This window comes from Hemitrygon akajei, chromosome 20 (genome assembly GCF_048418815.1).
Source record: "Hemitrygon akajei chromosome 20, sHemAka1.3, whole genome shotgun sequence".
Classification (NCBI taxonomy): domain Eukaryota; kingdom Metazoa; phylum Chordata; class Chondrichthyes; order Myliobatiformes; family Dasyatidae; genus Hemitrygon; species Hemitrygon akajei.
This window is the reverse complement of record NC_133143.1, coordinates 21,518,151-21,659,555: the sequence shown is the minus strand read 5'-3', so window position 1 is coordinate 21,659,555 and position 141,405 is coordinate 21,518,151. Positions and strand designations below refer to the sequence as shown.

The 141,405-nt window shown below is 42.7% G+C and overlaps 2 protein-coding genes across 5 annotated transcripts; both read right to left on the bottom strand.

Annotated features, from left to right (window-relative positions):
* Positions 1 to 8,449: 8,449 nt before the first annotated feature.
* Positions 8,450 to 37,238, bottom strand: stmnd1 (stathmin domain containing 1). The gene is made up of 6 exons (XM_073024683.1): positions 37,208 to 37,238; positions 36,838 to 37,028; positions 20,231 to 20,393; positions 14,524 to 14,681; positions 10,066 to 10,206; positions 8,450 to 8,921 (listed from the first exon to the last, which is right to left on the bottom strand). The coding sequence occupies exons 1-6, from the start codon at positions 37,236 to 37,238 to the stop codon at positions 8,589 to 8,591; spliced, it is 1,017 nt and encodes a 338-aa protein (XP_072880784.1). The 3' UTR covers positions 8,450 to 8,588.
* Positions 37,239 to 43,825: 6,587 nt separating this feature from the next.
* On the bottom strand, positions 43,826 to 135,986 carry LOC140713632 (N-acetyllactosaminide beta-1,6-N-acetylglucosaminyl-transferase-like). 4 transcript variants are annotated; one of them, XM_073023989.1, is made up of 4 exons: positions 134,860 to 135,986; positions 104,848 to 104,937; positions 55,101 to 55,192; positions 45,203 to 45,299 (listed from the first exon to the last, which is right to left on the bottom strand). In XM_073023989.1, exons 1-3 carry the CDS (start codon positions 135,827 to 135,829, stop codon positions 55,110 to 55,112), a joined length of 1,143 nt encoding a protein of 380 aa, XP_072880090.1. In that variant the 5' UTR covers positions 135,830 to 135,986; the 3' UTR covers positions 45,203 to 45,299; positions 55,101 to 55,109. The 4 variants fall into 4 exon arrangements, with proteins under 4 accessions (XP_072880088.1, XP_072880089.1, XP_072880090.1 ...); XM_073023987.1 differs by lacking the exon at positions 55,101 to 55,192 and having other exon boundaries at positions 43,826 to 45,299; XM_073023990.1 differs by lacking the exons at positions 45,203 to 45,299; positions 55,101 to 55,192 and adding an exon at positions 57,837 to 57,932.
* Positions 135,987 to 141,405: the final 5,419 nt, after the last annotated feature.

Genomic DNA, 141,405 nt, shown 5'->3' with positions numbered 1-141,405 from the left:
TCAAAGAAAATCAGAAGAGTTCTATATTCTTGAAAATGCTTTTTGAGCCCAGCTTATACTGACCAATATACAGTTTATTGAGGGATGCTTCCAACTTTTAATAAATTCAGCCCTGACTCATTGTGAAGTACAACAAAGATACAAAATCGAGTTATTTAAAAAAGTGTAGAATTTCTAATATAGGTTTATGAACTGAAACCTGCAAGAAGTACATTGTGTTAATTTCTGCATTCATTGTTAGCAGAATGGCATGTGGCATAGCATTAACAATATTTTTATTTCAGGTTGTTAATTGATTAACACCTCCAAGAAGGTAATAAGGCTGAGTGTGGTGAATGAAATACATAATGACCAGCTTTTATTGGCCCAATGACTTTTAGCAAACGTACAAAAAGACTAGGCATGATTGCCATAATAATCTTTAACCACGTAGCAAGAATGAGATTGATAAACCAAATTATATGTCTTGACAATGTCTAGTGCATCGTTTCTTAATTCTAGATTGATAAAGCAATATTTGATAAAGATCATTTACTTAGATGCTTTTTATTGTTATAATACTTTTTTTCCAGATGGGTCAAAGAGCAGTAAATACAACCTCCAAAACCGGTCACTTTAATTCTAACCTCCTTTAACTTAATGTTCTGGCTATAATTATCCATTTCAAATTAAATCAGTTAGTAACATTTACAACACATTAATATAAGAATGAAGAAAATACATTGTTAAATCAAAAACAAATTAATAAATAGCCATTGGTATTTCTTTAAGTTTTCTTTTTAATTGAATGAAAGCATGATAAATACTGAGTAACTGATACTTGATATCTTTGGGATTGAAACCAAATACACAGATTCAATATCCACTTAAATTAAACACTACTGCAGTTTCCATGGTGCTAATTCTAAAAAAAATGTAATCGTAAACTCAGGACTACTCTATTATTAATTAACAAGGGCATCAAATGATATTCGAAGCTGGCTTGCATTGTATGTGCCTTCAAGTATCACTAAGGTTGAGTTGGTACCTACGCCTAACTCCTCTTGAGAAAATAGTAGGCAGCAGTTCCATACATTTCTAGTGAAGGTTCTCTCATGCTGTTATTGGGAAGTGGGTTCTGGGATCTTGACCTGGTGACGATGAAAGAACATTAATACATTTTTGAAATTATTTCTTGGTGATACAAGCCCTGAATTTGGGAAGTAGTTCTGAAGTAACAACAGTACATTTGTAGGTGATGTATGCTGTAGTCACCATGATTCAGTGGTGAAATCTGTGAATGCTGTGTTATAGAGAAGTTTAATGTTTTTCATGTTTTGAGTAAAGGAAGGGTACTGAATACACTTTAAAAACATCATTTTATATGGAAGTTAATAACCACACTGGTAGTAATAGAACAATTTTGGAAAAATGCAAATTAGTTGCAAAGGAAAACCATCACTCAGTAATAATAGTTTTAAGACAAATTAAAGTCCAACGTGACTCTAGATTTCAAAATTAATTTATGTTATCATATTTACTGGTAATTCATGCACAATCACAGAATGTTTGAATGAAACTGAGCAAAGCTAGAGATCAACCAAGAATTGGAAAGGCCTTATTTTGTCCAGGTCAAAATCTGCTCACAAAGGCATGCAAAATATCTCAGCATATGGCCTCAGCGTCTCCCTATGTTGCCGATAGCTAATTACTTACATTTGAGATGTAGTTACTAGGTCACCTAGTAAATATCAGTTGGAACATTGTAAAGTCCCACTAGTCATAGAAATCATATTCAGATGATCTGCCTTTAAGTGTCGATTAAGAAATATGTATTGTTCAGGACAACAAGCAGTTCTTCCACTCATCTTCAAGATGGTGATGTGGGATCTCATCTGCCATCCTTGGTGTGCTGCAGCACCACATTGTGCTTCTTGTTTTCTCAGCTGGAATTCTGACTACCATTTCTACACTCTACTTCAACTTAAAGTTAACAACTGCCAGCTCTATAATATTGCCAGTCTGCGCCTCACCGTTTTCTATCAGAAACCCTTAGCCTGTTTCTGAAACTTCCAGGCTTCAATATTCTCCTTCCTCTACCACACTCCAAAAACAGAGGCCCATCCAAATCTTTTCTCAACACACAGATTTTCATTTACCTATCCTGCATTCATTCAGCCATATTGGTTTGCTGTCCAAAATGCCTGAAATCTATATTTCTCAACTTTTTCTAGTATGCAGTTGCCTAGTTATGGGATAGATGTCATTAAGATGGAAAGCATGCAGAAAAGATTCACAAGGATACATATTACGAGGACTGCAGGGTTTGATGTGAGGCTCAATAGTTTGGGACAATTTTCCCTGGCGTGTAAGAAGCTGATTGGTGACCTTATGGAGATATATAAAGCAGAGTACAACAGCAGGAAATTTTTGGTACAATAATATAAGACATTGCTTAAGATACAACCAAAATACTGTGTGCAATATTGCATGCCACTTTCTATAATAGTCATAATTATACTGGAGAGGCTGCAGAGGAGATTTACCAGGATCAAAGTCAAAGAATCAGATTGGCTGACATATGTCATGAAGTTCACACAAAATGGTGGAGGAACTCAGCAGGCCAGACAGCATCAATGGAAAAAAGTACAGTCGACGTTTTGGGCCGAGAAGGCCTTTGCCTGGCCTGCTGAGTTCCTCCAGCATCTTGTGCGTGGTCCTCAGATTTCCGGCGCCTGCAGATTTTCTCTTGCTTATGTCATGAAATTTGTTGTTTTGTGGCAGCAGTACAGTGCAATATAAAATATGCACTATATGTTACAATCAGATAGCAGGGCATCTTTGATGATAGACGCTGCCTTCTTGGGGCAGTGTCTCATGTAATTACACTCAATGGTGGGGAGTAATGTGCCAGTGAAATATTGGTCTGAGTCCACTGCTCTCTGTAGCTGTTCCTGAGCATTCGATTTGCCATATCAGACTATGATGTAACCATAAAGGACATTGGAGAAAAGGTAAGATTTTACAACAATCTATGATCTCCATTCCTGGCACTACTTTAATTCCTTGAAGTTACTTATTCTATGACAGGCCTCATTTTCCATGGCAGTAGCCCAAGTATGGTCAGTTGTTCTGACCAATTTCAAAGCAGCCTTCAGCCTACTGCTCTAGACTTGTTTTATTATTTGAAGCCAGTGGTTTTCTCATGCCTTGTAGGCACTATTCACATTTACGGCTTCTTGCTTATCCATATCAGATGCTCAAAAGTCCTAGAGCAAATATTTGGAAATAAATGGCGATGACAGAAATCGGGTTTAATGCTCATGTTTTTGGTAAGGTTAACTTGGCCTCCATAAAAAAATCTTTGTAATTTATAGGCTTCAAAGGGAAAGAGTTGTGTCTACTAGAAATCTGGAATAAAAACAGAAAAACCTGAAACATTTTGTAGGCCGGGCAGCTTCTGTGGAGAGCAGAACAGGGATAATATTTTAGGGCGATGACTAATACCAGAACTGGAAAATCTTTCTTATTTGTTGAGACCTTTTCCTGGTGTTAAGTCACTGACTTGAAATGTTAATTCTGTTTTTCTCTCCTCAGATGCTGCCTGGCCTGCTTACCTTTCTAGAATTTTCTGCTTTTAGAACATATGGAATTTTGATTTTTTATATTCCTGTTTCATGCCAATGACTTGTTATTTTCTCCACCTCTTATTTATTCTGTGTGTTTATTTTCATTTACCTTTATGGTACCATGAGATATTCTGCATTTCTGATTGCATTTTTACAATTAAAGCCAGATGCTTTATGGTGTGAAAAAGTATAAGGACAATGTAACAACAGAGCCACCTAGCTATCAGAGACAGTACCTCTGTCATCTTCCATATCTTGCAAACTGATAACAAACATGGTACTGTTCACAGACAAGGCATAAGTGCTTGCAATCTAAGTGAAATGCAGAACAGTATCTAATTGATACTTTTGTGACTATCTTAAAGGACAGGGGTTGATGCAACTGTTGAATTTGCAGAGAATGGGCATAAAATCTACGATATGATAAAAGTAGAGAGGAATTATTAAGAAACATAGAAAACCTCAGTACAATACAGGCCCTTCAGCTTACAAAGCTGTGCTGAACATGTCCTTCCCTTAGAACCACCTAGGCTTACCCATAGCCCTAGAACATAAAACATAGAATAGTACAGCACAGTACAGGCCCTTTGGCCCACAATGTTGTGCTGACCCTTAAACCCTACCTCCCACATAACCCCTCACCTTAAATTCTTCCATATACCTGTCTAGTAGTCTTTTAAATTTCACTAGTGTATCTGCCTCCACCACTGACTCAGGCAGTGCATTCCACGCACCAACCACTCTCTGAGTAAAAAACCTTCCTCTAATATCCCCCTTGAACTTCCCACCCCTTACCTTAAAGCCATGTCCTCTTGTATTGAGCAGTGGTGCCCAGGGGAAGAGGCAATGGCTGTCCACTCTATCTATTCCTCTTAATATCTTGTATACCCAAGATCTTGTATAGCCCTCTATTTTTCTAAGCTCTATGTATCCATCCAGGAGTCTCTTAAAAGACCCTATCTTTTCCGCCTCCACCACCAATGCCGGCAGCCCATTCCACGCACTCACCACTCTCCGCATAAAAAAGCTTACCCGACATCTCCTCTGTACCTACTTCCAAGCACCTTAAAACTATGCACTCTCACGCTAGCCATTTCAGCCCTGGGAAAAAGCCTCTGACTATCCACATGATCAATGCGTCTCATCATATTGTATACCTCTATCAGGTCACCTCTCATCCTCCGTTGCTCCAATGAGTTCACTCAACCTATTCTCATAAGGCATGCTCTCCAATCCAGGCAACATCCTTGTAAATCTCCTCTGCACCCTTTCTATGGTTTCCATGTCCTTCCTGTAGTAAGGCAACCAGAACCGAGCACAGTTCTGCAAGTGGGGTCTGACCAGGGTCCTATATAGCTGCAACATTACCTCTCGGCTCTTAAACTCAATCCCGTGATTGATGAAGGCCAATGCACCGTATGCCTTCTTAACCATAGAGTCAACCTGTGTAGCAGCTTTGAGTGTCCTATGGACTCGGACCTGAAGTTCCCTCTGATCCTCCACACTGCCAAGAGTCTTGCCATTAATGCTATATTCTGCCATCATATTTGACCTACCAAAATGAACCACCTCATATCTATCTGGGTTGAACTCCATCTGTCACTTCTCAGCCCATTTTTGCATCCTATCAATGTCCCGCTGTAACCTCTGACTGCCCTCCACACTATCCACAACACCCCCAACCTTTGTGTCATCAGCAAATTTACTAACCCTGGACTCCAACATTTTAAAAGGAAATAAGTTACTAAACTTACATAAAATACATGTCATGCTATTAAGAAAACCAAGGCAGGAAAAAGCAGAAGCACTGATCTTTGGTTCCCAATTCTCTTTGGCCTTATGTGGTGCTGAAGTATCATGACGGCTAATAGTGTACTGTTTAAATAAAATAATTACATGTTCAGCCTAAGGACAACAATGGGAAAGTTAATCAGAAGTTAATCTGTAAACTGGAATGGGTACAGGAAAGGTCTACAAGGATATTTCTGAACTGGATTTCTTGAGTTATAAAGAGAGGCTGTTTAACCTGGGATTCTCTTCTCTGAAACATAGGAGGCTGAGGGGTGACCTTAAGAGGTTTATAAGATAATGAGGGACATAGAAATGGTTATGGGGGGCAGTGCTAAACCAGAGGACATTAAAGTGAGAGATAAAACTTTAAAAGAGGTCTGAGGGGAAACTTTCACACAGAGGGAGGTAAGTAGATGGAACAAATTACCAGAGGAAGCTGCAGAGGTGGGTGCAAGTATGATGTTTATACACCTTTTAGACAGACACATATATAGAAAATCTTTAGAGGGATATAGGCCAAACACCGGCAAGTTCAGACTGGTAACAACATCTCCCCTACAATCTCCATCATAAGGCTGTGTGCTTAGCCCTCTGCTCTCCTCACTTAGCTCCAATACCATATTTAAGTTTGATGATGACACCGTTGTCATCAGTTGAATCAAAGGTGGTGATGAATCAGCATATAGGTGGGAGTTTGAAAATCTGGCTGAGTAGAGCCACAACAACCACCTCTCATTCAATGTCAGCAAGACCAAGGAACGGATTATTAACTTCAAGAGGAGGAAACCGGGGGTCCATAAGCCTGTCCACATTGGAGGATCAGAGTTGGAAAGGATCAGCAACTTGAAATTCCTCTGTGTTGTTATTTCATGGGATTTGTCCTGGGTCCAGCATGTAAGTACCATTAGGAAAAAAGCACAGCAGTGCCTCTACTTTCTTAGAAGTTTGTGAAGATTCAGCATGTCATCTAAAATGTTAACACTTCTACAGGGGTGTGGTGGAGATTCTGTTGCTGGTCTGGAAACACCAATGCCCTTGAATGTGAAAGCCTACAAAGCGTAATAGATACAGCCCAGTCCATCCACGTGTAAAGGGCTCCTCACCATTGAGCACATCTACAAGGAGCACTGTTACAGGGAAACAGCATCCACCATCAAGGACCCCTATGATCCAGGCCATGCTCTTTTCTTGTTGCTACGAACAGGAAGGCATCAGGGCCCACACCAACAGGTTCAAGAACAATCATCAACCATCAACCATCAGGCTCCTGAACTAGAAGGGATAACTTCACTTGCCCCATCACTGAACTCCTCACTTTCAACAACAATTCATCTCATGTCCTTGATATTATTTATTTATTTATTTATGTATTTATTATTTTTTCTTTCCTTTTGTATTTGAACAGTTTGTTGGCATTTGCACATTAACTGTTTGTCCATCCTGCTGGATGATTGATCATTGATTCTATTGCGTTTCTTGTAATTACTGTGAATGGCTGCAAGAAAATGAATCTAGGCTTATATGTGGTAACATATATGTACTTCGTAATTAAATTTACTTTGAACTATTATTTTCATTAGAAAGCACAGAAATTAGTGCTTAATTAGCCAGGGCAGGTAACAATGGCAATACAGACAACAAAAATATGCACATATGATGAAACCTTGATAACTTAACACTGTTGAGCTGGATTAGCACATTTTCTAGACTATTGGACCTCTAATGAAGTTGGAATAATATGCAACAAAATATCCAAAATCATGGGGTCAAGAAAGCTAAAAATTTTCCCAGCATTTTTGGCAATGCAAATGAGTACCCAGAACACTTTCATGTGTTAATTCACCAATATCATAGAGAATACCACAGAATAAAGGAATGGTGTAAAATAAACAACAGGCTGCAATTCGTTTGGCATTCCGCAGCTCAGAAAATAGTGCACCAGACCAGATTATTGGAATGTTGCTGTAATTTGTAGATGACCAAGTCTAGAGTTATATATTGGGAATTGTTGATGGGTAAATCTTTTGCATAGTGGATTGAGAGCCTTGTGCTGGATGGTATCAAGCTACTACAGCATTGATAAAGCTCCTTTTCAAGATGAATAAACAGTATTCCAACACCTTGTTCATAGTGAAAAAGGCTATGGAGTGTCAATATGTCAGCCACTCATAGCAGGATACCCAGCCTCTGATGCCATCTTATAACCACAATATTTTATGTATTTTATTTCATTCAGTTAATTCTTTGAACAATTGTTCTTACCAGGAAATTGATGGTGGGAGTCATTGAATGGCAAAGAGGCAATGTTGGTGACATATATGTACTTTGATAATAAATTTATTTTAAACTTTTACAACTTTGAACTTCATACTTTATCTCATTGGAGAATAGTCCAACACATTCTTTCCTTATCATCGGCACTTGCCTAAATGTTGAGTAGATTTTGATGAATGCCAAGCTGGACTACTTCTTTTTCTGAGGAATTTCAAAAGGAATAAAAAAATGTGCAACAGTGACCATCGCTACTTATGGTGGAAAGAAGGAATTGCTGAAACAACCCAAGATATTACTCATTCTTCTTGTTCTCTGAGATTTCTTTGTCACCTGGTCCTCTAGTGTTGGTCCTCCCAATCAGTTGGTAGGTCATTGTAAAATTATCTTGTGATCAGGTTAGGGTTAAATCAGGGGATGCTGGGCAGTGCGGCACTAAGGGCCCACTCTGCACTGTATCCCAATAAATAAACAAAATGTGAAAACAGCAAAATATTCTCCTTGATACCAACTGGATACCTCTGCTTCTAAAGCCTCCTCATCTTACTTAAGTGTCCTCATCTTAAGTGTCCCTTGACACTTGTAGGGATCATTGTTATTTTAAATATCACTTCGGAAGCTCACAAAACTTAGGCCATGATAACTTACAGCCATGAGCACCATGCAGCAAAGGGCCATCTGATCATAACTGTGCCTCTTTGGCCTTTGTTATCTATGTAAAAGCATGACATAATGAACATAAAAGTAAAATCATCATAGGCAATCTTTATTGACTCAGAATAATTCTTTTCACATTGGCTTTGCAGAATTTGGCAATTCTTAGTTTAAGACTGTGCAAGATCATATTAAAAAGGAACACAAAAATCCATAGACACAAGCAAGCCATTTAGAAATTGATGAATGATTTGTGAAATTGATTCAGCTTGTGTTCACAATTACTTTCTCGACTTGTCTTGTTGTCAAATAATGGCCATCATCTATTTCTACTGCCTCCCCTCTCTGTGCAGAATTAACCATGTTCTCCTGCTCATTTGATGCATTCCTACCATTCACTTCATCATTGCTCTCTTTTCCCTTCAACACCTCCTGCATTTCCTGCTGAATTTCTTTCTGTGCGATAGTTACTTCCTCAACATTTTCCTCCTTTTTCGCAGAGTCAGGTATTGTTGGCTTTCCAGTAGATTGGTCTTTGATTGTCAACACTGAAGAATTAAACTTACTCAGTCTTTCCTTTAGCTTGACTTCTTTCATCTAAAACAAACACCACTTTTTTATGTATTACTATTAATTTTGTTCAATGTTCATTATTAGTTTCACTTGGATTCCAGAAAATACCATCAAAAGCACAATATTTCAATTACTTGGCAGATTTCACAAAAAACACTTCCAGGGAGAGACTTTAATCTGATTGGAGAACATAACACAATTACTTGTGCAAATTCCAAAAGAAACCATGATAAATACACACCCTAAATTTCATAAAAATATTTTTGGTAGAGGAAACTATCCACTGTTAGCATAACTTTGCAAACCTACCCATTCATTAAATTCCAAAATTTGAAACCCCATAATTTTGATTATGCCTTTGGCATATCATGTAAAATGCGAATTTGTTATTCATTTAAGGTAAGGAACATTTAAATGACATTCTCCAAAGCAGAGAACTGACAGGATAAGCAGCATCTTTCTGTGTTGTATTATGTTACAATTCTTCGCTTTTTAGGGAAGTTTCTTTGGTGCAATATTGGTGGAATTCTTCTATCCTGTTTGTCCAGGAATTCAGTCAATCTTATGTCAAATCACAGCAGGAGGCTGGAGAATCCCAAGCCATTATCTATCTATCTATAATGGCTGTTTTCACAGACTAAGCAAAAATAGGGCTGACAAAGAATATGGTATATTTGTATGCTGCTCAATCATCTTTGATTGGTAGTTCAAACTGGGCCTATTATCTTCCCTTTCCTTGCTAGAAGATATATTGCCAATAAATAAGCAGTTGCTAGAGGGCATGAAGCCATGACATAAATTAACTTTGATTGTCATGAGTGTAGCAAACAGCCAAAATAGTCAACAGTGATGCAGTGGATAATGAAGCATCTCTGAATATAATTAAGGTACACATTTGCAAAGGAGGATATGAACATTTAATATTTATCATTGAGTCGTAGAGCCATACAACATGGAAAGCAGGCCCCTTGGCCCAACTCATCCATGAATTCTTATTGCTGGCCTACAACAAAAAAAAGTTGGACAGATATTTCTTTATCTGTGGGTAGAAATTGATATACTCAGTGACAATCTTTTGAACATATACCAATTTAGCAATCAATTAGCTGCAGTATTTAAATAGTCAATTTGTTGTTAAAGATTATTATATATGCAAATTAATTGTTACCTTTCTTCTTTCATCTTCTGCCATCATTTTGTTTTCAATATCCTCTATTGTTACATTATTTTGTTTAATTGTTTCATTCCTTAACTTATCGAGTCTGGATGGAAACTTCTTTAGCATTCCCTCAGTTGACTTCACAACAAGCTAATGTGATAATAAGCAAAATTGTCACCAGGGATGAATTTCAATAGCCTATAAATTATTTGAGAGAAATCAATGTGCTTAGAACATTATTAACCTACAATTATGGAGCAAATATTGCCATCATGGAACAGTTCCTAATTAAAACTTTTTCCTTGTAAAATATACAGTGAAATCAATATGAAAATCCTAGTTTAGATAATGTCATGGTTGGGTCCATGGACTCCGGACTCCAGGTCTTCCAGCTGTCCCTTGTTTTAATCATAGGGCTTAATCATAGGCACTTGATGCTCGTCTTGGGGCTGGGAATATAAGTGGCCCTGGGGTCGCGTGTGGGTGCTGGTTCGTCGTGTCAGTATCCCATCCTCACCTCTGTGGGGTAAGTCAGGTCATCTTTGCTGTTACCCTGTGGGTGGGTCTGTCCCTTCCTGTCCTTGCCTCTGTTGGGTAAGCCAAGCTGTCTTTGCCATTACCCTAAGGCTGGACTGTTCCCTTCCCTTCTCTTTCTTACTGTAGCCCTTGGCTGAAGCCTCGCCTGCATTCTTGCCGTCAAGTTCTACCACTGGAGCAAGACCTTGCTGTGTCTAGATAAGGAACTGTCTTTTGTTGTTTGGAACTGTCCCTTTGTGTCCACGCCTTCGCTAGGTAGGTCTGGCTGTTTGCTGCTACCTAGTGTTGGGAACCGTCTCATCGTGTTCAGCTTTCTGTGTATGAGTCCTGGCCCTACGTCTTGTTCCCAAGGAGGGGTCCTGGCTCTGTGTTCTGCGTTCCTGTCTCCCAAGACCAAGGCTCTGTGTTCCGCGTTCCTGTCTCCCAAGACCAAGGATCTGTGTTCCGCGTTCCTGTCTCCCAAGACCAAGGATCTGTGTTCCGCGTTCCTGTCTCCCAAGACCAAGGCTCTGTGTTCCGCGTTCCTGTCTCCCAAGACCAAGGCTCTGTGTTCCGCGTTCCTGTCTCCCAAGACCAAGGCTCTGTGTTCCGCGTTCCTGTCTCCCAAGACCAAGGATCTGTGTTCCGCGTTCCTGTCTCCCAAGACCAAGGCTCTGTGTTCCGCGTTCCTGTCTCCCAAGACCAAGGATCTGTGTTCCGCGTTCCTGTCTCCCAAGACCAAGGCTCTGTGTTCCGCGTTCCTGTCTCCCAAGACCAAGGCTCTGTGTTCCGCGTTCCTGTCTCCCAAGACCAAGGCTCTGTGTTCTGCGTTCCTGTCTCCCAAGACCAAGGCTCTGTGTTCCGCGTTCCTGTCTCCCAAGACCAAGGCTCTGTGTTCTGCGTTCCTGTCTCCCAAGTCCAAGGCTCTGTGTTCTGCGTTCCTGTCTCCCAAGACCAAGGCTCTGTGTTTTGCGTTCCCGTCTCCCAAGACCAAGGCTCTGTGTTCTGCGTTCCTGTCTCCCAAGTCCAAGTCTGAGCTTCATGTCCTCATCCAGCCCAGGGGTCCTGCGTCCTGCCCCCACGTCCAGTCCTGTTGCCTTGCCACGTCTTGTCCTCGCCTAGATCCGGAGACCGAGCCTGAGTCAAGACCCAGGTTCTGGGTTCCTGTCCAGTCTCTGGCTCAGAGTCCTTGTCCAGGTTCCAAGTTCCTAGTCCCAGTTCCTAGTTCCTCGTCCAGATCCCGCTTTCCTAGTCTAGTCCTATCTCAGGCCGTCTCCTAGTCTCGTCCAGGGCCTGTGTCTTGTCCAGCGTCGTTTTTTCCCCACTTCCCATGCTTTCTTGACACACCTAGTCCTGTCCCTAGTACTTCAGTGTCTGTGTCTTGCATTTGGGTTTGCTCTCAATGCCCACCTTATGACAGATCAGGGGTACACATTCTTAAGCACTGCTGTTATCATTTGGGACAAATGGCCAACTATTTTAGTGTTAGAGCATTTCTCAACTTGAAATAAGTCTGTCAGCTAATGAACTTCAGACAATTCCATCAGGAATCAGCAGACATTTTGTATACGATAGGACATAAACCCATGTTATGTTATTCCTCCCCTAGCCTTGTGGCGCATCGGGTAGCAAACTTGCTGCTTCTTTAGCATTTTGTCTGTTTTTCACAAGGCTGAGTTGCTAGCTCGAATCTCAACCCAGTATGGATGGAAGGCACTCAAGGAGCTGGCTAGATTCAAACCCAGGACCACTCACCTTGAAACACACATAGAATGCTGGAGGAACTCAGCAGGCCAGGCAGCGTCCATGGGAAAAAGTACAGTTGACGTTTCTGGCCAAAACCCTTCAGCAGGATTGGAGAAAAAAAAGCTGAGGTGTAGATTTGAAAGGTGGGGGGAAGGGAGAGAGAAACGCCAGGCGACAGGTGGAACCTGGAGGGGGAGTGATGAAGCAAAGTGCTGAGAAGTTGATTGGTGAAAAAGGCAGAAGGCCATGAAAGAAAGAATAAAAGGGAAGGGAGGAGCACCAGAGGGAGGCATTCGGTGGACAAGGAGATAACATGAGAGAGGGACAAGGGGATGGGGAAATGGTGAAGGGGAGGTGTTGAGCAGGCATTACTAGAAGTTTGATAAATCGATGTTCATGCCATCTGTTTGCCATAAGGTGTTGTTCCTCCAACCTAAGTGTGACCTTATCCCAAGAGTGGAGGAGGCCATGGATGGTCAGATTGGAATGGGATTGGGATGGAATTAAAATGGGTGGCTACTGGGAGATTCCGCTTGTTCTGGCAGATGGAGTGTAGATGCTCAGTGAAGTGGTCTTCCAATCTACGTTGGGTCTCACTGATATACAAGAGGCCACACCAGGAGCACTGAACACAGTATATGACCCCAACAGACTCACAGGTGAAGTGTTGCCTCACCTGGAAGGACAGTTTGGAGCCCTGAATGGTAGTGAGGGAGGAGGTGTAGGGGCAGGTGAAGCACTTATTCTTTTTGCAAGGATAAGTGGCAGGAGGGAAATCAGTGAGGAGGGACAAAAGGACAAGGGAGTGGCGTAGGGAGTGATCCTTGCAGAAAGCAGAAAGTGGGGGGAGGGAAAGATGTGTTTGGTGATGGGATCCAGTTGGAGGTGGTGGAAGTTTTGGAGAATTATGTGCTGGACATGGAGACTGGTGGGGTGGTAAGTGAGGACAAGGGGAACCCTATCCCTGGTAGCGTGGCGGGAGGATGGGGTAAGAGCAGACAATATGTTCATCAATGGCCTCCTCCACTCTTGGGATAAGGCCACATTTAGGTTGGAGGAACAACACCTTATGTTCCGTTTGGGTAGCCTCCAACCTGATGGCACGAACATTTACCCTCTCTCATGTTACCTCCATGCCTGCCCATCACTTCCCTCTGGTACTCCTCCCACCCCCTTTCTTCTTTCTTCCATGGCCTTCTGTCTCTTTCACCAATCAACTTCCCGGCTCTTTGCTTCATCCCTCCCCCTCCAAGTTTCACCTACCGCCTGGCGTTTCTCTCTCTCCTCCCCCCTCTCTCAAATCTACTCCTCAGCTTTTTTTCTCCAGTCTTGCTGAAGGGTTTCTGCCCTAAACGTTAACTTTTCCATAGATGCTGCCTCCAGCATTTTGTGTGTGTTGCTCAGATTTCCAGCATCGAAATCTGGTGCTGATGCCAGCATAAATCTAAAGTCAATCACAATGTGTAGAGGCTTCAAATACTAAAAACTAAGGTGGTGGAACTGGTGGATATTATATTAAATGAAAATCAGGAAGGAAGGAAATTGTCAGAAATTCGATAAATCCAGGGGACAGACAGGAGAGCAACATATAGTCTTCCCACCAGATAGAGTAGGCAAATTAAAAACTGGCATAAATCTTATGTGTCATGTATATCTACAAAAAAATGGCAAGGTACAATATGAATTGCTGTATTTAGGCTTCCTCAGAGCAATTAAAGAACAAGTCAACACAAGGACAGTCCAGAAACTGCCAATTCAGTAAAGGAATTAGGACAGGGTGCTCCTTGAAGGGTTAGGAAACATTTGTGAGACAGAAAATGAAAAAAAATATTTTAGTGGGCAACTTCAAATGCCAAAACTCTAAGCATTTTTGAATGTTAGTTAATATATCAACATTTTGCCACAGAAACATTCACTTGGATAGGAGATGGAAAAGTGATCATGGATTGGTCATGTGTAACACAAGCAGGGAACCCCAGAAATATTCAAAATCAAAATTTTGGTATGTAACTTTAAAAAGCTAAGCTCAAAGTGTGATGGGGGATGGGGGGGACAACCAATCAAGATCACTTTATTACAATTGCTTTTCTCTTGCTCCATTTTATATATTATAAAAAACTTTGCATTAATATGATTTAACACTGACACATAAAATAATAAAAACTTCCATGATTCCACATGCAGTAGATAGAAATTAACATGTACCAGAGGACTGTGAGCTTCCTGCCATTCTTCATTCTGAGTCCGATTTAAGATCCCTTGAACTAAAAGTTCTTGCAGAATTTCAACAGATCTTGGTCTCTCCCTGATTTCATTTATTGGTCCATTTTTCTTCAGCAAGCTGCTTGCAGTAAGTGCTAAATCTGGTAAAGAAACAAGGAAATAAGTACAATTAGTGCTCAGCTTAGTTAAGATTGGCAGGTGGAGTATAATACACTCATTATTCATTTGCGTGTACCAGCATATTTGGAATGGCAACTGAAACTGGATTATAGCAGCATAAATTTGCTAAAGGCACAGGTTGTGTAAGATCAATTGTAAAGGCTTCTACAGTTGATGAACCACATTTCATTTCCTGGATAATCACTGGAACATGTCTACATGAATTAATTGGACATTATAAAACATTTCATTGACCCAGACACTGTAAATATTATGTAATAAGTTTTGGTTTAGTTATTTCACTGGTTACTTACTAAAGCCATCCTTTCTCCTTACAAAATATGATGGATGGTGGTGCTCTGTTGTGTGAAGGTGCTTGAAATTGTTTAGGTGAATTTGTCTTGGACAAATGATTTAAATTGTGATACTTATCAAATTAAACTAAACTTGCTTGTTCTAAACACTTCAGAAACTGTACACATATCTAATGAAACACAAGTGAATCTGCAGATGCTGGAAATAAATAAAAAACACAAAATGCTGGCAGAACTCGGCAGGCCAGCATTTTGTGTTTTTTATTTTTTCACATATCTAATGAGTTCATTCTAAACAGGTGAGGTTCCTGATGACAAAATACAAAAGATTAAACATAGAAACGTAGAAAACCTACAGCACAATACAGGCTCTTCTGCCCACAAAGTTGTGCCGAACATGTCCCTACCTTAGAAATTACTAGGCTTACCTATAGCTCTCTACTTTACTAAGCTCCATGTACCTATCTAAAAACCTCTTAAAAGACCCTATCGTGTCTGCCTCATTGCCAGCAGCCCATTCCACGCACTCACCACTGAGTAAAAAACTTACCCCTGACATCTCCTCTGTACCTACACCCCAGCACCATAAACCTCTGTCCTCTTGTGGCAACCAATTCAGCCCTGGGAAAAAGCCTCCGACTATCCACACGACTAATGCCTCTCATCATCTTGTACACCTCTATCAGGTCACCTCTCATTCTCCTTCGCTCCAAGGAGAAAAGGCCGAGTTCACTCAACCTATTCTCATAAGGCATGCTCCCCAATCCAGGCAACATCCTTGTAAATCTCCTCTGCACCCTTTCTATGGCTTCCACATTCTTCCTGTAGTGAGGCAACCAGAACTGAGCACAGTACTCTAAGTGGGGTCTGACCAAGGTCCTATATAACTGCAACATTACCTCTCAGATCCTAAATTCAATTCCACAATTGATGAAGGACAATACACTGTATGCCTTCTTAACCACAGATTCAACCTGCGTAGCTGCTTTGAGCGTCCTATGGACTCGGACCCCAAGATCCCTCTGCCAAGTGTCTTGCCATTAATACTATATTCTGCCATCATATTTGACCTACCAAAATGAATCACTTCACAATTATCTGGGTTGAACTCCATCTGCCACTTCTCAGCCCAGTTTTCCACCCTATCAATATCCCACTGTAACTTCTGACAGCCCACCACATTATCCACAACACCTTCAACCTTTGTGTCATTGGCAAACTTACTAATCCATCCCTCCACTTCCTCATCTAGGTCATTTATAAAAATCATGAAGAGTAAGGGTCCCAGAACAGATCCCTGAGGCACTCCACTGGTGACTGACCTCCATGCAGAATATGACCTATCTACAACCACTCTGTGAGAAAACCAATTCTGGATCCACAAAGCAATGTCCCCTTGGAAATCATGCCTCCTTACTTTCTCAAACCTTGAATGGGGTACCTTATCAAATGCCTTGCTGAAATCCATATACACTACATCTACTGCTCTTCCTTCATCAATGTGTTTAGTCACATCCTCAAAAAATTCAATCAGGCTCGTAAGGCATGACCTGCCTTTGACAAAGCCATGCTGACTATTCCTAATCATATTATACCTCTCCAAATGTTCATAAATCCTGCCTCTCAGGATCTTCTCCATCAACTTACTAACCACTGAGGTAAGACTCACTAGTCTATAATTCCTGGGCTATCTCTACTCCCTTTCTTGAATAAAGGAACAACATCTGCAACCCTGAGGCACGCCACTTATTCAGTTTAGTAGGAAGTGTTCTTCACCAGTTAGAGATCATTTTGAGGAGCTGGGGCATGGTAGTGGGAGAATGACGGGGTGTCAGAAATGAAAATAACGTAGATAATGTTTTTTTTTTACATCTTGTATGTCTTTAGGGGTATTTTGTCCAAAGCTCTTTTACTCCTCAGTAATGATAGTATTCCATAAAATATAAACAACAACCACAGAATTGTGGAGAGGTTGCAGCACAGGAGACCACATGGCTTGTTCAATGTGTGATCAATTCAGTTAATCCCACTCCTCTGCTTTCCTATACATGAACAAATCCTTTTCTTTCAGGTACTTAACTAACATTTTTTTTCATGATTTTCAACTGTTTAATCAAAGACTTTTGGAATCACTCAGTAATGAATACTGTAGCTATACGAGACAAAATAAAATAACATCTATCTTAATAAACCTGCATTTTACACACACAGTATTGCTCTGTACCTCCAATATAAATACTGAAAGATGTCAAAGTTCCACAATCCAACATATCTTTTGCCATCTGAAGTGGGAAAAGAGTCACTGGAAAATATTTTCAACCTGACTCTTGGCATTGTGGATCACCTATTGTGTAAATATATTCTGGTCAACAATTTGTTCCTTGCTTGAGAAACTGTTTTAATGCAAAAAAAAGTTATTATGATATTCCAACCTTCCTATCATTAGAGATGAATACAATTCTGAAACTCAGCATGTATGTCTGTAGGTACCAAATCACTTAATATCTTAAATGTTTAATGCATGAGAAAAATGAATATCTACTTTGGGCAGGATTACAATTTGAATTTACACTTCAGTTGTATGCATCTGTAGTTAGTTGCCTTCCAGAATACTATGTTCAGTTTTGGGGGGCACTGCATCTCAACCAGAAATAGAAACAAAGAAAATCTGCAGCACAATACAGACCCTTCAGCCCACAATGCTGTGCTGTACATGTACTTACTTTAGAAATTACCTCGGGTTACCCATAGCCCTCTATTTTTCTAAGCTCCATGTACCTATATTACTAGAAATACTGTGATTGCAGTGGGTGCAGCTCAGGTTCACCTGAATGACACTGGGGCTTAAAGGGTTAAATATGTCAAATTGCATAAATTTGGCTTGCATTCCTCTAAGGTGTTAGGAGTACAATTATGGAATCATCGGGTCTTTACAGCACAGATGGGGATATTCATTCAGCTCATCAAATACCTGCAGGCTTTTGGCCAAGATGAAATACAGTCCCAATCCTTTCCCTTTCTCAGCGCCTTTGCACTGTAATTTTTTTCTTCAAGAGTTCTTCAAGTACATGCCCAGCACAGCGTTGTTTCTAAGTTTTTATTTAATTCTTCCTTCACATTCATAGATGAACCTGCTTCTACCATCTTTACGAATTTCAGATCAAGATTACTCGCTACATTAGATAAATTTAGTTTCCTCTGATTTTTTATTATCATTTCTTGTTTTTCTGTCTGGACCATCCATGATTATGAACATTTCTATCAGCTTTCCTCTCAAAAAATCAACTCCAGCTTTCCCAATCCACCATTGTCACTGGAAACACTCATCTCTGGGCACATTAGAGTTATTCTTCTCTCCACTGTCTCCTACAGTTTGATGCCTAGAAATAGACATAGCACTCTACTTGTGCAAAATTCCTAATTGCTTATGCATGTTCTACATTTATTTTTAAAACACAGAATCCTTTAGTCATTCTGAGCCTCCCAGCCACCTTCAAAGATTTGCTCACCAGGTTTCTGCATCCCTACTTTAGCTTTCCATCCTTCAAATTTCATTGCCTCCCCTCACCTTTTATGACCAAAATGTGCCCATTCCTATACCTCTGCATAAAATTTCATCTGTCACGTGCCCAACCATTCTAGTAACCTGCCTTTATCCCTTTAAATTCTGTTACCATCCTTACACTTCTCCGTATGTCACTTCTCTATGTTACTTGTAAATGATGAAACTATCCCCTATACATCCAAGTCCAAATGATTATCATATATTATATATAAACAAGTGCAGTGGTCCTTGTACCAATTGCTGAGGCACACCATTATATAGATTTCTCCAGTCCAAACAAATGTTCATCACTCATCTCTATTTCCTGCTGCCAAGCCAACTTTATATACTTCCTGCCACAACCCTTCATACTATAATTTCAATTTCATACTGTAATTGGAGGACCACTTGTTGAGCAACTCCGCATCATCCACCACAAGTGGGACTTCCCAGTGACAAAACAAAACATTTAAATTCCGATTCCTGTTCCTATTCCAACATGTCAATCCATGGCCTCCTCTTGTGCCAAGATGAGGCCACCCTTGGGGTGGAGGAGCAACACCTTATAATCTGTTCGTGTAGCCTCCAACCTGACGGCATGAATATTGATTTCTCCTTCTGGTGAACAAAATTCCCTCACCCCTCCCCTATTTCCCACACTGACCTTTTACTTCTTACCTGCCTATTACTTTCTCCTGGGTCCCCTCCTCCTTCCCTCTGCTAGTGTCCACTCTACTCCCCTATCAGATTCCTTCTTCTCCAGCCCTTGAACTTTTCAACCCACCTGGCTTCACCTATCACCTTCCAGCTAGCCTCTTTCCCCTCCCCCATCCCCACCTTTTATTCAGGCATCTCCCCCTTCCCTCTCAGTCCTGAAGAAAGGTCTCGGCCCAAAATGTTGACTGTTTATTGACTTCCATTTATGCTGCCTGACCTGCTGAGTTCCTCCAGCATTTTGTGTGTTGCTCTGGATTTCCAGCATCTGCAGATTTTCTTGTGTTTATCATTTTATCAGTCTCTTTTTAGAAATTCACCTACAGAATATCAAATGCATTGTCCTCATCATAACACCCAATTACTATTGATTCACATTTTTTCTTTATTAATCCACACTTGTCCTAGTTACTGTTAATTTTGCCCTAGATCATCACTTCTGAGAGCCCAAAGAGTTAGACCTTGCATTCTCACCTAAACAACTTCTGCATTTTGCCCCATATATTCATTTACTCTCCATTTTGTGAAATAAAAAAGAACATTAAATAAATATACTTTGTGATGCTAACTAACATCAATGGGCAAGCAAAATAAGCTGTATATTCAAATTAATCTCAATACTTACCTTTAGCTATCTTTTGGCAGGCCACTAAGTCAATCTAACTAAGAAGGTGCTTTTCAGTAATCTGATCTGTCAATAGCCGACCTTACTAATTGTGAGCATCTTTCCAGTAGATTCTTGCCTGAACTATTTTTAGCATGAAAATCCCAGTAGAATAAAAGAATTATTTAACTGATGACACAAGTATCCCGCAATGTGTTTCAACTAACATATGCAGTTTAAAGGGTGAAGAGGATTGGCCTGTCTCAGCTATTTACAAACAAATGTCTACTCTGCAGGAGTATTTAACATGGTAAATGCTTCCATTTACTATGTTATAATGAGACAACAACATACCATCATTAAATCCATTCCACAGTATTGTCCCGTTTGCTTTCCTTAAAGGTGGCAAGGAGTGTTGTATTGCTCTGGGCAATGCAACTGATCCATTCTCCAACACTTTGGATCTAGGTAGATCATCAATTATATTTAAATTGTTGCTTTTCCAATTGTCCTTTATCTAAAAAGGAAAAAAATCAATTAATATACTTGTTATTGAAGTATCAGACTTCAAACTGATGTTATTCTATTGAGCACTGTCAACACCTATGCTGAACGTACTCAGTTATAGCCAATTTCAATAGTCAAAGTAAAATTTATTATCAGAATACATACATGTCACCACATACAACCCTGAGATTATTATTCTGCAAATCTATAGAATCTATAGCACAGTAACAGTAAACAGAATCTGTAAACTGTAAACATCAGGAACTGTAAACTGGAGCTAATTGTGCAAATACAGATAATAAATAAATAGCAATAAATAACAAGCATGAAATAACAAGATAAAAGAGTCCTTAAGTGAGTGTAGATATCCCCTTTTGGTTCAAGAGCCTGATGGTTGAGGGTAGTAACTGCTCTTGAACCAGGTGCTGCAAGTCCTGAGGTACCTGCCACTGATGTCAGGCTAACTGGTCTATAATTCCCTGTTTTCTCTCTCCCTCCTTTCTTAAAAAGTGAGATAACATTAACTACCCTCCAATCCTCAGGAACTGATCCTGAATCTATAGAACATTGGAAAATGATTACCAATGTGTCCACAATTTCTAGAGCCACCTCCTTAAGTACCCTGGGATGCAGACTATCAGGCCCTGGGGATTTATCAGCCTTCAGTCCCTGGTGATTCAGTTTCCTGGTGATAAGAAACCATACATGCTGATTGTAAGGATGGGGTGGAGAATTTTTACACCCATTCCCCTTTACTGACATAAACACATTATGACATCATGGCAATTTATTTCTCAGTACAGGTAGGTGTGTGTGTGTGTGTGTGTGTGTGTGTGTGTGTGTGTGTGTGTGTGTGTGTGTGTGTGTGTGTGTGTGTGTGTGTGTGTGTGTGTGTGTGTGTGTGTGTGTGTGTGTGTGTGTGTGTGTGTGTGTGTGTGTGTGTGTGTGTGGTGTGAGAGAGAGAGATTGAAAAATAGTTTTTAAGAATAAAGAAAATCTGGACCTTTGCTGCCTGGGGTTCTAATATGCCACTGTGAGTTTCTCAAGAACATTTACACTATCTGCAAGTACGGTTTCCCAGAGCAGTGGGTAAAATGCCACTGGGCCACTATATACATCAGATTACTCAGTTTGAGTATATTAAAACAGTGGAAGCATTCAGTGTTGGAAATTAAATTAAACCCGTAGTTTCTCTAATATTCTCATGCTCGGCTGGTTGAGCTTCCAACCACACCCACCTCACACACATCTCACCTGCCTGTTAGGTAATGTAACTGTGAGCCACCATCTCCAGCAATTACTGCTGCTAATGCTGTCAGAGGGAAAAGCACAGAAAAAATGAGAAGATCAGAAAGTTCAATTTATATCAAAGTATATATGTGTTGCCACATACTACCTTGAGATTTATTTTCTTGGTGGCACTTGCAAGAAAAAAGAAATACAATAGAATTTTACAATAAAAACTATGTATAAAAACAACAGACACAAAATGCTGTAACTCAGCAGGCCAGGCAGCATTATAGAAAAGAGTTTGACATTTTGGGCCAAGACTCTTCATCAGGACTGGAGAAAAAAAATGAGGAGTCAGAGTAAGAAAGTGGGAGGAGGGGAGGGAGAACCACCAGGTGATGGGTGAAACCAGGAGGGGGAGGAGGGGTGAAATAAAGAGCTAGGAAATTGACTGGTGGAAAAGATACAGGGCTGGAGAAGGCAGAATCTAATAGGAGAGGACAAAAGGCCATGGAAGAAAGACAAGGGGGAGGAGGACCAGATGGAGGTATGGACAGGCAAGAAGATATGATGAGAGTGGGAAATGGGGATGGGGAATGATGAAGGAGTGAGTGGGGGGGCCATTACCGGAAGCTTGAGAAATTGAGGCTACTCAGACGGAGTATGAAGTGTCGCTCCTCCAGCCTGAGTGTGGCGTCATCGTGACAGTAGAGGAAGCTATGGACCGATATGTCAGAATGGGAGTGGGAAGTGGAATTAAAATAGGTGACCACTGGGAGATCCTGCTTCTTCTGGCGGACAGAGTGTAGGTGCTCAGCGAAGCGGTCTCCTAATCTACGTCAGGTCTTACCAATATACAAGAGGCCACACCGGGAGCACTGGATACAGTAGATGACCCCCAACAGATTCACAGGTGAAGTGTCACCTCACCTAGAAGGACGGTGTGGGGCCCTGACTGGTGGTGAGGGAGGAGGTGTTGGGGCAGGTGTAGCGCTTGTTCTGCTTGCAAGGATAAGTGCCAGGAGGGAGATCAGTGAGGAGAGACAAACGGACAAGGGAGTCGTGTAGAGAGCAATCGTGTGGAAAGCAGGAAGTGAGGGTGGGGGGAGCAGGGAAAAATGTGCTTGGTGGTGGAGACGACGGAAGTTAAGGAGAATTACGTGCTGGATGTCAAAACAAAAACAAAGACTGACAAACAACCAATAAACAAAAGGAGACAAGTTGTGCAAATAAAAATAATACTGAGATCAGGAATTATAAAGATCTCTTGAAAGTGAGTCTGTAGTTTGTAGAATCAGTTCAGAAGAGCGATGATTGAAGTAATCCATGACGGTTCAAGAATCTGATTGTTATAGGATAATAACTGTTCCAGAAATTGGTTATGTGGGTTCTAAGGCTTCTGTACTTCCTGCCTGATGTAGAGAGAAGAGGGCATGGCCTGAATGCTGGAGGTCTTTGACAATTAATGCTGCATGGTGGGGAGGGCTTTACCTGTCATGGGCCACTATGAGGTAACTTCTACTGGGACTATGAGATAACTCTGATCTCTATTCTCTAACAATGAAGGTATTAACATAGCAGTGACTGCACCCTCATTTGTCTTAATAGGTATCCCCTCATCACACTCACAAAGGCCACTATGGTAAATGCATCTTCTCTTTGCTATCTGCCAATGAGTGAAGTAAGACAAGTTTTATTGTAATGGACCATTACACTTCAAATTCCCAAATCCTCGCTCAATCAGAGCATTATTTGTCCTTAGTCATACTGATTTTATCATTATTTTGTGAACATCTTGTAACTCCATACTAATGCCAGTCCAAGAACACCATTATTAAAATTACTGCCAGATTGCAAGGAACAGGTTTATTTTTACCTTAACTTGTGGTAGATAACAAATGTGATCTTCCTTGTGTGTTACACAAACCTGTGGGATATCAGTTGTAAATGGATATTGCCTGGCATTTTTGGGGTGAATGTTACTTGCTACTTATCAGTCCAAACCTAAACGTTGTCTTTTTGTATGTAGAATGAGGCTATCCTTTGAGCATTTAGGGATAGCAAACATTCTCAGCTTTTTGCTCAGTGAAATCAAAACATTATCAATTTGTCTCTTATGGTGGACCCAGGAAGACATTTCCAATGTCTCCTACTCTTTCTTTTCCCTTCCTTCTCTTCCCCTTCTCCTGTTTCACAACCTTCTTACGCTAATTACTATAGAGTTGGAAACTGTCAATTTAACCACTCTGTTAGCATAGCCACTTTAAAACTGAAACATCCAGAATAGTAACTGAAGCAAATGAAATGACTATGACAATTATTGGGAAAAATCTGCAAAATTCTGGTTAAAATAAATTGAAGTTTAAATAACCCGACATGAAAAATTTATCAACTACACACATCCATTTACACTTCACACATGCCACCCTACTGAGCATACCCAGTCATAAAAACTGTGTGTGTACAGTGGTGACACAACTATTGAAGAGTACAGGAATATTAGTTTGTATGCTTTTGTGCACACTTCAGTTATCCACCAATGCAAGGCAACTGACTGGACTTAAGGCGTCAAGAACGCAAGAAAATCTGCAGATGCTGGAGATCCAAAACAACATACACAAAATGCTGGTGGAACTCAGGGTGGGGAGAAGTCAGAGTAAGCATGTGGGGGAAGAGGAGAAAGAAGTCCTTTCTAGTCCTAATGAAGGGTCTCTGTCCAAAACGTTGACTGTTGGCTCTTTTTCATAGATGCTGCCTGGCCTGCTGAGTTTCTCCAGCATTTTGTGTGTGTTGATTTGAAGCTTCAGGCTTGTTTCAATGTAAATCTGATAGATTATGTCATCTGAAGATGTTAGCCTGGAAATTATTACAACTTGACCAACTGTTAGATAGCCCTTGTTTCTGGGTGAGAAAGTAGTGACTTCAAGACCTATTCCAGTGGCGTGACTATAAAAACACAGTGCAATAGTGAGATAATGCAACTGTGCCTTTTGGATGAGATATATAACCAAGGATGTAGCAAATCAGGCAGATAAAAGACATCCAGGGAGTTCTTAAATATCTTAGCCACAGCTCATGCACAATTGGAGTTCATACTGTCTACATTATGACAATGACTGCACTCAAAAAACATTTCATTGGCAGTAATATGCATGAGTCATGCATATAGGGTTTAATCATTGCTTTGTTAGATAGAGATTCCTGTCTGACTGATGTGATTGAATGTTGCACAGTAATAAGGCATATTGACGAGAACAGTGCAGTTGATGGACTTCAGTAAGGTCTTTGACTAGGGAAGACTGTTTAAAGTTTAAGAGGCCCCAGGATCCATGAAAAGTAGGCAAATTTGATCTAAGATTGGCCTAATACTAGGAGTCTTATGTGATATTTTAGCAAATAGAAGTCTCTAACTAGTGGTATGCCAAGGGGATCAGTGTTGTTAGATGCTTTAACAATTTCGATGTGAATGCAGTTAAGTGTGCAGCTGGTCTAAAAATCAATAGTACTTTAATAGTAAAGCGGACAATCTTAAATTGAGGATAATATTAAGAGTTGGTAAGATGGACAGAGCAATGGCAAATGGAATTTAATTCTGAAAATGTGAGATAATGCACTTTGGTAATGTAATTAGGCTAAGATATACCGAATGGATGGCAGAAGAGTCCAGGGGAGTGTTGTCAAACAGAAGGACCTTGGTGTACACAGCATATCAAAGGAATTCTGAAGGCTGCTGTATAGGAAGACAATGTCGGATCTTTGCCAACATTAGCCAGGGCATACAATATAAGAGCAGGGAGAAACTGGTACAACTTTATAAAACAATGGTTTGGCTTCAGCTGGAGTATTGTGTGCAATGCAGTTCACTGCAGTATATGAAGGGTGTGATTGCACTAGGAAATTGGTGGAATGTTATATTTGTGAGCAAAAACTGTTTAGGCTGGGTTTGATTCCCTTGGAGCAGAGAAAAGGCTGAGGGGTGAATTAATGCAGTAGAAAAATTATGAAGGCCATAGTCAAGGTAGATAATGAGCAACTATTTCCCTGTGCAGAGATATCAATAATCAGAGAGGCCAAGTTTACATTAAATGGTAAGAGATTAAGAGAAGACTTGAGGAAGAATTATTTCAGTCAGAGTGGGAATGAAATCTCAGACACTGCCTGAAGGAATGTTAGAGGCAGGGAGTGTCACTACATTTAATAAGGATTTAGCTATGCATTTAAAATTGCATGGAGACCACAAAAGACCACAAGTGAAGTGCTAGAAGATAGCTAGATTATTGATGGTCAGCTCAGAAATGGTAAACTGAAGGTCCTGTCTCTGCATAGTATGATCCCATCTATACATCTAAATCTTTCCAATTGTTTCAATCTGAACAACACTTGGTGTCATGACATAATCCTTAAAGAAGGAAAAGCAATAAAGCAAAAATCATTGTTTACAACCAATATTACATACAATACACTGCATACTGTGGAAATTGTAGGTTTTGTATCCAGCTTGTAGATTGTAGCTAGTATGCATGTTCTCCCTGCAGGGATTGCTGACATTTTTGGCTCCTAAATATAATCCAGAAAGATTTATTGATAACTTATACCTATTTCTTCACTTTTAGTCAGCATGCTGTATGCATAGGATTTGCAGCCCCCACCCATGGTATTGTTAAACTATGCATCATTCATGAAAACTGAAACATTGCAAATCAGATCAAACACAAATATGATGTTGGGATGTACTAAAAATTGACTAATAACAGAGGCTTTCCTTGCATAAGGTGGAGGCCTTCTGCTGATCCTAACTCCATCACTATGCTTCATCTTTCTTAATAATTGTTGAAAGGGTGTCACTACTGTAACAAGATTAGCTTGTATGTGAGCTTGATGCCCCTTAATGCTTGTGTATGAATGCTGAAGCATACATACATGGTATACAAGTTTAATTGAATGCCCAGCTCTTTCAACAAGTGTCTTCCTAACAGGGTCATTCTATAAAGATAATTAGCATTGTCAATATTACTCATGGGCAATGTCATGTGGCAAGTAGAGCTGTATATAACTGGTTAGGCTGCAGTTAGAGAATTGCGTGCAGTTCTGGTCACCAGATTATAGGATGTGGAGGCTTTGCAAAACGTGCAGAAGTAGATTATTAGGGAGTTGTCTGATGAGAGCATATGAACTATAATAAGTTGGACAAACTTAGGTTGTTTTCTCTGGAGCACTGGAGGCTGAGAGGAAACCTGATAGAAATTTATAAGGTTAGAGTAGACAGCCAGTATTTTCCCAAGGTTGAGATGTCTATTACTAGAGGACATGCAATTAAGGTGGGGGGTTGTCCTTGATGGAACAGTCAGTGATTATGTCAGTACTTACCCAATATCTTCATTATTAATCTGTATTTTATTTTTGAGATCACTATAGTTTTTTGGTTTCTTCTTGGAATACATACGAGGGGTGATTGATAAGTTTGTGGCCTAAGATAGAAGGAGTCAATTTTAGAAAACTTAGCACATTTATTTTTCAACATAGTCCCCTCCTACATTTACACACTTAGTCCAACAGTCGTGAAGCAGACGGATCCCTTCTTTGTAGAAGTAGCCCACAGCAGCGGTGATTGATAAGTTTGTGGCCTAAGGTAGAAGGAGATGAGTTATACAGCTCTCGTTACATGCACGTGCAGTTCAGCTCTTTGAGTGAAAATGCAGGAAGTTTGAAGTTAATAACTCATCACCCCATGCTGTGGACCACTTCTGGAGGTCCAAGATACTGACTTCTACAAAGAAGGGATCCGTATGCTCCACAACCGCTGGACTAAGTGTGTAAATGTAGGAAAAATAAATGTGCTAGATTTTCTAAAATTGATTCCTTCTACCTTAGGCCACGAACTTATCAATCACCCCTCGTATAGTCACAAATGGTGGTCTTTTCAAAGCTCATCCTTTCTTAATGTTGTATAGTAAACAGTCTTCTGGTGTGCTGCAATTGGTTGCCTCTTATTGAGTCTTTGCTGAACTGCCCCTATTCAGGTTTGCTGTGCTCTCTTTAGCTTTGGGTACAGAGGCTATGAACCCTTGCTTACAACAATAGGATATTTTGTAGTTTCACACTAACAGGCTTAATCTGAATGGTTTTGTAGCTCATAACAAGGTGTTTCCTCTTTCTTGAGGGACCCCCCCAGAGAATGCATCTCTTCAGCTTTCTATAAATAGTGTGGTGCCCCAGACAATAGTTAGTCATAGGATACACCTCGTAAAGATGTTGTTATTGTTCACAAAAACAGAGTTACCACATCAGTTTCTGGCAATATTTGGCAGAAAGCAAATGGGCAGCAAAGGAAATCGTCTGGTTGGATACACTGCATTTCAATCATTTGTTTTCCTGTTCACTTCACACTAATCTGAAAAAAATACAAACCCGGAATTTTCTCTAGTCCAAGCAGAAAGTCAAGAGAATGTTTATTGGAAAAATTTAAAATTATAAAGGGCTTTGTTGAGCAAATGCTTCCACTGACCTAAGGGCGAGTAACCAGAGGACACAGTTTTAAAGTAACTGCTAAAACAACTTCAGAGCAGATGAGAAAACCTACTTCCACAAAGAAAGTTACAATGATTTGAGATGCACTGCTAGGAAAGGAGTTAAAAGCAAATCAAAAACAAATTGAACAAGTGTTTTAAGAGGAAAAGCAAAATACAGGGCTGTGGAGAAAGAAAGTGGAAGTAGTACAAATTGATAGATGTTTTATAGAGCCAGCACAGTCAAGGGAGCTCAGAGCCATAAGATTTGCGTTTACACAAACTACATAATTACTCCTTTGCTCTTGGCTACTTTTACATTATAACCCAGCATTTTCCTCATTCTACCATTATCGTTAAATCTTGTTCAATAGAGAACAGTAAAGGACACACCTAGAACATTACCCAGTGTAACTAAATATGAGGATCTACATGATGATGCCATGACCTTGTGCTAAACATTGCCCTTTACTCTTCTACATCCTTTGGATGAACTGAATCCTGCAAATGCTGTTCTTGAAATAAGAGGATGTGCTGTCAGACCAGCTGGAAACAATGTGGAGAAGTGGCTGAGTGGCTTCATAGGCATAGTTCCAAGGGATAGGGCTACAACAGAATTACTGGACCAGAGTCATGAATCTCACCATGGCACTTTGGGAATTTAAATATAACTTATTAAATAATCTGCGATAAAAAACACGGTGCCAGTAAGGCAATGGTGAAGCTACTGGATTGTGGCAAAAACCTGCCTGGTTTTATAATATCTCTCAGGGAAATATTTCTCCTATGCTAGCTCTGCATGACCTGGATGTGATTCCCAACTTCATTCTCTAGTAAAATGGGTCAGACAAGTCTCAGCTATGCCAAACCAATACAAGAAAAATAGTAAGAATAAAACTAGATGGAACATTTTGCATCAGCCTAGATACAAAGGCATACATCAACTCAGTTCATTTTGTAAAATCCTCCTTGGGAACATCTGGGGACATGCCTAAAGTGTGAGAACCATGTCATAACCTGAACAAGTAACAGCCAGACATCGCCATCCTTGTAAAATCTTCTCACTCAGGAAATCTCTTAAGCTGCTCCATCACAGCCCCTGTATTATGTCCTGCATCACTGATGAGATGTGCTGGCACAGTTCTACAGTTGAGAGATGGTAGTCATGGCATTTTCATAGAAGGCTTATGAAACCCATGAAATCTCTTTGGATTAAATCACCTCATACTGTTTACTATCTCAATCCTCTGTATAGAACAACATCTGAAAGAAGCTCCAGCAGTTACAGGAGCACAGAATGTACCCTCGTGCAGACTTCAATATCAAGCACCATCATGCTAAAATGGTTTAAATGCGGAACAGCTGAATTGTCAGACTGGAATTGCTGGGGGGTGGGAACCGAACTGAAGTGATGGAGGCAAGGGAGGTTGACTCACAAATAGAGAAAGCTTGGAGACAGTGCGGAAGGGAGGATAGGCAGGTGATAGAGAAGGAACGCACTCAGACTGATGGTTTGAGACGTGTTTATTTTAATGCGAGGAGTATTATGAATAAAGGGGATGAGCTTAGAGTGTGGATCAGCACTTGGAGCTATGATGTTGTGGCCATTACAGAGACTTGGATGGTGCAGGGGCAGGAATGGCTACTTCAAGTGCCAGGGTGTTTCAGAAAGGACAGAGAGGAAGGCAAAAGAGGTGGGGGTGTGGCACTGCTGATCAGAGATAGTGTCACGGCTGCAGAAAAGGAGGAAGTCATGGAGGGGTTGTCTACAGAGTCTCTGTAGGTGGAAGTTAGGAATAGGAAGGGGTCAATAACTTTATTGGATTTTTGTTATAGACCACCCAATAGTAACAAGGACATTGAGGAGCAGATAGGGAGACAAATTCTGGAAAGGAGTAGTAATAACAGGGTTGTTGTGGTGAGAGATTTTAATTTCCCAAATATTGATTGGCATTTCCCTAGCGTGAGGGGTTTAGATGGGGTGGAGTTTGTTAGGTGTGTTCAAGAAGGTTTCTTGACACAATATGTTGATAAGCCTACAAGAGGAGAGGCCATACTGGATCTGGTATTTATTGGGAAATAAACCTGGTCAGGTGTCAGGTCTCTCAGTGGGAGAGCATTTTGGAGATAGTGATCACAATTCTATCTCCTTTCCCATAGCATTGGAGAGGGATAGGAACAGACAAGTAAGGGAAGCGTTTAATTGGAGTAAGGGGAAATATGAGGCTATCAGGCAGGAACTTGGAAGTATAAATTGGAAACAGATGTTCTCAGGGAAATGTACGTTAGAAATGTGGCAAATATTCAGGGGATATTTGCGTTGGGTTCTGAGTAGGTACATTCCACTGAGACTGGGAAAGGATGGTAGGGTACAGGAACCTTGGTGTACAAAGGCTGTTGTAAATCTAGTCAAGAAGAAAAGAAGAGCTTATGAAACTCTCAAAAAACTAGGTAATGATAGAGATCTAGAAGATTATTAGGCTAACAGGAAAGAGCTTAAGAATGAAATTAGGAGAGCTAGAAGGGGCCATGAGAAGGCCTTGACGGACAGGATTAAGGAAAACCCCAAGGTATTCTACAGTATGTGAAAAGCAAAAGGATGACGAGAATAGGATCAATCAAGTGTTACAATGGAAAAGTGTGTATGGAACCGGAGGAGATGGCAGAGGTACTTAATTAGTACTTTGCTTCAGTATTCACTATGGAAAAGGATCTTGGTGTTTGTAGGGATGACTTGCAGCGGACTGAAAAGCTTGAGCATGTAGATATTAAGGAAGAGGATGTGCTGGAGCTTTTGGAAAGAATCAAGTTGGATAAGTCACCAGGACCAGATGGGATGTACCACAGGCTACTATGGTAAGCGAGGGAGGAGATTGCTGATGATCTTTGTATCATCAGTGAGGATACGAGAGATTCCGGAGGATAGGAGGGTTGCAGATGTTGTTCCCTTATTCAAGGAAGGGAGTAAGGATAGCCCAGGAAATTATAGACCAGTGAGTCTTACTTCAGTGGTTGGTAAGTTGATGGAGAAGATTCCGAGAAGCAGGACTTATGAATATTTGGAGAGGCATGATATGATTAGGAATAGTCAGCATGGCTTTGTCAAGGGCAGATCGTGCCTTACGAGCCTGATTGATTTTCTTGAGGCTGTGACTAAACACACTGATGAAGGTAGAGCATTAGATGTAGTGTATATGGACTTCAGCAAGACATTTGATAAGGTACTCCATGCAAGGCTTATTGAGAAAGTAAGGAAGTATGGGATCCAAGGGGACATTGCTTTATGGATCCAGAACTAGCTTTCCCACAGCAGGGAAAGAGTGGTTGTAGATGGGTCATATTCTGCATGGAGGCCAGTGACCAGTGGTGTGCCTCAGGGATCTGTTCTGGGACCCTTACTCTTTGTGATTTTTATAAATGACCTGGATGAGGAAGTGGAGGGATGGGTTAGTAAATTTGCTGATGACACAAAGTTAGGGGTGTTGTGGATAGTGTGGAGGGCTGTCAGAGGTTACAGCTGGACATTGATAGGAAACTGGGCTGAGAAGTGGCAGATGGAGTTCAACCTATTTAAGTGTGAGGTGGTTCATTTTGATAGGTCAAATATGATGGCAGAATATAGCATTAATGGTAAGACACTTGGCAGTGTGGAGGTTCAGAGGGATCTTGGGGTCCAAGTCCATAGGACACCTAAAGCTGCTACCCAGGTTGAGTCTGTGGTTAAGAAGGCCTACGGTGCATTGGCCTTCATCAATCATGGGATTGAGTTTAAACGCCAAGAGGTAATGTTGCAGCTAACCTTGGTCAGACCCCACTTGGAGTACTGTGCTCAATTCTGGTCTTGTAGTGACAGGAAGGAAGTGGAAACCATAGAAAGGGTGCAAAGGGGATTTACATGGATGTTGACTGGATTGGGGAGCATGCTTTATGAGAATAGGTTGAGTGGATTTTGCCTTTTCTCCTTGGAATGACAGAGGATGAGAGGTGACTTGATAGAGGTGTACAAGATAATGAGAGGCATTGATCATGTGGATAGTCAGAGGCTTTATCCCAGGGCTGAAATGGCTAGCATGAGAGGTCATATTTTTAAGGTGCTTGAAAGTAGGTACAGAGGAGATGTCAGGGGTAAGCTTTTTACACAGAGAGTGGTGAGTGCGTGGAATGGGCTTCCAGCAGCAGTAGTGGAGGTGGAAACAATAGGGTCTTTTAAGAGATTCCTGGATGGATACATGGAGCTTGGAAAAATAGAGGGCTATGGGAAGCCTAGGTAAGGATAAGTTTGGCACAGCTTTGTGGGCCGAAGGGCCTGCATTGTGCTGTAGGTTTTCTATGTTTCTATGGATCTGTTACAAATGGTGAGAGAAGCACTTTAGTGGAAAGAGTTGTCCCCACCAAACCTTCTGAGTATGTCCATCAACTCATGATTGCATTGGCAAGAGTAACCTCAGTCCAGTCCTAGTGAAGATAACACTTCCATCATGTTTTGTTTGAGCACCACATTAACAAGATGATCCAACATGAAGTACTGTGGACCTGGAGCACAGGCAAAGTTGTCAAGCACCATAATCTGCAATCTCATGGCATGGTATTACCATTTTATCGTATTTGGTAGTGGTTTATTATTGTCACATGTACCAAACTACAGTGCAATCCATCCAGCCAGGCAGATCATTCCATACTGTACATCAAGCTAGAACAAAGAAAGCATAATGTAGAATACAATGTTACCGTTACAGAGAAAGTGCAGTGCAGGTTGATATATAAAGTGCAAGGGCCACAACTTGGTAGGTTAGGAGATGAAGAATTAATTCATCTTTAGAATATGAGAGATCTGTTCAAGAGTTGGATAACAATGGGATAGAGGTTTGAGCCTGATGGTATAGGCTCTCAAACCTTTGTACCTTCTGCTCAATGAGAGGGCAGAGAACCCTTCCTCAATAAAGGGGCTAGTGTGGAGCAACACCAGTTGTAGCTAAAAGTGAGATGCAATCTGATGAAAATTCCACGTGCATCTTAAACACTGGGATCAGTATGCTGAGCTATATGATAGAACTAACAAGGCCACGTACAGGCTTGACACGGAAAAATGTTTCTTCATCATTTCTGAATGAAAATACAGACCTCCTTTGCTAAAAGCACACTGGCATTATCTTCACTGCAAATACAATAGTTGTCTATGAAGGCTGTCTCCTTAAGGGCAATAACATTTAACTTTAAATATTAATCTTGCCATGGAGCCAGATGAGAACATAACAACACTAGGTGTAGAGTTGTACAAAAATATGAATATTTTACCAGAATTTTGAAGAGAATTCTTTGAATTACTTTTTATTATATTCCATAATCTTTAGTCCTTTGTTGTCCCCATATCATCTCCCTGCCTCTGTAGCTATCTCCATGCTTCCCACTCCCCCCTGACTCCATCTGACAATCACTCCTCAGCTAGATCCGTCTATCAGTCGTTAGCTCCTGTCCCATCTCATCCCCTCAACTTCACATACTGGCTATCTCCCATCTGTTTTTCAGTCCAGACAAAGGGTTTCATCCTGAAATATCAACTGTCTGTGAACTCTCACAGATGCTGCTTGACCGGGAGATTTCCTCCCCCTGCTCAGTTTTTGTATGGATTCTTGTCACTGTTTTACCAATGCACATTCTGGTACTAGAATTCTGATGGCCCGGGCTGTATCAATAGCTATCTACTTAAAACAGTCTGCAGTTGGACACTGCCCTGCCCAGATTCCCTAATCAAACCACAGCAGCCACTTATCAATTATACTGAAGCCTCAAGGAAATTTGTAGACACAGGGAAAGTGATAAAATAGCATTTAATATAGGCTCAGAAAAGAGTATGTAATAATGTAAAACAATAAACATTTTTAAGACTGTTTAGTGCAGGGTATTTATGTATCAATTGATTATTTTACATGAATAACCTATATAATAATTTCATTTGATTAGTTATACTGTTTTTCAGTACATGTAGTTTATTTCAGGATGGAAATATTGACTCAGTTGTTGAGCTGTTGTTGATGGAGTGGTGAGGGATTTTTGTACTAAATTGCTCTTCAATGGACAACTCTTGTAAACAGGGTGGAACCTTCTATTTTCGCATCATCTCCCATGCCAAGTGCTGGTCTTCCTTTTTATGCTGAAGGTCTTCACCTAATGACTGTTTCACATGTTAACCCTACCGACAAAGTTTTTGAAGAATTTAAGAACAACAATCATAGAGTACAATCTACATGGGTTATACATTAAAAGAAATAAGCACAATTCCAATGCCATATTCTGGTTTGCTGATGATACCACTGTTGTAGGTGGAATCAAAGATGGTGATGAATCAGTGCATTGGAGGGGGATTGAAAATGTGGCTTGAGTGGTGCCACAACAACAACAACTTCTCACTCAATGTCAGCAAGACCAAGGAGCTTATTATTGACTTCAAGTGAAGATAACCAGAGGTCCATGAACCAGTCTTCATCCAAGGATCAGAAGTGGAGAGGGTCAGTAAATTTAAATTCCAAGGTGTTATTATTATGGAGGACCTTTCCTGCACCCAGCACGTAAGTGCAATTACAAAGAAATCATGGTAGCTAATACAACTTCCTTAGGAGTTTGTGGAGATTCGGCAGGACATCTAAAATTATGACAAAGCTCTACTGATTTGTAGTGGAAGGTATATTGACTAGCTGAATCTCCAGCCTAGTCTGGAAACACCAATGGAGAATCCTACAAAAAGTAGTGGATACATCCCAGTCCATCACAAATAAAGCCCTCCCAGCCATTGAACATAACTAATTGAAATGTTGTCACAGGAAAGCAGCATCCATCACCAGGGACCCCCACCATCCAGGACATGCTCTCTTTCCATTTCTACTGTCAGGAAGAAGGTTCAAGAGCCTCAGGACTCACACCACCATGTTCACAGTTACTTGCCTTCAACAATTATGCTTCTGAACCAAAGGGGTTTAACTTCACTCATCTTCACTTGTCCCATCATTGAAATATTCCCACAACCAATGGACTCACTTTCAAGGACTCTTCATCTCATGTTCTTGATATTTATTGCTTATGTATTTATTATTATTATTTCTTTGTTTTGTATTTGCAGTTTGCTGTCTTCAGCACTCTGGCTGAATGTCCGAGTTGGGTAGTCTTTCATTGATTCTGTTATGGTTATTATCTTGTAGACAAGGGGTTCTTAACCTGTGGTCCATGAATCCGTAGATTGATGAAATTGGTCCATGGCATAAAAAAAATTGGGAACCCCTGCTACAGACTTAATGAGTATGCCCACAAGAAAATGAATCTCAGGATTGTATATGGTGACATATATGTATTTATAATAATAAAATTTACTTTGAACTTTGAACCAATGCACAGCAGTTAGTTCTGGATTCCAGCATCTGCAGTCTCACCGTTTCCATTGCAGTGGTCAGTTCTTGCCTTCATGTGGTGTTAGTACACTTTTCACATTACACTGTAACATCAGTAGAGTCAAAGAATTTTACAGTAAACAGGCCTTTCATATTTAGATGTAAAACTAAGATAGTCCCATTTACCTCATGTCCCTCAAAACTTTTCCTATCCATGTACTCATGCAAAGTTGGAGAAGACGGCGGTGCGACGCAGCGCGCAGCGGCCACTCCGGGATGAATATCTGTAACCTGACAAGTAGGGAGCCGTGTACAATCCTGATTTGATGGAGACGGACGTGAGAAGCACGGAGGAACATCTGTATGGTATTGCTTTGCACTGTTGTAACTATATGTTATAATTATGTGGTTTTTTGTCAGTCTTGGTGTCTTGTGTTTCTGTGATGTCATAGTGGAGGAACATTGTATAATTTCTTAATGCATGCATTACTAAATGACAATAAACGAGGACTGAGGGTCCTCAATCTAAAAAAAAAGTGCCTTTAAAATGTCATTCCAAATTACATCACACCATCTCTTACATCTATTACTGTATAGTCAATTCTCTTTGGATTGTTCTTTTACAATCTTCTAAAAAAATTAAAGATTAAAAACATACTTATAGAAGAGCATATGCAAAATACATGCAAATTATACATATGCATGCTTACGTATGTGTGAAGTCACCTGTCATACGTGGCACAGGTACAGCTAATAGTAAACCAGTATACTGTATGTCTATGCATACACAAGCACACAGAAAGATTAGCAGGTTTATTATCTATACTTGACCAAGTACCAAAGATAATTTGTTTGCTCTACTTTTATAGATAAGTCCCAGCCTAGCAGAGTGACGTAATCTTGGGACTTTATCTGTGTATTTTTAATTACCCCAAATTGCCATAACCAAATTCACAAATTGAACTTAACGTTATCCTCTTTTCACGTGGATTTACGTAATTATGTACTGAATATGGAAATTGGTGGTCAGTTATGGTGATTTTGGGATAGTTTCTGAACAACAGTGATAAAAGTCCAGGACTTAGCCTTAAAGGTGGACTTGTCGCAGGGACTTTGATGTAGAAGAGATGGGAGTTTGTGAAGATGCTGACAAACCAGAGCCACACTCAAAAATCCTACAGAAACGAAGCAGGTAGAATGGAGAGATAACTACTCTTTTCCAGCAATGTTTTAATATTCCAGTGTTGGTATTTGCCATTAGGTTGGGGAGAGTGTGTTTTGTGGGCTCTCCGTGCCTGTCTAAGCAGGTTAAACGCTAGGTGGCTGCCGCACCGGTTACCTTGCGTTTTCTTTCTAGACGGTTCTCTGCGTCGGCCTCCGAATGCTTGCAAACCGTGGACGCGCCGCATCCCATCGCGACCGGCACACGACTGTCTGCTCCGCCCGCACGCCGGTTACACGCCCCCGGCCCGGCCCGGCCCCGCCCCGCATTGTGGTTGCCGTGGACTCCGCCGTTACCATGGCGTGTTACTACAATACGGGACGTCAGTCAAGCCTGTCTGCGCGCACACTCCCCCGGGAACTGCGGCATTCCCAGCTGGAACCCTCGCTTTAAATATCCCAATTAAAACGGAGGCGCAAATAGAAAGAACGTGGACGTCTGGTATTAGCCCCCGTTTATCCATCTCTTAAAATAAATGGCTCATTACCTCTTAATGGGTTCGCCTGGGGGTTCAACATGGTTGGTGCGGAATTCCAAGAGGGGGAATTTCTAGAATGCCTGCGAGATGGCTTTTTAGAGCAGCTGGTGGTTGAACCCACTGGGGAATCAGCTGTTCTGCACTGGGTGTTGTCCAATGACCGGAATGGATTAGAGAGCTTAAGGTAAAAGAACCCTTGGGGACAAGTGATCATAATATGATTGAATTCACTCTGAAATATGAGAAAGAGAATCTAAAGTCGGATGTATCAGTATTACCGTGGAAACTGAAAGGTCTGAAGGTAGATATGTCACCTGCACCAGATGGTTCTGAAAGAGGTGGCTGATGAAATTATGAAGGCATTAGTAATGATCTTTCAAGAATCACTAGATTCTGGAATGGTTCCAGAAAACTGGAAAACACAGACATACTTAATTGATCCCCAGGGAAAATTGCAGATGTAACTCCACTCTTCTAGAAGGGAGAAAGGCAGAAGAAAGGAAACTACAGTGGTCGGCAAGATGTTCGAGTTGATTGCTAAGGATGTGATTTTGGAGTACTTGAAGGTACATGATAAAATAGGCTGTAGTCAGCAGGGTTTCCTCAAGGGAAAATCTTGCCTGACAAATCTGCTGGAATTCTTTGAAGAAATAACAAGGAGGAGAGACAAAGGAGAATCAGTGTATTGTTGTGTACTTGGATTTTCGGAATGCCTTTGACAAGGTGCTACACATGAGGCTGCTTAACAAGCTACAAGCCTATGGTGTTACAGGGAAGATTCCCGCAGGGATAAAGCAGTGGCTGGTTGGCAGGAGGCAAAGAGTGGGAATAAAGGGAGCCTTTTCTGGCTGGCTGCTGGTGACTAGTGGTGGCCCACAGGGGTCTTTGTGGGCCCGATTCTTTTTGCATTATATGTCATTGATTTGCATGATGGAATTGATGGCTTTGTTGCAAAGTTTGCAGATAACAATTTAGGTGGAGCAGCAGTAATTTTGAGGAAGTAGAGAGACTACAGAAGGACTTAGACAAATTAGGAGAATGGGCAAAGAGGTGGTAGATGAAATACAGTGGGTGTGTGGTCATGCACTTTGGTAGAAGAAATAAAAAAAGTAGACTTTTCTAAATGGAATGAAAATGCAAAAATCTGAGCTGCAAATGAACTTGGAAGTCATCATGCAGGATTGATTCCTTAAAGGTTAATTTGCAGGTTGAGTCGGTGGTGAGGAAGGCAAGCACAATGTTAGCATTCATTACAAGAGAAATAGAATATAAAATCAAGGGTGTAATGTCAAGACTTTATAAAGCACTGGTGAGGCCTCTGTTGAAGTATTGTGTGCACTTTTGGGCCTGTTATCTTAGGAAGTATATGCCATTCCTTTTGGGTTTATTGGATGCATGGAGAGGGGGCATTTGCTACATGGGCAACAGCTTGCTGTCCATATCATACTGCCCAGGCCTGTGTACCTGTATCTAGACAGCTAGGATGCAATATCCATGGCCAACTATAGCTGACGGAGGCCTCATTTGGTTGCATTTACTACCTTCCAGTCTCTGTCACTTCTTTCTGCTCCTCCCCACCCCTGCTCCATCTGCCCACTTCCTCCTCACCAGCCTGTCTCTAAACTCTTCCTGCCTCACCAGCCTCTATCTGCCTGTCATCCCTGGTTCCACCTATCACCCACCAGTCTCTACCAGGCACCGCCCTCTCTCTTCTTTATTACAAGCTATCATCTCTCTAATAAAAACACAAAATGCTGGCAGAACTCAGCAGGCCAGACAGCATCTATGGGAGGAGGTAGTGACGACATTTCCGGCCGAAACCCACATGTTTTGGTCATGATGTCAATTGCCCTTTTGCCACCACTGATGTTGCTTGACCTGTTGTGTTCATCCAACAGTAATGTTTTAAGTTAAACCTCAGGTCAATTCTGTCAGCTATTCCAAATAATAAACTGCATCAGTAGAAACAAAATTAGAGAACACCAACAATAAAGGGATTTTATTTTATTGATTGGAAGTTCCTCCTCTCGGAATGCAATGGAACAAATATCTGAAGGAGATTTTACCCCATCAATATGTGACTAGGCTGTGACTGTCAATGATGTCAGTGACATTCCCACTGATGGGAAAGGGTGCTCCAGGTACTCCCCATCTTCATTCCCATCAAACAGTAGCATTATGAGCAAAAACAAAAAAGTTGGAGGAATTTATTTTATTTTACACAGCGCAGAACGGGCCCAACAAGCCACACACTGCCCAGCAAACCACCTATTTAACCTGAGCCTAATCACAGGACAATTTACAATGACCAATTACCCTACTAACTGGTACATCTTTGGACTGTGGGAGGAAACCAGAGCACCTGGAGGAAACCCATGCGTACACAGGGAGAATGTACAAACTCCTTACAGGAAGTGCTGGAATTGAACTCTAAACTCCAGAATGCCCTGAGCAGTAATAATGTCGCACTAACTGCTACACGACTGTGGCGCCCTATTTCAATGGATCAGGCACGCTGGAAGAAAACAAAAATTGACATTTCGAGTCAACACTTTCATCAGGACTGGGAGTGTAAAGGGGAGATGACTAATATAAGGGAGGGTGAGACAGCAGCTGCCAAGCGATAAGTGAATCCAGGTGGAGAGGGATTGGAAAAATACAAGAGATTCTGCAGATCCTGAGCCAAACATACACCTAATGATTTGTGCCTCAGCCTTCCTCTTCACTCTCTTTATACTATCATTCCTCTCCACTCTCAGTCCTGATGCAGCAGTCTGAAATATCGACTGTCCCTTTGCCTCCACAAACACTGCTTGATCCATAGAGTTCCTCCAGCAGTTTGTCTTTCTAGCCCACCCCTCCTCCAGATTTCAGCATCTGCAGTATCTGGTGTCTCCAGTGGCATTATATGATTACCCAGTTAGCTGGTTGCATCAAAGAGCGCATAGGGATGGGGAGCAGGGCCTTGGACATTTAAAGGGAATGTGGGGACATGTCATCCAGCAAGCTAGATTCCAAATCATTCAAGTATTTCAGGTGGTGGATTATTGGAGTTCCAGTCACTCCAAATACTGCTGACCAGAGTCAGCCACTAGATGGCACTAAAGGCAAGCTCTACCATCCCATTCACTAGCCTTAACAGGCATCAAGTTTCTCCTTTCTTCTGGTACAGTATACAGCGGTCAAAACCTTAGCGGATGGGTTTTGCTGGAATTCATACTTCAAAACACCATAAATGATCCAGCTGCTGCCTTCACCTGAGGTCTATATTCACACACATTTCACAAACCAATAACTTCCATCTCCTCTCACCTGATGATCTTGACTGTTCCTGGTTCTGAGTGAAAGATTTATTTTAAAAGTCTGATTGGCTTCAATACTCTAAATTTCAGGCTAGAGGAGGATAAAGATGAAACCCACCCAGCTCATCAGATGTTTGAAATACATAGCGGGTCTTCATGAAGGGTGTTCCAGGAGTCCAATCCTGCATTACAGCTGCAAAGGGAGAGAAAAGAACTTGTGCTCGCACCAGTCACACTGGACAAACACAAGCCGATCAAGAAGATTCAGCAAAACACTGAAGGGCAACGTGCGGCTGCTCTCGTTGAATTTATGGAGGTCAGAGGAATGTTCTTACGCAGACTTTCTGGAGACATATAATAAGGTTGTACAGGCAAGGTTAACGTGAAAGGAAGCATGTGACTCTGTGATATAACTATTTATGGAAATCTATAACTCTCTTCCCTAAAAGGCTATGATGTTGGGACAAATGAAAACTTTCAGGCCAGAAGCCAAGACATTTCCCCTCACAAGGCTCTCAATGCATGAGAATTGGAGAGGGCATGGGTAAGTGGGACCATCGTCTGAATGAATGGTGGTGCAGGCTTGGCAAACTGGCCTACACCAGTCTCAGTGAGGGGTGCATGAGAAAGTGGGAATGATACAGTGACTGCAGAAAGACCAAATGACAGCAGCTGGAGATGGTATTAACACTCATACAAACACTGAAGAGCACAATCACTAACTGGATGAATTAACAACCCCTGTCAGATTGTGACAAATGGCTGAAGATCCAGTGGTGCTGAGGTTGTACTGACTGAATATCTATGAAGGAAGTTTTCACCCTATCTGTATGGAGTTAGGTTTCCATAACAACGATCATGGTTGTGGGACTTGTGAGTGAGTGGGACAGGCTAGAACATGGGAAGGAGACTCTGATAATCTCAAGTGGAAGAAGTATCAAACACTCAAAGGAACAAGAACAGAATGAAGGGTTTCAGCTGCAGAAATACTAAGGGGGGAAGAGGAATTGAGCAGTAGTACAGTAGCAGGTGCTCTTGCAGATGGGAGATGTGGTCAGAAGCTCAGATTACATATCTGTAAAAATGGAAATGGAGAAGTTTAGGAAATGACATCGAGGAAGAGATGAGTGATGCAAACCTTTGTATTTGACTGTGCATGAGCACAGTCTGAGAAGAACTTTGATTAAATTGGGGATATCTTTTGTACTTTCTGTGTTTTTCTGTGTATTATTCTGCATGTAACTTTATTATAGCCCAGAAAACCATAGGGGACCACACATTACAAAGCAACACACACAAAATACTGGAGAAAATCAGCAGGTCACGCAGCAGCAGTCGATGTTTCGGGCCGAAACCCTTCTTCAGGACTGAAGTGGAAGGGGGAAGATGCCGGAATAAAAAGGTGGTGGAGGGGAAGGAGGATAGCTGTAAGGTGATGGGTGAAGACAGGTGGGTGGGAAAGGTCAAGGGTTGGAGAAGAAATAATCTGATAGCAGAGGAGAGTGGACAACAGTAGAAGGTGGAGGAGGGGTCTGAGTGGGAGGGGGGAGGTAGAGAAGTATAAGGCAGGTGAGAAGAAGTAAAAGATCAGAGTGGGGAATGGAGGAAGGTGAGGGGAAACTTGTTTACTGGAAGGAGAAATTGATACTTATGCCATCAGGTTGGAGGCTACCCAGATGAAATGCAAGATGTTGCTTCTCCACCCTAAGGGGGCCTCAACTTGGTACAAGAGGAGGCCATGGTTCGACACGCCAGAACGGGAATGGGAATGTTTGGCCACCAGGAAGTCACACTTGTGGCGGATGGTGCTCGACGAAGCGGTGCCCCAATTTATACGGGTCTCACCAATGCAGAGGAGGCTGCATCGGGAGCACCGGACACGATAAACGACCCCTGCAGATTCACAGGTGAAGTGCTGCCTCACCTGGAAGGACTGTTTGGGTCCCTGAATGCAGGTGAGGGAGGTGGCGTTTGGGCAGTTGTAGCGCTTGAGCCGCTTGCAGGGGTAAGTGCCTGGAGGGAGATTAGTGGGGAGGGGCAAATGGACAAGGGAATTGCTGGGGGGGTCGGGGGAGGTAAAGATATGTTTAGCGGTCGGATCCCTTTGGAGAAGGCAGAGTTATGGAGGATAATGTGTTGGATGTGAAGGCTGTTGGGATGGTAGGTAAGGACAAGAGGGACTCTATCAATATTGCGACGGTGGAACAATGGAGTACAGAAAATGGAGGCAATGCAGGCAGCAAAAGTCCTCTTTCCCTGTCCATGATTTCTCTGCAGTTCTTTAACATGACTGACTGTACCATCCTCTGAAATGCTTTTTCTCCATCACTCAAACACTCTTCTGCTTCTACTCTTCTTCCTGCTTAAATATCTATCCTGTCGTAACAGCTGAATCACTAGTTGGGACCCTCTTATGACCCATGCACCAACATTTGAGGATCTTTCTCTCACTCCTCAGGCAATCAACACCACCATGAAAATGGTGTCTGGTAGTAATGACACAAAATGCTGGCAAGAACTCAGCAGGCCAGACAGCTTCTATGAAGGGTTTCGGCCTGAAATGCCATCACTATCTCCTCCCATAGATGCTGTCTGGCCTGCTGAGTTCTGCCAGCATTTTGTGTTTTTATTTATTTCCAGCACCTGCAGATTCACTCGTGTTGCCTCTGGTCGTAATGACTTTGATTTGGAACGTTGGTCACCCTGCTATGGGAAAGAAGCCATTAAGCTGCAATAAGTGCTGAGGACATTTATGAGGACTTTATCCAAACTTGAGGGACTGAGTAAACAGGGATTTTATTCCCTGGATTAATGGAGAAGGTGAGTTGATCTTGTAGAAAATCATGAGAGCATTGATAGAGTAAATGAACAGTCTTCCTCCCAGGAATGGGGAATCAGATCCAGAGGACATAAGATTAGGGTGAAAGATGAGAGATTTAATTACAATCTTTTCACCCATATGTGGAATGAGCTCCCCCAACACCAAATCCAGTTGGAAATTCCAAGTAAAGAGGAAGCTTCAACTTTTATTCTTGTACTCAGAGTTGACTCAATAATTGTGAATATCTGCAAACAGTTTTCCTCAGTTGCTTTACTATTCATGAACAAAAATCCCAGTGTTTTTCCATGGTCTCTGTCGCTGTGTGAAAATGATTGAATTAGTTCAAAACAAAGATGAATAATTGATTTGCTAATTTAAAAAAAACTTACTAAAATTATTAAAAGAGAGTTTTTGTCACGCGTATCAAATTTTGGATATTACCTCGCTGATCTGGTAAAATGAACAAATGTTTAATATACTACTCTTATGCATTGTTCATTTAAAATTCTTGATCACTCTTTATTTCTGAAGTCATTATGAACATTGTATCCCATTCACTAGGAAAATATCTACAGGAAGAGGCTTTTAAAATCAGTAACATTGTAATATCTTTGTATTGTAGAATCTTACCAAAGATTACTTCCCTTTAAGTTAAATCATTACAAAAATTTCAGATGATTCGTAAATTATACATTGCAATTTCTTTATACACTATATTGGTCCTTAATTGCTATTCCATGTTTTTGTAATGGCTGAACTAGATTTATTTTGTTCTTAAAAGATTGGTAGTTATTATGGTCTATGTATGTGCAAAAGGTAGTGATAATTATTGGAAGTTCAAATTATATTAGTTTGTTTTATGTACTAAGTAAACAAAATCATTTGCTTCAGTAAAATAAAAGTCCTACAAAATACATTGTGCCCAGCTAACATCTTGAAGAGGACATTAATAGTTAAGACTTCAGGTGGGATACTTCCATCCCATAACATGTTTGTTAATCAGCAGCTGAGTGATTTGAAACTACCCGCATTCACTTCCAGCTCCTTGCCACTGAAAATACTTCTCTGAAAATACAAAAACTTGAGAATGCTAAAGCCCTTTTTGCTACCTTCTTTTTTGGTAGTATTGCAAACAGCACATATCTCCGTGCAACTATTTTGTTTCCTGCTCAGTTTGTATCATTTTCAAATACCTTCATATAGTTACGCTTTCAATTCACAGGGAGTTTATGCAAAACACAAACAGGTAAGGGAATATGATATTTTCTATTCCTGGTGTAGAGAGTGAAGAGTGTCACACAACCAACTGTGGAACAAGCACAGCTTCTGATCTGGACTCCCACTCATTCAGAAATAGTTGTCAGCTTACATATGAAACACCAGTAACAGGGGGTGGGGTGGGGAGGGGGTAAACCGTCATGATCATACTCTGTAACTCATAGGAAGTCCAACCAAGTATTTGTGCAACTGACCATGAACCCTTCCAGTGCATAAAGTGAATATGTTTAAGTTCACACAACACCCTCACCCTATCTTAAAATGAATTGAGAATGTAGGCAATAGGTTATACCTATTATATTCAAGTAAAAAGGAGTGCTCTTGCATTTTTCTTTAAGAAAATGCATATACAAAATTTTCAGTGCCACACTGATGACAATATATCCCGTTTAAATAGGTGTATATGCTCAAGCAGAAAGAAAAATTATCAAGTATACTCCAGGTCATGCCTCAGGTTCATGATTCTTCCCTTGTCCTCATGCATTGTGAAACTTGTTGCCCTTTTCCAGTCACCACCAGAAATCTCACTGCAGAGAAAAGATATTCTGCCTCAGCATGCGGTTGAAGATCCTGTATTCAAGGCACTCTACAGTTGGCGGATAGGAATGGAGTTCAAACTTGTTGGCAAACAATGCATTTTTTTCGTTTAGCCATTTCAAATCCCCAGGTCCAAAGATACAAATATGTCTGGTATAATGACCTGCAAGACACAAAATGGTTCCACATGTCACTCACAGTCTCCAGTTCACAACCATGTTAATCTTACTCAATTCAGGTGCATGAGAAGTAGAGGAGAAAGCAGTTTAATTATTAATAACACCTATTTTATAAAGATTACTGTATCCTTGGTCTCAACGAACAAACTTGTATGAAAGCCAAAGTAACATAACATCTGTTGACAAAACCATTGATATGAAAAGTTCAGTAACTTAACCTGCTAAGCTCCTCCAGCAGAATTTTGTATTTCAAATCCTGTGGTATAACAGTAATAGACTTAAGAAACTTAGATTGGAGGAAGATTCTGAACAACAGAAGAGGGTATGGGAAGTATGCTGTGTATCACAGGAAATTTAATTAATGTACTTGCTTCTTTCTAAGTATGCTGAATGGAAATTGCCTACACTTAACCACTCTATATGAATGCCAGATCATAGCTGAAAGCCATTGTCCTGATGTGATCATTTCAATGGGGCAGTTTTGCCAACAGGTAGTAAACTAGGATATTGGCTCAAAAGCTACAAGCAAGGCATATATGCCACACACACAAACTGCTGGTGGAACGCAGCAGGCCAGGCAGCATCTATAGGGAGAAGCACTGTCGTCCTGACGAAGGGTCTCGGCCCGAAACGTCGACGGTGCTTCTCCCTATAGATGCTGCCTGGCCTGCTGTGTTCCACCAGTATTTTGTGTGTGTTGCTTGAATTTCCAGCATCTGCAGATTGCCTCGTGTTTGCATTTTCAGACATATATGCCCAACCATTTCAAGGCAATTAAACGTGGAAATCAAGAGTTGCAATATGGCAGTGGAAAATAAAACAAGGCTATCTCCAGAAAATCTTCCAAATTCAGTGTAAGGATAAACAAACATCAGTGCCTTCTCCCAGACTAACATCCTCAATATCACCACCTTAGATACTAAAACAGACACTGAGTTCCAAGCTCTGCTATAGGAAGTGTAGGACAGAGAAGATTCAAGGATATATTCAACATTTCCTTTAAGAATGTTGTTTCTATTTCCACAGATGATGACGGACCTCCAGCTTTTTGTTTTAGTTTTAAGCTGAAGCTATTGGCCTCCCCTCTCACCGTGGCCTGAGTGCTATCTCTCTCTCCCTTGTTAGTGAGAGAGAGCGAGCCTGTGGGATGTCAAAGTGTTGGGATGAACAGTTTTTTTTAATGGACTAGGTCAAGGTCTCTTTGAAGGTTTTGCTATTGCTTGCATGACAGATGGTGGGGGGGGGCATGATGCTTTTGCTGAGGCAGATGGGGGGAGGGTTGATGCTTTGCTGTTGCTTGTTCATGGGGGGAGAAGGATTTGGGATTCTAAGGTCTGTCATCCATTCTTTCGGGCTATTTTCTTTTGTTTTTGTGGGTGTCTGTGAAGAGTAAGAATTTCAGGATGTATACTGTATACATTCTCGGCTATTAAATGGAACTATTGCAGTTTCTAGTATCTGCAGCTCTTTTTGTCCCCCTGAACAGCATCTCTGTTTAGGTTTGAGCAAATCATCTGTGCTTTCGCTCACTATTCAGATGCGCTGAATGGCAATGCTCTTAGCACTTGGTCTGTATAAACACAAAGCAAACATGACACAAAGTAAATTGTTACAAATGCACCGCATCAGTCCTTTATGGTTTACTTATTTAAAAAAAATAAAGTTAAATGTTCTTATTCACTGCCTCTTTTCTCTCTTTTCCCAGCCTTTTCCTCCAAGAGAGCCACAACCTTGTTGTAGGCGTTGGAGGCTTGCGTGCCTCAATGACCTGGAGAGCTACCTTAGCTGGAGTCAAGGCTTTATGCTTTGGCTCTTGGTTGGCTCACCCATTCCAAGCAGGTTAAAGGGTAGAGGCCAAACTAAGCGTGGTCCACTGGTCCTCCAGGTTCAGGGGTTCAACTCAGGGCCATCAACCCTGACTTAGTAAAACAAAATAGTTCCAGAAACAGCAACAAGGAATCCTTCTACATCTGAGTGCAACGGTATTCCTGAGTCTCCACCCGGAACTTGCATGAATGATAGTAGTGAAATCCGAGAGAAGGCTACTGACACGATGAAGGAAGTCCTAAACACTGCCAGAGATGGAGGACCTTTATTGCTACCCTAAGCACAAGCGGCATAAGGGCAACAAGTGAGTGCAGCCTGTTCCTCATCCTGTATCCAAAATACACAAATATTACAAAGATTTGACGAATAACTGCAAGATCAAATAATGATGTATTTCATTTTTTTGGGATTAAGTATACAAGAACTAGTCAAATAACTTAAAAGACTTTTAAGACACTTGTGTAGGAGCCATGCATCTGTTCTCTATCTGCGTAGTACTCTGTGTCGCATGTTTATTGTAACTACCCACATGAGTGGGGGGAGTGTGATGAAAGCTAGGGGAATGTTACGTCTTCGTGCTTATTTTGTGGCTGTTTGTACCTGGGGACCAGTGGATGCCATACCTTTTGCTAAACACTCAATAATGCTTAACTTCTACTTGGGCATGCTTAAGTTTCATCGCTTCAAGATTGTATGTATGTTTGCTAAATGTTAAAGGGATCATATTTTGACTTTTGGGGCAATGATTGGAGCTGGATGTGTGAAATGCCAGTATAACAAACCTGTAGGGTCACTAGCAGTGGCAACTGTTTTGCTTTTGGTTTGGTTTGGGTTTATTGCTACAACTTGAAAAATAGTTAACATCCAGCACAAATAAATCTTTAAGCCGTGAATTTGGGGTGTGTTTGTTAACCTTTTAGGAATACCCAGGAATTTTCAAGAATAAAGGCAAAGAAAAGGTGATTTGGTCTTTCAAAACACTTCTGCAGCTTTGTGTGAACATGACCACCCATTTACAAATGTTTTCCCCATATTCCTTTGAGACCCATTTCAGACTTAATATTAACAACTGAGCTAGCCTTTAGCAAGTTTCCAAATTTCTTGCACCCTCCGCAAGTTTAGCATTTTTAAATATCACAGCTTGAAAGTGAAATATTATGCCAAAGAAGGTAATGGCTATTTAAAGCCATAAGTTAAATTGGAACAATGAACAAGTACCTTATATTGGTAATCAGTAAAGACGATGATGATCAAACATCAGAACAGAAGGTGGTAGAGGTAATGGAGTGCTAGGGTGGAAACTGATAGGGAGGATACACTGAAAAGATTGGCAGTGGTTGGGTATGATCAGCTGCCTGGTCCAGATTTACATCCCAAATTATTAAGGTAGGTGTGGTTGAGATAGCCGGAGGGCTAGCCATCATCTCCCAACCTCCCAGTGATTCAGCAGAGGCACTAGAAGATGGAAAAAAAGCCAAATGTGGCATCCTCATTTTAGCAAAGGTGACCCTATAATTATTCATTCCATAAAACACAAGTAGTCAATAAAGTATTAGAAAAAATAATCAAGGAATAAAATGAACACGTGCATTAATGAATTAATTGAGGAGTACAAGCATGGAACTTTAAAAGGCAGAAGTGTTTGACTAAACTAAACAGATGAAATACAACTTGGAAACATGAGGTGATGCATTTTGGAAGAAGTGTTTAAAAAATGTAACATGGATGGTAACTTCAAGATGGCACTGAGCTGCAGATTTTCCACAGGGTTTGTGGCTCATCTTAGGTTTTTAGGAACACTGCAGGAAGTTAGGGGTGCAGTTAGGGTTGGTTGGAGTAAGAGGTCAAGGACACTATCTGGAGATGTAGAGGAAGGAGCCAAAGGTCGGTGTTGAGGACAGAGAGCTCTGAGGCCTCGACAATGAGGGCCATTGATTCCATAAGGCTGGTAGGTCATGTGGTCAAAACCCACAGCTTGGTGAGAATGGAGGTCAAAGTTCTGTGATCAGCATGTCCTGGGGTCAAATCCCAACAATCAGCAAGTTCAGAATTTGAAACCTGGTGCTGGTGAGTCTGGGGCAGCCCTTAGGTCAGTGAGTCTGGAGGTCATAGGCTTGATGTCTGTCCAAGGACGAGAGGCTCTGAGGTGACCATGTCTTAGGGTTGGAGGCCTAGCTCTGTGTGTGGAATGTAGAGCGGGAAAAGGGCTTGTTTGTTGTTGTTGCTTTGTCTCGTTGTTGTATATTAACTCCATGTTGTTCTGCTGAACATTGCGGGCATGTTACACTGGCACCGGAATCTGTAGTAATACCTAATGGATGCCCCCAGCACATCCTTGCAGTGTGTTTGTTGTTAATGCAAATGGTTCAGTTCACTGTCTGTTTTGACGTACATGTAATAAATAAATCTAATGTAAAGGCATTGTCCTAAGGAATGTGCAGGAACAGGGACCTGGAGATTCACGTGCCTAAACTTTGAAGGTGGCACAATGTAAGAATCTTGAAAATAAACACAAAACCCCAGATGTTACAAGTCACTGATTAGGTCACAACTAGGTAATGCATCCTGTTCTGGTCACTGGAGTCTAGGAAGGTACTTCAGATGGGTGCAGATTTACAGACTGGTTCCATGGGCAAAATATTTTAGTTGGGGGGGAAGTTGCAATTATTCTCAGTGGAGTAAAGGAATTTGAGAAGAGATTTCATTGAGGTGTGTATGATTGTGAGAGTTTATGGTAAGATGGACAGAGAAAAGCTAGTCCTGGATACAGGAATACATGAAAGACACAAGTGGGAAAAGAAAGCTCTTTCGAAATACTGTATGATAATGACTCAGAAACTCTAGTCTCTGAATTGGTAGAGTTGAAAACAATTAATGATTCCTAAAGGGTATTGGAAAGACATCCAGGAAAAAGAGAACAGGTAGGACTACAGTGACATGCAGGGGCATATAAACTGAGGACCCCTCTATTTTTCAGTCACAGATATGAACTTATCTGTAATATAATATTGAGTCTGCATGCACTCAATAAAGAAATTCTTTACAGAGTGCAAGTGCAAATTCAATAGTCCTTTGAGACATGATAACTTCCATTAGATTTTTAGATGGAAGTTATCGTGGCTAACGGAAGAAGATGGTGCCAGCAAACAACACTACCAAAGGCTACGTCCTCGACAAGTTGTAAAACAACTCCTTTTACATCGTCTTTTATTTCAGATATGGTTCTGCTTCTATTGGAGCATTCTGATGTTGTTTTTGGGCTGATTGGGTGATCTGACACTTCCCTGTCTCTGACAGGTTTTCACAAGGCTGCAACCAAAGTGTAAGGCATGGAGGCGAGGTCTGTGTGTGACAGTCTGTCTCTCCCTCTTGCTCGTTGCTTCTAAGGGAAGGTCCTTGTGTTTGAATGATCTCTCTCTCACTCCTTTGATGCAACACACAGTTCGAACCACATCATCAAGTTTGCCGACAACATGACCGTGGTGGGTCTCTTCAGCAAGAATGATGAGTCAGCTTACAAAGAGGAGGTGCAGTGGCTAACGGACTGGTGCAGAGCCAACAACCTGTCTCTGAATGTGAACAAAAGAGATGGTTGCTGAGTTCAGGAGGGCACGGAACGACCACTCCCCGCTGAACATCGATGGCTCCTCGGTAGAGATCGTAAAGAGCACCAAATTTCTTGGAGTTCACCTGACGGAGAATCTCACCTGGTCCCTCAACACCAGCTCCATAGCAAAGAAAGCCCAGCAGCATCTCTACTTTCTGTGAAGGCTGAGGCAAGTCCATTTCCCACCCCCCATCCTCATCACCTTCTACAGGGGTTGTATTGAGAGCATCCTGAGCAGCTGCATCACTGCCTGGTTCGGAAATTGCACCCTCTTGGATTGTAAGACCCTGCAGTAGATAGTGAGGTCAGCTGAGAATATCATCGGGGTCTCTCTTCCTGCCATCACGAACATTTACACTACACACTTCACCCACAAAGGAAACAGCATTATGACGGACCCCATGCACCCCTCATACAATCTCTTCTCCCTCCCGCCGTCTGGGAAAAGGCACTGAAGCATTCGGGCTCTCACAACCAGACTATGTAACAGTTTCTTCCCCCAAGCTATCAGACTCCTCAATACCCAGAGTCTGGACTGACACCAACTTACTGCCCTCTACTGTGCCTATTGTCTTGTTTATTATTTATTGTAATGCCTGCACTGTTTTGTGCACTTTATGCAGTCCTGGGTAGGTCTGTAGTCTAGTGTAGTTTTTTTCTGTGTTGTTTTTTACGTAGTTCAGTCTAGTTTTTGTACTGTTTCACGTAACACCACGGTCCTGAAAAACGTTGTCTCGTTTTTACTGTGTACTTTACACGGCAGTTATGGTTGAAATGACAATAAAAAGTAACTTGACTTGATGCTGTCGGAGGATGGTGCCGGAGCAATGTTTAATCAATGTGGTTTGTGGATTGTGGACTCTAACTCAGATATGATGTGTTTCTAGTTTTTCTGTTTGCTCCAGATAAAGATGCACGGAGTTGGGCATGATGCATTAGCATGGATAGAGAATTGGTTAACTGCTGGAATGCAGAGAGTTGGGATACTGGGTGTTTCTCTGGTTGGCAATCAGTGGTGAGCAGTGTGTCGCAGGGGTCGGTGCTGGGCCCACAACTGTTTACGATATACATTAATAATCTGAAAGAGGGGACGAAGTGTAGTGTATCTAACTTTGCTGACGATACCAAATTAAGTGGAAATGCAAATTATGCAGAAGGTACAGAGTGTTTGCAGAGAGGTATAGATAGGTTAGGTGTCCTTCTTTACTCCCTGTATACACAACTGTGTGGCCAACCACAGCTCCAATTTGCTAATCAAATTTGCTGATGACGCTACATTGATTGGCCTTATCTCAAACAATAACAAGGTGGCCTACAGGGAAGAATTCATCTCTCTGACACAGTGGTGTCAAGAAAACAACCTCTCCCTCAGTGTCGCAGAAAGAAAGGAGCTGGTTGTGGATTACAGGAGGAATGGAGACAGGCTAACCCCTATTGACATCAATGGATCTGGGGTTGAGAGGGTGAACAGCTTTAAGTTCCTCGGCATCCACATCACTGAGGACCTCACGTGGTCTGTACACACCAGCTGTGTGGTGAAAAAGGCACAACAGCACCTCTTTCACCTCAGACGGTTGAGCAAGTTTGGTATGGCCCCCCCAAACCCTAAGAACTTTCTACAGGGTCACAATTAAGAGCATCCTAACTGGTTGCATCACTGCCTGGTATGGGAACCGTACCTCCCTTAATTGCAGGATTCTGCAGAGAGTGGTGTGGACAGCCCAGCGCATCTGTAGTTGTGAATTTCCCATGATGCAGGACATTTACAAGGACAGGTGTATAAAAAGGGCCCATAGGATCATTAAGGACCCAAGTCACCCCAAGCACAATCTATTCCAGCTGCTACCATTCGGGAAATGGTACCACAGCATAAAAGCCAGGACCAACAGGCTCCGGAACAGCTTCTTCCACCAGGCCATCAGACTGATTAACTCACGCTGATGTGAGTGTACTCTATGTTACATTGACTGTTCTATTTATTATAAATTACTATGATTGTACATTGCATATTTAGATGGAGACATAACGTAAAGATTTTTACTCCTCATGTATGTGAAGGATGTAAGAAATAAAGTCAATTCAAGTGAGTGGGCAAGGGTCTGGCCGATGGAGTACAATGTTGTCAAATGCGAGGTTGTCCACCTTGGAAGGAAAAACGAAAGAGCAGATTATTATTTAAATGGTAAAAAACTGCTGCATGCTGCTGTGCAGAGGGACTTGGGAGTGCTTGTGCAGGAATCACAAAAGGTTGGTTTGGAGGTGTAGCAGGCTATCAAGAAGGCAAATGGAATGTTGGCCTTCATTGCTAGAGGGATTGAATTTAAGAGCAGGGAAGTTACGCTGCAAATGTACAGGGTACTGGTGAGGCCGCACCTGGAGTACTGTGTGCAGTTCTGGTCTCCTTATTTGAGGAAGGAGATACTGGCTTTGGAGGCGGTGCAGAGGAGGTTCACCAGGTTGATTCCTGAGATGAGGGGTGTTAGACTATGCGAGAGATTGTATAGCCTAGGACTGTACTTGCTGGAATTCAGAAGAATGAGATATAAAACATATAAAATTATGAAAGGGATAGATCAGGTAGAGACAGGAAGGTTGTTTCCACTGGTAGGTGAGACTAGAACTAGGCCACATAGCCTCAAGATTCGGGGGAGTAAATTTAGGATGGAGATGAGGAGGAACTGCTTTTTCCCAAAGAGTGGTGAATTTGTGGAATTCTCTGCCCAATGAAGCAGTGGAGGGTACCACAGTAAATATATTGAAGACAAGTTTGGACAGATTCTTGCATAGCAGGGTAATTAAGGGTTATGGGGGAAAGGCAGGTAGGTGCTGATGAGTCCATGGTCGGATGGACCCTCGGACTGTCAGACACCCTGAGCCAATAGTCTGGTCCTGGACTTATTTCCGCTTGGCATGATTAACTTATTATTATTTAATTATTTATGGCTTTATATTGCTATATTTCTACACTATTCTTGGTTGGTGCGGCTGTAACGAAACCCAATTTCCCTCGGGATCAATAAAGTATGTCTGTCTGGATCAGCCATGATTTTATTGAATGGCGGAGCAGGCTCGACAGGCCAGATGGCCGACTCCTGCTCCTGTTTCTTATGTCGCTGTTTATGTTGCTAGCTTGGGCGATTTTGCATTGAGGCTGCCTGCAGGTAATGAGCACTGAGCTGGACTGGATATCCCTTTTTATTTTGTGTTTTATCTCCCATGCTCTTGCTCATTTGTTTGCGTGATTTGTTTTCTTTTGCATATGAGAGGGGTGGGTTGACGTTTTATTCTTAGTACAGGTTCCACTGTTCTCCGTTTTGTGACTGTCTGTGGGGAAGATGAATCTCAGCATTGTATACTGCATACATACTTTGATAACACTGGACAACAAAGATTTTGCTTCCTGAATACTTTTAAGTGGATCTAATGGATTATGGGCTGCTAATCATGAAAATGGCCATGAAATTTCCCTGTCATGCACCATTATTTGTTATTTCAGTTCATAATTGAAGTCAGTTAAAATACTGCCCAGAATGTAAACTGAAAATGTTTGTCTTGTCCAGGCATACCTGGGCATGCTTAGGCAGGGCAGGTGCTGCATGGCAGGACAGGTTTTAGAAAGGCTATAAAAGCATCACACACACCCTTCTATACATTGTGTTCACATGTAGATCAGTTTGTGATCATCAGAATCAGAATCAGGTTTATTATCACTGGCATGTGACGTGAAATCTGTTAACTTAGCAGCAGCAGTTCAATGCAATAGAGGGAGAGAAAAAAATAAGTAAAATAAAACATAATAATAAACAAATCAATTACGTATATTGAATAGATTTTAAAAATGTGCAAAAAGAGGAATACTGTATATTTTTAAAAAAGTGAGATAGTGGCCAAAGCTTCAATGTCCATTTAGGAATCGGATGGGAGAGGGGACGAAGCTGTTCCTGAATCGCTGTGTGTGTGCCTTGAGACTCTGTACCTCCTACCTGATGGCAACAGTGAGAAAAGGGCATGACTTGGGTGCTGGAGGCCTTTCTGAGACACTGCTCCCTGATACGTATCGCATATACTTTATATACATAAACAAATCCAAGGAAGGCGACGGGCCCAGATGGCGTCCTGGGACGGGTTCTCTGGGCCTGTGCAAGCGAGCTAGCTGGAGTGTTTGCTGACATCTTCAACTGCTCCCTGCTTCAGTCTAAGATCCCCTCGTGTTTTAAGAAGGCAACGATAATCCCGGTGCCGAAGAAAAGCAAGGTGGCATGCCTGAATGACTATCGACCTGTGGCTCTGACATCAATTGCTATGAAGTGCTTCGAGCGATTGGTTAAGGCACACATCAACCATAACCTACCGGTCAACCTCAACGTTTTGCAATTCGCCTACCGGAGCAACAGGTCAACGGCAGATGCCATCTCTCTGGCACTACATTCCTCCTTAGAGCACCTGGAGAATAAAGATGCATATGTAAGGCTCCTTTTCATTGACTACAGCTCTGCCTTTAATACCATCATTCCAACTAAACTGATTCCTAAGCTCCGGAACCTGGGTCTCAGCACTCAGATCTACAGCTGGATCTTCAACTTCCTCACGGACAGGACCCAGGCTGTAAAAATAGGGGACAAGCTCTCCTCTACAATCACTCTGAGCACCAGTGCCCCACAAGGCTGTGTACTCAGCCCCCTGCTGTACTCACTGTACACCCATGATTGTGTAGCCAAGTTTCCATCAAACTCAATATATAAGTTTGCTGATGACACCACAGTTATAGACTGTATCTTGGGTAATGATGAGTCTGAGTACAGAGAGGAAATTAAGAACTTGGTGGCATGGTGCAAAGACGATAATCTATCCCTCAACGTCAGCAAGATGAAGGAATTGGTTGTTGACTTCAGAAGGAGTAGCGGACCACACGACCCCATCTACATCGGTGGTGCGCAGGTGGAACAGGTCAAAAGCTTTAAGTTCCTCGGGGTGAATATCACAAATGACCTGACTTGGTCTAACCAAGCAGAGTCCACTGCCAAGAAGGCCCACCAGCGCCCTTACTTCCTGAGAAAGCTGAAGAAATTTGGCCTGTCCCCTAAAACCCTCATTAATTTTTATTGGTGCACCGTAGAAAGCATTCTTCTAGGATGCATCACAACCTGGTATGGAAGTTGTCCTGTCCAAGACCGGAAGAAGCTGCAGAAGATCGTGAACATAGCCCAGCACATCGCACAAACCAATCTTTCATCCTTGGATTCACTTTACACCGCATGCTGTCAGAGCAGTGCTGCCAGGATAATCAAGGACGAGACCCACCCAGCCGACACACTTTTTGTCCCACTTCCCTCCGGGAGAAGGTTCAGGAGCATGAAGATTCGTACGGCCAGATTTGGGAACAGCTTCTTTCCAACTGTGATAAGACTGCTGAACAGATCCTCACCCGGATCTGGGCCGTACCTTGCAAATATCTGGACCTGACTTGCACTACCTTACTTTCCCTTTTCTATTTTCTAATTATGATTTATAATTTAAATTTTTATTATATTTACTTCGATTTGTACTTCAGGGAGCACAAAGCGCAGCAACAAATATCACTGTAATGATTGTACACTCTAGTATCAATTGTTTGGTGACAATAAAGTAAAGTAAGTATTGGTATACTCATTATAATAAAATAATTGTATTTTCAGCAGTATTCGTGATAACAAAGTGTCTCACTAATTTACAACAGCCATGATAATTTCTGTTATATTTGTGGCGAGTACTGTATACACTTAAATCTCAAAGATGGAGCAGGACTCCTTTTATTATTATTAAGAAAGCTTATGAGCTCTACTTTGGTGTAAAATTGGTGACCGAGACAAAGCCTGGGCTCCTCACATTCATTGTACAACATGCACTGTTGATCTTAGAGCTTGCCTCAGAGGGAGTCAATTCCATTCACTGTCCTGGTGATAGAGCGAGAGCTGAAGGATCATCTGACAGACTCTGTTTCTGTCTGACCAGTATGTCTGGTTTCTCTACTAAAATTTCCGTGAAGGATTGTTATATTTGATGTTTCCCAGAATAACCGATCTCAAGATTAATGAAGGCATTGTATTGGTCCTTAAATCAAACAGGCCATCAATGACAGGCTAAGAACTTCTAGTGGGACCAGAGAAAACCACATGGAATGCATTTAGGAATGTTGTTGAAAATTTTCTTGCCAATTACAGAGCACAGAACTATGTGCAGCTGGTTAACAACACACTTCAAGCATACAAAACCATGAAGTGCAACATGCCACTAAAGATTAATTTTCTGCATTCCCATTTAGAATTCTGCCCTGCAAGTCTTGGCACTGTCAGTGACGAGCATGGTGAAAGGTTTCACCAGGACATTGTGGTCATGGAGAAATGGCATCAGTGTAACTGGAATCCATCAGAACTAGCTGATTATTGTTGGACACTTAAGCGAGATGCCTCAGATACTGAGTACAAATGAAAATCATTTTAACAAAACATTTTTAGCTTAGTTGAAGTCAGTACCATTAGGCAATTAAACACATTATATTCAATAAAAGTTAATTTCTTGTTCCTCCAAATTCCTAAGTGATACAAATAGTCTGAAATTGTGTTTGTGTTCAGCTTCAAGCAGTCTATTATAACCCAAAAAAGAGGAAGCAACACTTTTGGGAAAAAATATACTGTCCAGTGTAACAAATGTACTTTGAATCTTTATCCCTGATAGAAATTGTTTCTTTCTAGTTACCCATCAGCTCTCTCTAATATCTTAAACTTGAAACAAATCATTATTTGATATTCCACTATCCAGGGTGAACAAGTGCAGGGCAAATATCTTTCTAGTAAATAGACATGGTTGTCAAGGTAAACGCGTTGTGGTGCCTGGAATGTTCATATTCTCCAGGTGTGGTTTTGTACAGCTGTAATCTGATTCTGACTCAAATTCCATTTAAAACAAATAGTAATTTTCTTGGACACTGCTGCAAATTGAAAAACAAAATACAAATAAACTCTTCTCGGGTCTCCAGGCAGGAAGAGGTATCGATGAAGATGGCAGAGTTTGTCATTGAAACGTCGATTATTATCGATACCTGTACCCTGCTGGAACACAACAGTGGATGGCACCCAATGTCAGAGCTATCGGACAGATAAAGCTGTAAATACGTATCAAAATCAAAACTGCAGGGGCCGGAAATCTGAAATAAAAACAGAAAATGCTTTAAATAGTCAGTGAGTGACATCCCTGGAAAGATAAGCAAGGTTAATGCTTGAAATTGCTGACTCGTCAGAATTGGATTATAGAGAAATGTTGCAGAGGGCATGGGAGGACAGAGGATAACACCAATGTTATCATGAGGATGAGCTGGAGCAGACGCCATTTTGTTGATAGGTTAATGAGGTCAATTAAAGAACACAAGAAAAAGAACCTTAACATTGAAATGAGAGCAGTTGGGGAGAAGCAGATACATTTGTAAAATATTATGTTATGGTCTTCTCTTCTTAACCTGCACTTTAAATTTCAGAAGTTGAGGAATTATCACATTTTCTCTGGCTTTTACCCTTTTATGACATTATTTGACAAGGATGAGTGAATATATGGGTCTGGGGTTTATGTCAGAGGTAATTTACTCGTCCAAGGACATTGTGGCAGCATTACTTTGCAAATCTGTTAATGGGTGTTCTCTTCACTGTTTTCATATACTTCATTGATCTTCCAAAGATGTTAAGAGTATCATCTTTAGCAACCCACAAGGTGCTGGAGGAATTCAGCAAGATAGGTAGCATCTATGCAGCAAAAGTGGACAATTAGAATTTCAGGTCAAGACCCTTCAGTATGGGAAAGAGGGGAGAGGGCCAGTGTAAAAGGGTGGGGGTGGGTGTGAATAGGGTGAAGCATGAGCTGGCAAGTTTCATGCAAGTGGGGGAAGATACAGAGTGGGACTGAGGTAAGAATCTGGGAGGTGATAGGTGGAAGCAGCAAAGGGCTGAATAAGATTAAATCCAATAGGAGAGGGCACAGGACCCTGGAGTAAAGAGAAGGAAATCAGGAGGGGGTCATTTTTTGTTCTTTCTGGTATACAACGGGCTGGAAGAACTCTTGATCATGAGTGTGGAAGAAAATTGGCATGTCACTGCCTTGTTGAACCACCATCTGCACTTGGCTCTGTTGACGAGAACCATGGCTTGCGATTCCTAATGGAACAGAGACAATGAGGAAGTATATTTCGCAGCGAGTTAAATTAGAACAAGGTGCCCCTCCAGTCGAGGTTGCTGAGATTAAAGGATATCATGCACTCCGGTTGACGTTTCATACACGTTTCTTGAATTTGTCATGTGGTGAAAATCACAACTATTGTCTCCCCCAAGGGGTAGAATCCACAAGGCAACCCACTAGATGGTAGCATTTAAGGATCTTTGCAATTTTTTTCCTTGTAGGGAAATTCATCCAAACACTTATTGACATTCTGATTGCAGTATCAACACAAAGCACAAATGCATACACCCAACACACACCACAGACATTGCAAATACTGTAATTGCAATGCACAATAGAACTGTTTGAAAATTGTTCACTTTCTAAAACTTAAATACTACAATTGTATAAATTCCTTCTACTCACCTTTTGAATGAGGAGAGCCAAAAGCATTAGTTTATTTCTCAACCCCTGGCCTAAATTAGAGAAACCATTTCCTAGATTCACAGACTTGCACAGCACAGAATTAGATTGCTTGGCTAGAGCAGTCCATGCCAAAGGTGCCTATCTACTCTAATCTCATTTGCCTGCATTTTGCTCATAACCCTCTAAACTTCTCCTATTGACATATCTGTCCAAATAACTTTTAAACCTTGTAATCATGCCTGTTTCTACCACTTTGTTCTATGAATACACCATCCTCTGTGCTAAAAAGTTGCCCCTCAGATCTCCTTTAAATCTTTATCCTCTCACCTTTAACCTTTAGCCCTCTAGTTTTAGATTTCCCTACCTTGGGAAAAAGACTAACCATCTATGCTCCTCATAATCTGATAAACCTCTAAGTGGTCACCCCACACCCTCCTTCACTCCAGGGAAGATAATCCCCAGCCTATCTGGTATCACCTTATAATTCATGTCCCCCAGGACCAGTCAACATTCCTGTGAATTTTGTCTGTACCCACCCTAGATGCACTTTGAATATGTCACAGAGTCAGGATCATGATCACTGTGCTCCAAAAGTAAGAGCACGACTGTCATAACAAAGACATTTTGTCCCTTATAGTTAGAGTTATATATATCATTCCGTAAAACGGAGAAACCTAGAAAATGTAAGTCATCCAGATTGTTCAGCCCAAGTTCATGTTACAGTGAGGATGCTTCTGGACCTTCCTTGATAACTAATTGCTTATGTTCAAAAAATGCCTTTTGTGTTGCAAATGTTGCTTTTGTACAAACATTTAAAGGATTTTAATGGAATCATTAAACAATTAAGAATTTCACAATATAACTTGGCCCATGTTCCTCTCAACCTTTACTATCCAGTTCCCCGTCAAAATGTTCTTTGAACTTTGTAATGAACCATGTTATCTAAAATCATTAAGCAGAAAATGAGCAATATTTGCTTTATGACACTACTCCTAGACTTTTTTTTAAAAACTCACTCCTCATAACAAATGAAGTGGGTCTCTATCTACTTGATGACCAACACTCTTGTGGTCAAGGCCTGCTCCAAGTTTGGTCAACCATATCCTCAAACATCTCACGTTCTGTCTGCCTTCTTGTCATTTTTGTCTACATACTTTTATTCAGCCTAAGCTTGACCTCTGATTCCCCTCTCATACATTCACAAAACTGGTTCCCAGCCAGTCAGGTTTCTCACTTCTCATTTTAGTCAAGTCAACCAAACGCAAGAGCCTCATCACCTTCAGTGGCTTATGCCAAACGTGAATCAAGTCTCATCACCTATATTGGCTCATGCTGAATGTGCAGCAAGTCACCATATGCAATGAACTAATGAATATTTTCTTGCAATGGGTCGAAGTAGTACATCATATCCTTGTTATATGCGTCTTCAGACTCTGCGGATTCAAGGTTATGCGAGGAACCTATTTCTACCAACGCCTCCTTATATGCGTTAAAACTCACAGTTATGCAAGGAGCACTGCTTTCCCACCAATACAAGTCACGTGCACGTGCCTCACAGTCTCACTCCTGCCAGTCTCACATTGGTTTTGGCAAGGTGTGGATGTGCGATCCTGCGCTCTTAAACTTCTGCTGGTTTTACCTGCGGTACAGTGATTTTGTGCTTGAGATATTTAACTGTGCCTCCTAAGCGTCCGATGTCATGTGCTGGGCTATCAGCCGAGCGGCAGAGAACCGCTTTAACACTTGAAAAAAAGTTGGAAATTATAAACAGTGCGGCATCAGGTGAAGGTAACACAGCTCTGGGACGCTACTGCTGGGAACAGAATCTTCTTTTGTTGCTCGACAGTGCACCAGCCCACCCTAAACATTTGGACAGCATTCATCCTAACATAACAGTGCGTTTCCTGCCGCCTAACACAAACAACATCGCTGATTCAGCCACTCGACCAAGGCGTGATCCACCTTCAAGGCGTTTTTTTTTTACGGTGAACTATCTTTCAGATGCTGCAAGCAACAGATGATTTTGAAAATCCTGGGAGGTTACCAATGGTGAGGGAATGGTGAAAGTCAGAACACGGCACAAATGGCGATGGACACGGACCCAAGTTTAGAACGGAGTCAGCATTTCAGTCGTTCCCTGCCATCAACCCTTCTTCCCCACAAGCAAATTTATGCTGAAAAACAAAATGCTGCCAAGCAAACAACCCTCGCCATTTTCTTCAAACTGGTGTCATTTCCTGCTGCTGGGAGTTCTAAGAGTTCTGTGAGTCTTCCTTTACCCCTTGCTGTGCTTGATGATCCTGACGACCCACAACCATTCACCTTATCCACGTAAAGCTGCCCGACACCACAACAACCACTCATCTCCCGGAGCGAACACACCTGCCACTGTATACCTTTTTAGAGAAATACCCTTGGAGAGTAAGACCATATATTTTGGATATATACCTCAAGAATGATTGAAAAGAGATAAATATTTAATGAATATACTGTTGGTAGCTGGTAAAAAGACTCTTACTAGGAAATGGTTATCACAGGAGAGCCCAACTTTAAATACATGGATGGAAATTGCAATGGACATTTACAAAATGGAGAAGATAACAGCATCTGTTAATCATAAGCTGGGAACAATTTGATTCATACTGGGAAAAATGGTTTAACTACATAATGCCTCATAGGCCTGATTTTATTCTCACAAATCAATGAATCTGTTGTAAAAAAAAAGATCACTCCCTACTTGTACATAGGGAGTTTTTTGTTTGTTTTTACATTGCTTGTTTTTTCTTTCCACTCTTTTCTATAAGTGTATACCTCAGATAAATACTTTGTGGAGATTTGTGATATATATGATTATATGATATATGTACAATGTCTGAAATACATCTTATGGAAATGTTTGATGAACTTCAATAAAAAAATAAATTACAGAAATATAATACAAATGTTGCCTTTGTGGTACTGCTTTTGTATCGTATTGGTATGAAAATGTGAATAAATTACAGATAAACCATACTTAGGAAGCCCTCTGGAACGCATCCCTATTTTCTCCATTTAAATAATTATTTACATTATACGTTTTCACATTATGCGCCGACTGCAAGGAACATATCCCCCGCGTATAACGAGGATAGGGTGTATCAATATTCTGGAAAGATAATCAAACATCATACACGTATTCCTACAGTTGCCCTATTTCCCACACCCATTCACTGTATTACTGCTTAAAGAAATAACCTAAATGAAGCTTTTAAAACAAAATGAAATCAAAATCACTCAGACTCTTGAGTACTAAAGATGGAGGAATCCTGAAATCTGGTAATGAATCACTCATTCAAGCCCTCCATTAAAAACTTGGAAGCATGAACAAAACCCTCCAACCAGTCTGTGATATTGGAACCTTGGCAGCAGCAGTTTAAGTCTAAGTTGTGATCATACCATGTACTGACCAGGTGAGCACTCTGCTCCACGCATTGCCTTTGTTGATAGAGCCACCGGCATATCTACTTTGCAAGTCACAACGTAGTCAAGCATATGGAGATGCTTTGACCTTGGGTGTATCCAGATGAAGTAGTTCTTCTCGGGTTGACAAAAGAAAGTGTTTTTAACACACAATTCCATCTGAGCGCAAAAGTTTAGCATAAGGTCACCATTGGTGTTCTTTTTGCCTTTATCAAATTTGCCAATGACACCTTCATAGGTACTGTGATCCTTGCCTACCCTGGCATTGAAATCTCCCAAGATGAGCAACCTGTCTGCCCTAGGGACATTATCAGTTACTTCAGCCAGTTCCTGATTGAAGGACTCCTTGTCTTCGTAGAAAATATACCATGGTTGGTGCATACACATTCATCACACTCAGGAACGATCCTTTCCAATGGGAACACATAGTCGCATGATCCTTTCAGATATCCCTATCGGAAGTGTTGGCAATTTGCTAGCAATTTTGTTGGAAATAGCAAAGGCCACACCTGCATCTCTCCTTTCGTTGGATTTCCCAATCCAAAAGAAAGTCTGAGTATTTTCTTGAATCTGGTCTTGTCCTTCAATCCTTGTCTGGACTGAAGGACAAGGCCAGATCTGGAAGTTGAGAGGAGAATTCAATCAGCTACAAAAATCTTTGGTGCTTTGCAGAAGTGACTTTGGTCTTGCCACAACATTAAAATGGCAACCAAGGTCAAAGTGTATAACACAGCTGTTTTACCATCTCTGCTTTATTCAACTGAAACAAAGACATTGTATCAGAAGCACGTCAAGAAATTGACCAAGGCACAACTCAGGCATTTACGCCAAATATTACACATCAAGTGGCAATAGAGGGTACAAGATGTGGAGGTGCCTAAATGTGCTGGGGCAGTCAGCACAGAATCGCTCATCACAGCTTCTCAGCTGCATTGGTCTGGTCATGTCACAAGAATGAGTGAAGATTGTTTACCCAAAGCTGTTTTCTATGGCGAGCTACTTGAAGGAAAGAGGAAGCCTGGTGGTCAGAAGCTGCGCTACAAAGACGTGCTCAAGGGGCACGAGGAACACTGACATGAATGTCAACACCTGGGAGAAAGATGCTTTGGCGCTGCATTGTCAAGAAGTCAATCCCAGCTATCAAGTCAAGTCAAGTCACTTTTTATTGTCATTTCGACCATAACTGCTGGTACAGTGCATAGTAAAAATGAGACAACGTTTTTCAGGACCATGGTGTTACATGACACAGTACAAAAACTAGACTGAACTACGTAATAAAAAAAACAGAGAAAGCTACACTAGATTACAGACCTACACTGGACTACATAAAGTGCACAAAAACAGTGTAGGCATTACAATAAATAATAAACAGGACAGTAGGGCAAGGTGTCAGTCCAGGCTCTGGGTATTGAGGAGTCTGATAGCTTTGGGGGAAGAAACTGTTACATAGTCTGGTCGTGAGAGCCTGAATGCTTTGGAGCCTTTTCCCAGACGGCAGGAGGGAGAAGAGATTGTATGAGGGGTGCATGGGGTTCTTCATAATGCTGTTTCCTTTGCGGATGCAGTGTGTAGTGTAAATGTTCGTGATGGCAGGAAGAGAGACCCCGATGATATTCTCAGCTGACCTCACTATCTACTGCAGGGTCTTACAATCCAAGAGGGTGCAATTTCCGAACCAGGCAGTGATGCAGCTGCTCAGGATGCTCTCAATACAACCCCTGTAGAATGTGATGAGGATGGGGGGTGGGAGATGGACTTTCCTCAGCCTTCGCAGAAAGCAGACACACTGCTGGGCTTTCTTTGCTATGGAGCTGGTGTTGAGGGACCAGGTGAGATTCTCCGCCAGGTGAACACCAAGAAATTTGGTGTTCTTAACGATCTCTACCGAGGAGCTGTCGATGTTCAGCGGGGAGTGGTCGCTCCGTGCCCTCCTGAAGTCAACAACCATCTCTTTTGTTTTGTTCAGATTCAGAGACAGGTTGTTGGCTCTGCACCAGTCCGTTAGCCGCTGCACCTCCTCTCTGTAAGCTGACTCGTCTTTCTTGCTGATGAGACCCACCATGGTCGTGTCATCAGCGAACTTGATGATGTGGTTCGAGCTGTGTGTTGCAGCACAGTCGTGGGTCAGCAGAGTGAACAGCAGTGGACTGAGCACACAACCCTGGGAGGCCCCCGTGCTCAGTGTGATGGTGTTGGAGATGCTGCTCCTGATTCGGACTGACTGAGGTCTCCCAGTCAGGAAGTCTAGGATCCAGTTGTAGAGGGAGGTGTTCAGGCCCAGTAGGCTCAGCTTTTCAATCAGTCTCTGAGGGATGATTGTGTTGAATGCTGAACTGAAGTCTATGAACAGCATCTGAACATATGTGTCGTTTTTGTCCAGGTGGGTTAGGGCCAGGTGGAGGATGGTGGCAATGGCGTCACCTGTTGAGCGGTTGGGACGGTATGCACACTGCAGGGGGTCCAGTGAGGGGGGCAGCAGGGTCTTGATATGCCTCATGACGAGCCTTTTGAAACACTTCATGATGATGGATGTAAGTGCAACGGGACGGTAGTCATTTAGGCAGGATACTGAAGACTTCTTCGGCACGGGGACAATGGTGGTGGCCTTGAAGCACATTAGAACAGTGGCGCTGCTCAGGGAGATGTTGAAGATGTCAGTGAGAACATCTGCTAGCTGGTCTGCACATCCTCTGAGCACTCTACCAGGGATGTTGTCTGGTCCAGCAGCCTTCTGTGGGTTGACCCTGCACAGGGTTCTTCTCACGTCGGCCACATAGAGACACAGCACCTGGTCATTTGTAGGAGGGGTGGACTTCCTCGCCGCCACGTCATTTTCCGCCTCAAACCGGGCATAGAAGTTATTCAGCGCATCTGGGAAGGAGGCATCACCTGCACAGTCAGGTGATGTTGTCTTGTAATTGGTGATGTCCTGGATGCCCTTCCACATTCGCCGCGTGTCGCCGCTGTCCTGGAAGTGGCTGTGGATTAGCTGGGCGTGTGCACGCTTTGCCCCTCTGATATCGAGGAGAAAAGGCAGAAGAAATATGAAGTAGGTCATGAACGCAGACATTCGGTGCTAGACCAGTCAAATTACAAACGCAACCGATGTGGGAGACAGTGCCGATCCAGTGCTGGTCTTGTAAACGTGCCTGCAGAGACTAAACTCTCAGCACAGTCAACATCAAAATCGATGGACAGCCGAAGAGAAGAAGGAAAGATATTTGGGTAGCATATAGTCACAGTAGATGGGACGCCTGAAAGACCATTGGTTTATTATCATGTGACCTGTTGGTCCTCACGTTGGAGGGTGACCCGATCCCAATCCTGTTCTGTTGCACCAGAGGTGACAAGGCCGGCATGGGAACCACAGAACTCATCAGAAATGAGGCAGGAAGTGCTTTATGGGCCAGTGGGTGGGTAGTTAGCAAGATGGTGCACTCTTTCTGCCACTTGTGCAGATCTTCTGTGTGCCACAGATAAACAAATCCTCTGACAGCAAGCAGACTGCATTGTTCCTCTCCGTTTTCTCTCACCTCACCATATGCACTCGATCCTTTCTGCCTCCTCACCCAGCTACTTTGGTCCTCACCAAATTCAAGTTTCTTTCTTTAGATCGTGTGAATACGCGGCAGCAACAGGTTGGTGCACAATTTTGCGTATTTTACTGGGAAATTCTAGAGTGCCCTTAAGATTGGCATGGTGGTTTGGTCATCAGAATTCTACTGCAGGCTTTAAATGACCAGCTTGTTTTCTTTGCATCTACTAGATGTTCAGTTCAGCTTTTAACCCTTTCTGAAGTTCTCTCCAGCGATGACAAAACTTAGAACAGTTACAGTACAGGAACAAGCTTTTCAGCCCATGATGCTGTGCTGAATTAATTAAACTAATAACACCTAATGAATCTAATCCTTTGTCTACAAATGGATCACATCCCTTCAGCCTTTGTATATTCATGTGTCTAGCGAAGAGCCTCTTACACTTCTCCTGTACCTGCCTCCACCACCACCCCAGCAGTGCACAACTCTGCAAACAAAAACGTCCCATGCATCCCTTTTGAACTTACCACCTCTCACCTTAAATGCAGGTCCTCTAATGTTAGACATTTTGACACCACGTGGAAGAACTGAATTGCTTCCACACACTATGGACTAACTTTCAAGGACTCTGCAACTGCAGTTCTGAAATTTATTGTTGTAGTTGCACCATTTGTTGCCTTTTGTACATTGGTTGTTTATCCATCTTTGTGTGCAGTTTTTCATTCATTCTATTCTGTTTCTTTGTATTTACTGTGAGTGCCCATAAAAAAAAATCTTGGGCTAGTTTATGGTGATGTATATGTACTTTGACAATAAATTTACTTTGAACTTTGAAGATGTTTGAACTATTTATGCCTCATGATCTTTATGAGATCCCCTGTTGTAATGTGAACAAATTCACCAGAGAGACACTGAAGCTAGTGGATATAGACGTCTTTATTCATCACTCGAGACACTCTTGGATGAAGCCTGGCTGACCCAATATTACATGACATTGTTATATGCTAATGATCAAAGATAACAGCCAGACAATTCTATACATATCTACAATGCTTTGCACTAATTTCAAACAGCAGCCAGTCTTCAGACCTGAATGTGGATGGTAAATTGAATTTCAAATGCAGCTCTGAAGAATAGTCTTCCTGGAGCTGCAGAGAGAGAGGGACAATACTGATTAACATTCATTTTGGGTGTCTGGAGTGTAGGTGTGAAGGAGGTGTTTGAAAATTCAAAGGAAGCATTGTGGATACAGTGTGACTTTAGAATTGCCCTGCTGTTACTATTGATCTTTAGCATGTAAAATGTCATGTAATATTGAGTCAGGCTGGCTTCTTCTTCTTCCGCTGCCCTCCTTGATGTCTGCCCCCTCATTCCCATTCTGCTCCTTACAATTCCCTTTCTGGTGACTCTTTATTTTAATCACTGCAACCTCCTCAGGCATCTGCACTACTTTTAACAACTCCTGACTGTGCTTAGCCCCTCCCTCTGGAACCTCCGGACATGATTCCCGCACACTGCCCTGCCTCCCCTCTCTGTGGGCTTTGTTAGCTGCTGTGCAGGTCACACAAGTTCATTATTCCTGTCTTGTCCTTGTTACTTCTCCTTTTCCTGAGTCTATGTTAGCGATTGCCTTATTCAGTGTTTCTATTCCCAGGATTTGCGTTGGCGCGTGGCCAAGTGGCTAGAGTGTTGGTCTAGTAATCTGAAGGTCACTAAGGCAGCGTGTTGTGCCCTTGAGCGAGGCACTTAAGCACACGTTGCTCTGTGACGACACCGGTGCCAAGCTGTATCGGCCTAGTGCCCTTCCCTTGGACAACATTGGTGGCATGGAGAGGGGGGACTTGAAGCTTGGGCAATTGCCAGTCTTCCATACAACCTTGCCAGGGCCTCAATCAACATCGAAATCGATGAACAGCCAAAGAAGAAGAGATTCCCAGGATAGTACCTTCATTTGTTTGAGCACACCCCAAAATCTACAGGAAGCTGCACTCCCTTAATCTCAAGTACTTTTAACTTCTCTCTGCTCTTATTGTTTCACCTCCAGTCATGGGCAAAGGTAGATCCATTATTGACACTGATGACCCTGTCTACTAACATTTCACATTGCTGGCCTCCTAATAACACAAAATACACTGCAGATGCTGGGATCAAAACAACACATACAACAAGCTGGAGGAACTCAGCAGGTCGGGCAGCATCCGTGGAAATGAACAGTCAACGTTTCGGGCCGAGACTCTTCGTCAGGACTGAAGAGGGAGGGGGCAGGGGCCCTATAAAGAAGGTGGGGGGAGGGTGGGAAGGAGAAGGCTGGTAGGTGCCAGGTGAAAAACCAGTAAGGGGAAAGATCAAGGGGTGGGGGAGCGGAAGCAGGGAGGGGACAGGCAGGTAACAGTGAGACAAGTCTTTCATTACAATGCTTCCTTCGAATTACATATAATTTTCAAAAACTTCCTTCTTTGCAGACATCCAAAATGAATGTTAATTAGCATTGTCTCTCTCTGCAGCTCCAGGAAGACTATCGTTGGTCCCCTCCCCTCCGGCCCTATGTGGTACTTTTACACCTCCATCAACACAATCTGTCCTTGTTGGCCATCTATCAGCATTCAGATAAGTTCTGAAATCTAAATGCAACCCTCAGGCTCGCCCAGCTCGTATTCGTCTGGGGAGACGGCCTTTGGCCCTGCCAAACTGGGAAATCACGTTTGTGTGGATGCTGTGTAATGTACCCCCACAATGCAAAATATCAGACAGTACACCATATGCAATTAAATGATTGAACTTTATGAATCTTAATATGAATATAGGGTTAGTAATAAAAATTTTAAAAAGGGCCCAAGTCAAGTCAAAGTCATCTTGGAGCTCACTCAGTAGTCCTTCTTCGAGTCTCCTCCGAGCATCGCCAACCTTCGGACCCTCAGATCCTAGTCCACTTCGTCTGGTGGTCTACAGGCTCTCTCCACACACATCTTCCCTCTTCACCTCTCCTTGACAAAAGACTGCGAAAAAACATCCTTCCAGACTCACATGACACAGCAACAATCTCTCATTGGCTAACATGCCCCTGTTATCTCCAGTCATAACCCAAACATCGCTGCTACAGAGAAACCATTACCTCAGCAATGAACATTACAAAGAAGCCATTACATTAGCAGTGAAACCTTACAGCACATTACACTCTCCCCCCACCAAATTTAGTCATGTCCTCATGACGTTGAGATAATTTGCCGACCCTTCCTGCAAAACACAAAGCCCAATCCAGGTGCAAAAGGCAGTAACGTAGCACCCCAAAATGGTAGAGATCACGCCCTGTTCCCCAGGCGCTACATAGGCCAACCTATCTGGTGGTTTCCTAATTCTCTGAGACCTCCGTACCTCCTCACTAACTCTTTAGGCTCAGACACTACTGGGGATACTTTGGGTCTACTTGTCGAGTCCTCCCTCGATCATGCCCCCCTGCAACTTGGAGTCCTCTGTCCTGTGTCCAGGTCTTGCTTCCTCTCCTTCAGGGTCCTGCTGTAATCCAGGCTGCCCACAGATAGTGCCCCCACCCCCTACACTTCAGCTAACTCAGTGGGAGCAGGGCCAGGAGTCTCTTCCTCAATCAATGGGGAGTTAGCGAAAGGCAGCATGTACCACACATCCGGATCACCATCCTCCGAATCAGTATCCCTCTCAGGGGCGGGACCCGGCCCATCCTCTCCCGCTGTGGGCCCCGCACTCGCCCTGCGTTTTCACAGAGTCCTCTTACTAGGTGTAGGCTCCAAGTCGGGCTCTGGGTCTACTTGCGCCTCTTGTCCCAGGGGGAACAGGTGGTTCCGATGGAGAATCTTGACAGGACCATTCCCATCCTCTGGTTTCACCCGGAAAACTAGTAGGTTTGGCATCCGACTCTCCACCACATCGGGTGTGGCCACCCAGCAGTCAGCCAGCTTGTGCTTTCCAATTAGCCTCAAATTCTTTATGAGGACTCGGTCTCCGGGCAGGAATTGTGAGAACCTCACTTTCTGATTAAACCTCCTCTTATTTCCTCAATTCTGCTTGGTGACTGCGACCCTAGCCAATTCATAAGCCCTTTTCAGCTCTCTCCTCAAATCAGACACATATTTCAGATAAGGCTTCGGTAGTAAGTCACCCTCGTCAGTCCCAAAACGAAGGTCAATGGGCAACCTCACCTCACGCCCAAACATCAGATAATATGGCGAGTACCCAGCAGCTTCATTTTGGCTACAGTTGTAACAGTGAACCAGTTGCCCAAAATGTTGACTCCACCTGCTCTTCTTGCTGATCTCCAGGGTCCCGAGCATGTCCAGCAAGGTCCGATTAAACCTCTCTGGCTGGGGATCGCCCTGCGGGTGAGAGGGCATGGTCCTTGACCTCTCAACTCCAAGCATGCCCAGTACCTCATTGATGAGTCTGCTCTCGAGGTCCCGTCCCTGGACACTATATATCTTCCTGGGAAGGTCATAATAAACAAAATACTTCTCCCATAACACTTTTGTCACTGTAGTTGCCTTCTGGTCCTTGGTAGGAAAAGCCTGAGCATATCTGGTGTAGTGAAGGCCATATATACTGAATCAGAATCCTTTACTATCGCCGTATGAAGACACACACAGGGAATTTGATGCCAGTTTCCCTGAGCTCTCTCTGTACTGAATTAAGAGCAAACAAAAACAATAGTGCAAATAGCCATAAACTATATACAATGAGGTCCACCTCATTGAATGTACAGGTGGATTTGATTTATAACAGACTAAAATTCAAGTGTTCATAAGACTGATGGCATGCAGAAAGAAACTGTTCTTGTACCTATTTGTCCTGGCATACAGTGATCTAAAGCACCTACCAGAAGGAAGGAGTTGGAACAGGTGACGTCCAGGGTGTGATGGGTCTACAATAATGCTGCTTGCTTGCTTCCTGACTCTAGATGCATATAAGTCCTGGATCAAGGGCAGCTTCACACCAATAATCCTTTCTGCATCCCTGACAGTTCTTTGGAGTCTATTCTTGTCTTGTTTGGTAGCTGATCCAAACCAGACAGTGATGGACGAACAGAGAACAGACTGGATTATTCCTGAATAGAATTGAATCAGCAGCTCCTGAGGCAGGTTGTACTTCCTGAGTTGACGTAGGAAATACAACCTCTGCTGAGCCTTTTTGATAAGAGTGTCCACGTTGGGTGTCCACTTCAGGTCCTGGGAGATTGTGGCACCCAGAAATCTGAAGGTCTCCACAGCAGACACAATACTGTTGAGTACAGTGAGTGGGTGGAGCATTGGGGGGCTCCTCCTGAAGTCCACTGTCATCTCCACAGTCTTGAGCGTATTTAACTCCAGATTGTTCTGACCACACCAGAGGACCAGCCGTTCCACCTCCCGTCTGTATGCAGACTCATCACCATCTCGGATAAGGCCAATGACAGTTGTGTCGTCTGCAAACTTCAGGAGTTTAACAGATGGATCCTGTGAGGTGCAGTCATTAGTGTAAAGGGAGAAGAGCACACATCCCCGGGGGGCACCGGTACTGATTGTCCGGGTGCTAGAGATGATGCTCCCCAGGCTCACTTGCTGCACCCTGTCAGTCAGGAAGCTTGTGATCCACTGACAGATGGCGGGGGAGACAGTAAGCTGGGTGAGTTTGGAGTGAAGGATTTCTGGGACGATGGTGTTAAACGCCGAGCTGAAGTCAACAAACTGGACCCTCACAGAAGTTCCTGGGTTGTCGAGGTGTTGTAGAATGTAATGCAGTCCCATGTTGACGGCATCATCCACTGACCTATTTGCCCGATAAGCAAACTGCAGGGGGTCCAGCAGGGGGCCTATGATGTCCTTCAAGTGAGCCAACATTAGTCTCTCAAAGGACTTCATGACCACAGATGTCAAAGCAACAGGCCTGTAGTCATTTAATCCCTCAATAGTGGGTTTCTTAGGGACTGGAATGATAATGGAGTGCTTGAAGCAATGAGGGACTTCACACAGCTCCAGTGATCTATTGAAGATCTGTGTGTAGATGGGGGCCAGCTGACCAGCGCAGGTCTTCAGGCTGAAGGGAGACACACCGTCAGGGCCTAGTGCTTTCCTGGTCTTCCGCCTCCGGAACAGCTGACTCACCTCCCTCTCACAGATCCGGTGCAGGTACAAGGGAGTTGAAATGAAGGGGGCTAGGGGGAACAGTTTTTGTAATGTGGGGTGAGAAAGCCGATACTAAGATGTCAGGGTGATGGATGATGGGGTTTGCAGGTAGGTCTGTGTTTTGGCTGGGGGGAATGTCGAATCTACAGTAAAACTTGTTCAGATCGTCAGCCAGTTGATGGTTCTCCACAGCCTGAGGGAATGGTTTCTTGTAGTTGGTGATCTCTTGGAGCCCCTTCCACGCTGACACTGGGTCACTGTCTAAAAACCTGTTTTGCAGTTTTCCAATGTAGCGCTTCTTCGCTGCCTTAATCTCCCTTGTCAGTGTGTTCCTGGCTTGCTTGTACAGAATCTTGTCCCCTCTTCTGTATGTCTCCTCCTTCTCCCGACGAAGCTGCCTGAGTTGTGATGTGAACCAGCACTTGTTGTTATTGAATGTTTTTTGTTGGAATGCACATTTCACAAAAACTGACGTATGAGGTCACGGTGGCAGACAGATCATGAAGATCTGTAGCTGCAGCCTCAAATACACTCCAATCCGTGCAGTCAAAACAGGCCTGAAGTTCCAGCTTTGACTAGTTGGTCCATCACCTGACTGTCCTGACAACAGGCTTAACCAATCTTAGTTTCTGCCTGTATGTCAGGAGAAGATGAACCAGGCAGTGGTCGGAGAGACCCAAGGCTGCCCGTGTAACAGAGCGATATGCATCCTTTATTGTCGTGTAGCAGCGGTCCAGTATGTTAGTGTCTCTGGTGGGACACTTAATATGTTGTATTCATATGTTGTATTCAATATGTTAAATTTTGGCAATTCATGGCCAAGGTTTGCCCTGTTAAAATCACCAAGAACAATGAGGAAGGAGTCTGGATGTTTATTCTCCACTTCAGTTATCTGGTCAGCCAGGTGTTGTAGCACCTCCCTGACGCAGGCCTGAGGTGGAATGACCAGAATGACTGAGGAGAACTGCCGTGGTGAGTAAAACGGTCTACAGTTTGTAAGAATTGTCTCTAGATGTTGACTACGTGATTTTCCTAACACCGTGACCTCCGTGCACCAACCTTCGTTTATGTAGAAACAGATTCCGCCTCCTCCCCCTTTCCCCGAGAGACCCGCATCTCGGTCCGCTCGGAAGAGCTGGAATCCCGGAAGTTGTAGTGAGTTGTCTGGGATGTGCTCACCCAGCCAAGTTTCAAGTAAAGCACAAAGCGGCAGATCTGGAAAAGTCGCCGTGGGTTTTATTGAGTAGCAGCAGTTCATCCATCTTGTTGAGAAGAGAACGGACATTTGCCAGGTGAATCGACGGGAGCGCAGATCGAAATCCCCGCCGTCTCAGTTTAATGAGCTCGCTTCCTCTACGGCGTCTCACGCGCAGACCAGTCAGAGCTGCTGCAGCACCTCGGACCAAAACCTCCGTAAAACTATCCATAAACGGTGGAGAAAAGTTGGTGGCAAATTCACTAATCTTTAGAAGTTCCTCTCTGCCGTATGTAATCAGAGAGGAATCACAGGAAACAGGGCAAATCAGAAAAAACAGCAACAGTACCAGAGAGCGCAGTACCATGGCGTCCATCTGCGCGCCATCTTGATCTTGATCTACATATAAAACAAAGGCAATTATATATTGTTGAAATGTGAGGTGCATTTCCAAAGCAATGATATATACCATAATTTTGAACGGATAAAGTAACTTCAACATTAGCATTTTGTTAATCGATGAACAATAAGGTAGACCTTTATAATTACCAATTCATATAATATACTGTATTATACAATAGACATTGACACACAACAAACCATGCAGAAGCTATAGATCATTGCTCTTGAGCAAAAAGTATTAAGATTTCAGGTCCCTTTTAAGAAAATCGTCACTAGTGGATACTTGCCTTTTGAATCTTTCTCAAAAGTTCTATCACTGACTTGAAATTGGCAAAGAAAGCCATTGGAAACAATACTTATTCACAGGAGTTTGGATGAGTTACAATACATTCAGGAAACAAACTGACACACCAATAGCAAACTATACAAATTGACAAGCTTAGGTAACAAGATAAGGTGAAAAAAATATCCCAGAAGATTTGTGCCTATGGATTATTTCAACTTGAATGTCTTTTGTTGCAGGAAACAAACATGATTCAGCTTTCCACAGCCAGTTTTTGCAGAGTCCTCTTACTGGGTGTAGGCTACAAGTCGGTCTCTGGATCTACCTGCGCCTCTTGTCCCGGGGCAACAGGTGGTTCCGATGGAGAATCTTGACAGGACCATTCCCATCCTCTGGTTTCACCCGAAAACTAGTAGGTTTGGCATCTGACTTTCCACCACACAGGGGGTGGCCGCCCAGCAGTCAGCCATCTTGTGCTTTCCAGGTAGCCCCAAATTCCTTATGAGGACTCGGTCTCCTGGCAGGAGTTGGAAGAACCTCACTTTCTGATCATACCCCCTCTTATTTCCTCGATTCTGCTTGGCGGTTGCGAACCCAGCCAATTCCTAAGCCCTTTTCAGCTCTCTCCTCATATCAGACAAATACTTCAGTTGAGGCTTTGGTGGTAAGTCACCCTTGTCAGTCCCAAAACAAAGGTCAATGGGCAACCTCGCCTTCAGCGATCTGTGTTCAGCTAGTGGTACAGGACACTTGAACAAATAGTTTTGACTTGCTATTCCCACCGTGCTAATAAGATACAAACAACATCGAGAACACTTAATTTAATGTCATGAGTTTATCAATAAGCAATACTCTGATTCAAGTCAAAGAGCAATACAGTCCTTTAGCTCAATGACTTTCTGCCTCTGCATGGCGCCCACCTAGATAATCCCAATATCCTGCATTTGCTTCCTAAATAGTACTTTTGTATCTGCCTCAACCCCCTTTCCTGGTAATTCATTGCATATACTCATCTCCTTCTCTGTGAAAAAGTTGCCCCTTTTAAATATTTCCCCTTTCATCCCTAGTTTTGGACTCTGTACCCTAGAGAAAAGACATACCATCCACCTTATCTATTCCTCTCATATTTTAAAATATTTCTTGGAGTTCAACCATCACTCCAACTTGACCAACCTCTCACTATAACTCACGCCCTCTAGTCCTGGCAGCATCCTCAAATCTTTTCTGTGCTCTTTCCGGTTTAGCCACATTTTTCCAACAACAGGTGACCAAACTGTGAACAGCATTCCAAGTGGAGCCTCACCAACAACTTGTACAACTGTAAGATAATGTCTGAACCCCTATACTCTATGCCCTGGCTGATGAACGCCAGTGTGCTAAACTCCCTCTTTATCACACTATCTAACATGACAGACTTCGATCAGCTATGTACTTGTACCCCCAGGAGGCTCTGTTCCATTACATTCGTTATTGCCCCACCATTCATAGTACATTGGTTTGACTTACAAAAATGTATTTCCCAATAGTTTTGTTTTGAACACCATTTGCCACTTCTCTGCCCACTTTCCCAACTGATCAAGGGAGCCTTCTTCACTCTCAACAACATCTAGTTTCATGTCCTCCACAAACCTACTGATGAAGCTTTGTACATTTGCATCCAAATCACTTACGTAAATAACAAAGGTCCCAACATCAATCCCTAGTGCACACTATCAGTCACCAGCCTCCACTCTGAGAAACAATCTTTACCACCACCCTCTGCCTCCTACCTCTGAGTCAATTCTGACCCACCTACCCAACTCACCACAAATTCCATGGGAACTAATCTCCAGACTAGCCCATCATGTGGGACGTTGTTGAAAGACCCGCTTCTTGATCTTGTTCTTGCTACACTTCCTAAACAACAGAACAACATTAGCCACCTTCCAGTTTTTGGCAACTTCACCCATGGGTAATGATGTAGAAAATATCTCCAACAGCATTTCTGAAATTTCCTCTCTGGCCTTCCCTAAATCTGAGGATGCATGCAATTAGGTCCTGCAATTTTATCCATCTTAATGTGCTTAAGGCTAAAGATAATTTGTCCCTGGTAATATGAATGTTTTTATAAAACATCTCCATTTTCCCCCTTATCTCTTGAGCAAAATATACTCAACAACCACCAAGGAGAAATATTTGTTACAAATTCCACCCATTTCCCGTGTTTGTGTCTCAGATGGCCCTGTTGAACTGTACTGGGACTTGCTCTCTCCCGTTCTTCTAGAGTTTAGAAGAATGAGGGGGAAGCTCATTGAAACCTACTGAATATTGAAAGGCCGAGATAGAGTGGACATGGAGAGGTGTTTCCAATTGTGGGACAGTCTGGGACCAGAGAGCACAGCCTCAGAACAGAAGGGCGTCCCTTTAAAACAGAGATAAGCTGTAGGCAAGATTTTTGGGAAAATGATTGAACGTGACCAGATGAATGGGGGGGGGGGGGAGGGGCGGAGAGGGGAACAGGACCATGGACAAATGAACCAACACCAGATAATGTGGGGATTGTGAAATGAACAGCAGGAAGACCTGTTCAACAGATCAGTCTGGGCACGTCCACCACTCCTACAGAGAGAAAGTAAACAGAAAGTGTGAGTGGAATGAGGAATTGCCACTTCTATTCCCTTGACAAAATGATAGTACAAATGCTGAAAATCCTGAGCAAATCATGAAAAGCTGGAGGAACTCAGCCGTCAGGCAGCATCTATGGAGGGAAATAAACAGTCAACGTTTCAGCTGAGGTATTTCTATCAAGAACCCCGATGAAGTGTCCGAGCCTGAAACATCATCTGTTCATTTCCATCCATAGATGCTGCATAACCTGCTGAGTTCCTCCAGCACTTGGTGTGTGTTGTTTGGATTTCCAGCATCTATACATTTTCTCTTGTTTATCATTGACTGGATAACCTTGTTTACAACTGAGTCTCAGGGTAATACAGTGCTGACCATCAGGGATATAACCCTCCCTGCTACTTATCAAATTTCCTCTGTCTCACTTTCAGTTCTAATGAAAGTTCTGTTCCCAGAAACATTGATGTTTTTCTTCCCATAAATGCAGCTAATCTGCTGAATATTCCCAGCGACATTTTTCATTCGCCAGAACAGAATGCAGAATGTGTAACTCTTTACAAGTGGGAAATACAGCTCCCTCTAGCTCATCTGTAAACAACATCCTTATAATGATCAAATCATTGAAACTAGACATAGCATGAGTAAAATTTCCAAGTAATGAAGGCTATATATACATATAAAACAATGGCAATTATATATTGTTGAAATGTGAGGTGCATTTGCAAAGCAATGATATAAAGTTTTTGAATGGATGAAGTAACTTCAACATTAGCATTTTGTTAATCAACAAATAATAAGGCAAATCTCTGTAATTACCAATTCATATAATATAATGCATTATACAATAGACATTGACACACAACAAACCATGCAGAAGCTAAAGATCATTGCTTTTGAGGAAATGTATTAAGATTTCAGGTCCCTTTTAAGAAAATCGACACTAGTGGATACTTGCCTTTTGAATCTTTCTCAAAAGTTCTATCACTGACTGGAAATTGGTAAAGAAAGCCATTGGAAACGATACTTATTCACAGGAGTTTGGATGAGTTACAATACATTCAGGAAACAAACTGACACACCAATGGCAAACTATTCAAATTGACAAGCTTATGTAACAAGATAAAGTGAAAAAATATCCCAAAAGATTTGTATCTATGGATTATTTCAACTTGAATGTCTTTTGTTGCAGGAAACAAACATGACTCAGCTTTCCACAGCCAGTGTTAACAACAGCTCAGGTTGGTGGAATGCTCAAGTGAACAGATTGTCCATTGCCACCTCACTCCCGGGACTTTCCTAGGCCGACACTCAGAGCTGTGAATAAATAAACATTGCATTGTTGGAAGCTGATCAGACCTTGTTTCTCCCTCTACTCAAAGATGAGAAATAGGCCATGGGGTTCCTCTCACCTGATTGGCCATTCAATAATGTCGCGGCTGATATTCTACTGCATTAACCCTAAGGATAGACATACAACATCGGATGTGTACCCTGCTCCTCGCTGCACTGTGGGCCTGCTCAGGCTTTGTGTCTGTGTTAATCCACAGGTGCTGAACTGTGCTGAGGCTATCTGCTCCTTTTTACTGTGTGCTTGTGTGTTCTTTTTCGTGTTCTCTCTCTCATCATTTAAAAAAAAATCAGTTCTTCCTTTGTCGCTGCTTGTAAGGAGATTAACCTCATGGTTGTATAATGTATACATACTTTGAAATGGACTTTTTAACCCTCCTGCTCCATGTTGATCAAAGTACCCCTCCTATGCTAGTCCTATTTGCCTGCACTTGGCCAATATCCCGCTGAAGTTTCCCTAATCCTGTACTTTTCCAAGTATCTTTTAAAACTTGTCAATGTACCTACCTGCCTCAATGACTTTCTCTGACAGCCAGGTATGGACCACCCTCTGGATGAAAAGATTGGCTGTACTGAATATTTTGCTTCTCAGCTGGAATCTATGCTGTCTGCTTCTTGATTCCCTAGCCCCAGGGAAAAAGATAGTGTACATTCAAGGAGAAGGATGGTCATTATGATACAAAACACTGTGTACAACTATAACTGTGCTGAAAGAGCATGGCTAGAGACACAACAAGTTCAGGAGCTGTCAATGCTCCATCTGGGATGACGTTTGGTCCCAGAGTCTTTGCTGTATCCCTTTGATTTCCTTAAAAATCTTCCATCCCTAGTCACATCATGCTCAAATGATGTTTATGATTCTATTATATTAAAGTGAAAAAGGGCAAGTAGCTTACCCACAGTCTCACTGAATAGTACAACACTGGAAAACAATCTTTAACCCACCCTGACTGTGCCAACCATGCTAATCCAAACTGATCCTATCTACCTGCATAATAACTAAATCTTCTGCTTGCATACACAGAAGTTGTCATGTCCCAACACATCAAGGTAACAACACTAAGTTTGAGGCCACAAGGCCCCAAAATATTGACAAGGCCCCTTCTGCAACAAAGCTTATCTGAAATACAAAGCCTCCTCTCCATTTGGAAGTGTACTGACAGGACATCCAATTTGAAAGCACATTGTTGATGTGTAACAGCACTAGAAAAGTAGTAAAAGGGAGGTTTCAACTGCCATAATATTAACTGGGTTTATAGGAGCCAAAACATGCATCCAAAAATCTATTAAGTTCCTTGGAAATGTCACTGTTGACAGTTTTCATCCCAGCAATTTTCCTTTCATATAGCTATGTTGACTTCTGCTAAATCTTACTATTCTTTGAAATGTTCTGTTGTTACATTCAATATGGATTATAGCATGTATCCTTATGACTTACGTCAGGCAAGTCAAGTCAGTCATTCCCTGTTTTTAAGCAGGGGTCACATTTGCTAAACTCCAAGCTACTGAAACCTACAGAGCAACTACAGGGCCCTCGTTAGTAAAACTGCAGGAGTCTGCTACGTGACTCTTCATAAATGTAGACAGCCATGTTGCACAGTCACTTAAACTGACACATGAACTGGCAGGAAATGGAGCCATACGGACTAATCTGTCAGATAAGATTAGTCACTGTAGATTGGTATCATAGTCAGTTCAGATATGGCGAGGTTCTCTTCTGATAATTCCATAAACAGACATATAGAAATAGACGCCATCTATGAACCCCTAAATGGCAAAAAATACCGCAAGCCAATAGAATTCAAGTTTCAACTTCGGGGGTAGCCAATCAGGACCAAGGCAAGTGAATGGGGGGGGGGGGGGGGGGAGGTTATGTACATGTGAGCACTCCCAGGGAGAAACACCAACAACTGCGCACTGAGGATGTCACCTTGACTGGTGATGAAACGTCTGCAAGCTGATTGCCAAGTTCCGTGAGCACAACATCGAAACCTTTTCAAAACCCTGGAATCTACATCATTAGGACTTTGGGATTTATCAGCTTTCAATCTCAAACATTTCTTGTACTATTTTTTTGAATAAATATTGTTTCCTTCAGTTCATCATTCTCACTTCCAGAAGACTGGGTCAGGCAGGAATTTCTTTTCATATATTCTCGCTGATTCTGCAAGTTCCTGTTACACTTGGAAGTGTTCTATGGTTACATTCTGCACTATATACATTGCTGAACTTATCGTACTACAGTATCAGATGCATAAAACAGTTGATCCTGTTTTCTCTCTTCTTTCTTTCTCAAACAATGAGATCACATTTGTAACCCGTTCTTCAATATTTCTGGCAGCTTTATGGTCTTTCATGCCATGAAGATAGGCATAAAGTACTTGTTCAACTGTTCTACCATTGCTTTCACTCCTTGATTTTTTAGATTTCAAGACCATAAGACATAGGAGCAGAATTGGGCCATTTCGTCCATTGAGTCTGCTCTGTCGTTCCATTATGGCTGATCCCAGATCCCACTCAACCTCATACACCTGCCTTCTCGCCATATCCTTTGATGCCCTGACCAATCAGGAAGAGATCAACTTCCACCTTAAATATATGCACTGACTTGGTCTCCACCGCAGTCTGTGGCAGAGCATTCCACAGATTTACTAGTTTCTGGCTAAAAAAAATTCCTCCTTACCTCTGTTCTAAAGGGTCACCACTCAATTTAGAGGCTGTGCCCTCTAGGGCTAGATACCCCAACCCTGTCTAGTCCTTTCAATATTTGGTGGGTTTCAATGAGATCCCTCCCTTCTAAATGCTTATAAATTCTAGTGAGTTTAGGCACAAAGCTGCCAAACACTCCTCATATGTTAACCCCTTCATTCCTCGAATAATCAGAAAAGGATCCTTTTATTCCCACTTGCTACCTCCTACCAATTAGCTAATGCTTTAACCATGCTCGTAACTTTCCTGTAATACCAACTTGCTAAGTAGCCTCGTGTGTGGCACCTTGTCAGAGGCCTTCTGATAATCCAAATATACAACATCCACTACATCCCCTTTATCTATCCTACTTGCAATCTCCTCAAAGAATTCCAACAGGTTCAACAGACAAGATTTTTCCTTAAGGAAACCATGCTGACACTATCTGGTCTTGTCCTGTGTCACCAAGTACTCCACAGCCTCATCCTTAACAATTGACTCCAACATCTTCACAACCACCAAGGTCAGGCTAACTGGTCTAAAATTTCCTTTCTGTTGCCTCTCTCCTTTCTTAAACAGTGGAGTGACATTTGCAATTTTCCAGTCCTCTGGCACCATGCCAGAGTCCAATCATTTTTGAAAGATCATTACTAATGTCAGAAATAGACAGGAGTTTCAGGGAGATAGTCACCCCTAGGAGTCAGGAGACAGGTAGTTGGGTGACTGTCAGGAGAGGGAAGGGGAGTAGACAGGAAAAGCAGAGCACCCCTGTGGCCATTCCCATCAACAATAACTATACCATTTTGGATACTGTTGGTGGGGACGACCTACCAGGGACAAGTTGCAGTGGTTGCATCTCTGGCACCGAGACTGGACCCTCAGCTCAGAAGGGAAGGAGGGAAAAGAGGAGAGCAGTAGTGATAGGGGATTCGATAGTTAGGGGGACAGATAGGAGGTTCTGTGCAAGAGATCGAGAATCCTGGATGGTCTGTTGCCTCCCTGGTGCCAGGGTCGGCGATATCTCGGATTGAGTTCTCAGTATTCTCAAGAGGGAGGGTGAGCAGCCAGATGTCGTGGTCCATGTAGGGACCAATGACGTGGGTAGGAAGAGTTAGAAGGTCCTGAAAGGTGAGTTTAGGGAGCTAGGTGCCAAGTTAAAGGACAGGACCTCCAGGATAGCAATCTCAGGATTGCTACCAGTGCCATGTGCAGGTGGGTTTAGAAATAGTAAGATAGTGCAGATCAACACGTGGCTGAAGACATAGTGCAGGAGGGAGGGCTTCAGATTTATAGATAATTGGGCAGTTTTCCAGGGAAGGTGGGACCTGTTCCAGCAGGACGGTTTACATCTGAACTGGAGGGGGACAAATATTCTTGCAGGTAGGTTTGCTAGAGAGGCTCCAGTCGATTTAAATGAAATACGAAGGGGGGGGAGGGGAACCAGAGTGTAGGAACAGATGTATGGGAGAAGGAATAAAAAGACAGTAAAGTTCTTTGTACTGTTAGAGATAAACAGAGAGGAAGAGGTGGAGAATTTCTTAACTGCATTTATTTTAATGCTAGGAGCATTGTAAGAAAGGTGGATGAGCTCAGAGCATGAACTGATACCTGGAAATATGATGTTGTAGCTATTAGTGAAACATGGTTTCAGGGGGGTGTGATTGGCAACTATATATTCCTGGATTTTGTTGCTTTAGGTGTGATAGAATCGGAGGGACAAGAGGGGGAGGTGTTGCATTGCTTGTCAGAGAAAATATTACAGCAGTGCTCTGGCAGGATAGATTAGAGGGCTTGTCTAGGGAGACTATTTGAGTGGAATTGAGGAATGGGAAAGGTGTAGTAACACTTATAGGGGTGTATTATAGACCACCTAATGGGGAGCGAGAATTGGAGGAGCAAATTTGCAAGGAGATAGCAAATATTTGTAGTAAGCACAGGGTTGTGATTGTGGGAGATTTTAATTTTCCACACATAGACTGGGAAGCCCATACTGTAAAAGGGATGGATGGTTTGGAGTTTGTAAAATGTGTGCAGGATAGTTTTTTTGCAGAAATACATAGAGGTACCAACTAGAGAAGGAGCAGTGTTGGATCTTCTGTTAGGGAATGAAATAGGTCAGGGGACGGAAGTATGTGTTGGGGAGCTTCCAAATCCTCTATCTTCCCGCTAATTTTTGCTTTGTTGCATGCCCTCTCTTTTGCTTTTACATTCGCTTTGACTTCCCTGGTCAGCCACTATTTTGCTACTTCAGTATTTCTTTGTTTTTGGAAAACATTTATCCTGCACCTTCCTCATTTTCCCCAGAAACTCAAGCAGTTGCTTCTCTGCTGTCATCCCTACCAACATCTCCTTTCAATTTACTTTGGGCAACTCCTCTCTCGTACCACTGTCATTTCCTTTACTCCATTGAAATACTGCTACGTTTGTCTTTACTTTCTCCCTATCAAATTTCAAGTTGAACTCAATCATATTGTGATCACTGCCTCCTCAGGGTTCCTTTACCATAAGCTCCATAATCGCCTCCAGTTCATTACATAACACCCAATCCAGTATAGCTGATTCCCTAGTAGGCTCAACGACAAACTGCTCTAAAAAGCCACCTTATAGGCATTCAACAAATTCACTCTCCATTACCAACCCGACTTTCCCAAGCTACCAGCATGTTAAAAATTCACATGACTATCATAACATTGCTCTTCCGATCCCATGTTACAACTTTCTAATGATCTGATGCCATTCTTTACCAGTACAGCCTGCCACCCCTTCTGCCTATCTTCCCCTCCGATACCTTGGACATTCAGCTCTCAACTACAATCATTCTTCAGTCATGACCACAACATCATACCTGACAACTCTGTAATAGTGCAACAAGATCATCTGCCTTATTTCTTATTCTCAGTGAACTGAGACCTAACACTTCGAGCACTGTATTTGCTACCTGTTCTGATTCTGCATCCCTGATGCAGAGATACTCACCCTGCTGACTGCAGTTTTGTCCTATCACCTGCCTGCTCTTCCTGCCAGTCTGACTGCAGGCTACCTTTGCTTTTTTAATCATCTGTCCTATACTGAGTCCCTTCACTCTGGTTCCTACCCCTTTGGCAAATTACTTTAAGCTCTCTCCAACAGCTCTGACAAACCTGCCCGCGAGAATATTGGTCCCCCTCGGATTCAGGTTACACTTCCCCAGGAAGAGATCCCAATGATCCCAGATCCTGAAGCTCTGCACCCTGCATCAGCTTCTCAGCCACGCATTTATCCGCCAGATAATCCTGTTTCTACCCTTGCTGGTGTGTGGGCAGCAATCCAGAAATTAGTACCCTGACGTTCTGCTTCTCTGCTTTCTGCCTAGCTCTCTAAGTTCTCTCTCCAGGACCTCTTTGCTTTTGCTTCCTATCTCAATGGTACTAATATGTATCAAGACGTCTGGCTGCTCTCCTTCCCCCTCCAAAATGCTGTGGATGTGACCCAAGGCATCCCTCACCCTGGCACTTACTTCTGCCAGGCAACATACTATTCGGGTGCCCCGTTCACTTCCACAGAATCTTCTGTCTGTTCCTCTTATTGAGTCCCCTATCACTACCGCTCCCCTCTTCTCCCTCTTTCCCTTCTGCACCATGGACACATGTTCAGTGCCAGTAACCATGGCATTCCCCTGGGAGGTCTCCCCCCCCCCCCCCCCCACAACAGTATCCAAAATGCTATACTTATTATAGAGGGTGCTCTGCTCTAACTGCCTATTCACCGTCCCATTCCTAATGTACAGAAGCCTGGAAGCCTGAAGGCAGACACTCAGCGATTCAGGAACAGCTTCTTCCCAACTACCAGCTGATTCCTAAAAGGACATTGAACCCATGCACACTACCCCACTACTGTTTTATTTCTGGGTTTTTTTGCACTACTTATTTTAACTTAACTATATAATTGACATATATAGCACTGTAAATGTAACTCAGTTTTTTCTCCATATTTATTTATCATGTATTTCATTGTACTGCTGCCATAAAATTAAGTTTCATGACATATGCTGATGATATTAAATCAATTCTGAGAAAATAGTGATCAGGAAAGGTCAATATAGTTGTTGACAGGACAAATGTATCAGATAAGATGTGGAGAAAATTGTAGAACCTATATCACAGTATGGCAAGCTTTAGGGTGATGGCAAAGCTATGGTTTCTTTTGTATTTTACAGATAGATCTCACAAATTCAAGGAAATAATTGCCATGTGACTAACTTTGTTGCTGAAGCAAATATCACTGGATATTGGAAATCAAAGATACTTTGCTTAGGAAATTTACTCTGTGGAGAATCAAACTGTAGGATAAACATTAATATTTGGACAAACATTGGTTGTAGACCACGATCAAGGTTTTTGAGATTAGGTTTAAGAAAACCTAATATAAAAACTCATTCAGCCTTTGCTCAGAAATTAACCATTGTTCATTAGGGTGTGGATTTACTGTGACACAGTTCGTTGGAATTGCACCTTGAAACCAAATGTAAGGTACACCTGTAAGGATTATTGGTTAACAAGTGTTGATTTACCCCATTCCAGGACAAATTGCAATAAACACGCATTTGAATGAAGGCAAGTTCAGCGGTAGGAGTGAGGGAACTAGAAGATTTACATCACTATGAAACTATATTGAACAACACCCACCCTAACATAGTTAAGGATTTCCAAGTAAGAGGTGGGGCTGCAGAAAAAAAGGCTGCTCATCCTAGAGGGATAATTGAATGGATCAGAGTTCTCGTTGTGACATATTTGCCCATTATTGTAGATTGTTAATTAAAATCCATCACAGATATTGAAAACAGAGGGTAAGTATCTGGCAAGATCCATTGCTAATACAAATACAACAGGATGTTAATCAGATACAAATGTCAAGTTGAGATGGTCAATAAATACAAAACATATATAGGCTGACTTCTGGGTTGAGCATGGAGTGAGTAGGTGCGTGTGAGTGTGGCTCCCAATTTTTATTGAAAATCTACCTGTTTATCTTAGCCGTATGCTCGAGATAACTGAATACTTAACATTGTGAACAACCCAGGACGTTGCTGGATACTGAAATGGCACATAAAATGCACCTCCAAAGTAAAACTGGGGAAAAAAGACATCAAAGCCTTGAGCAAGAAAGCTGATGTTACGGTAATGGCGCTGTTGCACGGTGCTGGACCTGCGCTACCCGATGACTTGGGGAGGCTTCGCTTAGTACTTCTTACTGACATGACGCAAGCGGTGCATTCTGCCCTAAAAAGAGAACTTGAAGATGCTTTGTCACCAGTGAATGCTACCTTGGAACAAATTATGTCTTATTACAAGTCGCACGACGAACGCATTCATGAGGCTGAAGATGGCCTGAGTGATTACAGTGACCGACTGGCGAGTGCTGAAGCTGCCATTGCAGAGCAAAAACGCATTTCTGAAGGGGAAGCTAGATGACCTTGAAAATCAGTTGCGGAGATCCAATTTGAGAGTGGTCGGCATTCCTGAAAATTTGGAAGGTTAAATTTATGACCATGTATTTTGATGAAGTGCTGGGGACAAATTTCTCCCCAAGGCCTCTCATGCTTTCGCGTGCTTACCAAGTTGGGCCTAAACCATCCAGTGTCCCTGAAGCCAAGCAAACGAGACCAAGAATGTTCCTCGTTCTCTTTCACGCATCTTTCAAGATAAGCAACGCATCATCAGTAGATGGGAGCAGGAGCTGTATTTCTGCAGGCATCGGGTGTTTTTTCATGAGGATTTTAGTGTGCAGCTGGGGAGAAAACAAGCAGTGTTCAAGGAGGTGAAATCCCTGCTTTACAGGAAAGGGGTCAGGTTCCGCCTCTTGTATCCTGCCCGGCTCTGAGTCATCCATGAAGGTAAAATGCATAATTTCGATACACCAGAGGCGACCAAAGAGTTTTACCATTCATGCTGGAGAGAAGAAGAACGAGAAGAGCAATGACTTTTTTTTAGGTTATTCATGCAGCATTGAAGGGGCCTCCTGCTGAGGCAAACTGTAGTAATTTTGTAGTTATATATCGGCCAACATTGACACATTCTTCAAGACTAACAAAACTGAGTTGGTATCATACTCTTTACTTTGGGAAACTTTAAAAGTTTATTTGAGGGGACAAATAAACTTCACATGCCAAAAAAGAGCATAGGAAGGTAACGCAAGCGTTATTGCAATCTATTTTGGACGCACCCACTGCGGAATTATATAAAGGCCGGGCTGATTTGCAAGCGAAGTTTGATCTTTTATCTACAAACTTATCAGAACAATTAATTCTTATGACACGTAGCCTCTATTATGAATATGGTGACAAAGTGAGCCAGTTTATGGCTCATCAGTTGAAATGTCAACCTGCATCACGACTTATTCCCCAGATAAGAGACATGCACCAAAACTTGACACGCAAACCAAAAGAGATTAATAACATCTTTGCAACTTTTTATTCCTCTCCGTATACCTCAGTTTCCCTCAGATATAACAAATATGGAACGTTTTTTAGATAATTTGGAAATACCAACTCTTGAACCAGAGGATGTGGAGAATTTAGATCAGGTTCTTGGGCAGGAAGATATTAATAATGCCATTATGGCTATGCAGAGTGGTAAGTCCCCAGGTCCTGATGGGTATCCGATAGAATTTTATAAGAAATTTAAGGATAAGCTCATACCGGCCCTTCTAGAAGTGTTTCAGGAAACTTTGGAGAACGGTTCCTTACCCCCTATTCTTTCACAGGCATCTATTTCACTTCTTCTTAAAAAGGACAAGGACCCAACTCAATGTGGATCATATCGCCCCATCTCAGTTTTGAATGTGGATGTAAAAATTTTGGCTAAAGTGCTTGTGTGCCATTTAGAACGCCCCCTTCCCAAGACAATCTCAGATGATCAAACAGGTTTTATTAAAAATCGCCACTCCTTTTTTAATATCTGTCAACTGGCTGATGTGATTTATTCACCCAATGACCCTCCGAGTCCGGAGGTTGTTATCTCCTTGGACGCGGAGAAGGCGTTCGATAGAGTGGAGTGGGTATACTTGCTTAGTGTTTTGGAGAAACTTGGATTTGGCAGAATATTTGTAGCCTGGGTTAAGCTATTATATCACTCACCTTTAGCGTTTATACAGACGAATTATTCTCGAGCTGACTATTTCCCATTAACAGAAAAACCTGCCCTGCACATCTTTATTAAAATTTCCCACTCTCACTTGTTCTCTGGTATTTGATGCTTCTACACTGGGAAAAAGATTGACTGTCTCTCCGTGCCCCTCAGTTTTATAAACATTTATCAGATCTCCCTTTATTTCAGTGCTTCAGGGAAAACAACACAAATTTATCTAATCTCTTTACAGCTCATACCCACTAATACAGGTAGCTTCCTGGTTAACATTTCCATGTCTCCATATCATTCCTTCTTACAGAGCATGCAGTGTGTAAAATAAAACTGTAGTACTTATCAGAAAGGTCATTAATCTTAGGTGTTCATTAAGATTTTGTAATCACCCACCCAATGTCAAGAGAACACATCCTTCAATTGCACCCTACCCACATTTGGGATATGCAAGGACTACTTATAGTAAAGAGGGTGTGGAATGACTAAATTACTTGACCACTAATATAACAACTGCAAGAAAGAAAGGGGAATTCCAAATTTCACTTCAGAAAATGAGCAATGTTTCCTCCAAGGTACATGCACACACACACCTTTAGCTACGAGCACACAAAGGAATTTAAACTGCACACAAAAGGTTGTCACCCTCTACCCCGTTGGCATGTTAAGTATATTTCACAACAATCACATTTCCTTTCCTGGTTTCTGATATGGATGTTGAGTTTGCTGAATTAGACCTGGTTTATTTATACTGTTCTTATTAAAGAACTTATTCAGTGCGCACATGTTGTCACTGGGCAAAAAGAATGCACAGCACAATTTTTTTTTACACATTACAAATTAGAGGGAACATTGGAAATGAGGCTGGGTAAATATAGAACATTGAACAGAACAGTACAGCACAGGAACAGGCTCTTCTGGCCCACAATGTCGTGCTGAACCAGCTAAAAAGCAAAGCAAATATATCCAAACACTAATTCCTCCTACCTACACAATGTCCATATCCCGCCATCTTCCTTACATCCAAGTACCCATCCAAACATCTCTTAAAAGCCTCAAATGTATTTGCCTCTACTAGCATAACAAACAGCACATACTAGGGATCCTCGAATCTCTAAGTAAAAAAATTACCCCTCACATCCCCCTTGAACCTACCCCCTCTCACTTTCAAAGCATGCCCTCTGGTATTAGGCATTTCAACCCTGGGAAACAGATACCCCCTGTCTACCCCATCTACACCTCCCAATCTTATAAATATACAGCAGATCTTCCCTCAGCTTCCAGCATTCCAGAGAAAACAACCCAAGTTTATTCAGCCTCTCACTGATAGCACATGTCCTCTAAACCAGGCATCATCCTGGTAAAGCTCTTCTGCACCCTCTCCAAAGCCTCAAAATCCTTTCTATAGTGGGGCAACCAGAACTGTACGGCATACTCCAGATGTGGCCTAACCAGAGTTTTATAAGGTTGCAGCATAAACTCTTAACTTTTGAGCCCACAGTTATCTGGGTTGAACTCCATCTGTCATTTCTCTGCCCATATCTGCAACTGATCTATACTGTGCTGTATTCTCTGCCAGTCTTGTACACTATCCACAATTCCACCAATCTTGATATTATCTGCAAACTTACTAACACATCCATCTACATTTTCATTCAGGTCGTTCATATACATCACAAACAGATGTCCCAGCATAGATCCCTGTGGAACACCACTAATTACAGACCTCCAGCATGAGTAAATCCCTTCAACCACTATCCTCTGTCTTCTATGTGCAGGTCAGTTCTGAATCCAAACAACCAATTCACGGTTGTCCCCATGCATCTTAATCTTCTGCATTAGCCTGCCCTGAGGAACTTTGTCCACTACCTTACTAAAATCCATGCAGACAACTTCCACCGCTCTACCTGCATCAATCTCTCTCATCATCTTATCAAAAATCTCAATCAAGTTGTAAGACACAAAGCTGACTCTCTCTAATTAGGCCATGAGTTTCCAAATGTTCACGGGTTTCCAGTAAACTTGTCCCTTTTCTCTTTCAATAACCTGGGAACTTTCCCATCTTAATACTCATGAACCATAAGACTTCCTCCTCCTTGACCTCTAAATGCCTTAACGTATTTATAGCACTAATCCACTGGTCTTCAATATCTGTTTCTTTAGTAAATACTGAAGCAAAGTATTTATTAAGTACCTCACTCACATTCTCCACATCCAAGCAAATGTTCCCCACTTTATCCGTGAGTGGTCCCACCCTCTCCTGAGTTATCCTTTTGCTGTTGATGGATGTATGGAATGCCTTGGGATTCACCTTAATCCTACTTGCCAAAAGCCTCCTGGCTTACCTAATTCCCTTCTTTAGTTTTTTTTCCTGGCTTCTTTATATGCCTCTTGTGCATTGTTTTATCCTAACTTCAGAAGCTTTACATACTTTTCCTTTTTCTTCTTGACTAAATTCATCACCTCTCTGGACATCCAAGTTTTCTTATCTCCCCATGAACATTTCCTGTACTCTGTGCAATTGATCTTTAAACAACCTCCACATGTCTGATGTGGATTTGCCAGAGAAAAGGAGTTCCCAATTAACTCTTCTTAGATCCTGCCTAATGCCCTCGTAATATGCCCAATTTAAAACTCTCCCACAAGGCCCATACGTATCCTTATCTTTTAGCTATCCTGAAGGTTAAGGAGTTGTGGTCACTGTTCCCTAACTGCTCACCCACTGAAAGGTCAGTCACCAAGCCAAGCTCATTACCCAACACCACGTTCAGTATGGCCCCTCCGCTCATTGGACCATCCCACATATTGGCTTATGTGAAAGGAAAATAATCAGTAAATGATTTACATTTTGGCAAATGTGGTGTCAGTGTAGTGGTCAGAATGCAGTTAAATTTAGTGCAAATTTGAAAAACAAAAAGAGAGGAACAGTTCTAATTTGGGCCAAGACTAAACCCATTAGGCAAAGTAGTAATTTGGAACTGCTAAATGAAGAACCACAACTTGCAAACAAAGCAGTCCCAGAGGAATGAGAGACAATTAAAACAAGATTTATGGAGTTCAGGTAAAATAATTCCCTGCCTCCCTGCCCCCACTACAGAAATCAGAATTAGAATCAGGTTTAGTATCACTGGCATATGTCATGGAATTTGTTGTTTTCTGGTAGCAGTGCATTGCAAAATATAAGAATAAAAACTATAAATTACAACAAGTATATATAAAAAATTAAATAAGTCGTGCAAAAAGATTTTTAAAATAGTGAGGTAGTGTTCAAGGGTTCATTTTCCATTCAGAAATCCAATTGTGTAAGGAAAGAAGCTGTCCCTGAAACATTGACAGTGTGTCTCTTCAGGCTCCTGAATCTCCTCCTTGACAGAAGCAATGAGAAGAGGGCATGTCCTGGGTGATGGAGACCTGAATGAAGAATGCTGCTTTTTTGAGGGAATTGCCTTTTCAAGGTGCTCTGGATGCTGGGGAGCCTAGTGCCCATAATGGAACTGGCTGAGTTTACAACGTTTTGTAACTTTTTCCAATCCTGTGCAGTGGCCCTTCCATACCAGACAGTGATGCAACCGGTTAGAATACTCACCATGGTAACAACGTAGAAATGTGCAAGTCTTTGGTGAAATACCAGTTCTACTCAAGCTCCTAATGAAATATAGCCAATGATGTGCCTTGTTTGTAATTGCATTAAAATGTTGGGGGCCAAGAGAAATCTTCAGAGATGTTAACACCCAGGAACGTGAAACTGCTCAGTTTCCACTGCAGATCCCTTGATGAGGACTGGTGTGTGTTCACTCGACTTCCCCTTCCTGAAGTCCATAGTCAATTCCTTGTTGGAGTGCAATTTGTTGTTGTGACACCACTCAACCAGCTGATCTATCTTGCTCCTGTACACCTCCTCATCACCATCTGAAATTCTGCCAACAATTGCTGTGTCAATTTGAACTGTGCCTAGCCTGCCTAACCACAAAATTGTAGATGTACAGAGAGTAGAGCAGTGGGCTAAGCGCACATTCTTGATGTGCATCACTGTTGATTATCAGCGAAGAGAAGTCATTTCTGATCGGCACAGTGTTATGACCCCAGCCCCCTCCTTTGTGAGATTCGCAAGAGCCCTAGACAAGGGGGGGTCAAATGACCCAAGAGAGAGAGGGAGTCGTGCTGAAGATCACGTTCCCCCGGGAAGCAGAATAAAGCGACTCTTTGACTATTGTCTCATGAAGACCACGTGTAAAGCCCTCGGGCAAAGTGGGCTGGTCGCTCAACAAGACAAAAACCTCGGACATAGCCATTGTCTTGGGAGACACCTTTGTGAGATAAGAAACTGGCCTACGTGCAAAATCTCAGGGCAATATGAGATGGGTGATGGGGGAAGGATTGCCTCGCCCCCCCCCCCCACCCTGATGGACATCTACAACCCTGCCAGTCCAGATAAAAGGTGGGCTGCCGAGGCGGGGCGCCAGACGCACCAGAAGACACGCGAGAATTCCTGTGACTGCGTTTAGAGAGCGACAGCCGGTGGTGGGGTTCGTGTGCGTCCTTCCCTTGCCTGGGATTGGCGACATCACCACGGAAGAACGGCCTAGCTACAGGGGAAGCCACAGGGGAAGTCCATTCCCCAACGAGACTTCCGACTACCTCCTACAGGTTGGAAAAACTGATGGGTAAATGTTTCATTCCCTCTCTCTTTCTCTCTCTACAGGGGAAGCCACAGGGGAAGTCCATTCCCCAACGAGACTTCCGACTACCTCCTACAGGTTGGAAAAACTGATGGGTAAATGTTTCATTCCCTCTCTCTTTCTAACAAAAGTGCACCAACGCGACATCACGACAACGGCAGCGGGTGGAACTGCAGTGACCGCAAAAAGACTTTTGAATATCCAGTAAACAATATATATCTACATTACCCCTAGACAACTGTAGAGCTTATTTCTGATTGATTATTACTATACCTGTGCTTTAGATTGAGTTGTGACGACGTATATGATCTTAATGTTTTGTATTAACCATACGTTTGTGCCCCTTTATAAATAAAAACGTTTGAAAATAGTAACATCAGGCTTCGGTGGCTCCATCCATCTTTGCTGGAAAACTACCCGGTTACTGGGGAACGTAACAACAGACTATAACCTGCCAATAAGGAAGTCAAGGATCCAGTTGCAGAAGGAGATACAAGGGACCCAGGTTTCGGAGCTTAATAAAGATGCTTAATACACTGAAAAGCCAGGAAAATGTAATAAAATTAATTGGAAAATTAAGGGAACAAAGATAATATACTGTATATAGAAGAAAATGCTGGCAAGTGAAATCAAAGAAAATCCAAAGATATTTTATGAACACAAAAAGAACAAGGATAATTTATGAAAAAAATGATAATGTACAGAGGCAAAGGAAATGGTAGGATAAGACTACTTTGTGTCAGTGTGACAATGCTGATGTTACATTTAAGACAAATGATTTAATTGTAGTGAGAGAGGAAATATCAGGTTAAACTGGGTGATGGATATTCAGTGTCTATGGTCTGAGATCTACAGTGTATGGGTGTGGGGTGCTTTTTGCTAAGCTCGTCTTTCTAACCTAGCTGATACTTCCAGGGATCAAAGAGTTGTTTTTGAGCTAGTTAAACTTCTAACCACTATTCTTTGCTCGGCTTCTTGTCATAAACGAGAACCAGTCTTCAGCTTTCCATGTAAAATGCAAGCAATAATCATGATAATGTAAAGAAGGTACTGTCTTTTTACTGTCTTATTCCCTTTTACGGTTAAAGGATTTTTGATGTATGATTGTCCCCTTTTAAGGCTAAAAGGTTGTTAGCTGTTCTGCTAAAATAGCAATTTTTAGTTAGTCACGTACACGAAGTATGGCAGACTGTATTGTTCCCTTTTTTGTTTAAGATTGTTCCTGCTTTATAGCTGACTTGGTTTACAATTAACCTGTGGTCGAGACGGAGTAAGCTTGATCCACATTCAAGGAGGGACAAATATGGACCCTCTGCTGTGCTGATTGCTTCAGGGGAAGTAACTCGAAGACTGTTGTAGTTGTTAGAAACTCTGCAAAATGCCTGTATAAAAGGAATGGTATCTGTATGTAAGGTAGAGATCCTAGGACAGAGGTCCGGTTGTCAAGGGGGGGGATTCTTGCCCACTATAGATCTTGGATCTTTCGCAGGCTGAAGTTGCAATAAAGAAGAAATGGTTGACTGAAATTATAGAGTGTCTGACTTGACTTAATTCCACATTTGGTGCCATGACTCAGATCCCAACATAGAAAATGTCTCCCTGGACTGAATGTGACAGGGGGCTTGAATCGAACACAATTGAGCAGCTGGGCGCCCCGAGGTCGTTTACCTCTGGCTACTCCTTGTGTCCGACCAAGCATTCTGCCCCTCGCCCATTGAGACCAGTAGCTTGATGGGATCAGACTACAAATCCTGTTTGGGTACAGGATTTAAGGTAAGCAGTTGTCTCTTTCACAGTGCTGCGGGTGACAGAATCTGGCCGGTTGAACTTTGATGATTCGGAAAAGGGGTTATGTATGTCTCAAGATTTGGTCAGTTGAAATTTGAACATGACATGAGACTGGCAGCCTGGTAAAATTCTCACCATGGCAGCAGAAATCTGGCCGGTTGAAATTTAATGAGACAAGTTCAGGATAAAGGAGGAAAGTCCTTCAAAGTATGTGAGAATTATTTAATGAGACAAGTTCAGGATAAAGGAGGAAAGTCCTTCAAAGTATGTGAGAATTATTTAATGAGACAAGTTCAGGATAAAGGAGGAAAGTCCATCAAAGTATGTGAGAATTATTTAATGAGATAAATTCAGGATAAAGGAGGAAAGGCCTCCAGAGTATGTGAGTGTTGTTTTTGCGAGTATTAAAGGAAAATAGGCTAGCAGTTTTAGCGAGATTTGAAGGCTGCAGGTGGCATTGGGTATTTTGTATTGTTCCTAAGGAAAAAGTCAGGACTGGGGACCCCGGTCAGGAGAGGCGGCTACAGCTACCTGACGGATTTGACCATATCATTATTACTTTATTGTCACCAAAGCGTACAATCATCACAGCGATATTTGATTCTGCACTTCGCGCTCCCTGGAGTACAAATCGATAGTAAATATAATAAAAATTTAAATTATAAATTATAAATAGAAAATAGAAAAGGGAAAGTACGGTAGTGCAAGTCAGGTCCGGATATTTAGAAGGTACGGCCCAGATCCGGGTCAGGATCCGTTCAGCAGTCTTATCACAGTTGGAAAGAAGCTGTTCCCAAATCTGGCCGTACGAACCTTCAAGCTCCTGAACCTTCTCCCGGAGGGAAGAGGGACAAAAAGTATGTTGGTTGGGTGGGTCGTGTCCTTGATTATTCTGGCAGCACTGCTCCGACAGCGTGCGGTGTAAAGTGAGTCCATATCAGCTGTTTCCTAATAACCTGGCCAGTTGAAATTGATTAAAGGGGAGGCAAGCTGGCTAACTTTCCCACCTGGTGACATAGAATAGGGACTTTTTTTTTTGGTTTACGTCTGGGCGCTTGTGTTGCGTTATTTTGTGCGTATAAGCTGTTTGTCCCATTGGTTTGTCTATGTTTCGTGTATTTGTGATTTTAGCTACTTGCTTTGAACAGCACTTTGGTCAATGTGGGTTGTTTTTAAATGTGCTATATAAATAAACTTGACTTTGACTTGACCTGACTTGATAAATAAGAATAACTGGTAACATAATAAGGGCAATAATGGGACAGGCCCTTGATACAATTGGAAAGGGAACTCCCCTCCAGAGTAAGTGGGAAAAATTACCTAAATCAGAGGACGATTTACAAATATTAAGTTTAGCATTTACTAAACATTTGGGATCTGATATTTAGCTCCGGGGGGGGGGGGGGGGGGGGACTTGGGATATAGAGTCACGTGAACAAGCGGTTAATTTAATTTGGAAAAAGGGTTGTGGGAAAAAAAATGGAAGTCTTTGATCAAGGAATGGAAAGATAAGGCAGATGTAAAATGGAATACCACCTTACTGGCCAGTTGGAGGAATAATGTCTGTGATAGGGGGATAGAAGTATGTACGTCTGATGGAACTCCCAGAGGTTGGGAGACCCTCAAAGCTGAATGTGAATGGGTAGATGGGAGAAGGACGAGGGAAAAGGAAGAGCAGAGGAGGCAACAGAAGGCTGAAGTGGATAGGAAGGAAGGAAGGAAGGGATGAGACAGCAGTGCTGTAAGGAAAGCCCGAAAGGGTCCCGGGATTCTGACCCAATGTCTGGCATACCAACCCTGCTTGGGGACTCAGGGAATGAGACAGATGAGGAGTGGGGAGCCCATCCTAGAATCCCGACTCCTCCAAGCCCATCTGCCCCCTCTCTACCTCCTCCACCTTATAATGCGGAGTACGTTGAAACTATCGGAGAGCAAGTAAAGTTACATCCAAGAAATAGGGGGCGTGGAGAAATTCAGAATAGAAGTCAGGAGGAAGAAGTGACAGAACTTACTCAGCAAATGGAGGAGGTCCAGACTAGCCCCACAAGGCAATACCCGATTAGACGGCTGCCTAATCCATGAGCAGGTGAACAAGGAAATGAAGCGACTATCGAGGTTTATGTCCCTTGGGAACCCCAGGAGATTATTATGATCATGAATCAAGCCCCAGTCCGTAAGCAAAAGTCAGCCTGGAATGTCCGGAGTACTATACAAATGTATGAGGCCACTACTAATGGCTTATTTGGGTTATGTTATATGATCCTATCCCCAACCCCTTTCAGCCAGGACCCTGGAGGAGAAGCTGAGGAAGACCTAATAGTGGATCTGGGCCACAGGGAACCAGACCCCAGACAACTAGAGGGGGATCTCAACCCGGGGCAACGGGTGGGCCCTGCTATAATTGTGGAAGGTATGGTCATTGGAAGGCAAATTGTCCCTATCAAACAAGGACAGAATCCCTTCCCCATGGACTGCCTCGAGCCTCACTCACTGTGAATAATCCCTTTGCATGAAACACGAGTCAAGATATCCTGGTCATCACCACGTCCCTCAACCAACTAATAATATTACAAGTGGCCGGAATTCCTAATCCATTTATGATTGATAAGGGGGCAACCGCCTCGACCCCCCATCAGGAGATAGTGAAGGATAAGGAATTCCAGCTATCAGATGCAACTGTGGTCCTATCAGGATTTGAGGGACAAGAAAACGTATACTGACAGACCACGCCACTGCTTGTTCAATACTGTGGACAAACCTGTGTTATCCCATTTACCGTTACCACTAACCTGGGATGTAATCTAGGAGGACGAGATCTGCTCTGTCCATTGAGGGGGTCGAAATTCTCTGCACAGATGAAGGTATCACGCTGGGACTGACTGGGGGAAGGCAGTGTTACCAGTCTGCCGCTCCCCAATGATGGGGAATCAGCCTGGGCCCATCGCTTTTGTGCCTCCCTTCCCAACAGCCGACCCCCATGTAACAGTCTGTTATGATGCCACCGGGACTTCGATTGAAGACAGCCTGTACAATACTCCCCTTGTAGGAAAGGAATACCCGGTTTCCGTCATCGGAGAAATAGAAGGTAAGGAAGGCACTGCTTAACCTGGCTCACTTTCCTGATTATCGTTGGCACAAACAGGATTGGTGGTTCTGCACATCATGTGGACTAACCCAGGTTATAAGGCAAACAGTCTGGGCACCCTCACCTACGTCCTGACCCAACTTGCCCAGACTGCTAAAGGACAGTGGCAGCAGTTCCCTACAATATTGGGAGTGCCCGCAGAACTTAACTGGGTGTTTGACGAGACATGCCTCCAGCATCAACCCAACGACAGAAACAGCACCGCAATTGTGAGCAGCCTCCCCCCCACGAAGTCGGATGAACCTCTTTGCACCCTAGTCCATATTGAACTCAAAAAGAATTAAGCATTATTCTCGGTTCCTCAGTACCCCTTGAAACCAGAGGCAGAAGAAGGGGGGCGGGCCCTTGTAACCTCCTTTCTGGCTCAGGGAATTTTGGTCCCTTGCCAATCGCCCTGCAACGTGCCGATTTTCCCTGTCCTGAAGCCAGGAAGAAAGGAATGGCGCCTGGTGCAAGACTTGAGAAAGATAAATGAATTTGTGGCACCTTTACATGCCCTTGTCCCAAATCCTGCAACCATTCTTAGCTATGTACCTGCCAGTGCCTGTGTGTTTACCGCGGAAGATTTACAGCATGCATTTTTTTGCAACATGGTGATCAACAGCGCCAGTAGCTTATCATTCTACCAAATTAGATCCCGTGACAGCAGGGTTACCACCGTGCACATAGATTCTTCCAGCCATATACACACTTGTATCAGCTGCATCAAATATTACCTTACACCAACCAGTTACTGTACTCACACCGCACTCCACAGTGGAACTCCTCAATACTTGCCAAACTCAACATCTGACACAAGCCCGGCAAAGCTGATACGAAATGGCTCTCCTGAATAATCCCCTATTGACCTTTGCCCACTGCACGACTTTGAATCCTGCCACCTTCTTAGACACCCCAATGCACGATTGCCTTTTACATAATCGAATTTTCACCTCCACACAAGAAGATCTGACTGATCAACCCCTTTTCAATGCAGACCTCCAGTTCTATGTTGATGGCAGTTCCTTTATCAGCCCCACTGGCCAACGCTGCTCAGGATATGCCACTGTCACCGACTCCACAGTCATTGAAAAAGGATCTTACGAAATCCCTATATCGGCTCAAAAGGCAGAACTTTATGTCCTCAACCTCCCACAGGACAGCCCATTAGTAATGTCCTATACGTTTCTCATTTATTACAAGCTCTTCTGCTCCCCTCCCAAGTGGCTGTGATTAAATGTGCTGCCTATACACGGGCTGGCAAAAAGCTGTCCAACCTGGGCAAGGACAGAATGCTAGCTACAATACTACAATCCTGGTGGCACCCTGATTTCCAACCAGCAGCTGAAAAGTGGGTAAAGGCATGCCTATTGTGTAAAAAGGTGAATGCTGGAAAAGGGATATCATGTGCCCCTGGGAAGACTTCCTTGCCAGGTGGAACTTTTCCTTGTCTGCAACTTGGTTTTATTGAATTGCCCAGGGTGCATTGCTATAAATATTGCCTGGTAATTGTAGACGTATTTAGCAGGTGGATAGAAACTATACCCACTACTGATAATACTGCCATGACAGTTGTAAAAATATTATTGAGAAAGGTGATTCCCCGTTATGGGCTACCAGTCCATAAGCTCTGATAATGGACCTCATTTTATTGCTAAAATAAATGAGAAAACTTGTAAAGAACTGGCAATAAAGCAGCAATTTCACTGTGTTCACCATCCCCATGCAGCTGGTATAGTAGAACAAGCAAATGGAACCTTAAAAAGTAAGCTTACCCAATTTCCCTCAGGATCAATAAAGTATGTCTGTAACTAAACTTATGCAAGAAAACGGACTAAACTGCCTTAAGGTTTCACCTTTGGCATTGTTTCACATGAGAGTTACCCCCTCAACCAAAACTGGACTATCCCCGGCAAGAATCATTTATGGAAAGCCTATGCGTACCCCATGGACACCAGGGTTAGCTTGTCCTCTCCCTGATAAACTAGATATGCGTACCCTAGGAGAGGAGATGGGAAAATACTTGTGTAGGCTAACCAAAATTTTCTAAGTCTGCATTCAATTTCGCCAGGCCTACCGAGAGGACGAGGATCCAGCTAAAGGGGATTACACGCTGTTAATCCTGGAGACTTTGTCTTGATAAGGAACTGGGACAGAAAGAAATTGGACACTCCATGGACAGGACCCTATCAGGTGTTGCTGACCAAACCCACGGCCATGAAGGTGGAAGGACAACCAAGATGGATTCACTGAACAAACTGCAAAATGTCACCAGAAGAAATTGAAGAAAAATGCCTGTTCTGTTATTCTTTTTACTTATTGTACACGTTTCCTCAGGACTCCAAACAAATATATTTCTTTCCCTGTGCCACACTTACGCACAACGGGTAAGGCAGTCAGCTTGCTGGGTATTTGCCCACCTACTCCAACACTCAGGATCCGGAATGCTTCTGGAGGGGGTGCCCTTGAACAGCAGAGAAATGCTGTCTGTCAGGTTTATGCAAGGTTTTAATCTGACAAAGCCAGACTAGACTATAGTGACAGCGGGTAATGCCATGGCTAAGGCTAAGAAGTGGCAGGCAGAATGTAAGGATCCTGGGGAGTGTGGATGTTTTTGCTTCTGGGGCTGGAATTTACGGATACCCACAGCTGGGGCGGAGAGGCCTTCCCTACACCTTACTCCGTGTTATCAGAAAAGTGAACGGGACTTGCTATTGTCGAATTGGAGGGAGGATGCATGGGTTTACCAATGGAAAGGGAATATGTCCTTGGCCATTTAACCTTCTTGGAGATTCCTTGGGAATGTTTTTACATGTGATAATGATAATAGTTTTAATTGTAATAGCAGCAATTTTTTGCAAGATGTGCCATAGCTTGTTGTAAGCGGGATGGGTTATTTTAAAGTTTATCATCAAATGATAAAGAGGGAATGATGATGTAGAGAAGCTACTGTCTTTTTACTGTCTTATTCCCTTTTACGGTTAAAGGATTTTTGATGTATGATTGTCCCCTTTTAAGGCTAAAAGGTTGTTAGCTGTTCTGCTAAAATAGTAATTTTTAGTTAGTCACGTACACAAAGTATGGCAGACTGTATTGTTCCCTTTATTGTTTAAGATTGTTCCTGCTTTATAGCTGACTTGGTTTACAATTAACCTGTGGTCGAGACAGAGTAAGCTTGATCCACATTCAAGGAGGGACAAATATGGACCCTCTGCTGTGCTGATTGCTTCAGGGAAAGTAACTCGAAGACTGTTGTAGTTGTTAGGAGTTCTGCAAAATACTTGTATAAAAGGAATGGTATCTGTATGTAAGGTAGAGATCCTAGGACAAAGGTCCAGTTGACAAGAGGGGGATCAAGACGTACAAACAAGCTGGATGAACTCAGCAGGTCGGGCAGCATCCGTTGAAATGAGCAGTCAATGTTTCGGGCCGAGACCCTTCGTCAGGACGAAGTAACTGTAGCCTGACAAAGGGTCTCAACCCGGAACATTGACTGCTCATTTCAACGGATGCTGCTGGACCTGCTGAGTTCATCCAGCTTATGTACGTCTTGATTTGACCACAGCATCTGCAGTATATTTTGTGTTGACAAGAGGGGGATTCTTGCCCACTGTAGATCTCAGATCTCTCGCCGACTGAAGTTGCAATAAAGAAGAAATGGTTGGTTGAAATTATACGGTGTCTGACTTGACTTAATTCCACAATCATTCTGAAGTTAAAAGGGCAGCTTTGCAAATAAACAACACTGTCTGCAGAGCACACACGGGCTGACTGCTTCAGAGATGCAGTGAAAGACAATGGAGTTATGTAAACACAAAGTACACTGCAGATGCTGTGGTTGAATCAACACGGCCAACACGCTGGAGGAACTCAGCAGGTCGGGCAGCATCCGTGGAAATGAGCAGTCAATGTTTCAGGCCGAGACCCTTCGTCAGGACTCAGTAGTCTCAGTCCTGACGAAGGGTCTCAGCCGAAAACGTTGACTGCTCGTTTCCACAGATGCTGCCCGACCTGCTGAGTTCCTCCAGCGTGTTGTCAATGGGGTTATGTAAATTGGCCTGCATCCAACCATACAACACTGGCTAAGTTACTTAGTTCAAGGAAGCTTGTAGACCAGACTGATATCACATAGCACATCATATAGCTGATCTATCAATTGTTCGGATCTAGTACTCTCAAAGAATCAAACCTCACAGCATTAAAAGTCGGTGTTTTGGATCTCTGTCACCAGAAGCTTTTAGACCATCTGTGCAAAGTCACCAAGTTGCAGATAAACAGTAAAAATGTAAAAGAGCTGTCAGGCTTGTTAGGAATGGTCAAGCGATGACTACAATGACAGAAATACAGGGTGACTAGAATCCATTCCTTTGCCTTCTATTTCTGCAATGGACAACTCGTTCATCTGTAAATCCTTGGTATGTCGTTTTAGCTTATGTAACCCTCAGACTCGGCCAACTCGTGTTCGTCTGGGGAATCAGCCTTTGGCCCCGCCATACTGGGTAATCACGTTTGTGTGGATACTGTGTAACGTACCCCCAGTTACAAACCCACAACACTAAACATCAGACAGTACACCATATGCAATTAAATGATAGACTTTATGAATCTTGATCTGAATATAGGGTTAGTAATGAAAATAAACAAAACAAAAGGGCCCAAGTCAAAGTCAAAATTACGTTGGAGCTCACTCAGTAGTCATTCTTCCACCATCGGTCTCCTCCGAGCATCGCCAACCTTCGGACCCTCAGATCCCAGTCCACTTCGTCCGGTGGTCTACAGGCTCTCTCCACACACATCTTCCCTCTTCATCTCTCCTTGACAAAAAACTGCAAAAAACCCAGCTCCCATTCACACAAGAAAGAACAACATTTCTCCCATTGGATCGCCATTGAATTCCAAAGTCCCGTTATCTCTAGTCATAACCCAAACATTGCTGCTACAGAGAAACCATTACCTTAACAGTGGAACATTACATAGAAGCCATTACATTAGCCTTAGCTGTGAAACCTTACAGCGTGTTACACTTACAGGAACTATACCTCAGTTTTGGAACTCCTTTGTTTTAAGTAGTTTGTAAATGGAAAATCTTCTATAAGATGGAAATCCTCTGAGTTTTAAATGTGTTTTTAAGAATTTGACCTAAATTTGAACATGTATCTCTAAATACAAACAACTATGTTTCCTCACGTTCAGAGCCCAGTCAGTTCTGATGGACAACATCTCCTCCACAATCTCCATCAGCACAGGTGCATTACAGGGCTGTGTGCTTAGCCCCCTGCTCTCCTCGCCTTACACCTATGACTGAATGGTTAAGTACAGCTTCAATACTATATTCAAGTTTGCTGATGACATCACTATTGTGGCCCGAATCAAAGGTGGTGAAGAATCAGCATACAGGAGGGAGATTGAAAATTGGCTGAGTAGTGTCATAACAACAACCTCTCTCTCTATGTCAGCAAGACCAAGGAACTGACTGTAGACTTCAGGAGAGGGAAACCAGAGATCCATGAGCCAGTCCCATCAGAGGATCAGAAGTGACTCAACTTTAAAATCCTATTTCAGGGAATCTGTTCTGAACCCAGCATGCAAGTGTGATTGCAAAGAAAGCACGGCATTAGGAGTCTGCGAGGATTCAACATGACAGCGAAAGCTTTGACAAACTTCCATAGATGTGTAGTGAAGAGTGTACTGACTGGCTGCATCACCATCTGGAAACACCAATGCCTTTGAACGACAAATCCTACAAAAAGCTAAAGAATTCAACCCAGTACATCACAGGTAAAACCCAACATTAAGTATTATTGTAGAAAAGCAGCAACTGTCAGAGATTGCAACATGCACGTCTTGCTCTCTTCTCACTGCTACCATCAGGTAGAAGATTCAAGAGCCTCAGGGTTCACACCACCAGGTTCAAGAGCATCGAGCTCTTGAACAAAAGGGGATAACTACACTCACTTGCCCATCTATGGAGATGTTCTCACTTTAAGGACTCCTTATCTCATCTCGTTTTCTCATTATTTATTTATATCTGCATTTGCATAGTTTGCTGTCTTCTTTCATTGATCTGGTTATAGTTACTATTCTATAGTTTTGCTGAGTTTGCCCACAGGAAAATTAAACTCAGGGTTGTACATGGTGACATACAGAGCCTATAAAAAGTATTCAACCCCCCCCCACCCCCATAATTTCCATGTCTTATTGTTTTACAACTTTGAATCACAGTGGATTTAATTTGGCTTTTTTGACATTGATCAACAGAAGAAGTCTTTGTGTCAAAGTGAAAATAGATCTCTACGAAGTGATCTAAATTAATTACAAATGTAGTGAATTTAGATCACTTTGACACAAGAGTCATCTTCTATTGATCAGTGACAAAAAAGCCAAATTAAATCTGCTGTTTCAATGTTGTAAAAACAACAAAACATGAACATTTTCCAGGAAGGGGGAAGGAATATTTTTTAAAAGGTACTGTATATGTACTTTGATAACAAAATTTAGTTTACCTTTGACTTCAGTAAAAAGTATAGAAACTGTTAATGATTGATGGGTGTTTCTCTGACCTGAAGGCTGTTACCAGTCGAGTACCAGAGCTCAACATTCAGTCCCTTTGCCTGGTGTAAAACAAATGATTTTGACCTAATGTAGGAGGAATGGTGAAGTTTGCAGATGAAACAAAAATTCATGCTTTATTGAAAGATATACATGCCTGGTTAATATTGTTTCATTGTTTGACATGGATTATATGACACAAAATAGTAAGATATATTACAGCAAAATACTGCAATGGAGCTCTCTGAATCATTCTTCTGGTCAGAGCACTAATGATTGTTACAACACAACTTTATTTAACTGAGTCAACTTGAGTTATTTGGAAGACAAATGGAAGAAAGCAACAGAAATGTATCTTGACCGACGAAAGCTGGTTACATCTGTAACCAGAGCAGAAAGTCTCCCAATTCATGAGGAAAAATAAAACTGTAAATTGCAATTGACTTAATGGTACATACAAACAATTGTGGTTAAACTTCACTATAGAAAATTGATAAAACTATCAACTATCCAGGATGAGATTGCACACTTACATACAAAAAATTGTTAGTAGCTTCTACCGAAATACCAAAATTAAAGGATTAAATAAATTACCATGGCAACCATCATGGTCTTTTAGATTACTCCATTTTATAGCACGTAGGTTTCCTTTCCAGCCTGCTTCAGGCATTGAACCAGGAGCATCTGCAGAATGAAAATGTATTAAAAGTTGACAGAAATTACAAACATAAACATTTTCATGTCAATTTTTCAATAAAATAACGGAAACATGTATATGCCACTTGAAGTTTTGTGAAGTTGTGATGAGCTTATAAAATTTGTACTTAAATTAAAAAGATAGAAGAGTACAATTATGGATTTAATTCTACAGAATTTCAGCTATTGGATGTGAGTCTCACTGGTGGTTCTTCATTGCAGCAGTTTGACATTGAATTAGTTCTGACAATAAAAGCTTTATAGAACATTAGATTGTCTTGACTTACTCATCCAAAGGTATGTTGCCAACAACATGGAAAATAAATAGCATTAGAGTTGGCATCTAACTGAAGATGTTCTATAATTATTTTAAATAGAAAATAAAGTTGTTAAAAAATATTAAAAGCAACACAACTGCTGGAGAAACTCAGCAGTTCAGGCAGCATCTAGGGACATGAATAAACAGTCGACGTTTCACACCGAGACCCTTCATCAGGACTGAGAATGAAGGCAGAAGATGCCAGAATAAAAAGATGGGGGGAGGAGTTGGAGGATAGCTGGAAGGTGATTAGTGAAACCAGGTGGGTGGGAAAGATCAAGGGCTGGAGAAGAAGGAATCGGATAGGAAAGTGGACCATAGGAGAGCAGGAAGGAGGAGGGCATCCAGGGGAAGTGATAGGCAGGTGACAAAAGGTGAAAGAGCGGGGAACAGAGGAAGAGGGGAGGGAAGGGATTTTTTTTAAACCAGAAGGAGAAATCAATATTCATGCCATCAGTTTGAAAGCTGCCCAGACGGAGTACAAGGCTCCTGCATCCTGTGGGTGGCCTGCCATCTTGGCACAAGAGGCGGCCATGGACCGACGTGGCAGAACGGGTACGGGAATGGGAATTAAGATGTTTGGCCACCAGGACGTTTTGCTTTTGGTAGATGGCGCGGAGGTGCTCCATGAAGCGGTCACCCAATTTATGATAGGTCTCACTAACGTAGAGGCCACATCAGGAGCAACAGATACAATAGATGACCACAACAGACTCACAAGTGAAGTGTTTCCTCGCCTGAATGGACTCTTTGCGGCCCTGAATGGAGGCAAGGGAGGAGGTTAAATGGCAGCTGTAGCACTTAGGCTGCTTTCAGGGATAAGTGCCTGGAGGGAGATTAATGGGGAGGGATGAATGGACAAGGGAATTGTGGAGGGAGCAATCTCTGCAGAAAGTGGAAGGAGGTGGGAGAGGTAAAGATATGTTTAGTGGTATGACCCCTTTGGAGATTGCCAATGTCATGGAACACAATGTGTTGAATGTGGGGGCTGACAGCACAATAGGCAAGGGCAAGAGGGACTTTATCACTATTATGGCAGCAGGAAGATGAGGTGAGCGCGAGTGTATGGGAAATGGAGGAGATGCAGGCAACTTAAGTCATTGTTCCCTATCCTTGACTTTTCTGCAGTTCTTTAACATGACTGACTGTACCATCCTCTGAAATTTTTTTCCTCCACCACTCAGAAACTCTTCTGCTTCTACTTTTCTTCCTGTTTAAATATCTATCCTGTCGTAACAGCTGAATCACCAGTTGGGACCCTCTTATGACCCATACACCAACATTTGAGACAAGAGGATGTCTATCACTGTTACGGCAGCATTACCCCAGCAGGAAGATGGGGTGAGCATTGATGTTCAAGAAATGGAGAACAGAATCAGGTTTATCATCACCGGCACGTGTCATGAAATTTGTTAACTTAGGAGCAGCAGTTCAATGCAATTCATAATATAGAAGAAAATAATAACAATAAATAAATTACAGTACAGTTGGCCCTCCTTATCCGCGGATTCAACCACCTGCGGATCAGGAAAACCCAGAAGTTCTCTCTCCAACACTCGTTGTTTGAGCAAGTACAGACTTTTTTCTTGTAATTATTCCCTAAACAATACAGTATAGCAACTATTTACATAGCATTTACATTGTATTAGGTATTATAAGTAATCTAGAGATGATTTAAAAGTACAGGCAGTCCCCAGATTATGAAGAAATTCCACTCCTGAGTCCACCTTTAAAACAGATTTGAAGTCCAAACAGGTACATCCGGTATTATTTAGCGTCAGTTAGTCAAACGTTTGTCTTAGTATATAGTATATATTTTACCTTTATATGCATATAAAACACTTAAGAAACGTATGTATTTCAATAATTAAGCCGCTGCATTGCTTAGTAATAATTGTAGCTTTCATCGAGGCAGGGCCTTTCGCATGCGCCATTAAAATCGTTCTGATCGTTGACCGACTGTAGCCTAATGCTTTTCCAATGACGATGGCGTTTCACCTCTTTCCGATCGCTTTATTACTTCCACTTTATTTTCAGTCGTGATCATTTTCGTGAACAGAAACACTGCGGATTCAGAGCTGCGCCGGGTCCTAAAGACCACTCCACTGAGACAGGTTAAATAGGGGACTTGAACATCCGTGTTTTTTGGTATCCGCTGGGGGTCCCTGAACCAATCCCCCCGTGGATAAGGAAGGCCGACTGTATATGTACACTGAATAGATTAAAACTCATACAAAAACCAGAAATAATATATACAGTATTTAAAAAGTGAGGTGGTGTTCACAGTTTCAATGTCCATTTGGGAATTGGATGGCAGAGGGGAAGAAGCTGTTCCTGAATTGCTGAGTGAATACCTTCATGCTTCTGTACCTCCTACCTGATGGCAACAGTGAGATGCGGGCAAGGGCAGTGTCAACAGTGGAGGGAGGGAAATCCCTTTATTTGAAGGATATCTCTGATGTCCAGGAATGGAAAGCTGTGTCCTGGGAACAGATGTAGTGAAGGTGAAGGAACTAGGAAAACGGAACAGCATTCTTACAGGAGATAGGGTGGGAAGAGGTATAGTCAAGACAACCACGGGAATTGGTAGGTTTATAAAAGATGTCGGTTGACAGTTTGCCTCAGGGGAGGGGGAGGGTGTCAGATGGACCAAGAAAACGCAAGGATGATTTGAATATCTCTGCTAGGGCCCTGGCAATTTCTGCATTTGCCTCCCATAGGGTCCAGGGAAACACCCTGTCTGATCCTGAGGATTTCACCACCCTGGTTTGCCTCAGCGTAGCAAATACCTCCTCCTCAATAATCTGTACAGTGTCCATGAAGTTGATGCCCTTTGCCTCAATTCTATAGACTCCGAGTCCATCTCCTGAGCAAATACAGATGCAAGAAATTCATTTAAGATCTCCCCCCGTATGCTTTGGCTCCACACATGGACTACCGGTCCAGTCTTCCAGAGGATCAATTTTGACCCTTGCAAACCTTTTGCTCTTAACATATCTGAAGAATCTCTTAGAATTCTCCTTCACCTCCTTCATGCCTTCTTTTAGCCTGCCTGATTTCTTTCTTAAGTCTTCTCTTGAATTTCTTGTTCTCAGTAAGTACCTCATTTGTTCCTACTTACCTACAACTGCTATGCACCTCCTTTTTTCTCTGAAAAAAGTCTCTTGAAAACCAAGGTTCCCCACACTCATTATCTTTACCTTTTATTCTGACAGGCACATACAAACTTTATACTCCCAAAATTTTGTTTTTGAGAACTCCCCCTTTACAAGTACACCTTTTTCAGAAAACAACCTGTCCCAACCCACACTAGCCAGACCATTTCTTACGCCATCAAAATGGGTCTTCATCAAATTTAGAATCTTAACTCATGGACCAGAGCTATCTTTTCGCTTATTTATTTTGAGACTAGCAGCTCTATGATCACTGGATACAAAGTGTTCTCCTACACAGACTTCTGTCACCTTTGCTCTCATTCGCTAACAGCAGATCCAGTATCACACTCTGTCATCGGGACTTCTACGCACTGATGAAAGAAACCTTCCTGAACACATTTGACAAACTCTATCCCATCTAGTCCTTTTACTGTAAGGGAGTCCCAGTCAATATGTGGAAAATTAAAATCATCTATGAAAACAATCTTATGTTTCTTACAATAGTCAGGATTCTCTTTACAAATCCCTCGGACTGTTGGGCAGTCTGTAATATTGCCCCATTAACGTGGTCATACACTTTTTACCTTTCAGTTCCACGAGTTCTCCAGTCCACCCTGACGGAGCACTGCCATGACGTTTTCCCTGACTAGTAATGCCACCCTTCCTGGGGGCAGAGTCAGAGAGAACCACAACATCGAAGCCAATCACGTCCACTGTCTGCTTGTGTTCCGTTAATTTCTTTGGCACTAATCTTCATGTTCCTGCTTCTTGTTATTTGCGATTGCCTCAATTAAGGAAGAAATAAACTTCACTTGTTCTGCTGTTTCTTTGTTCTCAACTTCCCCATTTACGTCAGTGGGAACCTGTATTTACCTTCACCCACTGCTTTCAGCACATATTTCTAGAAACTTTACAGTCACCATTTTTAATGTCCCTGTACACTTATGTCAAACTTACCAACTCACTATTTTCTTAAATATCTGAAAGATAAACATAGGCTGTTTCCATTTTCTGTGCGCTTTCCAAATGGTGAAATGGGAAATTTTGGCCTGAATCAGCAGCTGAGGCCACAACTTAAACTGTCATCAAAAATATAACACGAAAGACAGTTCAGTAATGTGCTAAAGCCTTGGTTTATATGTAACCCTCTCAACACAGGCTTGTAATGAGTTAGCTATTACTGTGAAAACAAACAGCAACATAACTTAACCATGCAAGGGAATAGTGACGAAAAGGGCATTTCCAATAAATAAGCATGTTTAGGGTAATTGTGATTCTGGTAAACAAACATAAAAGTTTGAATATCCCTTTAGGTGAAAGAAGTCTGTTACTTGTGTGAATAGCAATACACTCATGCAAATTTACTGTTTGCCAGGAAGCAATAATTTAACTCCCACCAGTACAGGTGGCCCCCGTTTTTCGAACATTCGCCTAACGACAGCTCACTGTTACGAAAGACCTACATTAGTACCTGTTTTCGCTAACCAAAGAGGATTTTCGCTTTTATGAAAAAAAGACGCCAGTTTTATATGTGTGTTTACCCGAGAAAGACTACCATGACCGTCAAGCCTTGTGTGGGCAGTTGTGTGTGCATGCGTGTACGTGTGTAGGCATGTACGTGCCGATTTTTTTTCCCCAAATCAATTTTGGCTCACTGTCTTCCCGATTCTGATAAGTGAAACTACAGCGCACATACAATATTTCTACTTTATACAGGCTGTATATTTATCATACTGTAAAGGGGGGTTTCTTCTTTTTCTTTGTTACTGCGTATGTTAATCAAAATGGCTTCTTTGTTTTGTTAAAAGTAGGAATGCTTCTTTGTTGCGAGAGAGTGCTGGAAGCTTGTTTGGGTTAAAATTTACTGATAACGAGAATTGGGATTGATTTTCTTTCTTCTGAGTCTGTAAGCTATTGTTGGCGGGCTTTTGGGGGGGATCGGCGCGAGGGGGTGAGAGAGAGAGGACGCGATGTTGTAAATTGGGCGAGGAACAGACCCCAAGCGGGGGTCTGAGGCCAGGAGGTACCTTGGAGAGGAGACGACGATAGATGTGCTTGGTTGACCACTTCGGGTGGTCCTGAGCTGCGAGTCGAGGAGTTCGGAGGGGATCGAATGGTGGCCAGAAGACTTCAGTAATTGAGCTCCAACGGTTATGCACGAAGTGGTTTGGACTTTGATAAGTTTGGCGCCTTTTCTTTCTTTTCTTTTCCTTCATGTATACTGTATTGTTATTAATTACTTAGTTATAGTAATCTTTATAAACTGTAATCATTTAATCGCATATGGTGTCCTGTCTGTTCTTTGGCGAGGCAGGGACATCACACAGCATCCACACAAGCTGATTACCCAGTTTGGGGGGGGGGGGGGGCGAAGGCTGCTCCCCCTAGTCGAGAACGAGCTGAATGAGCCTGAGGCGACCCCAGGGGGTTACATTGTGGGGTGCTTGTCCAGGATTGATTTCTGTGGAAGCTGTGTGATTGCCCTCTTTAAATTATGTCTGCGGCGAAGAGCTGGTGTGCCTTTGCGGGTGTGCGATTGCCGGTTATCTCTGCATGTGTGTTGGGTGGGGTGGCTGCTGTGGGTAGCCTGGAGGTCGTTGTTCGAGTTCCGACTAGCGCTGACGAAAAGGTGGTGGGGCCATGGGCTGTCCATGCAGTTAAGAGAGCGAGGAAGGTCTGGTTGGAATGTTTCAGCAGTGGTGGGCTCCGCCCGGTTGTTGGAATAATGTCCAGCCCTAAAGGGGCGGAGACGTGGGCGGAGCAGACCTCTCAGTTGTTGGGTGAGTGGCAGTGCTTGGCTGAGGGAAAGCGACAGGGATTGGTTGGAAGTTTGAGTAGGCGGGCTGGTGACGTTGTTAGAACTATGACAGCTGCCAGTTCTGGGAAAGTGTGGGAAAATGCGTTTGGTTCAACTGGAAGTCAAATGCCGCAGCTGGGGGGCTTACCATATCCGTGGCAGGAGATTGGTGGAAAGTTTTTAGATAGATAGATAGATAGATAGATACTTTATTCATCCCCATGGGGAAATTCAACTTTTTTTCCAATGTCCCATACACTTGTTGTAGCAAAACTAATTACATACAATACTTAACTCAGTAAAAATATGATATGCATCTAAATCACTATCTCAAAAAGCATTAATAATAGCTTTTAAAAAGTTCTTAAGTCCTGGCGGTTGAATTGTAAAGCCTAATGGCATTGGGGAGTATTGACCTCTTCATCCTGTCTGAGGAGCATTGCATCGATAGTAACCTGTCGCTGAAACTGCTTCTGTCTCTGGATGGTGCTATGTAGAGGATGTTCAGAGTTTTCCATAATTGACCGTAGCCTACTCAGCGCTCTTCGCTCAGCTACCGATGTTAAACTCTCCAGTACTTTGCCCACGACAGAGCCCGCCTTCCTTACCAGCTTATTAAGACGTGAGGCGTCCCTCTTCTTAATGCTTCCTCCCCAACACGCCACCACAAAGAAGAGGGCGCTCTCCACAACTGACCTATAGAACATCTTCAGCATCTCACTACAAACATTGAATGACGCCAACCTTTTGGTATCCCTTTTGGCTAGGGGGGCAGATAAATTGCTTACGGTGCCAAGGGGATCTGTCAAGGGGATCAGCTCCTCCCTCAGTTGTTCAGTTGATCCGAGAGGTGTCGGGAAACTTAGAGGAGGCCCAGTGGGGGAACGGCTTGGGGTCTCTGGGAGAGCAGGTTCCCAGCAATGTACCAAGGACCTCCCGAAAGGAACAGACCCTATTCCTGAAGGCTTAGAGGGACCACGCGCACAGGTGTTGTTACGGATGGATGGAAGTCAAGTTAAAGCCATCCTCGGCACCGGGGCGCCAGTTAAGTTGCTGTACAGTTTGTTTTATAACCGTTATTGGAAGCATTTACCCTTGACGACATTGAGGGCACTGGAGATTTGGGGTACCAGTGCCGGTGATTATCCAGACGACGGTTGTTGGTCAGTGAAAATGGAGTTCTTAGAGGCAAATGTGGAGGTGACTGAGGTTCGTGAATCATTAATGCTGATGTGTCCAGACACTGTTGAGACGGGCAGCGTTTCGGTTCTGGAGAGAACCAATATCCTGCTGGTGCACTTGGGGGCCTGCTCAGAGGAGGTGGGTGAGCGTTGTTTGGAGGCATTGTCGATGCACCCAGAGTTTCGAGCTGCTTGTGCGGACGTGTGTAGCAGCATTGAGCCGATACCGAATTCAAACAAGAGCCGGTGGTGGTACGGCCTGGGGGAAGTACCTGAGGGTGAGACCCTCTTCGTGGATGCTGCGAAATACCACGAGGGAGGGGAGTTGACCGCTGAAGACATCTCGGTGAGAGAGAGGTTGCGGCGACTGGCCCCTGAAGCCGTGGAAGACGTAGGCAGCGTGTGTGTGGATTATATTGCGCTGAAGAGGCGCACTGTCAATGACCAGAATACGGCCCTGAGGGCCGAAGAGGCAATGGCCTGTCTGAGTGGTGCGAAGTGGTTTAAGGTGCTGGATCTGAGGAGTGGATGTTGCCAGATCCCGATGAGTGAGGCCGACAAGGAGAAAACGGCCGTTATAAATTCCCTAGGAGTCTTCTGGTCCGAAAAGATGCCACAGGGCATATCCAGAGCCCTTGCAACCTTCCCACAGGGCATGTGGAAGACCACGGCGATGTGGAGGTGTTTGGAGTTTTGGCAGATGTGGATGACCTCCTGGTATTTGGATTTGCCTCAGGAGAATATGAAGTGAGGTCGTTGCAGGAGCGGCTGAGAACTACAGAGTTAAAGTGTTTTCTGGACACGTGCCAGGGCTGGCGAAGGTCGCAGCTCGTGAGTGACTATCTCTATGGAATCAAGTTTGAAATGAAGACGGAGAGACTGGAGAGAGTGATCTGGAACCAGTGGGAGGACTTACAAGCTGGAGAGAACGAAGAAAGTTGTCGGACTGTGGGCAACAGCAAACTGAGAACCTGGAGAGGGGAGTTTGCGGAGGTGAAGAAATTGCGGACAAATCTCGGAAGAGGGAAGCGGATGCTTGAAGGGAACCTGAAGATGACCATCGACAGTTCAAATGAAGTGCAAAGCCTGAAAGTTGATCTGGAAGAAGTTATGATGAAGTAAAAGCTGGAGATAAGTGCAGTGAATACTGAACTGGAGGCTGACCAATCTTTAACTGCTGCTTTTCAGGTCGCGGTGGAAGAAGCTGTTGGAGTAACTGCGTCCCAGATTGAGATGGCCAGGATGCGTGAGTCAGAACTGCTGAGCCTGTGGCGAGAGTTGCAGGGGCCAGAGAAGAAGCTGATCTTTCCATTGCAGGAGGTTGAAGAGACTGCAGGAGCAGTGCAGGCCACGTGTTTCCATTTGGAGAGAATCAAACAGCAGCTACCGATCGCAGAAATGAGGAAGAATACGGATTCGAAGGATGATGTGCTGGATGTGTGGTACATGCTGCCTTTTGCTGACTTCCCCTCGATTGAGGAAGAAACCCTTGGCCCTTCTCCCACCGAGTCAGGTGTAGTGGGGAGGGTTAGCTGTGGGCAGCGGGGGGCTCAGAGTTGCAGTGGGGGCATGAGTGAGAGGTTGAGAGGGGAGTTGGTAGCGGGGCCGAGGTATCCCCAGTTGTGTCCGAGCCTGAAGGGTTTAGGTGAGGGGGTACGGAGGTCTCGGAGGGTTAGGGAACTCCCAGATAAGTGCGTGAGGTTTACTATTTGGGAAGCAATGTCACTGTTTGTGCCTGGGTTAGGGTTTGTGTTGGCAGGAAGAGTGGGCGAGTTATTTAATAGTCATGAGGTCATGACTTTTATTTGGTGGGGGGAAGAGTGTAAAGGGGGGGTTTCTTCTTTTCCCTTGTTACTGCGTATGTTAATCAAAATGGCTTCTTTATTTTGTTAAAAGCAGGAATGCTTCTTTGTTGCGAGAGAGTGCTGGAAGCTTGTTTGGGTTAAAATTTACTTTTAACTAGAATTGGGATTGATGTTGTTCTTTCTTCCGAGTCTGTAAGCTATTGTTGGCGGGCTTTTGGGGAGATCGGCGTGAGGGGTGATAGAGAGAGGACGCGATGCTGTAAACTGGGCGAGGAACAGACCCCAAGCAGGGGTCTAAGGTCAGGAGGTACCCCGAGGAGAGGAGACGAAGAGAGATGTGCTTGGTTGACCACTTCGGGTGGTCCTGAGCTGCGAGTCGAGGAGTTCGGAGGGGATCGAATGGTAGCCAGAAGACTTCAGTAATTGAGCTCCAACGGTTGTGCACGAAGTGGTTTGGACTTTGATAAGTTTGGCGCCTTTTCTTTCTTTTCTTTCATGTATACTGTATCGTTAATTACTTAGTTATAGTCATCTTTATAAACTATAATCATTTAATCGCATATGGTGTCCTGTTTGTTCTTTGGCGAGGAGGGGACATCACACAGCATCCACACAAGCAGATTACCCAGTTTGGCGGGGCCGAAGGCTGTTCCCCCAGACGAGAATGAGCTAGGGGGTTACAATACTATTCCTGCTTTTACTATATGTTCGTGTTATTTTAGGTTTTATGTGTTATTTGGTAGGTTATTTTTTTGGGTTTGGGAACACTCAAAATTTTTTCCCATATAAATTATGGTAATTGCTTCTTCACTTTACGACATTTTGGCTGTTTTCACAGGAATGCTCTACCTTCGAATACATGATTCCCCTGCTATAAGTTTATATTGAAAGTGCACTGACAAACTATTTTAAACTATACCAAACACAATAGTACTATAATAAAGAAAAGGGTCCCATATTTTACTCATTTATACATATAAAATATTAGTCTGTATTGTGCATGTAATCATTGGAGCTCATTGTTGCATAATCAATCCTATTTCCTTCACTTCATTTACCCATGATACTGAAACGGTTTGCGCTGATGAACCTGCTCCAGGAAACAAATATTCACACAACGTCTAAGGAGAAGGCACTGAACTTTCTGCAAGGTTGTGTGCTAACTACTAAAAGTTATCTGCACATTCTCCCCGAGACCATTGCTTGCCTGAGGATTTTCCCACAGCAGTATCTGTCCTTCCAAATTTATTTCTTTGAGCGTTTCACCACGTCCTTCTGCAATGCTTGCAGTCACTTTTCATTTTCCTTCTCTCCTTCTTTGATCATGCGCTCTCTCTAGAAAATTGCTACCCTGCTATTTTCCCACGCACCCTCGACAAATCCTATTGGCTAACCCAACTTAATCAACTGAAATTTTATTTTAAGGAAGCAAAAATGAAATACTCAGTTATGTAATAATTAAAAATCTGTATTTTGCATTTTGAGAAAATCTGTAGAAAATAAAATAAGCAACAGCATAAATATATTAATAAAATAAAATGCATGATCTTAAACCAGGATACTACATTCACCCCCCCCCCATCAAAATAGTCATGACCTCATGACTTTGCAAACCTTAGGAACTTTTCTAACTCATTATTAACACAACACTAATACTCAGCAACAATTCCTGCTATGTTCACACTTACGTTCTGACAGTATTCAGATGTATGGCTTATAGCATTCAAATTAAATAATTACAGGAACTCCAATCAATTTGTAAATGGATGCAACATATCTCACCATTGCAATTGACACAGCACTCTGATTTCCAGATGCATCATATACCAGCCTTTCTGGAGTTTTCCTAACCCTCCGAGATCTCCTTATCATAGTTTCAATTTATTCTTCACTTAATAGTTGATTCTCAGTCACTATTCATCAGTTTGAATCTTTTCTTGTGACTTTTCATGTTTTCTTTGAGAAGTCTCATTCTATCCATCATTCATTCCTTTCCTGCAACTCAGGTCCTCCTGTCCTTTGATTAAACTCGGCTTCATCTTCAATTCGACAGCTCAATCTCATCCTCACCGCAGAAATCCACACCAGGCTTACTTCCCTCACAGGAAAATAGCCACTCACAGGAGACCTTGCCCACGCCCAGGATTACGGCTGCACAGGTGGAAGGTCAACTGAGGAAGATCTGTACCAGCAAGGCGGCTGGACCGGATGGAGTTTCCCCACGATTACTGAGGGCCTGTGCGACTGAGCTGGGAGAACCACTACAGCGCATCTTCAACATGAGCCTGGAGCAGAGAAGAGTACCCAGACAGTGGAAAACATCCTGTATTGTCCCGGGTACCGAAGAAACCACAACCAAAGGAGTTGAATGACTTCAGACCTGTTGCCTTGACGTCGCACGTTATGAAGACCATGGAGCGGCTGATAATACAGAATCTGAGGCCACAAACCAGGCACGCCCAGGATCCTCTTCAGTTTGCGTATAAGGAGAAGGTGGGAGTGGAGGATGCTATCACGTATTTGCTGCACAAATCACTCTCTCACCTAGAGGGGGGCAGTTGTGCTGTGAGGATTACATTCCTTGACTTCTCTAGTGCCTTTAACACCATCCAGCCCAAGATCTTAAGGCACAAACTAACGGAGATGGGAGTAGACTCTCACATGGTGGATTGGATAGTGGACTACTTGACAGATAGACCTCAGTATGTGCGGTTGGGAGACTGTAGGTCTGACACGGTGGTCAGCAGCACAGGAGCGCCGCAGGGAACCGTACTCTCTCCGGTCCTGTTCACCCTGTACACATCAGACTTCCAATATAACTCGGAGTCCTGCCATGTGCAGAAGTTCGCTGATGACACGGCCATAGTGGGGTGTGTCAGGAATGGACAGGAGGAGGAGTATAGGAAACTGATACAGGACTTTGTGATATGGTGCAACTCAAACTACCTGCGTCTCAATATCACCAAGACCAAGGAGATGGTGGTGGACTTTAGGAGATCTAGGCCTCATATGGAGCCAGTGATCATTAATGGAGAATGTGTGGAGCAGGATAAGACCTACAAGTATCTGGGAGTACAGTTAGACGAGAAGCTAGACTGGACTGCCAACACAGATGCCTTGTGCAGGAAGGCACAGAGTCGACTGTACTTCCTAAGAAGGTTGGCGTCATTCAATGTCTGTAGTGAGATGCTGAAGATGTTCTATAGGTCAGTTGTGGAGAGCGCCCTCTTCTTTGTGGTGGCGTGTTGGGGAGGAAGCATTAAGAAGAGGGACGCCTCACGTCTTAATAAGCTGGTAAGGAAGGCGGGCTCTGTCGTGGGCAAAGTACTGGAGAGTTTAACATTGGTAGCTGAGCGAAGGGCGCTGAGTAGGCTACGGTCAATTATGGATAACTCTGAACATCCTCTACATAGCACCATCCAGAGACAGAGAAGCAGTTTCAGCGACAGGTTACTATCGATACAATGCTCCTCAGACAGGATGAAGAGGTCAATACTCCCCAATGCCATTAGGCTTTACAATTCTACCGCCAGGACTTAAGAACTTTTTAAAAGCTATTATTAATGCTTTTTGAGATAGTGATTTAGATGCATATCATATTTTTTACTGAGTTAAGTATTGTATGTAATTAGTTTTGCTACAACAAGTGTATGGGACATTGGAAAAAAAAAGTTGAATTTCCCCATGGGGATGAATAAAGTATCTATCTATCTATCTATATTGGAGTTCAGCTCCCTTTTACTATCTAATATCACTTCCAATTGTCCAGTGGTTATAATCCCCACTATACTCAGGTCTAGACTGAAAGGTTCTGACATCTCTTCATCAACTCTCCTTGGGAAGTTTGCATTAGGTCAAGTCACACCACATCCCAATTTCCCTTTCTTTTGAGTCTGCACAGTATTCAATGGATCATCTGGTCTTTCCACGGATTATCTTCAGCTTGTTTTTTCTCTTTTCTACTTCTCCATTGCAGAGTTCCTTTACTAAGTGTAGGTTCCATGTCACACTCTGGGTCAATATGTACTCCCTGTCCTAGAGGTAAAAGTTGGTTCCAATAGAGAACTTTTACAGAACCTTTTTCTGGTTTCAACCAAAAATCTGTCAAATTTGACATTTAACTCTCCACAACATAAGGTGTAGAAATCCAGTGGTAGACCAACTTGTGCTTCCCTTGCAGTCCTAAATTTTTTACTAGAACTCTATCTCCAGGCATCAGTTGAGAAAACGAAACCATTTGGTCATATCCCTCCTTGTTTTCTTGGTTTTGTTTTCTAGCTGAAACCGTTGCTTGTTTCGTTCATGAGCTTTTTGCAGTTCTTTCTGCATATCAGACACATACCTGAGAGGAGTTTTCTGTGGCAAGTCCTCACTAGAGGTTCCAAAGTAAAGATCCACAGGTAATCTTGCTTCATCATGTCTAAACATTAAATAGTATGGCGAGTAGTCGGTGGTTTCATTCTGAGTATGGTTATAACGGTGTACCAAATGTCCAATATGCTGGCTCCACTTGCTCTTTTTCCTGACGTCAGAGTTCCTAGCATGTCTAACAATGCCCATTTGAATCTCTCAGGCTGACGATTGCCTTGAAGATGATATGGTGTGGTCCTTGAATTCTCACATCCAAGCATGCTCAGTAACTCATGTATGAGACAGCTCTCAAATCCCTTCCCTGATCACTGTGAATCCTTCTCGGGAGGTCATAACTCTCCCACAACACTTTTGCACTGTGAATGCTTTCTGATCCTTTGTGGGAAAGGCCTGAGCATATCTGGTATAGTGATCACTGATGATCAAGACATTTGCAGTGTTACTTAAATCGGGCTCTATGGACACAAACTCAATATACACTAGAGCAAATGGTCCCGTGCTTTGTAGGTGTAACAGGGGAGCAACTCTTTTAGACAGTGTCTTCCTCTGAAAACAATGAATGCACAACTTACAGTAATTTTCAACCGGGCTTCATTCCTGTCCAGTAGAAATGGTCTCTGACTAACCTGTAAATCTTGTCAAATTCCAGATGACCAGAGTCTGGGAACAACTGAGAACATCATGTTCTGTTTGGAGAAGTAACTCTGCATAGGACTTGTTCCTCACATCAGTAAGCATATAACAGGATGTTTTGTCTTCTCAACTTTTGAAATATCTCCCTTGTAAACTGTTCACCAGATTTCATCTATACAAGTAATTTTGCTGGGCTACCGACAATTCAGTAGGGCTTAAGGCAGGCAACTGTTTCATATTCAGCATAGACTGCAATGTGCTTGGGGAATTGCACAGCTAGAAGTGCCTAAGTAATCAACAGCTCTAACAAGCCACAGCCCTTGCTCTGATTTGCAAACTGGGAAAAACTGGCACATTGCTTTAAAACCTTAGGCAGGAACGTCCTCCCACTCTCAGTTACCAGCATCTCATAAGAGCATTGTGATAACACACCCGCTTTAATATCCTGACTTCCTGGTCTATATTTATGGCTGAAATCATAACCGGCCAACAAAGACCTATGGCATCCAATCTTGCTGAAGTCAAAATATATGTTAATAGGTTGTTGTTGGTTCTTACTTCAAACTTGCTAACATATAAATAGTCATTGAGTTTGTCTACCATTGCCCATTTCAATGCCAGAAACTCCAATTTGTGAGCAGGGTAGTTTTATTCATTTCACAACAAGCTCTGGCTAATGAACGCTACAATTCTCAGGCCTTCACCTTCGTTTTGATTTAAAATGCCCCCTAACCCTGCATGGCTTGCGTATGTGTGCAATACATACGACAACTGGAGGTTTGCAAAGGCAAGCACAGGTGCTTTAGTCAGTAACTCTAAGTGTTTGTAATGTCTCTTCATTCTCTGCATTCCACCTTTCCTACAATGTTCGGGCCCGGAGGCTGTCTAATGAGGCAATGAAGCCCTCAAATGAGTCCTGCCATGTGCAGAAGTTCGCTGATGACACGGCCATAGTGCGGTGTGTCAGGAATGGACAGGAGGAGGAGTATAGGAAACTGATTCAGGACTTTGTGATATGGTGCAACTCAAACTACCTGCGTCTCAATATCACCAAGACCAAGGAGATGGTGGTGGACTTTAGGAGATCTAGGCCTCATATGGAGCCAGTGATCATTAATGGAGAATGTGTGGAGCAGGTTAAGACCTACAAGTATCTGGGAGTACAGTTAGACGAGAAGCTAGACTGGACTGCCAACACAGATGCCTTGTGCAGGAAGGCACAGAGTCGACTGTACTTCCTTAGAAGGTTGGCGTCATTCAATGTCTGTAGTGAGATGCTGAAGATGTTCTATAGGTCAGTTGTGGAGAGCGCCCTCTTCTTTGTGGTGGCGTGTTGGGGAGGAAGCATTAAGAAGAGGGACGCCTCACGTCTTAATAAGCTGGTAAGGAAGGCGGGCTCTGTCGTGGGCAAAGTACTGGAGAGTTTAACATCGGTAGCTGAGCGAAGGGCGCTGAGTAGGCTACGGTCAATTATGGAAAACTCTGAACATCCTCTACATAGCACCATCCAGAGACAGAGAAGCAGTTTCAGCGACAGGTTACTATCGATGCAATGCTCCTCAGACAGGATGAAGAGGTCAATACTCCCCAATGCCATTAGGCTTTACAATTCAACCGCCAGGACTTAAGAACTTTTTAAAAGCTATTATTAATGCTTTTTGAGATAGTGATTTAGATGCATATCATATTTTTTACTGAGTTAAGTATTGTATGTTATTAGTTTTGCTACAACAAGTGTATGGGACATTGGAAAAAAAGTTGAATTTCCCCATGGGGATGAATAAAGTATCTATCTATCTATCTAAAACTGCTTTAGCACCTTGAGTCCAAGCACCCTGCACCTAAAGACAAACCCGTTGAGTTTTTTGAGCAGAAAAAACGTGAGCAAGTGGGACAAAAGCAAGTGCTGAGAGCCACGAAAACTAAGTTGCGGAATAGACTGGACATAAGGAACCCCCTTCGAGTACCGCTGTCTCCCATCACCCCTCAATGGGACTGGCTTGTTGCATGCTCCCACCGATTCAGCGATATTGCAATGATTTTATATGCTTATACAAGGAAAATATGTGCTGTGTGTTTAATGTCCAAACATTACTTAAAATTTTATGATGCTATTGACTTATAACTGACTTATCACCATATTCATGTGAGGAAACTATGCGCTGTGTGTTTAATATTAAATTTGTTAGATAAACCCTTTTAGAATGTCAACAAAATAGAGAGAGTACAGAGGAGATTTACTAGATTGTTACTTGGGTTTCAGCACCTAAGTTAGAGGGAAAGATTGAACAAGTTAGGTCTTTATTCTTTGGAGCGTAGAAGGTTGAGGGGGGACTTGATAGAGGTATTTTAAATTATGAGGGGGATAGATAGAGTTGACGTGGATAGGCTTTTTCCATTGAGAGTAGGGGAGATTCAAACAAGAGGACATGAGTTGAGAGTTAAGGGGCAAAAGTTTAGGGGTAACACCAGGGGGAACTTTTTTTACTCAGAATCGTAGCTGTGTGGAACGAGCTTCCGGTAGAAGTGGTAGAGGCAGATTCGATTTTGTCATTTAAAAAAAAAGGATAGGTATATGGACAGGAAAGGAATGGAGGGTTATGGGCTGAGTGCGGGTCAGTGGGACTAGGTGAGAGTAAGTGTTCGGTACGGACCAGAAGGGCAGAGATGACCTGTTTCCATGCTGTAATTGTTATATGGTTAGAAACAAAATTGAGTGTATTAGCTACTTACAAGTGACTTATAGTTGACCTATCACCTATATTCCAGTCGTGACTAACACCACCCCCCCCCCGCCAATATTAAACTGGTCCGCGGTGCAAAAAAAAAGGTTGGTGACCCCTGCTATAATCTACGCACATTTGTATTTTTCCAGTTTTTCCCCCCTCACAATTATAGGCGATGCATAGGGACTTCTCAACTCAGTGGTAACTCCAGCTTCAGGTGCTGCCCAACATCTTCAACCCCCCCCCACCCCGGCACTGACGAGCAAGACCTCTCTCAGAAAGGTGTGTCCTCTGTTACTCTGAGAGTGCTCCAGGGTGTCAAGCCGTTTCTTTACTGGGTCCCCCCATAGTTTCCCCTCTTCTCTGTGTTTGATTAACTGCTGGTTTACTTCCCAGAGATTTTCCTGTCCAGTGGACACTACATTTACCTGCAACATTAGCTGACATCAACCGAGTCATCTCAGCTTGTATGTTTTTCACATTATTTCTCAAAAACTCCACTTCTGTGGCATCAGGAATCACTTTAGCAACAGAGGCTACCACTGATGACATTACTTGGCTTTTGCAAACACTTCACTCCTCAATCATATCTTCCTTCTCTCTAACTTCTCTGAGTATCTCAGTAAAAGATGGAGGACCACGCATCTTGTGGGTTATTTGAATAAGCACAGCACCATATCTTGTGAAGGGCACACTGTCGTAACTTGCTCCACTCTCAAGCGATGTATTTCAGACAGCTGAATACCCACTTTGTGGCACAAACAATGCAGCAGTTTGTCCAGCCTGCAAATGTAGAGCTTCTCCCCTTCAACTTGGAATGTCTGTCTGAAGTTCACCATGAGATCAGCTGAACTTTCGGTAGTGCCAAAAGCATTTTCCAGAGCCTGTGTACAGTTAGCTAAGTGGCAAAAGGATTTTCTGCTGTTAGCAACCTCACTATATCAGTGGCAGGACTTGTTAAGTCTGTTTCTTTATATTGTCCAAGATATTTGCTTAGCCCAAGCCTCATATTCTTCTTCTCCACTGGGTGTGGGCTTGACTCCAGAGAATATTCTCAGTTTACCATAACCTTGGCTCTCAGCAGGTATGCTGTGGCATTTATTGACCAGTGGTCAATAAATTGATAGTAGAAACCAGCTTAGAATTTAGATCAACGGCTGATGGACTTGGTAGATTTTTAACATCAGTCAGAGTTTTCCCTTCGGTTCTCGGAAAAGAGAACAACTTGAACTGAAAATCTTCACCCTCAGCAGCATCTGGAATTGTATCCTGTGCCAGGAAGCAATATTCCTATCACATCAGGCAGAGAGTTCAGTCACATCATTGGAGATCCGGTCTAGCACCAAATATTTGCCAACTGATTCGGTCAAACACATTATCAGTGTAGCTTTGCCCAAAGCTTCCAGCAGACTCAAGGCTTTAAGTGTCAATATGAACATCAACAGAAACATTGCTCAGTACAGAGGCAACGTGAGTGGATAATCTCTTTTTATCACACCAACCTTTAATACCTACAGCATCCAGATCACACTTATTATGACACACATTAAATTGCACAAAAAAACACTAGCTTGAACACAAATCAACAGGCTATCCAATCATTATACAGCCATAGTGCAGCATCATACAGCATCTGATCACAAACAATGCAATCCCCTCACCATAGGCTTGTAATCAGCTAGCCATTACTGTGAATTCAGCCTAACAGCATCATAATTCCATAATGCAGGGGGAATAATGATGAGAAGGCTCTTTCCAATAAATAAACATGGTCTAGGTTAAATAGGATTTGGGTAAACACAGCGACCTTGAAGAAAAAGTGGGACTGCTAGTTGTATGAATACTGACACATACAAATTTACTGTTTGCCAGGAAGCATTAATATGACTCACACCAGTATAAACTTAAATTGAAGTTGTAATGACAAACTATTTTAAACTATAACAAACAAAATAATACAAAATAAAGGGCCCCCTCATGCAAGTCTCTCATAGAGGCTTGTAACAAACTAGGCTCCGAAGCTAACTCTGATGAACAGCCACATGACTCAGTATTGCACGGGTTACTGTGAGAAGGCCCCCTTCAATAAGCAACGCTTGTCTAGGGTCGGTATGATTTGGGCTCAGTCTAACAGGAAAGTTGGAATGTTCCACTGAGGGAACGAAATTTGAGGTGAATGCTGTATCAATACTCCCCCTTGCAAAGCTACCATTCGCCAGGAAATAACAGACCATATACCAGCATAAAATTAAAGTGGAAGCATATTTACAGATGACTTTAACAAACAGTTAAAAGAAAAAAAGGGTTTATTACAGTTAAATCAGTGCACGTATATGTTGGAGCTCATTTCGTTGGGTGCATCGCCTTAATTACTCATGGTGCTGAAACCATGACACCAGCCACAGTTTGAACTTCCCTCAAAGAATGTTACAAACAAATGGGTGAACCTAGAAGTATTGACACTTCCTCCTTGCAACCATTCGTCTGCACAAAGCACTTTTAGCACCAGGATCTCCCCTTCAGTTGGGATACTGTGAGTGTCTTCCCTTGTGCTCTTCTCCACAACTCCATCCTCTTCCAACATCGGTCAACCAAAGACCCAAAACCAGCCCCGTGTCCCTCAGAAATCTGATCAGAACCAGCTCTCCCAAATGCTCCATGGCATCCCACTGAACAGAACATTACAGAACCTGACTGGCTGGTGCAACATTCCTAAGCTGAGCAGATAGCTTATTTTAGCAGAAATCAAAACACTTGTCTGTGAAGCATAATTAATAGAACACACTGTTCTTTGCAGAAAAGCTGCTGAAATAAATACCTAACAGCTTAGCAATAGGAATGCAGTAAAACATATTCTTAACCAGGGCATTACACTCTTATATAAAATGTTAGTCTATATCCTGCATGGAATCATTGGAGCTCATTGTAGCATAATCAATCCAGTTTCCTTTACTTGGTTTATTCACAATACTGAAACTGTTTTGCACTGAAGAACCTATACCAGGAAACAAATATTCACACAGCGTCCAAAGGCACTAAACTTTCTGCAAGGTCATGTGCTAATTAATTAAAAGCTAGCTGCACAATCTCCCTGAGAATTTTCCCACAGTGGTATCTGTCTTTCCAAATTTCACCATGTTCTTCTGTGATGTTTGTTGCTCATATCCATTCTCTTTCTCTCCTTCAATTCTATTCTCTCTTTCTAGAAAATGGCTATCCTGCTGTTTTTCCTGCACTCTCTCAAAAATAATGTTAACAAGACAGATCCTATAGGCTAATCCAACCAGCCTAACTTAATCAACTGAATATTTATTTTAAACAGCAAAAAAAGAAAAACATGATTGCATAATGTAATTAAAGAAACAATGCATTTTGAGAAAATCTGTAGAAAATAAAATACGCAACAGCATAACCGCATTAATAAAATAATGCATGGTCTTAAAGCAGGGCATTACATATAAAAGAGACACAGATCCGGGAAGACTGCAGATATGGGAACGTGGAGCAAAAGAACAAGATACCTGAGGAATTCAGCAGGTCAGGCAACATCTGCGGTCCAGATGATGAGTCACCATCATTTCTCTTTACAGATGCTTCCTGACACAGTGAGTTCCTCCAGCGATTTGCTTTCTGTTGCTTGGTTTATATATCCATGTTGCTCAAGTGGATTTGAACCTGCAATAAAACCCAGCACACAAACAGGCTCTCTAGCCCACTACTTGGTGCCGAGCTAGCCTAACCAAACAATGGCATGAACATTAATTTTACTTCCAGTAATTTCCCCCCTTATTCTATTCCCCACTCTGGCTGCTTATCTCTTCTCCTCAGCTGCCTTTTACCTTCCCCAGTGGCCTCCTTCCCTCCCCCCTCCCCCATAGTCCATCTTCAAAAGATTCCTTCTTCTCAGCTTTTCCCACCTATCACCTTCAGCTTCTTACTCCATCCCCTTCCCCACCCACCTGGCTTCACCGATCACCTTCTAGCCTGTCCTACTTCCCCTCACTCACCTTTTTATTCTGGCATCGTTCCCCTTCCTTTCCAGTCCTGATGGAGGATCCTGGCCCAAAATGTTGACTGTTCATTATTTCCACTGATGCTGCTTGACCTACTGAGTTCCTCCAGCAATTTTGTGTGAGTTACTCTGGATTTTCAGCATCTGCTGAATCTCTTGTGTTTAAACTTCCCTTTCTATCTACACAATATCCATAACCTTCCATTCTCTGCACATTCAGACCCTCTTAAATACCTGTATTGTAATTACCTCCACTTCCAGACATGGCAATGCATTCCTGGCACACTCCACCGTGTTAAAAAAAAATCAACATGCCTCGGCATCTTTAAATTTACTCCCTCTCACCGTAAGTACATGTCCTCTGGTATTTGAGGATTCATTCCGGGGGGAAAACACATCTCCTGACTACTCTGCATATACCTGTCATGAGCTGATAAACTTCTATCATATCTCCCTGGATTTTTCTGACCTTTTCTTAAAGCATGTCCCCTCGAATCCAGGCAGCATCCTGGTGAACCTCTTCTGCACTCTCTCCAAAACCGCCATGCCCTTCCTATAATGGGGCAACCAGAAAGTAATGCAATCCTCTCACCAAGAGACCAACCTTGGCACTCATCAGCTCTACAATCTGTACAGATTGGAATTAACATCTTTACCTCACTAACAATCAACATGGTCACACCTTAGAGATGTGCACTTAGCCCACTGCTCTACTCTCCAGTCATGTTTATGGAGAGTATGGAGTCACTCATGACTGGGTGGCTAGGTACAGCTCAAATGCCATCCATAAATTTGCTGATGATACAACTATTGACATACTATCAAGATGGTGACAAGAGGGCATACAGGAGTGAGATATACCAGCTGGTTGAGTGGTGTCTCAGCAACAACCTTGCACTCAACATCAGTAAGACCAATGAACTGATTGTGGACTTTAGAAAGGATAAGATGAGGGAACATGCTAGTCCTCACTGAGGGATCAGAAGTGGTGAGAATGAACAATTTCAAGTTCCTGGGTGCCAATGTTTCTGAGGACCTAATCTGGACCCAACATATCAATGCAGCTATAAAGAAGGCAAGACAGTGGCTATATTTCATTAGGAGTTTGAGGAGATTTGGTATGTCACTAAAAACATTCACAAATTTCTACAGATGTACCATGGAGTTGTTTGTATTCTTCGCTGTCTCTTGGTTTGATGGTCTGTTTTTGTTGTATCAATTGTATTATATCTTCAGTTATCCATTTCTTCTTACTTTTCCGCTCTTTTTGTGGGACGGTTTCTTTTGCAGCTTCAACCATGGATTCCTTCAGTATGTCCCAGGAAGATTTGCCTCCTTCATCCTGCAGCAATTGAAAACAGTTTTTCACCTTGATTGTGTATTCTGTTTTCAGATGAGGGTTGTTTTGTAGTTGTTGATAATCCGGTGGTTCTGATCTTTTTGGTTTCTTTAATTTTCTCATCTTTATTTTCATTTTGTAAATGACTGGTATGTGGTCGCTCCCACAGTCTGCTCCAGGGTAGCTTTTGGATTGAGTTATCGAATTTTTGAATCTGTTATTGATTGTTATGTAATTGGCTTGATTTTTGTTGTTCCCATCTGGGCTTCTCCATGTCCATATCCTTCTTGGATGTTGTTTAAACCAAGTGTGGGTGATTATCTGATTGTTTGTTTTACACCATGATATAAGCTTTTCTCCTCTTTCATTTCTTTCTCCCAATCCCTGGTCTCCAACAATATGGTCTTCTCTTCCCTCACCAACTTTTGCATTGAAGTCGCCCATGACTATGATGACTTCTTGTGATTTGCATTGTTCTAATGCCTTGTCTAGGGAGAGGTGGAAAGCATCGATTTCTTCCTCTGAGCTTGCCATTGTGGGTGCATATACTTGAACGATAGAGTTGTTGTTTTGTTGTCCTTTTAGTTTGATTAGCATCATTCTGTCTGAGACATGCCAATATCCTAGCAGGCTTTTGGATGTTTCTTTGTCTAAGATGATTGCAACACCCTTTTCATGTTTATCTCCTCCAGAGTATATCATCCTGTAGTCATCTGATTGGAATACTCCAGTGCCTTTCCATCATATTTCACTTAGGCCGAGGATGCTGACTTCTAGTCTCTTCATTTCTAATTTAATGTTTTCTAGCTTACCAGCTTGTTCTCGCAGACAGTAGCAGTACGACAATCCGGGCTCACCTGTCTGTCTACATGATATCCCCTACCAAGCGAGGTGCCCATACTATTTGGTAGTAGGCTCCCATTTATGCTGTAGTCTTTTACGTTTGTGTATGTATTAACCATGGTTGTACTGGGAATGAAATACAAGAAGTAGCTTCCCCTTGCTTGCTTCCGATGCAGTGTCTTTACAAGACAGGTGACCCTGACCATTGTCCTATTAAAAGGGTCTTCTGCTCAGCGTCTGAGAAGCAGGAACCATCAATTGTGTTACTCTCAACTTGCCTTCTGCTTCATCCACCACCTGCATTCTGTGGCTTCAGTGTAACCCAAGCAGGGAGACTAACAGGTGCTACCCCTTGCCTAAGGGTGACCTGGAGGTAGCGGTGGTTAATGGTAACCTCATTACCCAAAGCAAATGCTCCACAGCCGGGTGTCATTTATCCTTGTACCCAGGAGTACGAGGATGCAGAGAAGCTAAAGACAGGTGGCTAAACGAGAAATGCTCAGAGACAGAAATGCTACAAACCCATAACTCCGGATCAAAGATGATGCACAGTAAGATTAAAGAACTAACGGGGTAATTACCCTGCTCAGCAAGTGGAAGCATCAAAGCAAAAGGTGGCAACTTAATTATGAGCAAGGAGGAAATCCTAAACAGATGAACAGAATATATAAAAGAACTTTTTGAAGACCAAAGAGGAGAGAAAAACTGAACATAAAGAAGAATCTTGAAGGACATAACATTCTAAAATCAAATATTCGAACAGCCATAAATAAAACAAAACATAACAGAACAACTGGTCCAGACAACATCACTGTTGAAATGATACTGGCCTGAGAAGATTTTGGAATAGAGAAAACAACAGAAATAGCAAATGAAATCTATGATCATGAGGAGATACCTGATGATTTAAGTAAATCAGTGTTCATCACACTTCCAAAGAAAGAGGGTGCAACAGAATGTGAGGTACATCGTACAATAAGCGTGATGAGCCCCGTGGCAAAAATTATTCTCTGAGTAATCATGATGAGAGCAAGATGCTGTATAAAACCAGAAATCAGTAAAGAACAATGCGGCTTTGTGGAAAACACTGGAACCAGAAATGCAATTTTCATGCTTCAGATGATCGGTGAACGAGCCATCCAGGTACAAAAAGACATCGACTATACTAAAGCTTTTGACACTGTCAAACACCATGATCTCCTGGAAATGCTTCAAGATCTTGACATAGAAACGTACAAAATCTACAGCACAAAACAGGCCCTTTGACCCACAAAGTTGTGCCGAACATGTCCGTACCATATAAATGACTAGGTTTACCCATATTCCTCTATTTTTCTAAGCTCCATGTACCTATTGTATCTGCTTCCACCACCGTTGCCAGCAGCCCATTCCATGCACTCACCACTCTGAGTAAAAAACTTACCCTTGACATCTCCTCTGTACCTACTCCCCAGCATGTTAAACCTATGTCCTCTTGTGGCAACCATTTCAGCCCTGGGAAAAAGCCTCTGACTATCCACACGATCAATGCTTCTCATCATCTTATACACCTCTATCAGGTCACTTCTCATCCTTCGTTGCTCCAAGGAGAAAAGGCCAAGTTCACTCGACCTGTTTTCATAAGACATGTTCCCCAATCCAGGCAACATCCTTGCAAATCTCCTCTGCACCCTTTCTACGGCTTCTACATCCTTCCGAAGCGACCAGAACTGAGCACAATACTCCAAGTGGGGTCTGACCAGGGTCCTATATAGCTGTAACATTACCTCTCAGCTCCTAAATCGAATTTCACAATTGATGAAGGCCAATACACCGTATGCCTTCTTAACCACAGAGTCAACCTACACAGCTGCTTTGAGCGTCTTATGGACTTGGGCCCCAAGATCTCTCTGATCCTCCATACTGCCAAGAGTCTTACCATTAATACTAAGAACTCCACCACTTCTCAGCCCAGTTTTGCATCCTATCAATGTCCCGCTGTAACCTCTGACAGCCCTCCACACTATCCACAACACCCCCAACCTTTGTGTCATCAGCAAATTTACTAACCCATCCCTCCACTTCCTCATCCAGGTCATTTATAAAAATCATGATGAGTAAGGGTCCCAGAACAGATCCCTGAGGCACACCACTGGTCACCGACCTCCATGCAGAATATGACCCATCTACAACCACTCTTTCCCTGCTGTGGGCAAGCCAGTTCTGGATCCACAAAGCAATGACCCTTGGATCCCATGCCTCCTTACTTTCTCAATAAGCCTTGCATGGGGTATCTTATCAAATACCTTGCTGAAATCCATATACACTACATATACTGCTCTTCCTTCATCAATGTGTTTAGTCAGGCAAAATTCAATCAGGCTCGTAAGGCACGACCTGCCTTTGACAAAGCCATGCTGACTACTCCTAATCATATTATACCTCTCCAAATGTTCATAAATCCTGCCTCTCAGGATCTTCTCCATCAACTTACCAACCACTGAGGTAAGACTCACAGGTCTATAATTTCCTGGTCTATCTCTACTCCCTTTCTTGAATAAAGGAACAACATTCACAACCCTCCAATCCTCAGGAACCTCTCCTGTCCCCATTGATGATGCAAAGATCATCACCAGAAGCTCAGCAATCTCCTCCCTCACCTCCCACAGTAGCCTGGGTTATATCTCATCCAGACCCAGTGACTTATCCAACTTGATGCTTTCCAAAAGCTCCACCACATCCTCTTTCTTAATATCTACATGCTCATGCTTTTCAGTCTGCTACAAGGCAACACTATTATCACCAAGATCCTTTTCCATAGTGAATACTGAAGCAAAGTATTCATTAAGTACCTTTGTTATTTCCTCTGGTTCCATACACACTTTCCCACTGTCACACTTAATAGGTCCCATTCTTTCACATTTTATCCTCCAGCTCTTCACATACTTTTAGAATGCCTTGGGGTTTTTCTTAATCCTGCCTGCCAAGGCCTTCTCATGGCCCCTTCTGGCTCTCCTAATTTCCTTCTTAAGCTCCTTCCTGTTAGCCTTATAATCTTCTAGATCTCTAACATTACCTAGCTCTCTGAACCTTTTATAAGCTTTTCTTTTCTTCTTCACCAGATTTATTACAGCTTTTGTACACCATGGTTCCTATACCCTACAATAACTTCTGTCTCATTGGAACATACCTATGCAGAACTTCACACAAATATTCCCTGAACATTTGCCACATTTCTTCCGTACTTTTCCCTGAGAACATCTGTTACCAATTTAAGCTTCCAATTTCCTGCCTGATAGTTCTGTATTTCCCCTTACTCCAATGAAATGCTTTTCTAACCTCTCTGTTCCTATCTCTCCACAATGCTACAGTAAAGGAGATAGAATTATGATCACCATCTCCAACATGCTCTCCCACTGAGAGATCTGACACCTTACCAGGTTCATTTCCCAATACCAAATCAAGTACATCCTTTCCTCTTGTAGGCTTATCCACATACTGTGTCAAAAAACCTTCCTGAACACACCTAACAAACTCCACCCCATCTAAACCCCTTGCTCTAGGGAGATGCCAATCTATATTTAGGAAATTAAAATCTCCCATCACGACAACTCTGGTCTTATTACACCTTTCCAGGATCTGTTTCCCTATCTGCTCCTTGATATCCCTATTACTATTGGGTGGCCTATAAAAAAACATCCAGTAAAGTTATTGACCTCTTCCTGTTCCTAATCTCTACCCACAGAGACTCCGTAGATAATTCCTCCATGGCATCAACCTTTTCTACAGCCGTGACACTATCTCTGATCAACAGTGCCACACCCCCCACCTCTTTTGACTCCCTCCCTGCCCTTTCTGAAACATCTAAAACCCAGCACTTGAAGTAACCATTCCTGTCCCTGAGCCTTCCAAGTCTCTGTAATGGCCACCACATCACATCTCCAAGTACTGATTCATGCTCTAAGCTCATCTGCTTTGTTCACAACACTCCTTGCGTTAAAATAGACACATCTCAGACCTTCGGTCTGAGCGCATCCCTTCTCTATCACCTACCTATCCTCCCTCACAAGCTGCCTCCTAGCTTCCTCTATTTGTGAGTCAGCCACCTCTTCCCCAGTCTCTTCAGTTTGGCAACTGAGAACATTTCTATCACATACAAACCTTAGATTTCTATTCATACAAGCAGTCCTCACATGACCTTTATCCTCCTCCACCTCACTATCTGCTCTAACCTTCTGGTTCCCCTCTCCCCTGAAAATCTAGTTTAAACCCCTGGAGCAGCACTAGCTAACCTACCCACAAGGATGTTAGTCCCCCTCCAGTTCAGGTGCAAACCATCCTGTTAGAACAGGTCCCACCTTCCCTGGAACAAAGCCCAATTGTCCAGAAACATGAAGCTCTCCCTCCTGCCACATATTTAGCTGCATTATCTTCTGATTTCTAGCCTCACTAGCACGAGGCATGGGGAGCAATCCTGAGATTGCAACCCTGGAGGTCCTGTCCTTCAACTTTGCACCTAACTCCCTAAACTCTCTTTGCAGATGGGAAAGGTATACTTTTCTTAAGAAACCTATACTGGGACCAGACAGCACCCATCAGAATAGGAGAAGTGAGTGAGTGTGTGAATATCATGAGAGGAGTCAGGCAAGGTTGTGTCTTTTCACCCAACTTATTCAACCTGTATAGTGAAAATATCTTGAGAAGTCAAGATATTTGAGAGGACAAGATATCCATCAAAGGATTCACAATTGGAGGCCATAATATAAATAACATCAGATATGCTGATGACATTGTACTAACAGCCGTCACAGAAACAAAACTTCAAGAACTACTCACTATAGTGGCAGTAGAAAGTAATCGCAGAGGCCTCTCAATCAACACCAAGAAGACAAAGTATGACAAGATCAACAAATTCAGATATCTTGGCAGCCAGATAACAAGTGATGGCAGGTGCGACACAGATATCAAATACAGAATAGCAATGGTGAAAGAAGCTTTCCAGAAAATGAAGATCATATTAACAGACAGAAAGATGAGCATGTACACTAAAAACAGAATACTGCAGTGCTACATTTATTCTATCCTGACTAATGGAAGTGAATGCTGGACCATTTCCCCAGCAATGGAAAAGAGACTAGAAGCAGCTGAGTTATGGTTCTACAGGAGAATGTTAAAAATATCACTGGCTACACACACATCAGATGAAGAAGTTCTCAGAAGAGCCCAAGCAGTTAGATCACTCAGACCAACAATAAGACAACTCAGATTCCTAGGACACATCATGTGGAAAGATGAACTAGCAAAATGCACACTCTCTGGAAAGATCGAGGGGAGCAAACCGAGAGGAAGACCTCGGCTTATGTACATCAAAAACCTAGCCAGGTGGCTACACATCAAGGAAATGAAAGTCATCCAAAGAACAAGGGATAGATCTGTAAGGAAAACCATGGTCACCAACGTCCGCATTGGGTACGGTACCTAAACAGACAGAACCATGGAGAACATTTTAACAGGCTGCATCGCTGTCTAGTATTGGGGGGGGGGGGGGGGGTTCCTACACAGGATTGAAGTAAACTACAGTGAGTTTTAGAATTAGTCAGCTCCTTCATGGGCACCACCCTATGTAGCATCCAGGACATCAAGGAGCAGTGCCTCAAAAAGGTGGCGCCCATCATTAAGGACCCCATCACCCAGAACATGCCCTCTTCTCATTGCTCCCATCAGGAAGGAGGTACAGAAGCCCGAAGACACACACTCAGTGATTCAGAAGCAGCTTCTTCCCCTCTGCCATCTGATTTCTGAATGGACATTGAAATAATAGACACTAACTCACAAATTGTTTTATTTCTACTTGTTTTTGCATTCTTTAATTTTAGCTATTATATATTTACTGCAATTCGGCTTACTTCTCTCTATTACGAGGGGTGATTGATAAGTACGTGGCCTAAATTAGCAGGAGTTAATTTTAGAAAACCTAGTACATTTAGATAGATAGATAGATAGATAGATACTTTATTCATCCCCATGGGGAAATTCAACATTTTTTCCAATGTCCCATACACTTGTTGTAGCAAAAACTCATTACATACAATACTTAACTCAGTAATAATATGATATGCATCTAAATCACTAACTCAAAAAGCATTAATAATAGCTTTAAAAAAAAGTTCTTAAGTCCTGGCAGTTGAATTGTAAAGCCTAATGGCATTGGGGAGTATTGACCTCTTCATCCTGTCTGAGGAGCATTGCATCGACAGTATGCAAAAAGTCTGAAGTTAATTACTCATCAGGAGTGATTGATAAGTTCGTGGCCTACAGTAGGAGAATTCAAACAGAATTCTAAGGTACAATTCAAACTTTCTGCATAATCACTCAGAGTTGAACTGCATGTGCATGTAAGGAGAGCTGTATAACTCATCTCCTTCTACCTTAGACCACCAACTTATGCTCCGTATACTGACCACCGCTGGACTAAGTGTGTAAATGTAGGAGGGGACTATGTTGAAAAATAAATGTGCTAGGTTTTCTAAAATTGAGTCCTACCTTAGGCCGCGAACTTATCAATCACCCCTAGTATCAGGTATGTATTGCATTGTACTGCTGCCGCAGAGTTAACAAATTGCATTACAGATGCTGGTGATATTAAACCAGATTTTGAAACCATCTCTGTTAAGATTGGAACCTGTCCTCGCTGGTCAAAACCCTAAACTAACTCTTTCTGGTCGTGAAAATTGGAGACATGGAACCTACCTGGCATCCTGTTTAAGGTTACCCAATAATGTTCATCAGGACTGTAGGTGTCTCTCGACCATTGTAATAAATCCAGGGCCCTCTGGTCTTTCAAAATGAATTCTACGAATTCCACTGTCAGGGCATAATATGCAGATCCAAAATAAATAGTTATGTTGTGAGGAGGGGGAGATTTAAGTTCCTTAGTTTTGACTACGTGGGAATTATTGGGAGACAAGATCTGCTTGAATACGAACTTGGTGCGCATTTTGGCGTGCTCCGGAGGCAAAACGCCAGGAGTAATGTTTTTTCCTTTGAAAATTTTAAGGTGACGAATGATCTCCAGGTTAGTCTTCAAGGGAAAATCCTGACCGCACAGGTTAATGACGTACTTCCAGCCCGATTTCAACTGCAGGAGGTCGGTCATGCACCTGAGGTCGGCTTCCATGCGGGATATGCCGGCGTAGACGACGGGCTCCATCCTGGAAGCCAGGAAGACGTTGGCAAAGCAGGTTTGCAGAAGGTGCAGGCGCCTCTGAAAATCCGCGGGCGACTTCTCGTCGACATGGATGCAGTAGAGGTTGTGGGGGCGGTAGATGGTCCTGAAGAGAGTCTCGAACGTGTCAAATTCCTTGTGCACAGCGATGATAAAGGCGAGGGGAAAGTCGGTCTCCTCCGCTGTTAGCGGGCTCCGGTGGTAATGGAGCAGCGACTGCAGGCGCTGACAGTAGTTCGCCGCAGGATCCCCTTCTCCCGCATCAGATGACTGTGCAGCCTGTCTCCTTTCCCAAAGAAAGACATTTTCCCCCTGGAAGTAAGAATCACAGACCGGTTCCAGGTTCCAGCCAGGAACTCCGCTCTCGATCACTCGGACAGGGACCCTTACTCCGTTCCCGCTTTGGCCCAAATGATTCTCGTAGATCCAGACGCAGCCTACAGCCAGCCCTACCAGAGCCAAGCCACCGGCTTGGACCCTGCGGTTCACCCTCATTCCTCAGCCTTCGAAGCTTCAGACTGGTAACTCCGAGCGGCACTGGATTCTCGCAGCGAACCCCATTGACACGAGCTGCGGGGCGGGGCGGGGCGGAGATCAAATAGCCAGCCGGCACTTGCACTGATCCCCGACCCGTTCGCACTTCACCTAGAAGCAAGATGATGCGCAATGTTCGGAAAATTAACACTTCCGGTCCCAGAAACAACATGCAGCATTGGCAATCATTCCTGGTTTCTTTTAAAGTGGTGCCCCGCCCCCCCCCCCATTTAGAGATTATTTAGAGGGTCCGTGGAACAAGATCACACTACGATGTGGTGAAATTAAAACCAGTTCTGCGATTTTCCACAAGGAAAATTGAGGTAAGCTGATTCTTATTTTGGAAATCAGATTTTGGTAACTGATAACTTAGTTTTTATTAAGAACAGCCCCAGAAGTGAAACCGTTATTTGGAATCTTCAGTTTGTTTTCCCAGCAGAAAAGACACTGAGCACAAATCTGAGACATCCCTGTATCCTAATCTTAAATATAACTTCACTCACCTCAACACGGAACTGTCCCACAACCTATGGACTCACTTTCAAGGACTCGACAATTCATGTTTTGGATATTATTTATTATTTCTTATTATTGCTTGTTTTTTGTAATTGCTGTTTATCTACTTATGCATGTCGGTTGTGTGGTCGTACTGTAAATGGAGACATTTTTTGAATTTACAAGCAGTCTCCCAGGATTGAGGATTACTTGCTTCCAAAGTGGCTGATGAGGCTCTTGTGGGTGGGGTCATCCGTTCTGTTGTAGATGGAGTATAATGCGGGAGCTGGTTTTGTAAGGTGGCCCACCACCTACACAGTCCTGCTGAAGGTCACAAAATTCTCAAGCACATCTTGAAAACGATGTCTCTGATGAGAACACCAGGAAGGGTGAGGACATGGCTATTTTCAGGGATGCTTTGAGTACATCCTTGCGCCTTCTCTTGTTAATCTCATCAGTCCTTCTGACACAGGAGCAGAATTAGGCCATTTGGCCCACTGAGTCCACTCCGCTACTCCATCATGGTCGATATATTATCACGTCCACTCTATCAATTTCTTGTATTTTGCTTCCCTTCCTTAAGGAGTGGGTGGCATTTACAATTTTCCAGTCTTCTGGAATCATTCAAGAATCTAGTGATTCTTGAAGTCTTCTTGTAATAGAGTTTGAAACAGACTGTCAGTCTGTTGGGCATACATGGGACTGTGCAGTGCAGCCCTGCATAAGTTATTGGGTCCACAATGTTGTAACCATCTTGGTGCCGTTTTATACTCAATGCTCTCCTTCTGTGCATCATCTATATCCCTGAACTCCCTTCATATTCATGTGACTACCTAAAACTCTAGAGTCTCTTTAACTCCACCAAACTGGCTGATGCCACTACCACTATTGGTAACTATTTGTCAGTACCTCCAGTTGAATTTTTTTTGTGTGTTTTCCCCTATCCGTTAGTTTGTGGTTTTGTATTGCCATGTGCTCCTGCTCTACTCCGGCCCCTGTATTACTGAGTACTCTGCCTCTCACCTGTTTCTGATTATTACCTGTTTTGCTGCCACCTGTGTCTCATTGTGTTCCACCTATCAGCTGCCTCTCTGTTTATTGCTCAGTGAATTTCAGTCCTCTGTTTTCACCTGTTTGTTACCAGATTGTGCCAGTGAGTTTTCCTGAGACTTCCCAGCATTCGTATCGGAACTCTGTCCATCTGAATATCGACTCTGCCTGTTTCCTGATTCTGGTTTTTTGATTTCTCTGGAATTTTTTTTATCTCTGCCTGAACTTTGATGCTGACTTTGTTGCCCCTCTGGATTTGCTACTCAGTAAATATCACAGTGTGCACAGTACTTGGTCTGTGATTGGGTCGATGCTTCAGTGTCCTGATACTATTCCAGGTACTTCCCGCTCTCTACGTTTAAAAAAATACTTGCCCCTCACATCCCTGTTAAACCTCCCCCTCTAACCTTAAAATTATGTCCTCTGGTGTTCGACATTTCTACCCTGGAGAAAAAATTGTTTACCCTGCTTAAGCTTCTCTTAATTTTTGTAACTTCTGTCAGGACTCCTCTCAGCCTCTGGCACTATAGGAAGAAAAGCTGAACTTTGGCCAACCGTCCCTTATAGCTCTACCCTCTATTCCATGCACCATCCTGGTAAACTTTTTTTTAAAAAACTTTTCCATATTCTATAGCAGGAAGACCAGAACTGTGCGCAGTACTTCCAAGTGTGGTTCAACTGGTGTTCGATATGTAGTGAGCGCATTTGTACTCAGTGCTGCCTAAGGCAGGTGCCCACCAGTGAGTCTATAATAATGTCAACACAGTGTCCAGTTAAGGTAGCATAAAGTCTGCGTACATCAGCTATCCCACATTAACTTCCACTTCTAAGTCTGAAGTTTAAGACTTACAATGTCAGGATCTTCATGAAGAATCCCACTAGTGAATTGCTTCAAGTGCTCTACCATCATCCCGGTCCCCAAGAAACCCACCATCACAGGACTGAACGACTGCAGACCTGTCGCACTGACATCTGTAGTCATGAAATCCTTTGAACGCTTGGTGTTGAACCACCTGAAGACCCTCACCAGCAGCCTGGTGGATCCCCTGCAGTTTGCCTACCGGGCATTTAGGTCAGTAGATGATGCAGTCAGCCTGGGACTGCACTATATCCTGCAACATCTGGATCATCCTGGGACCTATGCTCGGATGCTGTTTGTGGATTTCAGTTCGGCGTTTAACACCATCGTCCCTCATACCCTCTGCTCCAAATTGTCTCACCTTACTGTGCCACCTGACCTCTGCGATTGGATTTACAGCTTCCTGACCAACAGAAGTCAGCAGGTAAGGATGGGACAGGTCACCTTGGATATTCGAATCACCAACACTGGTGCCCCCCAGGGGTGTGTCCTCTCTCCACTGCTGTTCTCCCTCTACACCAATGACTGCACCTCCTCCAACCCCTATGTGAAGCTTTTGAAGTTTGCAGACGACACTACCGTCATCGGACTCATCCAGAATAGTGATGAGTCTGCTTATCGACAGCAGGTGGACCAACTGGCACTCTGGTGCAGTCAGAACAATCTGGAGCTGAACACGCTCAAGACAAAGGAGATGATAGTGGATTTCAGGAGACATCCCCCCGCTATGTCTCCCCTCACAGTCCTCAGCAGCCCTGTGTCCACCGTGGAGAACTTCAGGTTCCTGGGAACCACCATCTCTCAGGATCTGAAGTGGGAGCAGAACATCAGTTCCATCCTGAAGAAGGCCTAGCAGCAGATGTATTTCCTGCGGCTCTTGAGGAAATACGGTCTGCCTCAGGAATTGCTGCTGCAGTTCTACACTGCAGTCATTGAGTCTGTCCTGTGCACCTCCATCATTGTGTGGTTTGGAGCCGCCACCAAGCAGGATAGAACCAGACTACAGCGCACAGTGAGGACTGCCGAGCGCATCATTGGAGCCTCCCTGCCCTCTATTGTGGACCTGTACTCTTCCAGGTTGAAGAAGAGGGCAGGGAACATCATAAAGGACTCCTCCCATCCTGCGCACGGATGTTTGATCTGCTTCCGTCTGGTAGGCGCTTCAGATCCCTCCAGACTAAGACTAATAGGCACTGGAGGAGTTTTTTCCCTACTGCGGTCACTTTGCCGGTTAACTGTCGGCTAACTATTACTTGGATTGCACTACCTGTATGTATAATCTATATTTTCATTTATATTTATCATTATTATTGTTATGAGCAGAGAGACAACATCTGCCGGAAGTAAATTCCTTGTATGTGCATAGGTACTTGGCAAGTAAATTCTGATTCTGATATAAAGCAGCAACTCTGTGATATTAAGTCAGAGCTCGCCAGCGACAATCAAAAAATAGCGGTGGCAGAGACTCGAATTGAGAAGGTGGAAGATCGCATTCAAAACATGGAACAGATACTGAGTAAGACAATAAAAATACTAAATCACCAAGAAGGTAAACTGCTTGACCTGGAGGGAAGATCACGGCGGAAAAATATCAGAATCTATAACGTTCCCGAAGGAGCGGAGGGCTCGTCTATGACAGAGTTTGTCGGAAAGTTACTGCGGGACGCACTGGAGCTTCCCCCGGCTATGAAGCTGGAAGTCGAAAGAGCCCACTGCGCGTTAGTCCCAAAAGCTACCCAGGATAGAAAGCCAAGCTCAATAATAATTAAATTCCTTTGGTACAGCACCAAGGCGGAGATTCTACGAAGGGCCTGGGGTAAGAAGAGGGTGTTTTTAGAGGATAAATTAATATATTTTGATCAAGATTATCCCCCCCACGGTCCTCCAGAAACGCAAAGAATACTCTGAAGTAAAGCGAGTATTAAATCAAAATAAGATTAGATTTCGAACTCCGTACCCTACTAAACTTCGAGTTTTTTATGACAACGGGACGTGGTTGTACCAGACAGTGGAAGAGGCAACTACAGACATGAAGGCCAGAGGGTTGCCCGTCAGCATGACCAAAACGAAGGAAAGCCTGACTCAGAAATTATCCCGCTCCGCTTGGGAAATACTGCGAGAATCGAGAAGGCAGGAGACGGGAGGAGGCCGAGAGAAATATATCAGGAAGAGACTGGGAGTTTCCCAAAGACAGTCCTCACCCCCTTCAGAAGAGCCATAAGGTTTGGCTAACTTAAAAAATGTTGAGAAGCTAAACGGAAGCAAAAGTAGACGGTGATATACCTATCTCGAGAAATACTTATTATAATGTGGATTTTATTTTACTTAGTTGTTATTCTTTATTCGCTCACTTACTCCTTTTTCCCCACCAAAATGAGAATATATGTGTGCATATGTGTGTAATGTGTGTGTGTATGTATGTGTGCGCACATGTGTATGTATGTATGTGTGTGTGTATATATATATGTATATGTGTGTATATATATGTATATGTGTGTATATATATGTATATGTGTATATATATATGTGTATATGTGTGTATATATATGTATATGTGTATATATATATATGTGTGTATATGTGTATATATATATATATATATATATATTTGTGTGTGTGTGTATGTGTATATATAGGAGGAGTACGCAGGGAAACCTTTTCTGTGTAATGGATTTGTTCACTGACTTGTATGAATACTGCAATGGGGGCCCTCAACTCACAAGTAGGAGGGGTTATTCCCCCACAGCTAGACATTTCCTCTAGCTCAACGCAGGGTCATTTACTAGAGACCTCAGCCTTGGAATCACACATTTGTTGCCATTTTTGTTGTTACTTGCGTTTCTTGGTTCTTATTTGTTCAGGGAGTAGATCAATTAAGTTTTATTCTAATTTCAATGATACATTGACAGATAAATACAGATGGCTAAGGACAAGGTAAAATTCATTTCTTTTAATGTCAATGGGCTACTAAATCCAATCAAACGTAAGAAGAATTTTATCCAAAATGAAAAAAGAACAAGCCCATGTAGTATATTTACAAGAAACTCATTTAAGTGATAATGAGCATAAAAAACTAAAGAGAATGGGCTTCACTAATCTGTTTTTCTCCTCATATAAATCAGGACATAGGAGA

Coding starts and splice junctions, on each gene's coding strand:
- stmnd1 (XM_073024683.1), bottom strand. CDS start 37,238: ATGTTGAACCCCCAGGCGAACCCATTAAGAG. Junction 14,682..20,230: donor GTGGAATGGATTTAATGATG/GTATGTTGTTGT, acceptor TTTCTTTACCAG/ATTTAGCACTTACTGCAAGC. Junction 10,207..14,523: donor AGGAAGCTCACAGTCCTCTG/GTACATGTTAAT, acceptor TTATCACATTAG/CTTGTTGTGAAGTCAACTGA.
- LOC140713632 (XM_073023987.1), bottom strand. CDS start 135,829: ATGAGGGTGAACCGCAGGGTCCAAGCCGGTGGCTTGGCTCTGGTAGGG. Junction 104,938..134,859: donor AACCTTAAACAGGATGCCAG/GTAGGTTCCATG, acceptor TTCATTCTGCAG/ATGCTCCTGGTTCAATGCCT. Junction 45,300..104,847: donor AGACCATGATGGTTGCCATG/GTAATTTATTTA, acceptor TGTGTCTTGCAG/GTCATTATACCAGACATATT.